The sequence below is a fragment of the Zonotrichia leucophrys genome, chromosome Z, assembly GCF_028769735.1.
Source record: "Zonotrichia leucophrys gambelii isolate GWCS_2022_RI chromosome Z, RI_Zleu_2.0, whole genome shotgun sequence".
In the NCBI taxonomy this organism is placed as follows: domain Eukaryota; kingdom Metazoa; phylum Chordata; class Aves; order Passeriformes; family Passerellidae; genus Zonotrichia; species Zonotrichia leucophrys.
Window position 1 is genome coordinate 39,514,419 of NC_088200.1, and position 119,731 is coordinate 39,634,149.

Genomic DNA, 119,731 nt, shown 5'->3' on the forward strand with positions numbered 1-119,731 from the left:
TAATAAGACTGTAATCCAGTCACTCCAAGACTTGCGTTCCCCAGGATTATTTGAGAACAACTGGGGCTGTTTCATCGTATGATGCCTAAAGAGATGAATAATGGGAAGTTTTCTGCATGTTCTTATTTATTTACTATAACTAAGTAATAAGCCAAGTCATAAAGCAGTATCCAAGCTAAAAAAATGGCATCCAACGATAAATTAACAGTTTTCAAAACTAGTAAGCCTTGGTGTACAGAATTGTATTTTCTTCTGCCAGCATGTCAGCCAGTTTGCTTCCCACTTCATATTTTTGTGGGTCTACAAAAGCTGAAATGCTCCTCTTTTTTTTATTAACTGCAAATGAGAGCTTTGATTACAATTAGGAAAATATCTATTTAACTCTGTCAAGGAACTGCTAAAAGGTTGGCATGATTCAGTGACTGAAAAAATGTGATTACTGCAGTATAGCCTAAAAGCAGAAGTTCATGTAGCACTTCTCCGTTCGCTTCGCTGTTTGATGCAAATTTAAATCTACTGAAGAACAAGCTCTACAGCTCCACACAGTGTTGACTTGCCAACATCACACCTCTGAACAGGCTACAGAATACCTACAAATTTTTCTAAATGTGGATAAAGTCAACTAACTTTCTATAATTTTTCAAGTGCACTCTTATTTAATGGTTTTATTCTGAATTTAGGTTATTGAATATTTGTCAGGTCTATCTAAGAATATAACTAACAGCATTCACATTTTCTCTGTGTATTTTCAGCTAGTCCTGATGTCACATCTTTTGCCACTTCAGATCTCCAGTTTCTGCTGAAGTATGAGCTTCTGCTTGACAAAAGCTTCCAATCTGTCTCCTTAAATAATTTACACACTTAAGTGTGGTGATGCACACATTCTTAGTAAGATTTTAGCAACAAAGACTTTGATTATATCCTAGAGACCACAAAGATGTCCCTGCACAGTCTCAGACTAGAAGACAGAACTCTTGGCTTGTAACTGTCCTCATTATTCTGAGCCTCCTAATTAGAAAACATATTTTGCTTAATGTGCAGGGCACAGTCAGGAATGAGAGCAATTTACTAATAAATACAGTAATGAAAAGGCTCTATTTTATGTGATGATATTTTTGCACTGAAAGGGTTACTATTTAATCAATGATGATTTGGAACAAGTAATCAATTTTTATGCAATTTACCAAGACAGGAATTATTTCCAGTTCTGTCCTGCAACTGGAAAGTACTTTAAGCCACAATACATAGATTATTAACAAATAGGTAAAAAAAGAATTGTATATAATTTCTTTTACATTGGACTTCTACAGGAAACAGCTCAAAATATGGTGCCTTCTCCGACACTGTCAATTTCCATTGTATTCGCAGCCGTATTCTAGGGAAGTTTGGACAGTTCTATTTCAGTATCAACTTAGCTGAAAGGGACATAAGACCTTTAAAAAAAAGTTGATTTTTTTTCAGCGTAATCATTGTTCACAAAGAACTAAAAGCTGAATTGATCAACTTTTTTTTTTTAGAAATAGCCAGGTCAGTACAGACAGAAATAAGCTTGTAGGGGAAAGGCAGAGGGGAGTTGGAATTCCTGTTGCCCAGAACTCTATATGGTTGTAACACAAAAACTAATAAGAAACCAGGCTCTTGAAACAAGCATGCAATTTGTGTGCCATTTCATGAATCACTTACAGCCCTCTGTGTATTTTTCCATGCAGCTTGGGAATAAAATTCCAAAGTTCAGCTGATGCTCAGCTAGGAAAATATTTAAAAAGAACCTGCTCAACCACTACAAACACATAATCAAGACAGAGTGGAGCTACTACATCTCTCTCTAACCACCAAGAAAAAAGCCTGCAGAGGGCATTGCTAAACACCGGCATCTTAACATACTTTTAGAGATTTAATACACATCTCAGTCCAAGTAAGTGCCCACAACGAGGAGACATAGAAGACGAGGTTAAGATCCACAAAGATTATATAAGAAAATCCCAGTGTCCTCTTTCTTGTTTTTACTTGTTCCTTATATCTGCTCAAGAGGAAATCTGTGGATGTGTTTTACATCCTGTCACCTGAAAGTCAGGGCCGCACCTCTTGGATATAGACTGTGATCCAAGCTACAGAGGATGTTCAACAGACCAGCAGATCAGACTCCAGCCTCCAGCATCTGTTGTCCTTTACTGTTCACCTTCAGACCAAAAACATTCAAATTCATCAGCAGAGTTCAGGCATGATATATTACAGGTAACACTGTATTACACACGTGTCACAGATAACATGTATGGCTATATTATGTATAGCAATATAATTCAAGTGCACTTCCTTTGAATTTCAGATTATACAGATTATACAATAAAGCAGATGTCCACAAAATTTCAGAAACACCTAGTAAAAATAGTAATTTAAACTATTGGCCATAAATGGCAAGTCTAGGCCATCCTATTTACCAACGCTTCCATATGCAAGAGCTACTACCTCTCCAACTCTTTTGTCTGCTACTCCCATATCCATCTAATACACTCTAACCCTACTGTGCAGCCTGTAGTTCATGTAGGTGGTGTTACCTGGTAAAAACATGCAGTTATCACCCCAAAAAAGTTTCAATTATTTCCTTCTACACACAGCAGCTTGCATGGTTCTTTGGCCAGTTTATTTACAGTGAATATAAAATGTCTTTCCAGCACTGGTTCATAGTGAAAATTATGTTAGTAAATGCACACCTGAGTCAGTTAGCTCCTTCTACAATCCCTTTTTCCTCTTGCAAAGTCATATATAGTTTATATACAGACTCTTTATTGAGCAGCAGTGACCTAATGCAATTAAATTACCTGCAGTTCATTATGTCGGTGCTTTGCATAGGAGGCAGCACTGTGTGTTCCACAATCTGAAAGAATTTAATTATTTTCGAAAGCTGAGATTTCAAAAATGATCTGCGACTCTGGATGTTTCATCTTCCAAGCATCAAATATTAAAGGAACGCAGTTCAGAAACCACAATGGCTTTTGGCAAAGTAATTGTGTACATAAAGCAAATACTTCAGTGGTAAGCTATTCATGAAATCAAGAGCATATTCACCAGTCAGTGAAACCCAGATAATAAAGTCTGAAAGAACAGACTGTATTTCTAGGGATATTTTTACTGATGCAGAAGACTTTTTTTTTTAAATACCCTCCACTGAACTTACAGCAGTTATGAAAACCAAACTGAATTCCTCAGGGCTAAATAATCTGAAGAACCCAGATTTTCTGCAAATGTTGTGCTAGGTATGTTAAATCTGATAGACCACGGTTTTGGCATTAAAAAACTTTGAAATACTTGTCTCCCTTTTTGTCTGGCTTTATATATTGGTATGGCTGTTAATGCATGGACCAAGCTCTGGCACGATTTCCTATTCTATTTTCTCAGAGATATGTAAACAAAAGAAAGTATTTTGAGCCCAAATTTATTTGATTTCTAACCTAACTAAATCATAACCATAACTTTACCCACTCTAAAATTCACTAGTAAGCTTGACAATTTTAGCTTTGGGCTCTTGAATGCTTGGTGAAAGCCACTTTTCAATACTACATACATTTAAGAAATTTAGAATACAACTTTGTCAGTTGTTTGGTTTATTGACTGGGAAAAAAAAAAACCCAAACCAAAACACTGCTGCAACACACTGCTGAAAAACTCAGGAAAGTGGGTTCTAATGCTACTGTTTTATACTGCTGGTGACATAAATTGTTCCGTCAAAAACTGAAATGGTACTGTGTGATGTGTACAAAATACACTATAAAATGGATGGCAGCATATTACATATAATCAGAGAATGATCTCAAACCAATCACTATTAATTGCATTAATTTATAAATTATCAAAAGGTAAATAAATTTGTGACCATTTGTGAATGACTGCTAGAAAAATCAGCTAGAATTTCTCTAATAGATTTTATTAGTTGCACTTCCTTAGCTCAAAATTAGCTTTTTACTGTATTTAAATGTAGCTGGATATAGTAAACAACTTTGAAAAATTGTCAGAAAGTAAATCTAAACATTAGGATTAAGAACTGTACTGTATTCTGCACCAGAATTATTGGTTTTTGTCCCAGTACATCAGGTCATCCACTGTACCTAAGCACAAATTACTACTCAATTGCTGCATTGAGTAGTAACAATATAATAAACTTCTTCCCCTTCTTCCTAGCAGTCTCTTCACAGGAATACTCCTTCCAGCTCTCTCGGCTGATTTCAGAAATTGTCTGAAATAGTCACAGTGACTTTCCACTTTACTAATTGCAACTGACTAGCCTTAGCATCTAACCCACTGTTTGTTTGCTTTTCTTCCTTTTACTTTTAAAATATGCAAGATTTTCTTGTGGTGTTACAAGAAATCACTTCCCTTTTACTGGGTTGGTTTTGGAGTGTTTGGGTTTTTTTAAAATTTCTGATATTATTATTATTATACTTTAGATTTCATCTTTAAGGGTGATAACCATTATAACTCACCCTCTGAGAACACCTCTGTGGATAGTCTGTGGGAAAATGGTTTGAATATTTGTCCTACCTCATCCGGCTCATCTGGAACTGTTTTCAATGTAAATGTCCATTTAGTGGATCAGTGGATGACTAACAACATGGGCAGTTTAAACAACAGGTTAATCTATGGCAATCTTCACATTCCATCAGCAGAAATCTGCAAGGTAAAAGACTCATTTGTTCCACAACCAGTTTAAGTGAAGATGACTAAATGAAGACATTTTTATGTACATAACACAGATGCTCACTCAGTTTCATACACTTAGTGTGTTTTATATGACACAATGCCTGCATGTGTAAGCAGCATGGCAAAAATTTTATGACACTGACTCTGATTGTGCCTCAGTCTTTCTGAGTTTTCTTCTTTTACTCTGAGCTATATTGCTAGCAGTGACAAAAGCAGAGGGAGGAGTAATTGTTCTTTTTAAATTTAACATGCAGGAACTAATACAGTTACTGCTCATGCAAGAGCTGCAGACACATTAGGTGAGAGCCAGCTGCACAATCTAAGGGACAGCTCAGGGCAACACCTGCACATCTTAACAGAAGCAACTGCACAGAACAGCTATCCTCATCCAACATTTTTATTCCAGACCTGCTTTGTCACCAGCAGTATCTCCTCCTTCCTTTCACTAGCCTGCTAATATCCAAACTAATGACATTTCAATGTCCCTGCATGTTCCCACAGCTCTGCATGAGCTCTTCCTTGCCAGGACACAATCATCTCAGGAGTGTGGTTCCCAAAACCACATGACTGTCACTAAATAGGCAGCTGCAATCAAGACTTATTTTCAACTTGGTGAAGTTGATGACAACTGACAAGCGGACCTTTGTGTGTAAGGGGCTTTCACAATTCTCTTGAGCTTTGTTATCCTATTGTTGCCACTATCTCCTGTAATTGCGCCTTGGCATCCACTGCCAGTGCTGTACGAGAAACTCTCTGAGCTTGGCCCACTGCACATATTTAATTTCCAGACAACTTTCACATCCTTGAGTATTATGAGTTACAATCCCATTCTGAAACACTCAGAAATGCTTTTCTAGCCAACTACAAACAAACTATCATTAGAAAAAGTTGATCACTGCTGTTTTACCATCCTAGGCATCTACATTTGTTTTTGATTCAGTCTACAAAAAAGTACCAAAACCATTACATACTTTGGATCACAATTGTATTATTGGTGTGAGCATTTCAGTAGTCACACTTTTAACAACATAGAGCAATCTTCATGCTTTCTAACTTCAAATATGTTTCTCGTGTCTCTCCACAGAGAAAAGAACAATAGCAGCAATCCAAAAATTACAAAGGCTTCAGTCTCAACTTTTTCCGAAAACCTGTAATTTTTGTACAGTTACCACAAAATCCTACCATGTAGTGGCTATTAAAAGCAGTAGCTGTTTTCTTCATTAATGCTGGTCTTGGCACACAGTATGAGCAGCACGATCTGAAGTATGTTTGCTTCTTACACAGCCATCTTAGGATGCTGCAGCATTAACTAAGGAAGCTACAAACATGGAACATGCAGGTCTCTTACTAACTGCTTAATGGAATTTCTTTGACAAATCTCTCCTTACTTTCAAGTAAAATGAACTTGGCTCTAAATCCAAGTAATCCAGAAGGATGATTTTATAGTTGTAACTATTCTTCAGTGTGTATTTTGTACCATTTATTTCATAACCTGAGGAACAGGAGAGACAGTAAAATGAGATGATGCCACACTCCTAATATAACTTCTATTTCTTAATTTAAAAGGCTAACAGTCAAAAACACAGATCAAAAAGATTCAGAGAAAAGACTAAAACAAGGAGGGTATTTGTAGCATAAAGCACTGGTTGACATATATTTGAGAGTGGTAAATTTGATTTTAAGGCATTTCCAACTAGCCCAGTTAAAAGCCAAAGGTATGAAACATCTGGGTATTTTGTTCCATTACTACTTTTTTTTCCAAGTTATATTATGGCTTTGTTAGGATTCTAATATATGTGTCCTCTTAACTCCCTTCTCTTTTTGTGCTTGTGTTCAGATGAAAATACTTCAGCTGGAAAATGGTATTCAGATGGTAACAAAAATTCATATGGTAATGTAACCAGAAAGCTGCAGGGAGAGAGAAGGCCCTAGGTGTGCAGATAACCTATGTTCTTTGAAGAGCACTGGGTAATTTGTGCAGTAAGACCAGTTACCAGACAGCTCAGTCCAGACAAACTCCTCTAACAGGCAGTGCCAGGGGACTGGTTTATAAAACTCTTCAGATTATTTCTACCCATAGCCATTTCTTTCCAACAGAGGCACTGCCCCTGCAATGGCAAGGAGATCTTACCTTTAGTTCTCTTCTATTCCATTTTATCTTCCAGTTATAGAAAAAGACTAACAAGCCTTATTTACTTCCTCTAAAGCTATAGCTCCCTACTTTCCATTCTTCATCCCGCATGCTCCTGCTCTCTCCACAGTGTGTGAATAAAAGCATCTGGGCAATGATGGAAACAAGAGTAACAAACAGGTCTCAGGTAAAAATAACACAGTGTGGATGCTCAGTCCAACACATCAGCAGGGAGAGAAGTTTGTGGTAGCACCTGTCAGAAGCCTGACGCCAAACTCAAGACGCAGCACACTCACTGTGTGAGCAACTGCGCCCTGTGCTCATCCTTGTCCCCAAAACCACCTCAGAGGCAACGTTCACACCGGACACTCGCAAGGCTGTCTCAGATGGACTTCATCACAGAACCATAGAATGGCTAGATAGGAAACAACTTCAAAGGTCATCTAGTTCCAAGGCCCCTGCCACGAGGCCAGGTCGCTCAGACCCCCATGCAGCCTGGCCTTGAACACTTCCAGGGACGGACCATCTACAGCCTCGCAGGGCAACCTGCGCCAGAGCCTCATCCCCCTCACAGCAAATAACTTCCTCCTCAGATTTACTCCAAAGCCACTCTCTTTAAGTCTGAGCACACTGCTCCTTATCCTGGCACCCCTGGCTCCGGCTCTCTGTCCCGTCCCCTCCCTTCCCCGCCCGCACTCGCGCGCAGCCCATCAGCCCCAACGCCAACCGCGCCTTTTCCGCCCGGAGCAGTGAAGCCGCCGCGCTGTGACGTCACTTCCGCTCGCTCGGACCGCCCCGGCCCCGCCCCCCCCCCCGCGCCGCCACCGCCCCTCGGGGCCTCGGACACCGGAGCGAGGGGAGGGGGAGGAGGGAGAGGAGGGGGAGAAGAAGAAGGAGAAGAAGCAGGGGCAGAAAGAAGGGGAGGAGGAAAAGGAAAAGCAAGGGAACGAGAGGGCGGAGGGGGAGGAGCGGAAGAAGGAGGAGGAGGAAGAGGAGCGGAAGCGGAAGGGGGAGGAGATGGCGGCGGGGGCCTCGGCGACGGCGACGACACCGATCCGGAGCGCGGGTGGGCGAGACACCCGCGGGAGGGCGGAGCCGCCGCTGCCGCCGCCGCAGCGACCCGGCGCCTGCTCGGAGCAGTGACTGTCCGGCCGCGTCCCCCTCGCCGCCGCTTCCGCAGGCCGCCCGGCCCTTGCCCAGCCCGCGTCCGCCTCCGGCCCCGGCGGCTGCGGCGCTCTCTCGTCCCCGCTCCGGGGCGGTCTCAGCCCCCCGTCCCCAGTGGTGCTGAGCCCAGGGGTCCCGTCGGTGTGCCGGTGATTATGCGTGGCTTGCCGCGGACGCTGTATCTGTCCTCCCGCTGATGGCCCCGCTGTTCCCCCGCCTAGGCTAGAGCAGGCTGAGCGCCAGCTCCTCTGGAAATCTTCAGCCATGTATTTCCTCAGCGGCTGGCCCAAGAGGCTCTTGTGTCCTCTGGAGTCCCTGGAGCGACCGCTTCACATCCAGACGGATCCCCAGAGAGCTTTCTTCGCCGTTTTGTTCCCATCGCAGCTAAGCATCTGGTACTGCAGAGTAAGTATCCATCGTTTTCTAAGCTCACGGACGCTGCTCTACCAGCTGAAAAGACCTGTCGTCTGCTAATTTTTTTTCTTCCAGAAACGCTTGTAAAATTTGATGCTAACTTCACAGGATATTCACAGGTATTTGTGAAGCTGAGGGGTTATCCACAGTGTTTAGTGATAGCAGTATAGTCTTAAGAAAATATGCAACACCAGTCTGCTTACAGTTAACACTGGTTTCTCCTAAAAAATGAGACTTCCAAGCAACTTTTCTTTTTGAGACTGTATATTCAGCTTGTACTTAATATAAAGAGTGTTTGTAGCAGTGTAGGGTTTTTTGCCTATATGTTTCATGTCTTTCACCTTTGTGTTTTCTATGTTTTATATAAACGAACATATGAATGTAGAACATATGAAACATTCTTTGTAAAACATGGAACAAACGCTATCATTACCCAGAATGTTGTAGCATTGAAGTTCACTAAGTTTTCTTTTTATGGAAAGTTTAAAAGTTTTGTGGCTCTAAAAGCAGACTTGTCATGGCTTTTCCGTGGAAGGTGCTGGTTTAGCTAAATCTAGTTTGAAACGGAGTAATTGATATTAAGCACCTTGTTTTTAATTCACATTGTATTAGTCTGGTAGCAAAGTGCTTATTTGTCAGTTTGATTTGATGTAGTCAGTGGAAACTGTGATACTGACTTTAAATTTTGATGCTGGATCCTTTTAAATACTGCCTAGATTAGACTCTAAATCTGTCTATAAATATCTCTAGATCCAGGTGGTTTATAGAGTTCATCTCAGATTACCAGAGAAAACCAACAATCCAGTTTTAGAAAACTGATACTGAAAGATGTCAAATGACAGTCATAGCCTTAAAATCTTGTTTTAAGTTATGCAGCAATTTCATCATGTTATGTTTTATTGTGCTCAGGAAGGCGGTTCAGTAGTTCCTGGCTGGTGTGCTCATGCTGTTTTTTGACCCTCGACAGGTATCCAGCTAGCACATAATCAGCCCATAACTTTGCTGTGTGACCATCATCATCTGGCCTCTGTTTTCTTGGGTTTGTGGCACACAGCGTATATAAAGTATACGCTTCTTAGTTTTTGCCTGTAGTTGTTGAACCTGTAGTTTTAGTCTGTCAGCACAGCAGAACTGATCTTTTTTGTGGAAAGACATAGAAAACAACGGGCTCATGAAATGCTTCACAAGATGTGCCCTGTTGCCTAGAATGTCGTTTACTTCATGGTCTGTTTTCAAGGACGAGGTTCATTAGCTTGCATGCGTAGACTTGTTTTGAAATATTAAACATTGTAAGACTTGCTACAAACAGCACTAGAAGAATTCACTTGGTGCAGAGGAGTTGACTAAACTTACAGGTCATTAATATTTTTTAAATAGATTTTGATTCTGTTTGTAATGGGTGCTTTTGAGGAGGGTGCTGACAGGCACCAGGCCTTACCCGCTGACTGATCCTAAACTGAAAAACGTGTTACAATCTCAAGGCCTCTGTGGAAAACTGCCTGTTATCAGAAACCTGGAAGAATAAATGTTTTGGTCAAGGTCATTTTAAAAGAGAATTTCTTGCATTATTTTTAGCTGTGGTCCTGAATGTGGTTTGTTGGGCTTTTTCCCCCCAGGCTTTTCTTTTTTTCAATTTAATTATTGCATTCTAGAAGATGTTTTCATTGGTCAGAAGTACAGTTTTTGGAACAAGGATAAATTCTGCCAGGTTGCACTAACTTGATTTCTAGTCACAGAAAAGTCTTCTGGCTGGTGTTCTTGTTTAGACTTGTTACTATCTCAGCTATGTATCAAAGGTTTCATTTCAGAATGAGGTGATGAGACTGGGAAAGTTCTGTTTTGAAATTTTCAGAAACAGAGCTCTTTGAAGCGCTTCCAGGTGTGTGAGTTTACATTCAGTATGTGTATTTTTAAGGTGACGTAGTCATGTTTGAAACTCCTTTTCACCTACTGTGCACTAAGAACTAGTGGAACTAAGGAAAGTTGATCCCAAAGTGTGGATTGTTTCCTGTTTTGGAATAATTTGGAATCATTGTAGGTATTAAGACTCAAAACAGGGTAACTGGTGTTGAAAAAAACAGATGGAATTCTGCTAGTGTTTTTGAACCAAAAAGTTCTTGACTTTTTACACGTTAGGAGAGATTGGGTTGTAGACAGAGAAGACCACTCAGGTGAGTGATTTTGATCATGCACCAGTATTGGTGAAAGCTTGTTGAACACAGCCCCCAGATGTGTTGACATTTACTTATGAATGATATGCGTGTGCTACTGTACTGGCATACACATAATCAAGCATACACCATGTAGTTTGTGTACAGACTACATGGTGTATGCTTGATAATGTGTATGCCAGTACAGTAGCACATGCATGTAATTTTTCCTCTGTTTAGAAGGGAGATACATTGGTCACCTAGTCCAACTGCCTGACCAATTCTGGGCGACCAGAAATTAAATCATGTTATTGAGAACATTATTCAAATGCTCTTATACACTAGTAGGCTCTGGGCATCAGCCATGTCTCTTGGATGCCTCTTCCAGAATTTGAAAAGGAAAAAGAAAGAGTGGGGTAATACCAAAATGAACACATTTTAAAATTTTAATTTTATTTTATTTTTTAGTGGTATAAAAAATCCTTTCTTGCTCCCCATTGGATTCTGTTAAATACACCCCACTGTGGAGACCTCTGCTCCAAACATTTCCTTTACATCAGCAGTTTTAGGTCTACTGTAGATAATACCTTGATACTTAAGGGCCAGCTTAACTATTTTCATTGATGGCATGAAAAAGCTTGTCAAACATTTTCATTCTGGTAGTGTAAGTAGTTGGATGCTTGAAATTAGAAACATCAGCAAGTTATAGAACCTTTCTGAAATGGTATAATGAGATAATTGCTGTTTGATAGATTGACTTGGGAACTGAAGATGAGGTTTCACAAGGCAGCTGTGCAGTCCCGTGTGTCATCATCTTTCCTGCTTGCACGTCTGTTTTAATGGAGCTTGTGATGGACTAGTGATGTTTTACAGGGCTGTTAAGCTTAATGAACAAATAGAAGCCTGTTTATTTAGTTGATGAAAGAATGAAAAGAACATTATATTGGCCCTTTGAAAGTGTTACTTCTTTGACAGTTGTGGCTTTAATTTTCAATTGGTTTAGTTTTCTTTTGAATTCTGGAAATTCACCCATCGGGCTCTAGGTATTAAGACACAAGGTAATGTAGCTAAGGAAGAAGGTGTCAGATGAGTGGAGTTCCCTGCCTATAACCCTTGACAAGTGAGTTGTGTACAACAAGAATAGTCTGCTGATGTAGTTGTACATATAAATATCGTTCAGCATTTCCTTTCTTTATTGTTAACAAACTTGTGACAATGACAGGTATAAGTACTGGCCTTGAATATTTAATGAAATCTCCTGTAGGTTGTTGGGACTATCTGCTATGACTCTTGTCAGTCAAAACCAGTTTTGTGAGCCCTTTCAAGCTAAGAGTAGTTTGTCCCATCTGCTCATTCAGAGGAGAATTCTTGATTACCTGTATGCTTCTCCACTTATGATTTATATTTGCTCTTGTTTTTCTTCCTTTTTTGGTTTCTTTTTTTCTAATGATCTGATTCTGAGTCTGAGCACCTAAATGAACTATAATAAGCTTTTGAGAAAGCGTGCATGTCAGAATCCTAAATTGTCAAATAGTTGATATTAATTTTAAGTGCTGAGTAAGTTGATGTTCAGACAGCTCTCACAGCTCTGTCAAATGTGCTCTTCAGTCTCTAGCTGTTGCCTTATTAGAGTTGAAGTTAATGTATGGTTTAAATCGAAGCATACAATAGGCTAAAACAGGGCTTCTGTTGGGGAGGTGATCTCTGTAACCTGGAATTTTGCCACACTATAAAGGGAGTTACTTGTGACACAGTGCATGAAGTTCATATGATACATTAGTAAATGCATTAAAATTATCTGCAGTTGTTTCTGTAGTGTTTTTTTACTTATGAGGGCTGTTAAAAAGAAATGTTTTCACTATGCTTTCAAGTTTATGTTTTCATCTCAGAACTGTAAGCAGAATAATTTACAGAATTATTGTGTATGCTTTTTCTTAATGGAATTGGATGCAACCTCTGGAGGCTTTTTGTCTAGAATTTGACTGCAGAATGGGACAACAGATGTCTTGATATAAGTAGTTGAGTTGGCTGTGTATTGTGAACGATATGATACAGATAGCATCAGTACAAGTTAAGATATCCTCCCCTTCTACTGTGTTTTCTCCATTAGTAGTTTAACCCCCAAAATGCTGATCTCTTATTTAGACCCTTTAGACACTTGTCTGAGAAGGGGATTTCTTTTTCTTTGTCAGCAACAGTAACAGTTGTGCTGTTGCTTCTATTAAAAAGATAAACTTGTTGTTACATAAGGAAAAAAAAAGTTGCATTGATGAATTTGTCTGATGAAATCCAAAATTGTCATGTGGTTATTTAGTAGGATTTACAGGCTTTCAGTGTCTCCTGTGTTATAAAATATATGACCCCTGAAAGTGGTGTCGTAATTACATGCATGATGGGAAAATGCATTTTCAGTTATGACTTTTCAGTGTCCAGTTAGTTGCATGTAAGAGAAAACCAAAGATGTATAGAATATGCCTTTGCCTCTTGGCAGCATTTTTGAGAAGTAGGTTAACTGAAACCTTTCATTTGGGAGAGGTAGTGGTTGACAATTCTGCACTTTGTCTTTCTAAATTATTTCACAATAGCCATGAAACACATGATTGGAAGCCGTGTCTTCTCTGTTGGTAGATCTTCCATTTATTCTAAGCTTTCCAAATACTTTCAAAATTAAATTAAAGGAGTTATGATTTTATAATTACCATTGCTTTTAGAAATTCATTTGTCACCTCCATTTGTCAGGTACCATTCTGTTACTGACAAAATGGCCTTTTGTGGTCTATTTATACAAATTTTTCTTATGTGCACATGCTTGCTTTTCTCTGTATAACCTTTCTGTTTTATTAGTTTGTAATTTTACAAAGCTTCAGGATTTAAAGCAAAACACAGACCATATAGTGACAAAATAAAGTGCACAGTGTCACCAGACCTTCGTTCTGTTCTTTGTTGTTTTCTCCCAGCCTTGTCTTTGTCTCTTAGACCATAAGCTCATCTGAACAGCATTTTTGATTTTTGTCTCATGCCTACAGCCTAATGAAACATTAAAGCATTTGCCGTATAAAACTAAACAGAACATTGGTGTTTGTCAAAGAAATGGCTTCTTTACCCTCGGTGGGACAGATTTTTGATGTCTAGAGTAATACATGGTCGGGGGATGAGAATATTAGGTTTTAACAATTATCCGTAGTCATGCAGGTTCTTGGATTGAAGTTACATTAAGAAACCCAAACTTGTACATAAGACCATGTTGCATATGTGCTGTCAGGTCATGTGTTTGCTTTTCAGACTTAGTAGTTTTCTACTGTATTTGCTGACCTGCTAGTAAAATCAACAATACACACAGTTGGTCATGAGCCTGCAGTCAAACCAGAGAATCTAGTTTAAGGAAACTAATTTTTTTTGTTATTTTATATACTGTCAAATGATTGTACCTTTTTCCAATTGGTTAATGTCAGTTTGATTTGCGTTTTCATAAACAGTTGTAGAATACTTGTGTTAAGGTAAGTGAATTGGTAATTTCCCATATCTAAACTTGCTGAGAGAATTTGCTGCAGGGTTTGTATACCTTAATAGATTTTTTAATAAAAATAATGTTATACATGGCTAAGTGTTCTGACATGGGTTGTGATGCTAATACTTCGTAAGTGAGCAAGCAAGTATTAGGTCAGGTAGAATTAAGTTAAACAGTAACAATTAGGGATTATTTCATCATGGGTTTGGCTGTGGTGTTTTATGTTGTAGTTTTTTTAATTGTTTGCATAGATGTTGATACAGAGCTTGTATTTCATAGTGGAAAGTCCAGAGGGATTCTTAATGTACAACTGATATTAACATTTGACAATAAAGCACCTGTGAGTTTTTAGGTAGTTTGAATTGAGGTGGCTTTGTGGATGGAGCTTTCTTGCTACCTTGCTGTTTTACTAAATAGTGCAATTAATTTCTGGTAATGCAAACCAGATTTGCTTTCATGTTCTAATCACACACCAGTAAAAAAGAGGCATGTTTAATTCTAGAAAGACATTGTTGTGAAACATAAAAACTTCTGAGTAAGAACTCAGTGGAACATGTTCTTGTCAAGTGATAGCCAAGGTAACTGACTGATGGAAGGAGATAAAGTTTAGCTGTGAGAACAACAAGTTCTCTCTCTTTTCAGTACTGTTAACTAGTGTACTGAAGAGTTTGTTTACACATTAGTAATAGTAGTGCTATATTGTTTTTATTGCATTTCTTATTTTTCTTTTCACTATTTTTGTTATCCTGTAAACATCCACGGCCACAGTTCCATTTGTAAATGAGTGGCAGCTTCTGTTTTGCCTGACCTTACATTCCTCTTGAGAGACAAAAGTACCATATCAAAATGCTAGATTTTCTTTGCAGCGGGTTTAAAAATGCTAGATATGCTTCTTATCTATTTTGGGAAGCCTTTTTTAATGTTGAATTGCAATTATGACTTGCTTACTCACTTCTTTCTTCCTTAACAACTGAAGGTGTTTACTTCTTCCTCTAAATAAATTTTTTACTTCTTTTTAAGCAAGTCTTTATTTGTTAGGTCCTTTGCTATTTTCTGGAATCCAGTTTCTCTCAAAGCTGTGGCTCTACCATTAATATTTCAGCAAGTGGATTTTAAGCATTTTAAAGAAAAAGGATTAATATATTGGTTTTTTGAGGCAGTGGGCATAATTTGTTAGTTGATCTTATCTACATAGCTTCATAATGTTAGTTGCTGCATGCAGAAGTGAGAAGAGTAAAAGACTTGGAATTGTAATGAAGCTTATATGGAGATATGGGGGGTTTTTTAACAGAAAAAAGGTAAAGATTTAGGAAAAATTCTAATTAATAGAATCTAAACCCCTACTATTTCTATACAGGGTATTAGTTAAATATATAAAACTAAAAAGAGGAGAGTATCTAACTAACTAGCCTTCCCCCCTACTTTTTTTGGTGGGTTTTTTTTGTTTTGTTTTGTGTTTGGTTTTGATTTTTTGTTTGCTTTGGTTTTGGTTTTATTTGTTAAAATGAATGTTCATGGCTTGCTGTGCTTGGATCAAGTAGTTATGTTGACATATATTCCTGTTTACAGAAATATTCCTGTGCCAATACACGTTTTCAGTTACTTTAGATATAATAAATGAGTTCAGATGTAAAATTACTGTTTCTCATGTATAAGAAGAGCAGGATCTTGAGCTCTCCTATCTTTGTTAATCCAGAGCATTCACACCTCTGTGGAAAGCTTTTAAACAGGGTTAGGGTTTTCTTCATGTCTGAATTCATGCTTTTGAGTTCTGGAATATGTGGAAATTAATAGTATTAGTGCAGTATTTCCTCATTGGACCTCTCACTAGGTAGCATTTGTGACCTATTTAATTCGAAGTGAGTCTGCTTTCTAACAAGAAGCTACTTAAACTACAGAAAGATAACAGTTTGAGTGCTAGCAATAATTTTTAACTGCTTAAGACCTCATCTGTGAGTCACAAAGCCTAAAAATAAATTTGTATAAATCCTGTAGCTGATGTGTATATAGAATGTTCTTCCAGCTTCAAAGATGTAATAGCAGCTTTCTTGTGAATCGGTGTCACAAGAATTCTACACTATAAATACTGTAATTATATTCTGTAAGAATAGTAATATAGAAAGAAAATTGTCTATTACTGAGTTTCTAATTTTGCCAGCAGCTAAAATGCTTCAGGCATGGAAGTGCTTTAAGAATGATCTCCAGGTTTGCAGTAATGATGCAGATTACCAAGGCATTGCTTTTTCTCAGTATATCTAAGGCAGTTAGGGTGGTTCTAAGACAGTTAGGGAAAGGCTGTGTAGTTCATTGAGAACAATCAACTAGGGTCTGCTAGTAAGAATAATTAGTTATCTGTTTAATGTTAAATAATGTGAGGCAAAAGAAGCCACTCAAATTGAAAAAGCTGGTTCAAATAGTTCTTAGGGTAAAGATTAATGTGCTTGTTATACTTCATAAATGTTTGAGTTTATTTTTGATAATTCAATTCTGTGTGGGTATGAAATTTAAAGAATAATGCAGTTATTGGCACACCGAGTCATACTGTGAATTTACAAAGGCTAAGGCTGCCCATGTGGCACTAATTCAGCTTGTTGTTTACATGCATGAGGACAACATTTCATTGCTTTGTTTTATACTCTTTAAAATTAACATTCATACTTTAAAGTTAGGTTGTTTGCAACTCTACTTTTTCTGAAAGGAAACTGAAGGAAGTGATTCCAAATAGGATGGAATTCTAACTAGGATTACCAAATTCTGGAGTGATTGCCACTCACAAGATTTGTGGATAGAATGAATGTCTTATATTTACTGTACTGATTCTCCTGGTCCATCAAGTAAGCAAAGAACAGTACTAAATTTCTGTTACCTGTGGTTGTAATGGGGAGCTTTGCCTAGTGGTATTGTGGTTAATTCAGTAAAATAAGTGGTTATTCTCTACCCTCTTGTTTCCCTTTCAGTGTACTTTTTTTGGTACAATGTTTGATGCTCCAAATCTGAATGACAACTGAAATTGATAAAGTCGGTATGAAGGTGAGGGGTAACTTCTTTGACAAAACAAAGAGTACATCCTGCTTAATTTAACTTTTGTGTCCTTTAAGTGCTGGAGGATAATGGAAGGAGAAATACCCATCTAAGCTGAAAACTATTATTGATTCAAGAACAAGAAAATAGAAACAGTTGTGCAATATATTTAAGGAGAATGAACATTTCTAAGTACTAGAGCAAGGAAGGGCAACTTTGCATTAGGTTTTTTGTATTGCAGCTCTCCACTGCGTTCGTGAAAGGGAATGAAGGCTTAGTGCCCATGGTGGCTTTGCTGGTCTTCATCACCCCAAAGCTTTTCTCCCTTCCCAGAAGGAAAGGTACTAATGGGGGCACCTCATTACTTGCAAAATCCTTTCAGCTAACTGTAGAGGTGGATTTTCAGCAGGTTCTGACTACCTGTTCTAGAAAACAAATTTCCTGATTATCATTCTCTTTAATACAACGGCCTGCCCATTTAGTAGAAACTAAGCAAATTGTCTGTACCAAATATTCTATGGAATATTTCCTCCTAATTCATTTGACAGTCCATGTCATTATAGGAGCCTGTTTGAGGTGTATCTGTTCATCTTAAGCATCAGTTACCTTTTATCTAAATTGAAACTATTTCTGTATTCTGTAATGACTCCTTACTGTGCAATTAAGTATTTTATTCAAACATCCTGGATTTGAAAGAGTGAGATTAGGAATGACAGTGTGGCAACAGTTCTCCATGAAGTTCCTTTAAAGTTCCTTTTTAACCTCCTTCAAGGGAAACACGTTGTAGCTGTTTAAGAAGACATAGTTCTTTACAGGTATAGCGCAACATATAAAGCATTCCATTCCTACTAGATAGGAGATATAATTATTTATTTTTTTTTCCTCCAGCCAAGTGTATTAATCGTAAGCTACAAGGAACTTTCAAAAGCAGCTTCTCAGTTTGGACCTTACAAACAAGCAGAATGGCGGCCTGACAGCACAATGATAGCTGTTTCGGTAAGTAGAATTTTTCCTTCTTGCTCTGGTTAAACTATTGCAAACAAAAGCTTCTGTTACCAATTTCTGTGTTTATAGAACCTTGCAGACTGTAAATACATTTAATTGATACTTGTCTTGTGAAAATATATAATAATACCAATGACTTTTTAGACAGTAGAAGCTTTCTTTTGTAGTATTCATTAATTTTTCCCTGTGAGAATGAACTGCAGTTCTTTGTCTTAAAACAGTGGTTAGATGTATTGGCAGGGGGTGATACAACATCTCATTACTTTAGTAATCTGGTAACATAATACAGTAATGTAAAGTTATGTGAATGAAATAAATAGTTGTGGACTTAGGTAACATAATTATGTTTAACTTGATAAATGGAGTTTAAAGGTGAGTCTTAAGAGATGGAGTTGTGGACTTATTACTGGCTTTTGGTGGTTCAAAAATATTGCAAGTCACTGAGAACAGAGAAACAAGGGCTGTGACAAGTGATATGTGAACTCTTCTGTTCGGAATCTTAGAGATGAGATCTTGTCTCACATGGAAATAAAGTCTTGTTTCATAGCTGGTGCTGTGTTCACAGTACTTTGGACTATTTCAGCAGCAGTATTTGAAGCTTGAGTAGCAAGGTGTACACAAGAAAGGTGGGACTACAGTTTATAAGAGTTGCAATATGGGATAATCCTCTTGGTGTCTTTTGGTCAGGTCTTAACATTATGACCAGATCTTAAATTAGATATTGTTATCTTAGTGGAAAACACGAGATGATTTATGGAGTAGTTATTCTCTCTAGCAATATCATGATAATCATAAATCAGCTAAGCTTCCCATGGTCCGGTTTTCTTTTGCATAATGCAAGTTAATGCAAGTAAATACTTAGTCTAAAATGTTAAAATGGCCTAAAAGTATCTGATGAAATCAATGAAGTTAAGTATTTCTGTTAGTGCCAGATTATATTCTCAGTGAGTACTAATTATTGTCAATAAAGTCAGAAAGATTTCTGTAATTTTTGTTGTGGATCAAAAAGAGTTCTTCAATTTTATATTGCACCAAACACATTTTAATTAAACCTTTATGTAGTAGTTCAGAGGAAATTTGAATTCTTATATTTAATTACTTCTCATATTGTGTTTTTTTTTTCTGAGATGTTGTGATCCATTTGCTCTAGAGACCTTGTGGTTCAGCTGACAGATTAGCTTTAGTTTTTGCCACTTCAGTACTGAACTTTAAATTTTTTCTGCAACTAAATGTGCAGTGCTCTTTTTGGCAGATAGTGTCAGAATGTAAATGCCCATAAAGTCTCATTTTGTGAGCTAAAGTTCTGTGAATTTAAATTCTAAATGATCATCATTTATAAAACAATGAGTGTAATAAGATTTCTAATAGTCTTTGTGTTTCATAGGATGATATTTCATCCCTGGGTGTATGTATACAAATTATATGGTCAAGCATGTTTGTTATGGTGGTCTTAACATAAGATGTTTTGGAGTATACTTTAAAAAAAAGATATAGTTTTATTTGGAACAGTTATTGAGTCCTACTGAAAGACGCATTTACTGTATTGCTGGTTTTGTTGTAGTGAGACAGGACAGAAAGTCAGTTTATGGAGCTCTAATGAAGAAATTGTTTCTGCAGATGTGTGATTCTCTCAACCCAAGAAGAATTCTGTCCAAGTGAATAGTTTTCTCTTTTTTCTTAACTAACACATTCAAATGAAGGAGCAATGGCAAAGCAAGTTTTTAATGAAAAACCCAGTGATTTTGAACTGAATTAGCATCACTTAATTACTGAAGTCCTGTGCAACACCTGAACATTTCAGTTTGAAAGCTGAGTTAGGTGATGTTTATCACCTATTACTACCTGTGCTCATGAGTACTTGGTTGTAGTAATTTTCTGTAATAAATCTTTGTTTTAAGAAGGTGAACATAAGGCTTAGTACATACTTATTAGTGAAGTGGTACATTCTTCCTTTTTTTTCCTTTTTTTTTTTTTAATGACATCATCATATGGAATGTAGTCTGAATTTTATGTTCACCCTAACAGTGGTATACCATGTTTTTTGTTTCTGACAGCCCAAATATTCAAAGTGTCTTTATGGAAACAAATCACTTAACAGCATATGCTTTGAGGTAAATTTTATTTGTACTGCAGGCAGACTTTGGGCCAGCATATCAAGCTTTATAACATACCTCAAGTAACTGTAAAAGTATGTAGTTAAACAAGCTTAAGCAATTTTCAGTGTCACCATCCCCTAGAAATTGTAACTTCTTTTTCCGCTAGTATCTTCTGTTGTTAAATTGTTGGCGCATTTCCTAGACAGATCTTATTTTTTCCCCTTATATTTTTTGGTTTCTTCTTTCATATTGCTGCCTTTGTGATTTTTCCAGTGTTACTGGGAAATACTTTTTCTTGTTTAGATTAGTTCATATATCCAGATAGCTAATTCTAGTAGTAAATCAAACTTAGGAATTGGGTCAAGATGCTTCATTATGGAGAAGTATAGGAGGCATTTTGATCCTTCCCAAGTTACAGGCAGTCCTTCAATACAGACTGCTCTTCAGCATGCATTGCCATAGATAAGGCAGAGCTTTATTAAACATGGTAGCAAGAAACCATGTTATGAAATTCCTAGCAAGATTCCCAGTGTTTGTACTTCTGACTGTCGAAGATTAGTATGATCAGGGAATGGATGACAGTGATAGTTACTTATTTAGTAAGTTTCACTCAAATGTTTTTAAATCAATGAAACCTCTGTAAATGAATATGATCCATTTGCCAGAAGTCTGTGCTTGAATGCTTCTACACTTCTTCCCCCTCTTCATGGAATTTGAGGTTCTATTTAGAAATGAACCTGTAACAATAGCAACTTTGTGCTTTGAATAGTGTTCAGTAAGGCCCTTTGTACCTTAATATCAGTATAAAGATACTTCACAGTATTGTTTTACTCTTCTTTCCAGGATAAGGTAACTTAGGGGTTAAATATTTAATGATGTAATGGAATGAACCTGTAAAGATGTTAGAAATGAAGACAGTTCTTTACCACATAATACCTGAACATGATATTACAGCACACAGAAAAGCTTCCATTTTTTGCCACCCTGTCTCAAGCTCACCATTATTGCTCAGATTTTATTCTTGCTTGAAAAAGATACTCACTTTGAATGAGAATAATAGTGTTTCTTGGAATTCAAAGCCAAAACACAAATTTTCTGAAGCAAAATGTTTGACTGAAATGTGAATATCATCTATGAAATGATACACTAAGCTAACAAGAGTGTTGCTTTATTCAAAGAAAAGGAAACCAATCTTGCCAAGAAATGTGAAACCATTCATTTCAGTGCTTTTTGTCTCCAGTGCTTTGGATACATGCCCAGCCCATATTAAAATAATTGGATGGAAATGCTATTTAACCAAAATGCGTTTACCGATTTGCCCAGAAAATAAATTCATGCTGTAAAAAATGACACTTCTTTGAACACATAACATTATTGGTCATCTACTTGTTTCAAGCTTATACAAGCAGGTATAGGTATGACTGGAACATCTAGGTAACTAAATTATTTGTTCCCTGTATATAGTATGAAGTCATTCTTCCAGAATGACAGAACGTGGCTTGGGATTGAATTATTACAGGTTTTGTGGTAGGTAAAGATAAGTGATGTGAGGATTTTTGGATGGCCAGCACTGAGAGGCAGTGCTAAACTCTTTGCATTCAGTAGTGTCCATTTGTGTTCAAGCACTTGGAGAGTTTATTCAGGTACTTCCCACCTTCTACTTTGTTTTCTACGCTAATTCATGTAGTTGATAGGAATTATTTAGAAATATTCAGATATTTCTACACATATGAAATAGCTGTCAGGTTTTATAGGTTTGTATGAGTTGGGGGAAAATTTCTGATGGACTGGTGCATAAACAGGATTGTTTTTCCGTTTTTGGATCTCCTGCCTAATCTATTCACTTGACTTTAAGGGTAGGTATGGATTTTATCTGGAATTAATATAAACACGCAGTATTTTAAATGTTTGAATTAGTGTATATTTGAGTTCAATATATGAGACATACATGGAAATCACATAAGACTAGCAGATTTTACTCACGCTGAGACTAGATATTTATCTTATCAGTATTTCTCTTTCAGACTGCAAATGGATACATCTTATTTTTTGAAATCCCATCAGCAAGAGACAAGTATCTTTATGAGCCAATATATCCTAAGTAAGTATTTTAAACTTTGGATCATCACAGTGTGAAAAAATCTGACTAGACAACTTCTAAGCAGTTTTTATGACAAAAGATACTTCATTGCAGAGTATGTTTTAACACTTGATGAGTATATGAACCATCATTCCTATGAGTTAGAGTCAGTGTAGGGTTGAGTCAGAGTCAGTTCAAGTAGATTGCTGTGTGCTGGTGTGATTCCTTAGGTCCTTCTTACAAGCTCTCAAAAGCCTTAATAGCAGGTAAAGTCTAATTTTAGAATTTGAGGTAGTATGTTGTGTTCATGATCTGCAACAAGATTTAATGATGCCTTTTGAATAACTCAGTTGAAAAAATGATGTCTTAGTAACTGTTAAGGTACAATTCAAAAATAGATCCTGTTCCCTATGTTTTCATAACTCAGAGGGATTTTTTAAAAGAAATGGGGAATAAAATCCCAGTATTTTTGAAAACAAATGAATATTTTCAGTAAGAGTGTGCAAGTATTCTTGGTGCAGTATGTTATGTTGTCAGCTTCATCTTATTTTCCTTATTTTGAATGACAGAATGCATCTTATGCATTTAAATTGTGAATGTATTTTGGGTGTGTTTGTGGTTGATTTTGGATTTTACAAAATTGGGAAATGCCCAGGACAAATTAAAACTTCAAGGAGTATATGTGTACGTGTCTGTGTGTTTAGGTAGGCAGAATCTGTCATGGGTTGGATTGAATTTGTCCATGCACGTAATAGCACACTCTCAATTTCTAATTGGCTAGAAACTTTTTCTTTTTTTTTAATATATCTCTCTATATATCTTCATCATTATGATAGCACTAGTCAGTTTATTTATTTTTTTTTTCACATTCATAAAAAAAGTTAAACTTGAATCATGAATCTCTCCACATGGTCATCTCTGAGGAGTATTGGATAACCTAAGATGTCATGTAAGAGGAAGATATTTTGACTTCTTTTTCTTTTCAGTATAACTGTTAAACCATGAACATTAAAAGGAAATAAAGGGGGTTTTCAAAAGTATTTAAATTCAAAATCTGTCTTCTTTCACAAATATGTGTAGGAAGAAATTGCTTAGCAGGTAGTAAATGATTTAAAACTGAATTTTCCTTTTTTGACTAGAAATTTTTTTGTGTGTCATGACTGTAGTCCATCTTTTGACCTGTGAAATAGCTCTCAAAGCTCTGGAATTAACTGGAATTTATTGTTGAAGCTTACTTTTCTTTTTTCCAGAAACTTAAGACTAATGTAGACAAGTTATATTACTTTACTTGCCTCTTTGAAGAACTGAATAGCAGTTTTCAAACTGACTCTTCACATGTGGCTTACTGTCATCAGGGGAACAGGCAGACAGCCTGCTGCTGCAACTTGTCCAAATAAATAAAGGGATAGTAGATCCTTGTCTGTACATTACATAATGCAGAAAACTAAGCAGTAGTTTATTGTGAGTTTTTTCTTGTTCTTTTTGAAAAGTTTGGGGGGTGTTTTAATTGGCAAAATCTGAAAACTTATGAAAATATATATAAAACACAATAAAAGTTGAAAAAGAAGCTTTGTCAAGTTTGCTTAGAATATAACTTGTAGGAAGGCTTGAAAATACCTATTAGGCCATCAGTGACTAACCAGTCTAACTTTTACAAACTTACATAAAACTTTTATAAAAGTTTAGTAATTGATATGAATTGTTGACCTGAAAATGCATGTTTTAGTTGTTAGTTGTGTGTTGACCAATCAGGGTTTTAAAATACATTTGCATAGCACAAAAAGGACTATAATGCAAATTCTGTTCAGTAGAACAAGGTGTTTGTGTGTTTATAACAGGTTGCTCACGATCTCCTAAGACTATTTATTGTGTGTGTTTACCTTTAAGAAGATGAACGATCTCACTGAATTCACTGGGATTACTAGCTTGTCTATACTTAGCCCTCAATTTTGAAAACCTGAATAAAATTACTACTGCTCTGATTATATTAGATCAAAAGAAAGACACAGGTATTTGTGAGTGAATTGTGCCTCCTGTGATTAATGTAAAATGATTCTTTAAGTTATTAAGATTGAATGAACTTCTTTTGCAGGTGCAGATACAGTGCCTGCCCGTAGGCAGTCTTGCTCATTTACATTGTAGAGCAAATACTTGGCAGGGGTTAATCAAACAAAAACCCTCCAATCTAAAATGAACAAACAGACAAATGGGACCAAAAGCTAAAATTGAAACTTTTATCTTTCTTTTGGCATATATTCATTTTCCAAAGGCATTATTTCATTGAAATGGTTGGATTTCACTTCTGCTGGGCTGAACAATACCAAATTAGTTTTCTTCACTTTGAAGCCATTACAGATCAGTGAAAGGCCTTGTATGTGGCTTGCCTCATGCTTGAAAGGGGATGTCTTACTGTTTTCTCCCCCTGTAACAGTGTGTTCTTGGCTCCTTCCTCTGTGTTGGCAGCAGTGATTATGCAGCTGTGCCTTAAGTAAAGTCGGGTTGTTGACCTGATGGGGAAACTAAACCTGCCTATCTCCCTTTTTTAACTCTCCCTGTCCCCTGCCCTGGATTCTAGTAGCTTATTTTGCAAGTTGGCATTTAATAAAAGGCTGGCATTAGAAAATGGTGACTTTGAAGTAGTACACTGAGTAGCTACACTGGAAGTTGAAAAGCATGAAGTGACTGTTCAGTGATGCTTGTTTAAGTCTTATGATTCATGGTAAAGCAATTGCTTGGAACATTTTGGCAGTCATGGTGGTATTAATTAGGACTCTTCCAGCTCTGTCTTGTGTGGTTATTTACCTATGCCGGGCAAAGTGAGAGAGAGGGCGATTACTTTTGGAAAAAGTATGAGGGAATCCTTGCATTAGTGAAGTGACGTCTGCTGCAAACTAGTTAGTAAAAACTGAGATGAATGTTCAGTCATGTTGTACTGTATTATTACTAATTGTTGATGTTTATTAAGTGCCCATATCTACTAACTTTTTGTAAACAGAATTAAGCCTGTTCTTTAGTAGCCCTTCTTTAAATGATAGTGGCCAGTTCTGGCAGAAATACAAAACCTCACTGTCATGACTACAATGAGAAAGGGATAACCTCTTAATACAACTTTTTCTTGAACAGATTTCTTAAGCTGTGCATGTCAATGTAACAAGATGGTTGTGTGCTGGGAATACACACCAGTAAAATCCTCAGCTGCTCCAAAATACTGGTCTAGTGCAAAATTTCCTAGTTTTCCAACTTCAATATCCTGAAGTTGAAATTGCACCTAGGTTTGTTAACATGCAGGTGAAAATACTGAGAATGGTTGTGTTTAGATCCTTTTGTCAGCTTAGCTCCCGTTTAAACAAACTGTACCTATTTTACCATAAATGAAAGAAAAAGTGGTTAGTCAGAAAAGGAGGTACTGGGTATATGGTAAATAATTTCTTGATTTCAGTAGTTTTTTGCAAGATTGGGACACTGAAGTAAAGTAACTTTTGGTACATTTTAAATAACTGCTTTAAAATTTGCTTGATAATGGTTTAACTTTGATTTGAAGAAAAGGATCAAATGAGTTGCTGAAAGTCAAAATTGCTCATCAGTTGTCTGTATGGGAGAGGGATGTTTGTGGAGAAAATGTTCCTCCAATTGATAGTTACTTTTATACAGAGTTGTTACTGTATGTAGCCTTTGAGCAACATGGACCAGAAGAGCTTGCCTATGTCTGGTGTGTTAACAGCTATTCTAGCATGCAGCTGTTGTGTAAACTGTAATTGCATTTATGAAAGTTTTTTATTGGTCCAGCTTAAACAAAATGCTTCAAGGTGGAAAGCAAAACAAAACTCTATGAAAAGTGACAGAAACACTTGGGCTGTTTGTAGCTCAGTATGCATTCTAGTATGTCTAATCGCAGCATGATTTTTTTTCAGGGCCAAGTCTCTCTTTTTTTCTCACTCTAATCAGCACACATTTAGTAAAAGAGCTAAAGTGTGAATTGAGGCTAGGATGCCATCCTGTTTGAATACCAGAGTCTTTGCTTTTCCTTATCTTTCAGTATTATGAAATACAGAGATTTTGGAAAGTAAGGTTGAGTGAACTTCTCTTGCACCCTCCTGTTGTTTGTATTAAACCAGACAGAATCGGAGCCTAGGAAAATTGATTTTCTATTTAAAAATGCACATTTCACATGATTGTCTCCTTTTCAAATCACCCAGTTGTAATGGTCTTTATATTCTTAAATCCAGTGTTTTAATGGAAGTACTAAAATCCAAAATTAAAATTTGTTGCTGGACCCCACAAATCTGTTGAAGCTTGTTGTATTAGTAACTGAGGACAATAGCTCTCACGAAATTTAGAATATGTTAAATACTTAAAGAAGGTTTAGTGGGAAATACTTCTTAAACACCATTTTATACCTTTAGAGATTTAATCTATATGAAATCTACTCATGTAGGTATAGTAAGAGTTAGTCAACTAACCTGTTCAGTATTATGCATATTATATGTAAAAACCTGTTACTAGACTTATATGATAAAACAAGTGCTCATGCCATAAGTGCAAGATATGAATATTTATATATAAAAAAGTAAACTTCTCATTTTTCTTGCTGGCATCTATTGGATTTTTTTGTCATATTGTGATATTTTAGGAATGTAGTTTTTCTGTCAAAGAAAATTTTTCTGGCACTGTTGCTGTTTTGCTAGGAATTGCCAGTCTGTTCTTGGAGTGAACCGTCATTCATGCTTAATGAAAAACTTACAGTATCCTGCTTAATTTGTGAGACTAAAAACATGGGGAAGAAAGCAGTAATTGTATGGTTTTTAGTTTTTTAAAATTGAGCCAGAGTACCCTGCAGTTTTATTCCAGCTCTTGGATGCTTTGCTCCAGTTCAGAGCAGATTTGGAAGAGAATCAGTATTGGCCATTAGCCCACATTCTGGGATATTTTCTTACAGTGAGCACAAGTACAAAGTCCTGCTTCAATTAGTTCGGTCTGGTTTTACCACCTAATTCCTAAGGTAACTACAAGACAAAAAATGAAAAATAATGTAAATAGGTAAGATTGTAGCATTTTAAAATAAAATTTATCTCTGCCTTTGATTCCTTAAGGAAAGTAACAGTGCATAGAAGCAAATTTGCAGCTTTGTAAGCTGTGGCAAGGTACAGCAGAAATTTTTTGAGGATTTTCCAAACGGATTTGTATAGCTATTCTTATGCTTGACAGTAAAGAGGTGAGTAACACCATCAGAGTGGGGACTTCTCTGTACTGATCTGGTTGTTGTTTCTGTTTAGAGGTTTGCTAAGGAGAGTAACTGAAGTTTTTTTGCTTGAAGAGCATGTGTGACTTAGTGCTGAGGATATTTTTGCCTTTCAAAAAAGACAAAATCTAAAAATTTCACATGGCTAATTAACTAAATGTGGTAATTGGAGAGTGTTTTGTGTCAGGTTTCTTCATATCCTCAAGTGGAGCCTGCATTTGGGGAGTGATAAGAATGTTGTGTAAGTTTAGAATAAGACCTCAGTGGTGTAGGTTATTAAGTCTCTGAAAATGCTTTGAAAATTAGTTGTTATCTAACCAGTATGAATTTTTGAAGAAACTAGTTCATATGATGTTTTTCAAAGCTGTATTGTTGCTTATATACCTGGTTACTCTATTAATGTCTTATCTTTCTGGCATTTTTAAAAGCTATCTATCTCCTTTTCTATAGCCTGATGGCTTAAAGGTGCCATAAATTACCTCATCAGTGGACATTTTCTTCCTGATTCAATGACTGAAGATTACTGTGTACAAAGGTTTTGAACTTCAAACTCTGCAAGGGTAATAAGTGAGGTGTACAGTGAATTAACTTACTAGGTAATTTGTGCTCAGCATTAAGCTTCTGCTGAACTTTACCATTGTGGTTTTCCCTGTAAGATTTTAGGACTGTTTGAAAAATATATATTTAAAACTAGATTAGTTGAAGAACTTTTATTAACCATTGCAACCATTGGAACCATATGGAACTTCTATTAACCATTATGGCACTTGCAAACTCTTGATGGTGGTTCGAGATGTTTTAACCTTTTAATTAAAGGGAAACACAGGTTGGATATCAGGAAAAAGTTTTTTACAGAAAGAGTGACAAAGTACTGGAATGGTCAGCCCAGGGAGGTGGTGGAGTCACCATTCCTGGATGCGTTAATAAAAAGATGTAGCACTCCAGTGCCATGGTTAGTTAGGGCATGGACTGGATTCGATGATCTTAAAGGTCTCTTCCAACCCAGTGATTTTGTGGTTCTGTAACTGTTGTCAAGAAATCTTTGCAACAGAAATAATCATTTAGTAAGCCATTTAGCCTTTTTATATTTATAGTTGATCAATATGCTAGCTAGCTGTTTCTTAAACCGCAGACTACCTAATTGTATTGTAAAGGCTATACTAAGAACTACTTTTCTAAGCACTTATTCTTCATAGTTGTTACCATAAACTCACTTTAATTTTGTTGGTGCAGCTATTGCCAGTCTGTATGAATACATCTCTGCATCCAGTCAGATGTATTTAATCCTCAGCTGGTGGTTGCCTGCAGTGTGTGGTGCAGAGATGCAGGTTTAAGGAGTGAAAAATGCTAGATGCATGAAAACCAAATCTCGCAGGTGGTGATGCAGCCTTTTTGAATCAGGTATAAAAAAAATGAAGTCCTCAGCTTTTCAGTGTGAACATTAACTGAACTGTTCACATGAGCCATTGCAAAATGGTTAGGAAAATTGTGTAATTGTGCTAATGCCAAGATAATGGCTGTTGTCAGGTTTCTACCTTCTTGACTTCGAGAAGAACAACTTGTTGGTGTTGTAAATTGTTTTAGAAACATTGCCCTGATTTTGTCTTATGAATATTGCCGTTAATAGATGAACCATCATGATTTTCAATCTTCTTCTTGTCCCTTTCTTCCCACTCTAAGTACTACTGAAGAAGTAATTTTATCTGGAACAACTAAGAAGATCATAGCCCAAAACTGGTATAAAAGTTTTTATACCAGTTTTACCTTTACCTTACAAATTTTACCTTGTTTGTATCAAACAATTGTTCTAGAAATGATTTTTAAGTGTCTGCAGTCTTTCTTATTTTTTTCAGTGAAATGTCTCCATTACTTCTCATTACTTGCACAGTTTAGCTAGTGAGAATGGATGCTACTGCCTTGTTTGTTGTTTGTTTGGCTTTTTAAGTAATACATTGTTTGCCATTAGCCACAGTATTTTTTTGAAGTACTGTATTTTTTTACTCTGAGAGTGTTTCTGAATTTTTCTGAACTATTATCCAACAATAACTGCCAACTATATTACTATGATTACCCCAAATAGTACAGTGGAAACTTAAATATGAATTTATTGCTAATTCTGTCTCCAAGTTAGAATTCTCCATTACTAAGCAGAAAGCAGTGGACTTTATATTTAAGTCTGTTCTAGTATTTTAAAATAATATGTGTTGTGTATCTTAATTGCAATTATAAAGAAACTCCTGAAGTTTCTAAGTTTCAGATTCTGCTATAATTAACTTCTTAATTATTTCTTAGATACTTTTGGTAGCAGTGACAAATTTGTCTGTGCATCATGTTGTATGACTTAACTGCTGTGCAGTTAGTGGAGGCCATAAATGCAGTACTGTGCACCTAGAAAAATTAGCTGGCTGGTGTCCTGTTTCCTCCCTGAACTTCTGACCATTTCAGATAACAAACTTCAAGAAATTCTTCCTACCAGAAGAGGCTGTCTGCCTCTGCTTTTGCGTGGTGGTGCCTCTTCCTTGAATTTAGGATACTTTTAAATTCGGTGTGTTGGGGCTTTTAAAAACCGCATCCCTAATCTTTCCCTGTTTCAGTTTTTATTGGGTTGCAGATTTTCCTCAGTTCTGAGTTTTAAGAGATTTATTCACAGGCTTAGTTACATTAACAGATGCCATGCAAATAGCAATGATTATATTTGATTTGACATGCAGCTGGTCAGTCGCTGGAATATATTCCTCTCAATTCTTGTGCAAAACTTCAAGTTTGGCTGCAGCCATAGCAGATGCTGATGTGGCAACCCAGACCAAACATTCTTTCCTGCTTCAGTCATCTGTGTGCATTCTTCGTTTAAAGGTCAAAGGAACTCAGCCAGTACGGCTGACTCATGCAGATGTGGACTGTATGAACATGGTGTACTTTCGGTAGCACCTCCTTTGCACCCATACTAGGGGCTTCTTTTTGAATTGATAAATTAGACAAAATCATAGGCAATGAGTTGAAATAGTGGCATTTTTGGAGTTTCAGTCAAGGTGATGTACCGCAACTCTGTGTGGATTGTGCTCTTGCAAGGTGGGTAAAAGAAGCCTTTTTGGGACAGGAATGATAGTGCCCCAGTGGAAAAGATAAGGTACCACAGATGGTGACCAATTCACTAAAACTAGCTTGTGAAACTGAAAATATTCAAATATTCTTGCAAGCTATTTTTTTATCAAATGTGTTGAAGGGAAAAAAAGTCAGCCTACGTGGAGACTTGAAATTTTTCTTCCTGCAAAACATGTCTTTTAAACTATGTTGTTACCATTCTGGCTTTGTGGCTTGTGCTGTGCAGAAAGACTGAGTTTACACTTGGTTATGTACTTCGGTCAGTTAAAACAGACATGTTAAGTTGTGTCTTATACCTACCTAACAGCAACATTTCTGCATTACTCAACCCTTTCATCTCAGTTTTAGTCACTTGCTTGCACAATTCAGTTGTACCACTGATTGTTGATAAACCAGAGTAATTTCATCTAGTTTGGGGGTATACTTTCTGGAACTGTATGTTCACATATGTTGAAAAGCCTATCTCCAAACACCTGGGGTTTTGTACATTTAAAAAAATACCACAACAACCCCACCATGCTAGTATTAAAAAAAGAAATAACTGCTTTTTTCAGGGTTCCTGTCAGTCCATGATAGCTAGCTTACATGAAGGCCTAGATCTTTCCTAAGACAGCTGTCTTTTAGAATTAATTTTTGTTCAAAATGCAAACCAAACATTCTAATAATTTGAACAAGTTGCACATCTTTTGGTGGTGGATTAACTAACCTTAAAATATTTTTTTCTCATTTTTCTATGTAATTCTTCACAGCCACCATAGTTTCGTTCTGGAAAAATGATACTACTTTCATCTGCTAAATCCAGATTGACAAAAGTTACCTTGGTCTTACCTTAGCTGGCATATATCTTTGTCCTTGCTACACAAGGAAAGGTATAATCCCCATTGCAGAATACCAGATATGAATATGGCATTGCTATAAAATGGTAATGAATTAAGGAACTTGATATCTACTGAGATAAAAAAGGAAAGAGATTTATGCGTCCTTGTGCTTTTAAACTTCTCCAAAGCTGCATCTGCTTTAGTTTCTGCCATGTCTTAGGCAGTTATATTTGCTACCCTGATGTAAATTAAAACAAATGTTCTGTCAGTTAAAATACAGGTAAAGATTACGTGAATCTGTGTACTTATCTGTTGTTTCTGACTGTTGAATTTACTACAAATTCTAACTTGTCTGCAATGCCTGTTGCATTCATAGTTTACTTTGCTTACTACCATAATGCTCATTAGATAACTGAGCTGAATGACATGTTACTTATGACTGTAGGTTAGTTTTCATTTTAAAAAAAGTTTAAAAAGCACATGGCATGTCTGATAACCCAGATAAACAAGGAATACTTTAATGATGCTGTATGGTCGTGTATAATGATGTTGTGACGTAATCAATGAAATTCTACATCTAGAAGTTGATACTTTGTAATGGTCTGTTTAAAGGGATGGAATCAGTGTTCAGTCAGCTCTTCTTAGTAGGTCTTAGGTTAAAAACTAGTTAATTTGCTTCAGGGAGAAATATTCATATGAAATACTGTGATAGTTGTCTACTTGTATTATGCCTACTGAATTTATATTATAAACATTGATCTGGCAAAAGGAAATGGAAGAAACATAAACATTTTGAAGTCTGTAATACCTGTAATGCATCTTGAAAAGTAATAAATTGGAGATACTTAATAATTCAGCAATTTAATTACTGTAAACAGTTGAATAACAGTTTATTAAATCAGATTTTTCACTGATACATATCCCTTATTTTAGGAATGTTAAGGCAGGCCACACAGCTATTGTAATGTTCATTCTCTATTCATTCTAGTCTTATTTTGTCTAAGACTAGACTAAACTTTTAGCATCAAAATTACATCCTAGATATTCAGTGCTGGTTGTGGGGGTGTGGGTGTGTACATAGATATACATATATATATACACACATATAAATATGGGGAAAAAAACCCACAGGAATGTAAGTCCATAACTCTTGCATCTTTTGAAGGACAACCTGTTTCAATTAAAACATTTCTCTTGTATTTTAGAGGAAGTCCTCATCTGAAGGGGACCCCACATTATAAGGAAGAACAATGTGCTCCTTCATTAAATCTAGAAATGAAGAAAGTGCTGGACTTGCAATCCTCTATCACAAGGTATGCTCATTAATTGGGTCTTGGGAATTTTTCCATATGTATCAATACTTTTTAAAAAGTGAAGGGAAAACTGGATTGAAGAAAAGGCTTCTAGTAAGTTTTTACGCTTATTAATACTAATGACTAGTATTAGTAAGTTACTATTAGCAGCTAGTAAGTCTGAGGAGATGAAAAAGTGAATTGCTGTTTAAGAATTCTTTCTGTGCTTGGCTGTACTGATATTTTCAGCATACAGAAGTATGTAGTATGCTCAGTATTACTGTGTAATACTATAAATGAGTTTGTCCTTCAGATCCAAGTGTGTATTAGAGATTTCATGGAGGTGTTGGTCAGTTAGAGAAAAACTGTATGCAGGATTCCAGAGTTTCTCCAGATGCCTGCAGAGAGTCCACCTTTGTCCTTTTTCTTTACCTCTTGCTTTTTTCTGGTGATGGCCTGTCCTATAAAGAAATTTTGAACATGATAAATAAGTATGCGTGAAAAGTTGCTGAAACTTCATAGCATTTGAGGAGGTGGGAAAGTAACAAAATGAAGTTTGGGAAGAGGCTCCTTAGGACAAAACGGCTGTTGGAAGAAATGCAGTATATACTGGAAAAAGGTTTGTATGCAAGTATATTAACAGTAGTTGTCAGGAGTTGGGAAATGTTTAAGAAAGGATTTAGGAGGAGTCTAATTTCTCCTTCACCAGTTCATTCCAACCACAGATTAAAATGTATTGTGAATTATTTACAGCCTAGGCAGTATTGTTAATTTTCTGGGATAGATGAATAATTGATTGTAGTCAGCAATGTCTTATGGTTAGTCAAAAGTATTGAAAAGATCTTCAGCAGTTAGTATCTCAGTTAAGCAATTACTCTAACAGTACAGACCTGTTCATTAACAGTGATTGCTGGAGAGAAGTTGAGGTGTATACCATATTTTGTCAGCGTGGTACATGTTTGTAACTTTACAATGCAGTTGCTGGTACAAAAGGCAGTAATACAGTGTTTATGATATTAATTGATACTTCTGTGACATTGATTTGATACGAAGTGTTTTTAGGGGTTAACAGATATCTTTTATTAGTTTGCAGTCCATGTTAGAAGATCTACTTGTGGCTACTGCTGATGGATTTCTCCATCTCATTCACTGGGATGGGATGACCAATGGGAGGAAGGCCATCAACCTATGTACAGTTCCATTTTCTGTAGATCTGCAGTCTTCTCGAGGTAGGTTTTAGGGATTCTATTGTGTATAACAGTTACCTCTTAGTGACATACCATCTGATATAAAATATTCTCTCTGTTCTTAAGCAGAGATGGGAAAAATTTGCCATTTGTAAATGGGAATGAAATAGCCTGTTTAAATTAGGTTTTCTCATTGAGGTAATAAGTGAACATCTGAAATGTCTGTTAGCTTGCAATATTTCTGTGTTCACTTATTTTTAAATTACTCATACTTTCTCAGCAGGTTCACTTATGGGATTTGAAGATGTTTACATCAGAGATATGGAATACTGTGCCACGCTTGATGGCTTTGCTGTTGTTTTTAATGATGGCAGAGTTGGTTTCATTACACCGATGTCAAGTAGATTCACTGCTGAGGTATGTTTCCTTTAGCATTTATATCATGCACAATAAATGTGTTTTCCTTGGTTTCTGCATTTCAGTTGGCTTTTTACTTTAAATTCTGTTCAGCTACAAAGAAACTAAAATTTGACATCTGTTTAAGACATGACATAAGAACAAGGCTGCATTTTGTAGCATAATTTGAGCTAGATTTTTATAGGGTTGATAGCGCTGGGAGGCCATAATTGATAATAACTTCCATTTATTCATTGAAATTGTCATTACAGACTGTGTCTTATTGTGTCAACCTTCCTGACACAGCCTTCCTGTTAGAAGTTACAAGTGGGATGACAGGAAGTGGGATCTCCTAAATATAAGTACTATGTCTAGGACTTAGTTCTTATCAAGTCCATCTCTTTCTCAAAGTGACAAGCATACTTCAGAATTTCTTTAGCAGGAATCTTTTCCAAATTTTCTCACCTGTAATTTGGCCTAAATACTATTACAATTTGTTGTTACATAACATGTCTGTGTTTTAATTACAGAATACCAAAAAGAGTAGATCTATATCAGATTCCTTCACCCACTTAAAGCACTTGTGATCTCAGCTGTTGCAGATGAAGACTTACTTTTATGTTTTTCTTTCTTTCTTCATTCTTAGTACCATCTACCAATTTTTTCCCCCTAGGCAGAGTTAGGAACTTTTTTGCCTTACAGGTATTGACTTATTTTGTTAATAAGAGATCTTATAAACAGTTTTCTTACATACTGATACCTCTCTGTAATTTATATTAAGAAGAATGAAACCAGTTTTGCATTTCCTGGATTTTATTTGTTTGAGCCATGTAATTTGATCTTGACATTAATAGAAATGTTGAGATCATAAAGGTCAACTTACAGATGTGTAATATGATGGACATGGATAGAAGCTGACTGCTATTAACAAAAGCACTGTTTAACAAAAAATGTTCTGAATTCCTTTCTCTACAGCAACTCCATGGTGTTTGGGCACAAGATGTAGTTGATGGAACTTGTGTGGCAGTGAATAACAAATACAGGCTAATGGCATTTGGATGTGCCAAGTAAGTTTTTTAGGGCTGGTTCAAAGCAGGGGAAGATTGTTTCATTATAAACCTGAATTAGTAGTTACTTCTTATTAAGTTGGGTTGCAAGAACTGTAAAGATGAAAATAATCAGTCTGCCTGGAGATTACATAATGTGCTGTCAAGGAGTCAGGAGAGAGGTGGAAAGAAATGGTTGCTTGGTTGAACTGCAGTTGATATTTATGTTTGCTGTTCAGGTCTCGAGGAAAAAAAATTAAAAGGTGGCTCGAGCAGTAGCAAGGATTGGAAAGTGCTGCAATCCCAGCTAATCTCAAAGCAGGATTATAAAGTCAGTTTTAAGTAGTTAGTCATAGTAATATTGGACAGGAAACAGCATGTGGCACTCAGCTGAGAAGATGCTCTGTGCAGTCATGATTTGGTCAAGAAAAATATTGCCTGTTAGAGTAATGGTGAATATTTGTAAATTAAATGTTGCAGAAGTACTATTAGTTGTGGTATTTTGCATACTGCTCCTTCAAGTCCCCCCTGCATAATAGTGCTTAAGCTGGACTTACAGTGCAGCTTTTTATTTTCTTTGATTGTATTTTACTTAGGTTTTGTTTTATAACATTTTTAAAAATCTGGTTTATTTTTCATCTGTCCTGTTAGGAACTAGTATTCTTGTTTGTAGTAACAATACAGTGTGTTGGTGTTTCATCAGAAGCAGGAATAGTTACCTTTATTAACTGATCATAGTATGCCTTAGTACATCCCTGATGAAACTTTGGCGCTGAGTAACTACTGCCTTCCCTCATGGATTGTCTGGCAGTTGGAAGCCATAAATGTATGTGGACTGTATGTACATATGTATCTTAGAAGAATGAAATCTTTTCAGTACATGGATTATTCTAGGGCTGGTGGTTTGGGTCCTCTGATGCCTTCTGGAAAGCGTTTTAGTAATTTGTTTCACAAAGTTCTTTGACTGTTACTTGATTCAACATCTCTATTCTAGATAAACTTGTTACTGGTGAGAGAAATAGCATCTTTTCTTAGCCTCTTGAAACTGATAAGAAATCCAAATGATCCGTAGTCTAAAGCATGTGTAATGTCTTCCAGTGGCTCTGTGCAGGTTTATACAATAGATACCACCACTGGCGCCATGCAGTTTTCTCATAAATTGGAACTGACACCAAAACAATATCCTGGTGAGCTACTTTTATTGCTAGAATTTTCCAGCTGCTTTTAGGTTATGCTATATTTTTTATCATTGGCTAGTTAACCTCTGTTTGCATAATCACTGATGTGAATAGTATTTACTCCTCTTTGTTTATAATAATTAACTGTTGTGTCTTTGCACTTTTAGCAGCTTGCTTTTTAATTAACTTTTGGATATGTTTTGTGTATGTGAGCGTTCAGGTGGCTGGTTTGTGTTTTTGTGGGGTTTTTAAACTAATTCTTAGTCTTAAAATTAATTTTCAGTTACTTCAGGAAATTAAAGGTTATTGCCAAAACTGATAATGAGTATAATAGAAGTGTGAATTAATTTGAAGTGACTGATATACAGAGTACAGAAAAATACTGAGTAATGCAGCTTCCTTCATGCACTGAAGTGTATTTTTTCATGTAGTATTCTGTGCTTAAGAGTAAGGAGCAAACCAAGTGGGTAAATTGCATCCTCAACTGAAAATATATGTGTCTGTTGGTTTTCAGTTAAAAAACAAGTCCATAAGTAAGTTTTACAGTTGTATTAAGTGCCTCTATTGTCCGAAAAATTATTTTAATAGAATTGTTGTTGTGTGGTTGTCTTATACCAGTGTACTTCTGGCATGTTTTCCTGTATTAATAGTTTCTTATGAAACCAAGCATGCATTGGAAAGAAACTATTTTTTGTTTGCTACTTATTCACGTTGAGATGGTCAGTTTGATAAATGCATCAGTTAATTGAAAAATCAAATATTTACTTCCATATATTTTTGTTTATACTTTTATGGTGAAACCAGTTGAAGGACTTTCACTGTTTTCGCTTGCTTTGTTGTCTACTTTTAAACAGATATTTGGAATAAAACAGGACCCGTTAAACTAATCAGATGGTCACCTGATAGCTGTGTTGTGATGGTGACTTGGGAATGTGGAGGTTTGTCCTTATGGAGTGTTTTTGGTGCTCAGCTTATCTGTACTTTAGGAGGCGATTTTGCGTGAGTATTTTTAATTTACAATGTAAAGAGTGTATTAGAAGTGTTTGTTTTTATAATTGAAAGCATCTAATTAGAAATTAATTCACTGAATTGGCTTTTTAAAACTCTCTTTTTCCTTTATGATTTCTTAGATATTGAGATATCTTGGCAAATATTTAGGAGGGGATCATTTAAATATAAAGAAAAATATATTATTTTTATTTTGTAACGGTCTTTTTGTCTGTAAAAGAAAATTACTCTAGGAACAAGCTTGAGCAAGCAAATATTAAAATTCCCTCAGTGGATGTATTTCAGATAGTTTATGCTACACATCTGACAGTTGCATTGCCTTTTTTTTAGTGTCGTGGATCAAACAGGCTGTATCATTTGAGAGGAGATTCAATGTAGAACCATATGAAAACACAAAGATAGGAATTTAATTTATTATTCTGATGAAGTCATTTGCAAACTCAAACTTGTTCTGTTCTGTTTTTAAGGTATCAATCTGATGGTGCCAAAAAGGACCCTCTAAAAATCCGTTCCATGGTAAGCAGGAGTATAAAAACACTGTAATAGGATGACTCTTAATGTTTTTAATTGTTTTTAGTATAACAGGTTTTCAGAAAATCAAACTATCTTTCTTTTGCCTAATTAGTTTTCATAGTAAGATGCCTTTATTACAATGTTTTATTAAAGGACAAAAGGATAACTGATGAATTTTTTTCATGAAGTATGCATGACATGCCTTTTCTTGCCTTTGCTTTTAATATTAAGAGTGAACACTTGCGATTTTCTCTTAATTTTGCTTTTTTCTCTGGTCTGTATGTCAAAGTGCAATCAGACACAGATCAACATTGATTGTAGACTCCCTTATTTCTCTAAATTTACTAGCTGGCCTTTGACACTCAAAGTAACTTTAATAAGATTATTAATTCCAGAGAAACTGAACTGCTTTTGTATTAATACAAACTAGTTAACATTAAATCCAATCCTGTAGTCTGTAAAATCAATAAATAAATAGAATAAATTAGAGTAAATTTTAAATTAGAACAAATTTCAAACACATCCTACATCGTACAAACCATGATGAATTTTTTGCAGTATTTCTAAAACAATTTGGTTTATTCATCTTGACATAGTTGCTATGAGGATTGACAATTCTAAACATGCATCCCAAGTGGAGGTACATATATGCAATGACAGTACCTTTTAAATTTACCTCTTAAAAAATTTCAAAAATTGAAATTCTGATATTATTGAATTTGATGAGCAGCAGCCAGTGTAATTTTGGAAATCAGAATTGTTTCATACCTGGCTCTTTGTTTGAATTTTTGTTAGTTGCCCTAAACTGTGAACTAAACAGTCTTCATTACTTATGTGAGAGTCTTTGCACAGTTACACTTCATTTAATCATTAGTTTTTTAACATAAGACAGGAAATAATTCAAGCTAGATTCTTATTGTACCTTGTGAATTTTACTGTTTGATTCCTATAATGATATGGTTTACAACAATAGAATGTGTGGTTTTTTTCCAGGCTCATGTATATCATAAGATCAGTTGCAATAAGTTTCTGTAGTTCTTGTTTTCTGAGAATATATAGTATTACATTTATATATGTGTATGTAGTGTTGGGCTGCGAATTTTATTATTGTTATTCTTTTACCTTCAGACCTGGGGATCAGAAGGGTATCATCTCTGGGTTATTGATGGCAGTTCTTCTTCAAACATGAAACCTGAAAGAAATGCAAATAATGAAGCTCAGCAGTTTGGTATTCTGCAGTTTCAGTTCATCAAGAGTGCACTCACTGTTAATCCTTGTATGGTGAGTTTATTTGTTGATAAATATATCCTTATTTTAGATCATACTTCCAGTTTTAGGTGACCTCTGGGTTGTTCTCTCAGGTTTAAGTCTGTTCTGCAGCTATTAGAGTTGTCTTTCTTTTTGTCATAGAACCTTTAAAACAGTACTATGAAAATATTGCTATGCAATATTTCATATTGTTTACTTAGAATCTCTTAATATATTGATCATGTGTTTTTCCTTTGTCTTCTGTATGTGGAGTTCAAAGTTGCTTTTTTTTCTTTTGTTTTTTTTTTGTTTGGTTTTAATATAGAGTAACCAGGAGCAAGTCCTCCTTCAAGGAGAAGATCGCTTATATTTGAACTGTGGAGATGCAGCACAGACTCAGAGTCCCAGAAATACTTTGGCACACTCTGAACATAACCACACCAGGGAAAGAGGCCCTTTTTCAGATGGCAGTTTAGATTCTCAGGGTTTAAGCACTTTACTAGGACACCGGCATTGGCATGTTGTACAGGTAATTGATCCTGGTTGCCCATATGTGCTTTGTGCTTGCAAGAATTTGTAGGAATAGAATATGGAGCTGATATCCTCACTCTCTGCCAGACCTTTTTCCTCTGGTGTGAGATCATTGCCTTTTTATTGTCTCTGGGGGTTTGCCATGGTACAGCTTTTTCTCATTGACAAAAGGTAAAGCAGCATTGATCCTATCAACCTTGTGGGTATGGTTTGCCTCCTAGCCAATAAATACAGTCTTAAAGCTTTTATGACTTTGGGAAGGAATAGTTAATTACTTTCCTGGGCTTTGAAAGAGAGAATAAGTGCAACATGCAAGAAATAATTTAGGTGTTTGTTTTGTTATTTATGCAAAATGCTTTAAACCATATTCAGCTGATGTATATAGTTTTCCGACTCTATCTATATTTGCAAACGTAAAAAATGGCATCTATTTAAGCATATAACTGAAACTTCACAATATCAGGCTTTCAAAGAAGAAGTTGTTTCCAGGGTAGTAATGGGACTTCTATTTTTCCTGCAATATAAATAAAAAGATAAATATCTTTTAATCTGTGATTCTAATGTGTATTCTTTGATGGTTGAATTGGTGACACTTTTAAAACAAGATTTCTGAAAGATCCCCACTATTTTGTTCTTCACATAGCACATGAATCAGTAGTATTAAAAAGTATTTGATTCTAGGCATATCAGGCAGGTTCTAGATACTGTTGAATTTCCACTTTAGCTGGCCAAGTAGTTCTTCTGTCTTCTAAAACTGGGGTGTAGGAAGGAGATATCTTTGTTCTCTGGTAAAAGTAAAGCTGAAACAATTAGAATTACTGTGCAGAGCAGCATATCCTTGAAAAAGTGCCTAGGTCTCAAGAGTACCTACCTTCCTTGTGTCAGATCGGAGAATGGAGTTCTAGGCTCATTTTGTATCATCCCATGTGATGTGAAGAATACCAAATTGAGATTTGATCTGACATATTCCAGTAAGGTTCTCTCATAGGAAGGCTTTTGGATATGCTGGTGTGTATTTGTGACAGGATTAGAAATTTCACCCCTACACTGAGAGTCCTGTCTGAAGACTGTATTTATCAAAATCTTTATGTTCCTTTGAAAGATTCTCTTAGAGAGGGAAGTAGCTGGGAGGAGAGATGAGCAAATCGTGACTATTAATTTGTAATATAGTATTCATTGGTATATGTTGTCAGTGCATTTCAATGTTTTGTGTATTCAAAACAGGGTAACATTTAGGCATCAGTAACTTTTGGTGTGTGGGCAGTAATTTTATTTAAAAACAAATTTCCAACATTAAATACCTTTATGATAGTGTTTTGAAAAGAAACCACTGATATTGTCCAAATTTCTGTAGGTTGTGGCAATTAATTAATACTTTAATGGTAGTTGGTATACTCATATGTGGTTTTCATTTTCTCTCTTTTATTTTTTAGATTCACAGTACATATCTAGAGAGCAACTGGCCTATAAGGGTGAGTTATTTTAAGAATATGTTCATGCTTATTTAAAGATATTGGAGGGTTATCCTTAGTATTGACTGAACTCTGAAAATGAAATCATTAATTTACATTACAGAGAGAAAATTGTGTTAGTAAAGTGTGAAACATGAAGATACTTTACATTTTGAGTCTGATGTTGTTGCCTTGTGGTGCATATTTGGATAGGATATATAGTTTTAATAAGTTCCCATCTGAGGTTCTGGTGGTTTCTTTTTTACAGTTTTCAGCTATTGACAAGCTTGGACAGAATGTAGCTGTTGTTGGCAAGTTTGGTTTTGCACATTATTCTTTACTCACCAAAAAATGGAAGCTGTTTGGAAACATTACCCAGGTGAGAGGTTATGGAATTTTATTCTGGTGCACAGGGAAGATTTTATTTGTTGGGATGTGAGACCTGGAGAAAATTAAAGAGTATCATTTTCAAGGGAACAGCCTGTAGACACATTTGGGATTAGGTTTGCTGGTTATACATGTGTTTCTCATAAAGTGTCTGAAACACAGATCTTGTGGTTTTGCCACACTAATTTGTGTCTGAATATTAGCAGAGTGTTCCAATTTTGCATGCATATAGTCAATCACTTAATTCCATTTGTTTTATCTGAGAGTTCATATGATGTAGCTTTGGATGTAAAGCTTGTAAATTCGGGCTAGAAACACATTTGAGAGAGTCCAGGGATGCCAGTAGCATGAAGAACTGTGGAACTATATTTTGTAGGATGAGGTTTGTCCTTCACATACTACTCTTTACTACTTTGGTTATTTTAAACATTAAAAACTTCTTATTCATAGTCTTGCCACTATGCATAAAGCTTATAGAGATAATGCATGGCTTTAAGAAATTACCCATATAATGTACGTTTGTGTGTGTAAGTGTATAAAAATACATACCTATATGTCATCTGCTTGCTTTTTTCTTTTCAGGAGCAAACTATGATGGTAACAGGTGGCTTAGCATGGTGGAATGACTTCATTGTTCTTGCATGTTATAATTTAAATGATCACCAGGAAGAGGTGAGATACTTTTCTTCAAAGTAAACATATAATGATTAAATTATCTGATCTGTATGTCAATAGTATTATAAGCATGAAATTGATTGTGATATTGTGAACATGTTTATACACAATAAACTTTGGTGGCTTTTGGTTATATTCAGAGTTTATATGTTAATATATAAATAATACTTTGCAGAAAATTTTTGTTGTTATTAAAAACTGTTCACTGCTGACTACAGTGAATCTACTTATTGTTCTGAAAATTTTGTGACATACTTTTTTGCATATTAGCATGAAGTGTGTTCTGAGATACCTGTTTACAGTGTTTTGGGACAATTTTGCAAGCTTTTAAACTATATGGGCAGAGGAGATTTACTTACTCTTTGCTCTTTAAAACTGGTGAATAAAATTCCTTCCTCATGATTGTTGTTCAGTACTTCAGCTTTGGCTATACTGTGCTTTAACTGCTTCAGTTGTAATAATAAAATGGATGCAATGGATAAAATACTTGATGAAACAAAAACTCAGTAGTGTGTCTTGGTAGAAATTCTTGACAGCCATTCCACAATAAAGAAAATAACCAGAAGTGGAATTACTATTACCTTCTTGGTAAACAGAGCATGTTAACAAACTACTCCTTTTCCTTGCAGCTAAGAATCTACCTGCGAACGTCTAACCTTGACAACGCGTTTGCTCATATCACCAAAGTGCAGGCAAACACATTACTACTGAGTGTCTTCCGGGACATTGTGATATTGTTCAGAGCAGATTGTTCCATTTGCCTTTACAGTATTGAGAGAAGGTCTGAGGGGTGAGTGTCACTGTTTGAATGCTTTTGTAGTAAGGTACTTGTAGAACTGCTCTCAGTCTGAGTAAATTCCTACAATAATACAAAGGTATTTGATAGCTGGTGGAGTCAGATTTTTAAAATCCGGAGTGGTGTTCTCTTTATGCACAAGTTCATGAGTGTTTTCATTTGCACACATACTGATAGGCCCGTGCAAGGCAGAAGTAGGTAGTGGCTGGTGTATGCACATTTCCGGCTGTCTGAACAAACGTTCCTAAATTGTGGGAACTTGAAAACTGAATATGAATAGGACAAAAAGGGACTAAAAGACACCCACATATTTGAATATTTTAAAATAAAACATGTTTGTAATATTAAAAGCACTAATTACTGAAGGGAAGGTGGCAGTAGGCTTGCAAAGATGAAAAGGTTTGGTCTTGGTGAGGTGTTGAGGAATTGTTTTAGTACAAAAGGAGTAGCAACGTAAAATATTCCAGGTGCTTTCAGACAGTTAAGATTAGTGAATCTAAGGAGGAGATAAAGATTCAGAGACTGGGGGCTTAAGTCCCTATGTAGGTTATGTTTCTTACAGTTATGGTATCTTCTTTTTAGCAAGAAACGACCTTTTCGTGGTAGAAAAAAGCAAGTTGTTGGTGAACTTCAGAGAAAAATATTTTTAATGCTTTTAAAAAAGCTCTCAGCAGAATCCAAACCTGGAAACTGTCTCATTGAACAATAGAGTCATATTCTGAAGTATCTGATATTGTCTTCTATCCACGCATATTTGTATTTCCCAAAGTATCGAGATCAGTAGCCCATTTTAGGTTTGTTTGGTAACTTTATATAGAGTAGATATGTGGGCATTTCTGCTGGTTCCTGATTAAAGGAATGTCATTTGTTCCATAGAGTAAATTGTTTGCTAAGGGTAAGTTGCTTATTTTCATTAGGTTTACTTTAAGGTAGTTATTTCATGTTAAGTACTGTTGTAAAATTTCTAAATGTAGTCATTTTCCTTTCAGTCTTAATCCTACTGCCAGTATCCAAATTCTTCAAGAAGTATCCATGTCTCGGTACATTCCTCATCCTTTTCTTGTAGTATCTGTTACGTTGACATCAGTGAGAACAGAGACTGGCATCACCTTGAAGATGCCTCAGCAGGTAACAGATCTCGAAATTTGATAAAATTGGTGCCTGAATTTGTTAGCTTACTCCTTAAAGGTTACCTGGCTGATAAATCAGTCATGAATCAGTGACTCTTGTATGTGGTAAAATCCAGAACGTGGTTTTTTCTGAAGTTCACTATGTAGACATGCTATGTGGGAATTGGGGATAAGGGAGTGGATAGAGACATAAGAGTTTAGATTTTATTTCATACCTTCTCTTCTTAACTTGTAAAATTTGAGACCAAATCTTGGTGAACAAATTAAATTTAACTCTGTCAAGGATATGTTGCTCTATCATGTATTAACAGTCAAAAACCAGAGCAATCCATGGCATCAGGAATTACCTTTCTTGCAACAACATGTCCATTACTCAAAGAATAAATAGAAAAAATGAAAAGATGGCATTCTGTGCCTCATATGACCCTATGAGGCACTCTTTGTCAATTCTGCAACAGCCAAACAATAACTTAAGATGTGAAGGTCCCTGTCTTAACATCATAATTTTGTCAGAGCTCTGAAAGAATTTCTACACGCAAAGAGAACGTGGATTTTTGTTGTAAATAAAAACAGAGTAGACTTAACTGAGCAGAATGCTTTCTTGACACACGTTACTAAAACAATTTTTCTCTAACTGCAGCTGAATAAAAGTTCAAGATGCTGTGCAAGTGTGGCTCAGCTCTTTTTGGCTCAGCTCTTGGGTTGTGTACCAGTGTAGTCTTTGCAGTCAGATACTGGCAATCATACTGTGATGATACTGATAAGAATACAGTTTTATTTTTCTTAGAATGCTGGTGGATTGCCCATTTTAAGACACATGGTTGGAAAAAGTCCATATTAAACACATGGAATGAGTTTGGTGAATAAGAAACCTTCCAGTATTTACTCCTTTGCACAAGAACTTGTTCTTGATTTTTCTGAGTCCTTCTATATTGAATTCAGCTGTTAGTCATCTCTGTAAAGTAGGACATTTAATTTACATTTTTTCTGGGTTTTTAATGTGGTTATGAGTAAAATTATAATTCAAAAAGCTTAAATAATTTGCATAATATTCTTTCTATCCTTAGGCTTGTGAAGCTGAAAGTATTATGCTTAACTTAGCAGGACAACTTATCATGTTGCAAAGGGATCGATCTGGACCCCAGATACGAGATAAAGATAACAATCCTAATCAAAGAAAGCATGTGAGTACATATATGTGGAGTACTGTGTATGGCTTCAAAGATGGCAGTGATGGAAGAAGCTGTGCAAGAGAGTGGTCCAGACATAAAGAAAATAAGACTATAAGCAAGGCAGTATTTATGCTTACTGATGAAAATTTTTTTTGTGGGCTGGAAGTATATTAGCGTTTGCTTGTGTTCACTAGTTATACTGAAAAGAAATAGACAAGTTTTAAGAGTAAAGATACTGCCCAAAATTTCATATGCACCAATAACAGAAAATCTCTAGTCTGTCCAGAACTGTTTTGTATGTTTATGGAACGTTATCATTTTTTGCAGAGTACATTTACAGAGTTCTTGGCAATAACAACAATAGAAATCAATTACTGAAATCTCAATTCTTCTGAGCTGATGAAAACCAATTCTATGTGAAACAAGCACATTGGGAGAGTGAAATTTGGAAAATTCAGATAGATTTGTCAATTCTAGGTTGGACTTGGGGGCTACCTGAAGAAGCAGAGAACAGGTTTTTACTTTTCACCTTTATTCTTATCTCTCTGCTTCCTGACTAAGTATTAAGGAGGTTAAAAAAAAAAGTGTCTTGAGTTAATATAGGTATTAAGTGGTGTTTTGTCACATGCTAGCGTGCAGATAAGAGAAAAGCAAATTTGTTTCTTCTTTGTTAGAAGAATAACAACATATGTATGAAGACAGTACTTAGCTGAAAAATAGAGTTCTTGTGAATAGGGTAAAAATAAAAGGAATCATGAATACTTTTTTTTTTTTTTTTTTTTTTTTTTTTTTTCATTTTAAATAGCTGCCTTTTTGTGCTCCAGTTGTCCTAGCCCAGTCTGTTGAAAATGTATGGACTACTTGCAGGATTAATAAACAGAAACGCCACTTACTGGAGGCTCTGTGGCTCAGCTGTGGTGGGGCAGGTATGAAAGTCTGGCTTCCCCTGTTTCCCAGAGATCATCGAAAACCGCATTCCTTTCTGTCAAGACGGATCATGCTGCCTTTCCACATCAACATATACCCATTGGCTGTTTTGTTTGAAGATGCCTTGGTTCTTGGTGCTGTTAATGACACTGTGCTCTATGACTGTTTATACACTCAAACCAGTGCTAGAGAACACTTAGAGGTTCTCTTTCCGTTCTCCATTGTTGAGAGAACCTCTCAGATCTACCTCCATCACATTTTACGCCAGCTCTTGGTTAGGAACCTCGGTGAACAAGCCTTGCTTTTGGCCCACTCCTGTGCCACATTACCATACTTCCCTCATGTACTAGAACTGATGCTCCATGAAGTGCTGGAAGAAGAAGCTACCTCGCGGGAACCTATTCCCGACCCTCTCCTTCCCACTGTGGCGAAGTTCATTACAGAATTCCCCCTCTTCCTGCAGACAGTTGTTCATTGTGCTAGGAAGACAGAATATGCCCTGTGGAATTACCTTTTTGCTGCTGTTGGAAACCCGAAGGACTTATTTGAAGAGTGCTTAATGGCCCAGGACTTGGACACAGCTGCCTCTTACCTTATTATCCTACAGGTAACAGCACCAGATATATTGCAAGAGTACTGATATTTACTAATACTGCAGTATTTTAAAAATAATGTCATATCAAAGTTATGCATGTTCAATAGATCTTTAATGTAACAGTTTTCTGTTGATATTATGTCCTGTTATGAAGGATGGTAAGATCATGCAGTGTAAGTAGTTAGTTTACTGTTTTAAATGGGAAAATTATAGCATGAAATTTATTGTTTATAATCTTTGGTATACTCAAATGTGAAGTAGTCTGACTTGACTTACTAGAGCTTCAGATCTTCTATAATAAAAGTAAATCACTTAATTATGCTTTGTTGCTTGCAGAATATGGAAGTTCCAGCAGTTAGCAGACAACACGCTACTCTCCTGTTTAATACTGCCTTAGAGCAGGGAAAGTGGGATCTCTGTCGTCATATGATTAGATTTCTTAAAGCCATTGGCTCTGGAGAAACAGAAACACCCCCAGCTACACCAACAACTCAGGTTTGTGATGAGAAAAGTAAATGCTATGCATCAAGCCTTGTATGATTAATCTTCATAGTATATATCATGTTTGGTCCTTTCAGTGTATGTTTTGGTTTTCTTGATTTTAGGAACCTAGTTCAAGTAGTGGTTTTGAATTCTTCAGGCATCGCAGCATTAGTTTATCCCAATCAGCGGAGAATCTCCATAGCAAATTTAATCTGACAAAAACACTGAGTATGCCCTCTGGCCCATCTGGAAAAAGGTAATGTCTTCTCGCTGCCCACTTTATTAGGTAGAGGACTAACTTCTTACTAATTTAAGTTATAGAAAAAAATTATTTGATGGATATGTCCTAATCTCCTTCTACATTTTTTGCATTTTTAATTTCACAACTTTTGTACTGTTTGTGTCTCCTAATATTCTTGGGAAAATATATTCTCACACATGTAAATACATGTATTTATGTTTATATGTGTGCACAGGTATGCTTACATGGATATTGCTGACCCAAAGACTCTGAAACCACTGGATGTGGTGCATATTGCATATGTAGTAATTTAAGTAGCTAGTGAGATCACATGCCTCATATTTAATGGACCTGTTTTTCTGAAAAATACATTTTGAACTGCTCACAGTTCACAGCATCACAGTGTACTGCTCTGCTACCGTGCACATCTTGATCTGGCACTGTGTTTCCAAGCTACAAATAGAATCTTTTATGCCTTGGGGTGAACCCCTCTAAAGCTGCTGTATACCGACTTAATATTGATAGGTATTACAGTTCAGAAGTAGGATTGAATTGAAATTATTGTCTTTGCTTTGGCATTTTCCCCATCCTGATTTCTAAAACCATCCTAGTATAAATTCTGAATTTAGGAATTTTTAATAGAGAGTACTGTCTTAAAGGTTTGGATAGGAAGGGCTGTGGGCCAGTACTTGACTATCTCTCTAAACTTTGCAATGTCATCTGCCTTTTATGTCCTACTTTACTTTTTTCTGCATTGCTCATAGTTTAATGTTCTATAAAAACTGCTGCTGTTGTAACTTAAATCCTTTATTTCACCTACCTGTTGAGGCAGTGGGATCTTTTAGAGAATATAAACAGCAAGGAACTAGGGAAACTGCTTCTGCTGTATTATAGAAAGCTCCCCTTCTACTACTCTGGTGACTTGATGTTCTGCAGTTGTGGCCTTTGTGACTCAGCTTTATCAGTGTTCACTAGGCTGTTCTGTGCTGTGTGTGTAGGTGGAGTAAAGACAGCGACTGTGCTGAGAACATGTACATTGACATGATGCTCTGGCGGCATGCTCGGCGTCTGCTGGAGGAAATCAAGCTGAAAGACCTTGGCTGCTTTGCTGCACAGCTGGGCTTTGAGCTGATCGGCTGGTTGTGCAAGGAGCGAGCCAGAGCTGCCCGGGTGGAGGATTTTGTGTGTGCTTTGAAAAAGCTACACAAGGATTTCCTCTGGCCATTTCCAGTTATACCAGCTTCATCCATTAATTCACCTTTCAAGAATGGAAAGTACAAGACAGGTACAGTAGCATCTGAGTTTGATAGATTTCAAACTCAGATTTCCCTCCTGCAGTGCTACATCTGTGAATCTCAGTCTGTTCTGCCCCTGTTTAGCCAAGATAAGAACAGGCTGAGGCTTGCCACCTGCACAGCTTTCTCACACAGAGTGTATTTTTTGAAGAGATTCTGTTTAGCATAGATGGTACCTCTTGTGTGATTACCATTTCTGTTGAAATCTCCTGCTTTCTCAGGTGTACTGAATTGGACATCACTGTAGATGTTGAACTCAACATGGAAATTACTTCAGTGTAAATTCTGCTGCAGAAAATTACTAAAATCAATATTCTTTTGTAGTCTCTTGATGAGCTTTTGATTAACTTCTTAAAAAATAAATAGTAATGTTCCTAATATTTGAAAGTTAGATGGTAAGAACTTTGAAGACTTCTAAGCCTCCTTTATGTTACTGATCTCTCAGTTCACTACCTTACCTCCTTACAGCAAAGTTGACATTTGCTACCGTATCTCCATATGGCAAGCTGACATTGCTGCCAAGTCTTCCTCTTTTTAGTAACAGCATCATTATTTACTTCTGTTGATGCTAACACTTTATTACATCATGCTTCTTTTATGCCAGTGCTCTCATAAAAGCTGGTCAGAAATTCCTGAAATGCCTAAACTTGCTGCATTCCCTTGAATTTCATTGGTCCCCTGAATATTGACTTAGATGCAAGTTTTAGCTTCCTGAAATGCCTGGAGAGAACTGTCTTAATTTCCTTCTGGATACTTGCATGATTTTTCTATGGTGTGTTTTGATTTTTCTAGCTGTGGGGGAACAACTACTAAAATCTCAGTCTACAGACACCTTTGTAAACATGGAAATGGACACAGGTATTTCAAACACACCTCGCAGTCGTAGCTGGCTTGGTACTATCAGCTCTTCTCAGAGAGAAATTGATACTGTTTCATCCCATGGACCACACATGCAAGATGCATTCCTTTCTCCTTTGCTAAGTAAAGGTTAGTCACTCTTCCTTCTGTCTGCACATTGGGACAATTTGAAGTGTATGCTTATATTTTGATATTTGCGTGTCACTGTTGTATTGTCCCTTCTCAACTACTGATAAGAAAAATTCAGGAAAAAAAAAAGAAGGGACTTACTGAAAAGTGAACTGAACTTTTTACAACAGAAAGGTAATGCCCATGTTGTACATCTCTAAGTACATGAAGTTGACTGTGGAATAGATATTTGATGAAGTTTCTATCTGTGGTGATAACTTGAAGTTCAGTATTTTTTCAGTCTGGATAGGAAGAGTGTCCTACATTGTGGTTTTTTGTTTCCTTGTCTCTTGCATAAATCAGCCTCTTGCAGGTGTTGGAACAGCTCTAATTGCATGAACTTTGTGCTTTTGGGTTTCCTAAGAATGATATTAGATATAGTACTTATTGAGGAAGTTGAGGAAATTAGAGATCCATATAGCTGTATTTTTTCCTAAGGCTTTATGTAAATTGCTTATTAAAAGGTGCAATGTATGATGAGCTTACTAAAATAGAAAGTGTACTTTGTATATACTTTTTTCTGAACACAGAAGGATATGGGAAAAGTTTGTTAGACCATTGTAGTCTTTTTAAAATTTTGTATACTTCCGCTTGTCCTTGAGCATAGAGCGTTTTCAACTGTATCTAAATAATGTGATTTCCACTCCATTAGGGCAAAGATCTAAGTACACAGTGTGAGCTACAGTTTTTTTCCTTAATTTTTACAACTGTAGAGCCTTCTGTGAGATTCAGGGCATTTGGAGATGTTTGCTGTCTGCTTGGGCATGGTCTCATTTTATTTTCACTCCTATTTCTCTTGTTTTTTAAATCTGGAGACTGCAAGAAAATAGTTACCTTTTTTCATTGCATTGACTTTACTGCTGTCTGCCACTACTGGTCTTTATATAAACAGGTATATGTAGGGTTTTTTTCTGAGCTGGATGAAGACCTTTGAGTTGAATGTACTTTTGAAGCAATTTATTTCTAAAGAAACTAAATTAATAGCCTTCAAAACATTGCAAGCTGAATTCTAATAAAAATTTCATAAATTACTAATCCAGCACTGGTATTTATGGGCAAGAAGATAATCAAATAACCTTTTGACTTCCTGAACTTTTTCCAAGAAAAGATGCATATGCTTTAATATGGAAATAGTTCTCAAGAGCAGGTGCCTTCATGACTCACCACTGTAATGTTTTTAGCTTTGTTACTTTTCCTCTGAAAATTCCGTTACTGCATCTGCTCTTCATGTTTTTACTGGAAATACTTATTTTTGTATTTTGTGCTGGTAAATATTTACATTACAAAACATTTGAAGTCTTCATAGTTTTGTGTGAAGAAAACAATTTGATATTGAAACTTCATTTTAACAAAATTTAAAGTTAAATAAGCAGAATTTTAGACAGACTGTAACCCTTGCTGGACCTAATTCTAGGACTACAGTATGCAAGATGCTGTATTGGTGCTTTTATGATGATTGCCCGCAGATACCTAGGATGCCTTACTGATAATAATTCTCCTGAATTATTTTTACTGGATAGAAAAACTATTGCATTCCTGCAACATTAGTTCTACCATCCAGTGTGACAAGAAGAATGCTGAAGCGGGATGGACAATATCCCTGAAGTAACTGTGATACACCGTAAAGCATTACTGTTTGTCAATTTTTATAGGAAGTAGTTCAGAAATTCTGAATCTTACTAAAGTAAGTAGTTTCTTTTTTCCCTTATGTTTCTGAGTGTTTTTGATAGGTGATGAATGCAGCATTGGTTCAGCAACGGACCTGACTGAAACAAGTTCCATGGTGGATGGAGACTGGACCATGGTGGATGAAAACTTCTCCAGTCTAAGTTTAACTCAGTCAGAGCTTGAGCAGCTCTCTCTGGAGCTGGCAAGTAAAGGGCCACACAAGTCACAGGTGCAGCTCCGGTAAGTCATGACACCTTTGAGACTGAGAATTGCTGGCTTGCAGCATTTGGAGAAAGAAACAATCTACACAGTCACATGGCAATTTTTGTCTTGGGAGTAGAAAAATAAACAGCTATTCTCTCCATATAGGTATTTGCTACATATCTTCATGGAAGCAGGATGTCTGGATTGGTGTGTTGTCATAGGCCTTATTCTCAGAGAATCTTCAGTTATCAACCAGGTTTTCAGTATCATGCAGTCCTCTGATATTGATGGAGAAATCTGTCAGAATATTAAGACTGGCCTAGATGCTGTTGACAAGTGGGCTTCTACAGATTGGTAAGTGTTACTTTCTATTTTCATTTTCATTTGAGCTGTAGATATTTTGTTACCTAAAAAGTAACAAAAGTTATTACCTTAGCCTTATCTGAAAGTTCACTTCAGAGAGTTGTAATGAAACTGGGAAAAAAATACCCAAAACACAAACCAAACCCAGAGGAACCAGATTTCCAACTTTTATTGTTTGATCAGGGTTGCCTTTTTCTCTTTATTTATAAACATTTCTGCTTTTCAGGCACATGACAGAAGTACTAATTTTAATCCATTTATGGTGTTTCATCCCATTCTCCTCCTAGCCCTGGGTACAAGCCATTTCTAAGTATCATCAAACCACAGATCCAGAAACTAAATGAAATAGTAGAAGAGCAAGTACAACCAGAAGCATTTCAGCCAGTGAATCCATCTAAGGTTCCTGAACAAGCGAACCCAAGAGCTGAGGAAAGCAGGACTTCCTCTAGCCACGGCACTAATCCTCAGAGTGATGCTGGAAGCAGCAATGCAAGCAGACATGAAGAGGACAAGGCTAAGACAGAGGATGAGGATTCATTCCAAGAAGGCAGTTATGACTGTGTTGTGTCTTAATGGAAGGTGAACAACTTCCATTTGTTCAGGTGTGAAAGGAAGCAAACCAGCTCTTAGATCTGCTTCTGTGTTTTGGATTTGAACTCTTTTTTTTAATTTTGTTTGTTTGTTTTGGTTTTTTAATATTTCAATCTTTGAAATTTTTAGTGGGGATAACTAAACACCAGTTTCATCAGATAATTTCAAAAGGAGGCATGACTCTTTTTTGATGCAATGGCCAGACTGCAGCTTTACATTTTGATACTTTAAATAGTGTTGGAGAGTGAACACCCATGGAGACAGATTCAGGCAGTGTTCATCAGTACTTTTACGTCACCAACACGTTCCGAATGAACTACTTACATCTGGCTTGAGTTTAAAAGGCAAAGAGGGGATTAAATATAAAAACTGTTTTCTTTGCAGCTTGCCTGCCTAATAAATGTCTGATCAATGCAGTTCAGATTGGTTTGATACCGGTATTTTGTATTAAAGGACTGTAAAATATATTGTATGTTTTTGTGAATAATCTTGTACAAATACTCAAGACTGTACCATATTTGGAGGCACCTATGTGTGTTTGCATGTTTCTAGATGACTAGTAAAGTTAAAGCAGAGTTGCACTTCTTTCTGGATGAGGCATACTTTACTGACCTAACACTGACGCAAGGTGGCTTACCTGTTTTTTTACTGCCACTTAACAGATCTTGTAGTTGGGTTAAGGGACTGCTGAAGGTTATTTATTTAATTGTAAATTCTTTTCTGATAAATGGATTTTTAAAATGTAAATAATCATCATATACTCTTGCTATGGAAAACTAGTTTAACAGCTCATACTTAAACATTTTTCAAACATTTTATAATATGCATACTTCTAACTAAGACATATTTAACTTTCATAAAACGTTATGAAAACCTGGCTGCAGAAGTCTGTTGCTTTGAGGTACTTATTTTTTCTAGCTGCTGTCCCTATGTAATAACTACCTGTAACAGTATTAATTTAGATATTAGCTTGTTTGTACTGTGCAATCTGAACAAAAATGCAACATTACTCATTTTATACACGATAAACTAGTTTATTTTTTATAACATCATTTAATTACTGACATGGACCAAACTAGTCATCGTAGGTAGTTACAGCATCTGTTGCTTTTCTAGTGTAGTTACTAAATGCACATCCATTTAAGCCCTGAAATTAAGACTATTCACAATTAAGTTTTAAATGAATTGTGGTTTCATTATCTTTATTTCCTTTGTAGATAAGATCAAGTGCTTTAAAATGTACAGATATTAAACTGTTGCTTTAGAATGGCTTTTCTAAGCCAATACAACCAGTACAAGTGCAATAATTGCGAGTATTACATGGAAGCTGGAGCTGTTAATGAATGCAACTTGAACTTCATTTTAAGAGTTAAACTTGAGACTGAAGTTAGATGAAAGAAACGCAGTCTGAGTTCCAGCATTAAGCTTATTCTGCATTGTAGCTACTGGTTACAGATAATGTCTATCATACCTACAAGCCTGTTGTGACCTGACGTCAAAATTCATTATTGTTTTAAGGGGATAATACTTAAAGCTTTTTTTATGATAAAGAAACCTGCTTAATCTATGTTAAAAGAAATAAAAACTGTGCTTCAAGTTAATATTTTTCTGTGGTTCTGTGGTAATGATGTAGCCAAGCCCATCCTGGTCAGCATTCTGCTGTTCAGGTTTTGGATCTGTGCAAGTAAAACATTAACTGATATATTCATATTCTTAATATTCATATCTTACTACTGTCCTACTGTTGTTTAGCAGGTAAATCTTTTTAGTTGTGAAATTTTAGAAGTTTGTACTTCTTTAGTAGTAATTATCTCTATGCAAATCTTACATGCTAATTTTGTATTTTGATTTCACTGCTGTTATACTTGTAATTAAAAAACAAATGTATTCAACTTTACTTGAAGTTACTCCTGTGAAAAAGAACTATTTCTGACTGCAAGCCATTCAGGTAGGCCATCTCAGAGAGACAAAGCTCTCAGAGAAACCACCTGATGAATTGTTTTTCATACTCCTGCAGCTTGTTTTTTACAGGATGAAGGAACCAAGCCTTTGCCTTATTAGTGCATCTTTGAAGTTACATCCACCTGCTGCTGTGAAAAGAGATGTAGTGGGTTTAGGTGGCAAGGGTGTGGTGGCAAGGGAGGGCTGTGTCAGACAGGGCCAGTTCCAACAAACATAAGCTGGTGCCTCCTCTCTGTTATGTACTTATCAGGGAGTAAAAAATGCTGTGGAATATGCGTGAGGAAGAGTCCTGCAGCCAGGCCCATAATGGAGGAGCAGGCAGAGATGGTCCAGGCACTGGAACAGAGATTCCCTGCAGCCTGTGGCTCAGTGCAAGTAAATACACACATTAAATTATATACTAACAGTCTTGCTAATTAGCCTCTTACTGGTGTGGTACTGCTCAGCAGCTCAATCCTCTCAATGATGAGGAAGAGGCAGCCCACTGTGGAGCACGCTGGAGCAGATACCCACAGTGGCAGCCTTGGAGCACCCACACTAAGCAGGTGGATGGATGAGCCCTGAAGGAAGCTGCAGCCCAAAGAGCCCACACAAGAGCACATTTCTGGCAGCAACTGTGGCCCACAGGGATCCATGCTGGAACAGTCACCCCAGCAAGAGGAGAATCCACTCTGAAGCAGTTTATGAGAGATGGTATCCCATGGAGTGGGGACCGCATGCTGGAGCAGGGCAATAGTGAGGAAAGGAGCAAAGCAGAGAGGAAATTTTTCAGACTGACCATGACCTGACTCTTAACTGAGTTAATCCAGTTCTTCTACACCACCGTGAGAGAGAAGGCAGAAGAATGAATCTGGGAAGGAAGGGGAGGTTGGGGGAAAGTGTTTGGTTATTATATTTTAATTGGTAATAAAATAATTTTCCCAAGACCAGTCTGTTTCATCTGTTGTGGGTACCAGTGAGTAATGTCCCTGCCTCAACCCATGAATTTTCTCATCCCATTTTCTCCTGGTCTGCTGAGGGGAGGGTCAGCTGTTTGACAGGTACGCATCAGCTACCCAGGGTTAACCCCCCACAAAAGGTCTCATCATCCACAAATGTGCACTGTTTTAACTAAAGATAGGAAAAATGGGCCACTTAAACAGTTGAGGATAAATATCTTTTTATGAAATTCCAACATGTTGACAGTCTTTTCACTTTGTGTATTCAGCTCACATAAAACTGGCTGATTTAAGATCTCCTTCACAACAATTTGCACATCATCAAGTTTTCTTGATCTGTTTCTCATCCTATGCAAAACTCCCAGAAAAACAGGAATACTCTGTATTCTTTGCTGTTAGATCCTTTCACACCAGGTATGCCTACAAAAATGCTTGAATCAAATTGCATTTCTGAAGGTAATTTTTCACTATCATTTTTGTCAACCCAAGTAAGCTAATTTTTCCTCAGCGTGTTTTAGGTCAAAGAAACCATTTTAAATGGTTTTCAAGCCGCAGTGTCTCTAAGCTACAGGTTTGAGCCCCACTGTTAATACCTGAATTCATAATCTAGCCAGAAGCTGTACAAAGGAGGTCCTTTTCATAATAAACTGAGGGGAGAAGTTGTGTGTGGCTATAATGATATTGTAAAAGATGATGGGTAACTTGCTGAGGGTGGTAAGCTGGGTTCAGCTGGATGGATTTCCCACAAGTAAGAGGGAACATAAAGGCAACAGACACAATCTACTGTTTCAGCTTCGTCTCCTGTCCTAGAGCTGAACACTGCTGAAGTACTCTAGCAGGCAAGGACAGGAATGGCAGCACAGGGTGAGTGGTGTAAGTCATCCCAGTGTTTAAGCAGAGAAAAGAAAGATACAAACTTGTTGAGTGTTCTGTTTATCATGTGGCCCCTGAAATAGGAAATTCTTTGGGCTTACTTATGCAGAGAGCACTGAGAGAAGGCTTTAAGAGTCCAAAGCTGGAGCCTAAAGCTATTACATAACAGACACAAAGCTTTCCTTTTTTATACAAAAAACTCCAAACCCCAAAAGAACCCCCAACAAATACAAAAGAATAAAACAAAAAAAAACACAAAAAAACCCCCAAAAAACAAAAAAAAACCTCACCGAACAATACAAAACAAAAACCTCGAAACAAAACAAAACCACCCAAACAGAACAAACTACCACCTTCTCCATTGAAAAAACCATCTCCAAGTAAACTCTGCATGAGCAGCCGTCTAAGATGGTTACTTAAATTCACCTGTGCACTTATTGGCTTTGAAGCTTCTTTGTTCCATTCTCAGAACAGACTGAAAGAACTATTCCTTTTTACGTGAATCACTGCTAGTTTTAAGACTGATTCATCTTTCTGCAACTGAATTTTTTTAAAAACATGTTTGCTGAGGAACACTGATGCTTGACACCCTGCTTGAAATACAGATCTCCCTAAACAGGCTTATACTTCCTGCTCAAGGCTCTGCTTTAATGCTTAGCATGTTCTTAAGCTGCACCCACAGCTTTGACAGAACCATGAAGAGTTGCAGCCCAACAGAACCTCTTTCACAGTGAACAGGAGAGCCTGGCTAATTTCTAGGATCAATTTATTTCCCCGAGACTGAAAGGGATTTACATGAAGGTTGAGAATGAATGTTCTGTGTTTAAAATGGAAGCCAGTTACATAAATTAACACTAACCACAGAACGTAGGTTTACTGATCCTGCATGTCTTCCTACCAATCTCCGCCAAGACCACGTACCAAGTTCTAAAATGGGTCATCCTGCAGGTCCCTTCCGGACAATTATCAAAAGTCAGATTATGTTTAGCCCTCAAGGGAGAAAAGTATGGAACAGCTTTGCCATGTAGACAAACTGTTCTTCAGCTGCATCCCACCTGCTACAACCACCTCTGTATAGACTTGTTAGATCTTGTCTATTTGATTAGCGTTTCTCCAGGAGAACTGCAATCCAACATAGACTGACAGACATCAAAGACAGGTCTTACTAGCACAGAACAGCCCCACTCAGCTCAACAGGTTGTGTATGATTGTGTGTGAAATTTTCCTGTTCATTGCACCTATCCCTACACTTCTTTCCTCAATTGCATGCTTCTACTTGAAAGACAATCTTGAAGGTATGGTGACGCACTATAAGGATGCACTAGATAGAATAACAACAACATGTAGGGGCCTCTTCTGCTTACATTGATAAAGTGCTTAGTACTCAGCTTCAGAAATACATCTTTTAATAGAAAACACAATAGATTCTTAAAGCCATTAAAATGAGGGGGAAACCAGAAGAAAGCAATTGAGAAAATGCTGTGGATATAAATTGTTTCCAAAGAGCATAAGGTAATTTTACCCAACTGTTTACTGCCTCTACTAAGAATAAATAATGTTTCTACTCTATGCCCTTGTATCCTTAAAGTTACTAGCTACTTGCATTTAATACATTGCAGAGAGTAAATCACACACAGCTTTTTTTAGGAGAAAGGGTAACCCCAAGTAGCAGAGGACTCATCTGCTTGTACTTAAATAGGGAAGCAGATGGACACAGAGAATTTTTCCATCCTCTTTTTTTGTCTTAGATTAACAATAAAACTGGTCTCAACCATGCAAAAAATGCTTAGCTTGGCTACCAGTGACTCCTCTGTATCATATCTTTTTCAAAAACCACCCTCCTCTCCAGGAAACAACCCAGAATTCCCATTCTGACTTTTCTCAACTCAAATGATTTTTGCATTCTTTTGCCAAGCTTATCTTCCACACAGCTCTAACACCAGCTGTCTGACCCAGCAATATTATACTGCTCTTAGCAGTATTTCTACACCAAGTTCAAGTAAAACATTACTGCAATGAATGGAAACTCAAATATATAGCCTTTAATCATGCTAAAAATCAAGTGTCACCAATCAAGTTTTGCTTTTATTTACAAAGACAGAAACTTGCAACAAACCAGATATACCTCATAATAAATTTATTTAACAAGGATTAAATCCTGAGACAGCAGAAGTTATTGCTTCACTTAAAGTTTCAGAAACTGCCAACAGGCATTTTTATATTTTTGGCTCCCCATATGAATTCTTCACACAGCACTTCCAAAGCTTTAAATCATAAGCAAAACACAAAACTCAAAACTGAGAAAGATGGTAAATATCAGTGCAGCTTTAGTTAACTAGCTGTGCATCAGCTAGAGTACAGTACAACACATTCGTTGAGATTCAAGACACAGGAGTTTTAGTTCATAACTCTGATTTTCAAATCATTAATAGCACTTTTAAATAATATAGGGATTGTACTTTCAAATCAGATACAATCAAGTGATGATTAATGCACATTAATCTATAAACCCCCAGGTTTTAAGATACTGATGGCCAGTTCATTATGATTACAGTAATTAAACCTCTTACCCTAGTCCATGAGTGAGTTGACAATCTTTGTTAATGTCCCTTGACTAACCAATGACACTGGTTCTTTCCACTATTACACACTACTACAGAACAATCAAAAGGAAAAATACCTGACTGAAGAGCTGTTATCCATCACAGCTCACACAAATTAACTGTCACACAATTTTCTTTCATGTGTTCTGCAAACTTACCAGTACTAGCATGTTTCTACTCAAAATGATGATGCCTGCACAAAATCTGCTCTGTATGACATTAGGCAATACTCATGAGATTAACTATTTAAATTTGCAGTGTGATATTGATATAGCCAAATGTTTTATACATAATTTGGAAAAAAACATTAAGTTCCTTCAGATATATCAAGTTCTTTGAATTTCAAAAATTACCCTTAACTATTAACCACTGCATTAAAAAACCCCAAAAAGATGGTAAGTACAAAAAAAGAGGTCAGTAGCTTCTGATTTCAAAGCTTGCCAATTAAAATTGGAAGATTCTCTAAAACACTGACATTTATAAAAATCCATCCTATGAAAATAAAATAAGAGCAATCCAGAATATTAGACATCTTTTCAAGATTACTCTTTTAGGTGCTTTTCCTTAAGGAAAGGAAACCTTATTTTAAGAAATAGCAAAATGTATTAGCAAGTGCAATACTAACACACTACCAAAAGTTTCTCCAGAGGAGATACCAAAATTAGCCAATTCTAATAAATTGGAAGGAAACTAAAAGTTTAGAGTAGGTTAATTATAAGACATCCACTTAAAGGAGTAAGGACTTAGCACTCTTATGTATGAGAGAGCAAGTCACATGCTCATGTGCTGGTAGTGAAAGATCCCAACAGGAACAAAACCACAAGATGGTAGGTTGAACTTAGCCACTCATGCTGGAACACCAGAGAGACAGGAAAAGGGGTAGGATTAATTTTTTTAACAGAAACATACAATTTGGATAAACAATTACCACGTCCCATCATAATATTGATTTCTCTGCATTGCGCATTTGCCAAGGACTCAACGCAACCAACATGAGTATCACAGCTTTCAGTGACGTCCTCCAGTGACAAAAGTAATGCCTGGGACTTTGCCACCTCTGCCGTGCTCCCACAGGAACAAACACCTTCTAGCTGCAGATCAGACTTGAATAGGACGGATAGGATTGGTAGGTGATACTCCATGTATCAGTCAAGTACAGTTGTATTTAACACAGTATCAAAATAATTCCACGAAGCCCTCCCATTACAATTGCCACTATTTATTGTACTAATATTACCTCGTCAAGTGCAGTTTTCACTTTAAGAAACCCACTAGCCAAACTGGAAGAGTGGAAGAGCCAAGGTGAACTGCATTCAGAAAAGTATCATTATATCCCCAAGACAGCAGTAGTCTTTAAACAGTCAAACTGCCAAAGAAACACCATTTGCTGAAGTATTTTAAGCTCTTGCTGAAGTCTCTGGCATGTTGTTAGAAAGTGCTTGCCATAAGGGCATGCTGCATCAGAGATAACCCTATCAGCCCTGCAGCACTGCTGACAAAATTAAAAGACAAAAAGGTCATAGGTACAGGACCAGCCAGAAGAAAACGTCCAGTTTGGAAACCTCTCCAGTAAGGCATAGAGTTGAGGTGACTTTTGATCTTCCCCAAAAAAGTAATGTGCTGCTATGGCGAGGGAGACTATCCCATCAGAATGCTTCTCTGGGGCCTGAAAATGAGAAAAGGACAACACAGTCTTTATGATTGTTCCTGATACTTGAACATACATCAATTCAGATGCAGTTCTTTCTACAGACAGTATCTGTCCTGCAGTTCTTTGCTCTCTATGTTAAAACACTCCCTTATCTTCAACGTATCAATCTGATTACATGATGAGTTCAATTGGAAACAAACTGGCAACCACATTTTTGGATCACAGTGCCTCTGAGGTGTTACACAGCTTCCACGTGCTCCTACTTCAGTGTTTGTATCTGCCTGTTTTGCTGACAAATCAAGATATGGACTCCAACACAGTGTTTACACTGATCCTTCTACGGCAAATCCCATTCTGCCTTAGCTTTGCCTCTATCAGACATGCAAGGCTTGTCACACTTGAGACTCCTATCTGCCTTATCGAGTACCCTTTGAGGATTATTTGTGTTTAGACTGCCTGGTGCAGGAAGGAAAAATGGGCTTTCTGACTTTTCAAAGATACTTGTAATATTTACTCAAAGGCTAAGTACTAAACCTATAGTAAAAACTTACATACAAAAACATACTGCTAAACCTATATTAAAAACATACGGGTCTGCAAAAAATTATTCCTTTGCAATTCCTTAGAAGGTGAGGAGGCAGACAGATAATAGATGGACAGCATTATGCTCTCTAAACATAGCAGGGCTGAGATTAGGTGGGTTTGGTGGAAGCCTAGGCCTGGGCTGCGTAGGGCGAAGGCTGAGTAGAAGCTTAGGTGGAGGCAGGACATAAAGAAAGTTATAGGATGAGAGCTATAATTTGTTGAGTTGAATCCCACACAAACAGGAAGGCTGCAAGCCCTTGTTTCTAGCTGATAATAATGCAAAAGAAAATTTAGCAAACAAAGCTTTAACAGCTCTCTTCAGCTTCAGGGCAGGTACATTTTCCACCAAGGATTCTATAATTCCCCAACACCAAGCAAACAAGAGAAGAGAAAGAGAACTACTCATAATAGTAAAAACCAACTCTGAAATAACAGTAGTAAAGATAAAACTTCAGGAACTGCGAGGGGAAGATGAGAGAAATCAAAACTTATGATCAAAGACCATGCAGACAAGAAAAGTATTTTTCCCTTGGCTGTTTGAAAGTTGGTGGACTGTCATGGGAAATACATGGGAGCCGATCTATAAAGCTGACCTATCAAAAGAAGGATACTAGAATTAAGATCCACCAAATAAAGCAAAGCATTAGGAAGTTACAGTGACACTTTTCACACAGGGATGCAGCCACGGTGGGAAGAGGGTGGACCAAGGCATCACCAGTTTCCAGCAGTGCCGCACTCACCGTCAGTTCCACCCAGAAGTGCCAGGGAGCTGCCTGCAGCCCACGGGAGTAGAACACAAAGTAGTCTCCCCCCAGGCTGGCGACCGGCATTCCATCCCCGAGGGACCAGCGGGACAGCGCGGAGCCCGCGCGCGGCCGCACGTACAGGGACATGTGGCTTGGGCCTGCGGGGACAGAGATGAGTCCACATGGATCAACGGGCAGAGGAACCACCTGCTGTCCCTTGGAACAGCAGAGCATCCTTGAGCTACTATTCATGTCTTCCAAAGCACAGAAACGTCTTCTCTACAGAAGATGCTCCAATTTTTCCTAAGCACTGGGATAAGCGTGATGTTAAGGTAACAGAGGAACACAGGACATTTTATAATAATAAATATAAAAAATACTTATACATACTAACATATAAAATGCTACAAGATCCAGCTTAGAAAGGACCTTCTGTAAAATCAAGACTTACTCAAGACAGATGAAGTTACCAGTCCCAGAAATAAGAACTGCAAGACACTACTCACAGCTTCTAGTGTGCTATGAAACTGAATTAATTCATGCTAATCTCAGAAAGCTCAACTATCTTGGGAACAGCACTGCAACCTGCAGTACTGGAGTCAAAGCCTGATTTATTATGAGCATAAAAATAAACACAAATCATAAAGCAGAAGCTTCAGTCACTCACCAGATACTTCAAAGCTTAACCTCACAGAATTCCAAGGCATCAGCTTCTTGGACAGAAGTTTAAACTGAATGGGGCTTCTTGGCAAAATTTCCGGAGCAGGAAGATACCAGTTTTTCCTGTGGAGAAAAAAAAAAGTTTCAAGTTATTCTCAATGCAACACCCTGAGGTCAGAAGACAAGAAGTTTCTCCATAGCACAGCTGACTGTGCTGCTGCTGCATGAAATATTCAAAAGATGCTGATTCTAGCAGGAGACAGGTAAAATCAGCTTTTGGCCTGACAAATATTTAAAGGGCATATTAATAGAAAAATTGTCACTGGTGTGTCAATTCATTACCTTCATCTGCCTTAAATTACAAAACAAACAAGTGAGAACATTTTCACCTTCAAACAGATAAACTTTTGCTCTCAAGACTCTTGTGGTGTGAGAAACAGCCACAGCAGCGGGATTCCTTCTGCAGAGACCTGCTACTCTAAACATCCTCTGATGCCAGCTGCAGTGAAGGAAGGGAAGAAGGGAGAAGACATATATCCTCCTCTTCTGAACTGCCCTTCAGGAGGCCCCCCTTCACCTTTTTCTCCTCTGGTGCCTACATCTAATTTCCACACATCAACTTCTACAGCTCCTGCAGCAGATCCATGGCAGAAGACACAGATGAAGGATTATGTACTTTTAGACCAAGATTATCCTTAGTTTTTCCTCCCTTATGTAAGTGAAATTGCATAAACGACTGCTGTACTTTGCAGTAAAGTGCTCAAGTGAGGCAGAGTTCACACAAACCGGAACATGAAATGGACTGGCAGAATCCAAGGAAGGCCACAGAAGGGAGCCTGCTCCTCACATGGAGTTCTAATGGTGTCATTGATTTCAGGTACATGGGGAGTTATGTGAGATATTCCATTATAATCAAACCCATTGATCCATATACCAGAGTCACTTTTAACCACATTTCCATCTAGATCATGAAATCTTCTGCTCGTATGCTAGAAGGAAAAAAAACAACAAACACAGAAAGATAATGGAGCCTCTGGAGTTTGCAAGAGTCAGAGGTGATTCTGAAATATCCTTAAGGTCTGAAATACCTTAAGGTCTACTGCATTTTCAGTAGACTTTTCAGCACTGAACACGTATCTGAGTATTTATGAATATAAATGCAAGAATTACTCAGATGAAAACATATCATAAAAACACTATTAGAAGATGACTGTTTTAGCCCACCTCAAACCACATTCCTTTTAAAATTACCATTGGTTACACAATTCACCCACTTAAACCCCCCTAAAACACCCTGCTCTTCTGACACAGGTGAGTTGAACACTGGGAGTGAACAAGGGAAACATCAATTGTTTCAAATCCAAGAATAACCATTAGAGCTTTTAAACCAAGAAAGAAAGGGGATATTAAGCCTTGGAAAAACTAAACATTCTTGCAACCAAAAGAGGCCATACAACATGCAAACCTTTTCTTACCTGGAGAAAGACTCGCTTAGGCTTTGGATTAGCTGCATCAGAACTGTAAGGAAAGAAGATTCCACTACAAACGAGAATCAGAGTGACTACAAACACAGTAGTTAAAGTTACTAGCGTCGTTTTGGTACTTTTGACAAGGTAAATGAAGTTAATCTAGAGAATAAAAAAACAGTCCAGTTATAAAACTGTAACACATAAATATAAAACTCTACTTGTATAATTCTAAAATTCAATTATGGAACTGAAGGTACATTAAAAGGAAGTGTCTCGTGTGAGGTGGTACTTGCAATTATGTCTTTTTAATCTCAGTATTTAGAACTAGTGTTTTTAAGATGATTTCTTTTTTAAAAAGAAACAAAGTGAGTAGTTCCTGGAACTTTCAAAATTTTCTTGTTTTTAAAACATCTGCCAAAACAAACAAACAACCAAAAAAAAAACCCAACAAAGAAAACCCAAAAACCAAATTTTTCCAAGTTCTATAGCAGCAGAAAAAGCCCACAAATCTGAGTATTCTTTTTGAAGTTGGTATATGTATTGTTCAGTCATATATTAAACCTAAATCAAATCTCTACTCCATCTCTACTCAAAATTTAGCATTACATTTTGTCTTTTACATCAGTCTGTACTACATCACCATACAGCAATATAAGCTCTACTTCAATGATCTTTCTTTGACTAACACAAACTGTGGAATCTTTGACATATGTTCTAGAATTTTCCTGTAATGTTTAAGATACTGTAAAATTATCACTAACTTCCAGTATTAATCAAAAAGCACATCTTATTCTAAACTATAGAGAAAGCTTAAGGGTTTTAAACAACATTTGCAAATTCTACTTACAAAATAGGAAGATAGGATCACAGTAAAGATGACAATAAATCCTGCCAACACCATATCTGGTGGAATTTCTGAACCACTTCGTCCCATGACAGGTGTAAACATTTCAAACACAGTCCAACTAAGATACAGCATATACAAATAGGGAACAAACATCCCCAGCATGTACATCGCAATAAACTTTATTGTGGCACCTATACAGAACAGGAAGAAGCAAAAGACAAAAAAGTAGAAGCTTACAAGGACATAAACACACAGCTTTATTGAAATATCCACAAGGATATACTGCTGCAAGTCCCAATACACAATACTGGTCCTCATCCCTAAAATGGATATGGGAAGATCTCATTTTGCACAGCTAACACCAGTATAATTTTCAAAACCACCACAAAATTAATCTTGTACTACAAAAAAAACCTGAAAAATGTTTATTTAAATATTATTATATTTTTATGAACCTTACTGTTCATCAAAATTCTGATCACTTATTAATATACTGACATACTGTTCTTACAGCCTGAGACCTGGGATGTTTTTCAGCATATTTTTTTAAAGCTTCTCACACTTACAAACTTGTCTCTAGTTCAAGAACACTTTTTTCATGACAAAAATGTGACTTAGTTAATTTGATTACTCAAAGTCAATGTTTGCGATTTCTTTTGCTTAAATAAGAGTAGGGGTACACGTTTAGAAACATAACATCTACCCCTCAAAATCCATACCTTTTTGGCTGAATTCCTTGTGGATCATCAGTTTAGTGAGTAAAGGAAACGCTACCCACAATGTACAAATGAATGCTGAACAAAGGCCCATCTGAGTCATCACAGCCAATACTATTGACCAAATCATCAATGAGGCATCAAAAAAAACATCTCCCAGGAACTGCTCATTCACATTCTGTAACAAAAAGAAGTAAAAACATTTCATTACTGTGCACATTCCATAGGTCCCATCTCATGAGAACACATAAAAAAATCTACATTCCTTGTAAACAATTGTTTTCCTTGGGCAAAACAATTTTGAATAGCATCATCTCACCATCTTCTTACCATACAGAATTATCCATGACAGTACATGTTTTTTACTAATTTTCTAATTCTGCTGACATAACTTGAAAAAGAGATTACATAGGCTGGGGAAGAAGGAGGAAGGCAATGTACAAATAACAATACCAAAGAATACACAAATACAAACATTGCTAATGTTTCAGGCAAATAGGGTCTTTTTTTAAAAAAAGAAACACAGCATATTAACAAGCTTCTTACACAAGCACTCTTATTAATGCACAAATATTATATTGGTCCCACTTTAGGTCATGCCACAAGATGTCACCTCAGAAGTCTGTTTATTAAAATATGTTACTTGTTTTGAATAAAAGACATAATATGTGAGACAACAGCAGATATGTTTCAGGGGGCGTGGGGGCAGAAAGAAGAAACTTAACCATCAAAAATATTATTTGCTTTGGGTTTGGATTTTTTTTAAATTACATGGGCCATTCTGCACTGTTTGCATGGCACGATTCCTAACTGCAAATCCAGCTAGTAGCACAAGGGACTGCTTGCATGAACAATGGTTATCAGAAAGCACCTACTTCAGTTTCAGGGTGAGGAAGAAAAACAGAGGAGAGTGAAGAAACATAAAAGTTGCCAAACTATTTCAAAACATTAAGCTTATCAACTCAGAAGTTGCTGAGCCATGAATCTGCCTCTGATAGCCAAGGAAGAAACTGGCTTCCAAAATTTTTATGCAACTTTTAAGTCAAATGCAAGCAACATTAACTGTACAGTGTGGTGCAAGCTACAGCATGCAACACTTCTGATTTTCAGATGGTTGATCTGATGATTAGGCAATCAGTGGAAGCAGCTCAAATCTATCTTCCACAATGATGTAGATCTAGAGTCTGAAATGTCCTAACAGCTAATGAAAGTAACAACCAGCTCATCCAGACGACTGGAAAACGGTAACATTGCATCTATTTAATAAATGGCTCTTCTTTTCCACAAAAGGAAAACACAAAATACATACATTTAGTAAGATATACGTACCACTTAACACTCCCCTTCCCTAAAAACATTCAAAAAACCTACTTCCAGAGAAAGACACAATGGATCCACTCAGAACTTTTCATACAATCAAATGGCATGAAGTTCTTAAAACTTTTTCAAACATTTGTATTTGGATGACAACTAAGGCTTCCTAAATTCCCTTGTCCAAAACCCACCCACATGGCTGAGATAATATAAGTAACAGCAAACTGAATGACTAAATATTACTACACCTAAAACCTCAACCTAGCAGGCCTGAGTAGTCAACTTCTGCCCTGGAGGAGTGTCATATCTATCAGATACCTCAAGATTATTCGTATTTAACACAAAACCATATGAGACTGCTATAATCCATAATTATGAAATTATTACACATGTTAAATCACATTGGTTAATTCATAAAAAAGAATCCTAAGCAAAACAGGTAAACAGACAGTAATCATGACAAATGACAGCAATGGAAAAGTAACACACCAAATCCTCACTGAGTTTTGCAGGGGCCTAAATGACTTTTACCTATTGCAGAGAAGAACACAGACAGAGCTCTGTTACATCTCCAGCTGTGGTCAAAACAACTATAAATCAGAATAATCACAGAATTGTTTAAGTTAGAAAATACCTTTGAGATCATTTGATCTAAGCCTTGCACTGCCAAGACCACTGGTAAACCATGTCCCTAAGCGCCAGATCTACACATCTTTTAAATACCTCCAAGGATGGTGACCCAACCCTTTCCCTGGGCAGCCTGTTTCAAAGCATGATAATCCTTTCCATAAAGAAATGTCTCTTAATATCTAATCTGAATCTCCTCTGGCATAACTTAACATTTCCTCTTGTCCTGTTGCTGGTTGTCTGGCAGAAAAGACCAAGCCCCACCTGGCTATACCCTCCCTGCAGGCAGTTGTAGAGAGCCAAAAGATCCCCCCTGAGCCTCCTTCTCACCAGCTTAAACAATCCCAGCTCCCTCAGCTGCTCCTCACAGAACTTGTGCTCCAGACACTTCCCCAGCTCCACTGCCCTTCTCTGGACATGCTCCAGCACCCAAATTACTTTCTTGTACTGAGGGGCTCAACACTGAGCACAGGATTTGAGGTGTGGCCCCACCAGCACTGAGTACAGGGAACAATCCCTGCCCTGCTCCTGCTGCCACAGCATTGCTGGCACAGGCCAGGATGCCATTGGCCTTCTTGGCCACCTGGGCACTGCTGGCTCATGCTCAGCTGCTGTCACCAGCACCCCCAGGGCCTTTTCCTGGGGCAGCTTTGCAGCCACTCTGCCCCAGCCTTGGCACTGCCTGGGCTTGCTGTGACCCAAGTCACAAAGGCTCCTGCCTTTTTTTTGAAACATCTCCTAAAGGTCAAAGCTGCCTTAAATCACATAGCTCTTACCTCTCTGATTTAGCAGAACAATCTTTATGTTAAGATGAAGCAATTTTTCACAGTGACACTTAAAATACTAAAAACTTTTTGCTTTTTTTTTTAAGCAGCTCAAATCTATCTTCCACAGATTAAACACCTCACTGCCCTTCAACAATAACAACAAAGCCTTGCCTACCTTGTAGAAGAACTTCTTGGCTAGCATGTGCACAAGAATGAGCTTAGCTGCAGCTGCAGTGCCATAGAGAGACACAGAAACATAGAAATGGGTGTACCAAGAAAGAGCCCGTCCAATGAAGGAGACAAACATTGCTACCATGAGGACTGCCACCAGTGCACACACCCAGCTCGTCAGGGTTAAGCTGAATGCAGTCAGTAACTTCTTCAGGTTATGAACAGCTATAGAAGAAGAAAAAAGAAGTTTCATTCAATATTTGTGTATTCTACTGCAGACTATCATCAACATTTTAATTACCCCACAGTGTAACTACTTCAATGACCAAAATAAAGGGATCCCCTGTGAAGATCTCTCAACAGCACAGTTTGCATCTCTTAGCCTAATTCTTTGCATGTTCTTTGCACACATCCCTGCTGCAATGTTTATTCCCAGAATACTGGTGCATTTTGCAGATTACAGCTTTCTTAATTTTCTAGCAAAAATTTTACTAGGGGGCCAGTGGAGCCACGGTTCCACTTTTAAGCATACAGAAACGCCCAACAAGAAACACAACAAAAAACGAACCACAAAAACTCCAAATCAAAATAAAAACTCTCCCCTGAAAAAATACAAAACGAAACAAGACCAACCACCAAAAAAACCCACAAGTCCCTCTCCTCGTTCCCCTCAAGAACAAAAAAATTGAGTTGCTTTTCTTGTAACATTTTCTTACTCCAAAATGTTTTCTGGATTTTGAGATGGGGGTGATTTCTTGAGCCTTATTTCTTTTAAATAGGCATGTTCCTACACATACTAAGAAGGTCTAACTAGATTTAAGTTGGTTTACACTCTATTAAATTTTTCTGTCATTTTCCATATTTTTTTCCTTACTTGCTCCTGTCTACAGACAGGTGTCATAGAAACATGGTTCTGACACCATATCTGAATTAACAAAAAACATAATATGGATACTCGGCTTTTTTTTTTCAATTTCCAAATCTTTAAAAGATTAAATTTTAACCTTCATGAAATGATAAGAGACAAAATCATGATTCATAAATGCTACACATCCAGGCCTATCATCTTCTTTCACCATTATTAATATTCAGATGCAAGACTTAAGCATAAAGCAACTCCTATGGCATGCTGCACACCTAAAATTTATTTCTGAAGTTCAACTAACCAGATGCTGTAATGGTCTGAACACTTTTTCACCTGTGCTTTTGAACCGAGTAATTACTATTTGTTGAAGAGTAATGCAATTAAAAAAAAAAACCAAAAAAGCTAAAAAAAAAAACCCCACCAAAAAACCCAAACAAAAACACACCCCAAAAACCCCAAACACAAACAAACAAACCCACCCCAAAATCACCTAGACTTACCTCTAGGTTTTGGCTGTAATACTTTTTTGCTTAAATAAAAAAAAGCAATTGCTGATGTAATATAGTTCATAATTGTGCCAACACGAGCAGGATAAGCCAGGACAAATAAACCAAGTATATCAAAGAACACAACATTTCCATGTCGATACTCAAAAGATTTAGCCAACTTTTCTGATGTAGCCAGGTATTTTAGGACAGCCAGAATATTGTCACCTATTAAAGGAGCAGAGGCGCAGTATAGTTATATCAAGGTTAATAAATTATCACACAGCATTTTTAATATAACCATTCTGAAAAATTGTATAGAAATATCCTCAACAAAGGCATGAATACACAAATTACACTCAAACAGGTATTTGACAGTATACAAATAGTATCTTCATGAGTTATTCTATCCAGCTGTCAAAATAAGTATACCTGGGAAGTCTCATGCACTTAGACATCACCTCAGTGAAGGCAACAGTCAGGCCTTCAGCCCACAAACTCTTCTTCACTTCTGATACTTCACACTGAAGGCTAACCCATGGAAGAGTTTATAATTTCCTAATCTTCATCCTTTCCTCACTACTAAGCGACCCCTCCAGGTTTCCATGACTATGAATTACCTGCCTTTCCCTCCCTACATGACTGTAAAGACAAGACCACTATTTTATTCTGTAGCCTCCAGGAATCAATCACCTTTTGCTTTTACACAGTACAGTCAAAACACAGGTAACCCAATGAGAGCAATCATTCTAAACTTTGATTTTGCTTTTATTAGACCATAAAAAGTGCTTACTGGCTATAAAGTTTGTCTTTTTGTTTTTTTAACCTGTCATATATTTAATGGGACAAGTTCTACATATAACCATCATGACCAGTAAAATCATCTTTCTGATAGGAATTTAAAAGCGTTACTTTCTGTCCTGCAGCTAAATTGGTGCAAGGAAGTGTTTAAAACCCTAATTCATGCTGGTCATCTAAGCTGGCTTCTGTATAAACGTGAAAAGTAAATAGTCAAAATCCTGGAGTATTTTGGATTATGCTAATTTTCCTGGGAAATTAAAGGTTTTCATCATTTTTTTTACTGCATTCTGTCAAACAGCCTGCTATGAGCACAACCTGTTGTTGAAAATAAATCCTATTTACCCAGTCTGTGTGCTACCACATAAGTTTGCCTGAGGTCCATTCTAATCCACAATTCTCTGTTGGTAGATCAGTCTATATGCCACCAAACTACTCAAAAGCTTCCGATGAAAAACATTAACCAATAATGGGACTTAGTGAGATAAAAGGAACACAGAATGCTGATTAATCAGGTATCAATGGAGAGACAATAACTCTGATTTGAAAGCAACTGTGGAATCTAATGTCACTGGAGGCTGGTAAAGTTTATCTTCCCAAGTTGACCAAATATATTTCTTTTATTATTTAAAATGTATGTATTCAGTTAATTCTTTCTTTGTGTTCTTGAGAACACAACCAACATGTACTAAATGTGTCATTAAAATTATCAATTTATACTACAGCAGTCCTACAGCAAAATGAAAAAGCAGCTACAACACCACTCTTTGGTAAATTATTGAATCCTTAAAATACCAACCTGCTCTCTGAATGGAATCTGTCAAAATTCTGTCGGATGTGTCATATTTTGTATGGTAAATGTAGCCATTTTCAATAAAAGCCAAATCTATTCCTACAAAAAGAAAAGCAGCATTTGCATTTTTAAAATCTATACAATCCTAAAACCCCAAAACAAATAAGTGAAAGCCTCCCATATTTTTTTACAGAAAATGCTGCTCTACTTTGTAACCCAGTCATCATCCTTAGAGATGAAGAAAGTAGTCTTCTTTACAGAAGGAAAACTAACTGGACTTCCAGTGTCTTTAAAAGAGAACAGCTTTAAAATATTTTAAAGTATCTGTCATTTTGCATGTACCCATTCCCAGGACATCTGTACCCAAATAGAGAAACGCATGAAAGCACCAGATCATCTCAGCCTCATGTACAAGATGTACAAGGTGCTTGCCAAAGGCTTACTTGCAAAACTTCAATAAATGTTCATGCTGAAAAGTAATAAAAAGCAGCACTGTGAAACTACAGAGCTCCTTCTCAAAATACCAGGTGCGCTCTTTGAACTTCTAATGTGTAAACAAAAGTATTTACCAAAACCCAAAGGTTAAACCCTCTGCTTAATAAGTTATACATTCAGTGTATCCCATTCACCTGTTCAGCTGCATATGCCAAAAGCTGCTACCTGCAATCTGAATTCTCACAGTTTTTAGCAAATTAGGTCTCAATTCTGAGGAACAAACCAATTGTTAAACTTAATTATTTTTTATTGGTTTATTAAAAAATCCCCAGAGGTCAGTAAGAAGTCATTTACCATCCAGGTACGATTCTGAACAAAGAAGACATTGTACAAAATCAGCTACTTTATCTTCAGACTAGAAGCATACTTCAGAACAGTACAGAATATGTCAGAACAACTGCTTTGTACCAACAATCAATTCAAAAATATCACTTTTTTTGACTCCAATGACAACCTGTCCTGAACAACAAGGACTTTACAGAAGTTTGCAGTCTTTTGAACTGTGTTCATTGAGTGAACATTTCACATTTCTTTCCCACTGATCATTCTCCACAGAAAGGACAGCAAGCTGTAAACAGATTAGCAAAACAAAAAAAGCTTCTGTCCAGTCCTTGATTATGGAAAAAAACAAACAAAACCTACCAAAACCCCCTAAAAACCAACAACCAAATCCCCCAAACAAAACACCACCACCAATAAGGAAAAAAACAACCCACAACAAGCTAACAAAACAACAACAAAACAAAACAACAATAAAAATCCCCAATCAAACAAAACCCAAGGAAAATGAAATACATTAATGACTATGTCACTATCTCTAAAGACGATGATTTTGCTTAATCTATTAGATATAGACATTTCATTCCTGCAAGTAGGTTATTAACATCATGTACCAAAATGTTTCAAACCAGAATATTTAATAGAGTACTGTTAATTCCTGGAGTATTTCCCCGATTTTCAAGAAACTTTTCTACCATGAAGCTTCTTTCTGGAAAACACCAGTCATCTAAAACATCCTTAGCAACTATATGACAATCTAAAAACTCTTTCCTTAGGAAAGGAACAGGGAAATTCCCTCCCAGTGTGACAGATCAAATTTGAAAATGTTCACATAGTCAACGAGAGACGAGTGTCCTTGTTATAAAAATGCAATGTGTATTGACATGCCTTTTGATAACATACCTGGAACATTGCCAAAATCCCTGTAGATACGGAAGTCAGTATCTGCCGGGATAATGCCACTCTGAAATATTTCCTGCGCCACCACAGAGGCAAAGGGATGTTTGGCTGCAACTACATACGCTTGTACCAACCAAGGATTCTCAGGTCCTGACAAAAGATGAGCAGAAAACTCACAACAAATATTTTTTGAACTTCAGTTAGGCTACGCATTCTCATGGTAACAAATAACACAAAGTAACTCACTGAGATTTAACACTCTTGCCCTGCAGAGCATACAGTAAGTACAATTGTGTTGGATGAATGACTCACACCTGAGAGAAAGAATTGACTACACCTGAGGGGAAAAAAAACTAAGCCACTGCTTAGAGAGAGCAACAGTGGCAGAGCAGATAAGTCATGTCCCAAAAAGAACTAGCTAATGAAGAAGTCACAACCTTTAGCCAAGTTTCCAATCCATCATGTATCACACTGCTGTTTAGAAAAAATTCTGTCCCCCTAAAGCACTCAGAGCAAGCAAACACCTAAGGGCTTCATCAGGACAATGTCTGCAGTCCAGCTAGGATGGGGTACAGGTCTAACCGTAGCCTACAAAACACAGAAGTTTTGCTGCTTCCTGAGCATGAGATGGAGTTCTAATGCCAACATCTTCCTGATTTTACAAGAACTTCTGTGAAAAATAAATAGAACATGTGAAAGTATGAGTGTTAAGATATATGTACTACCAAAACACTTTTGTCCTTTTTATCTTTAAGTAAAAGAGAAACACAATTCTGTTGTTCTGCCCTCCACAGGCTTCACACCTATGAAGGAACTTATGTGGTAGAGGTTTAGCCTGTAACTACCTAAAGACTAAGAAAAATTTAACTGGTGCACAGGACTGGGAAAAAGGCACAGATGTTCTCTTGTCTTTTGCTTATGAGTCATTTTCAATATTCCTTCAAGTCTGCATAATTTATTATCAAATTATCCTAGTGTAGAAATTGGACACAATGCAAGCTCATACCTGTTTGAAAAACAAGTTCTTTTCCTCCTACACCTGCTGCCTCCAGGTTAATAAAAGCTCTGATTGACTTGGCCCACTCATGTTGTGTAATGAAGCCATGACTAGCCTTGATGGGGAAACAAAAAAATATAGGTCAAACATCTACCAGACAAGCCTAAATGTTATTTTCCATCATTCAAGACTGCATATAACTCAAGGCACAAGGCAGAAAACACAAATAGATGCAGAAAATGCAAGTCTTCTACTTAAACTAATATATACAATACCCTTAATCCAACTGCATGCTTTCCTTTGAAATTATACACATTCTCCTCAGAAAAGACAGGTAATCAATGAATATTTCAAGAGCTAAACACAAGCTATATCAAGAGCTAAACTAAACACAAGCTATATCTTTCATTTGTTAAGAGCTTTAATATACTGCTTTGATGTGTAATTTTTAATTCTGGCACATTCTCACCTGTAAAATATTTTCTTCTGCACCATTAAATAAGAATATGACAGCATGCTGCAGGGACTGTGATGACTTCGAAAGTGTGTTAAGTATTTCAAGCATCACCGCACAGCTAACAGCATCATCGCTGGCACCTTAAAATAATCAGCAAAATAATAAAGCTTACAACAAACACACAGATTTGTAACAAAAACAAGAGAGAGAAAATGGTTTATGCTATTGCAGTTTTAATATAACTGCAGTACAATTGTGTTAAGCTTTAGTATATTTTTGGTGCTGCTTGTACCCTGTCTACACCAGTTGAAAGCAACAGCTGAAAGAAAAAATAAATTCAGAAGTTGGGCAAGTGAATGACAAGATATCAGATTCAACACCACTGTTCAAGAGGTGTTGAATCTAAGACTAACCAGGCTACTAGGAAAGCAATGTGATAATTATCTATTTTCCTAAATACAACTTGAACAAATAAGGAGGTAATTTTCATTGACAGCACTCCCAAATTTCAAGAAATAAACATTCCCACTAAAGTCACCCTGAAGTGCTCTACACTCTTACAATGCATTCAATTAGGAGGACAAAACCTCCAAGTAACACAAAGCTAAGACTGCAAAATAAAGCTAAGGAAATACCAGAATTCACATCTTTAAAAGTCTCCATAAGGTATACATTATAATAAAAGATTTTCATGATCAGATGCTTTTCAACACCCTTCTTTCTTTGCAGAAAGCCCTTTCACTCTAATCTCTGTTGTCTCTGAGTTTCTCATCCAATTACAATCTCACACCTCCCACGCCCCACTGGTTTTTTATCTTGATTAAGCAGCCATCTTTGAGTCAAGGCCTCCCATTTTCCCACTTCCCTCACTTTGGTGCAAGCTGTAGCACCTCCCTATCCTGTTCTAATAAATAAAATTTGGGAGAAAACAGAAATTTAAACCTCGTTCCTGTGGGCCTGGGTTGCACGCATGTTGCTGACATGCACTGAGATGCCAACAATGGTGTGTTCAGGAGTCAGCACGCTATGTAGGTACACTTGTTGGCTGCTCAAAATGTTCAATTTACACACTAAAGAAAAAAAAGAGCAGCTTTTCCAAAGCTTGTCACCAGGCAAAACTTAAGAAGTATCTGCTATGAAAACAACATATTCTTAATATAAACATAAATCTTAGTCTAGGTTTTAGCTTTAGTTTATTGCATAGAATAGGTAAATTTGAAATTTTTCCAATACACAATTCTCTACCCTATTTCTCAGAAATTACGGCCTAAGAAAACCACATCATGTCTGCAATGATATTTCAAGAATGTTTTTGCTGTCAAGTTTATCAAAAAATAATCAAATAGGCCATATAAACTGAAGAGCAGTAGAATCAGAACAAGAGACATATTTTAGGACTTCAAAGTTTATGATTTTTCCTTCACAAGGAACACAAGCTTTCTATTTTTTAAAATAAATGATTTACTGAGATTTGCTTCACACATTTTGTGTCTATAAGCACCACAAGCAGATTATATTTTATTATCTGATTTTCAAATGTATTACTCACTGATCTTTGAGTCATGCTGATTCTGGTTAAAAGCCCACCTTTCTGATAATGAAAAAAAGGGCTGTAAGCAAACAGCTAAGAGAATATGGGAAAAAACAAAAAATTCTTGCTTAGGTAATGTGCAAGTGACACACTAAGAAAACAAAAGGCAGAGCAGCTCCTTGCTGCTGTAAAGAGCAAGGCTGCTTTGCGATTAATAACAAGCACACAGGATGATTTCTGGCCCCTCCGCAGTTTTCTCTAAAATCCTATACAAACCACTCCTATGTTTTTGGCACTTCCGTGCACGGTTGGTGAAATATTTTAGTGTTTGAGTAACTGTAAAGAAAATAACTGCTGTAAACATAATCCTGTTTTATAATCCACAGTAATTGACACAATTTACATAGGACATCAATTAGAAAACAATTTTTAATTGTCATAGTACTGTGCTTGTGAAATACTCTAAGTCTTGGTAGACATACATGCAGTAATTAGCATCTCTGCAGTTCCTCAGTCACAGAGCATGTATAATAATCATGCATTTATTAAGCTAAATTTAGAAGCTCATGTTGTACAAATATGATTGAGAAAGAGAAGTTCTATACACAATTTATGTTCAGAAAAAAGGCAGAAGGAGTCCAGCAAAAGCTTTGTTTCTCTAGCTAACACTCAACTGTTCCCTTAATAATGAGGACTAGTCACATGTGCTACAGAACAGAAGGCTCACCACCAAAAAAATAAAATATTGCATGGGATGTAAATGAAGAAATTCCAGTAAAAGCTGTATCATTGGTGAGTGCCACCTGTGGGTGTTTTTTTAACTGTAGTAACAGGCACACGCCTGTTACTTTTTGTTTTAGATCCATACCTTCCTAGCTTTGTTAAACCCACAAATTTACAAAGCAGTTTACACCCTTGCTGCAATAACAATTTTAAAGGATTAGCTTTTAAAAATGTAGAGGAACAAGAATAAGAGAGTATGCAGAAGTGATACTCAAACTAGCAGTAAAAAATACACACTATCAAGGTAATAGTACTCCAGCCTTTGATCACTACAGTCTTTTGAGACAGAAGCTTTGAATGTGGAAAGAAAAAAAACCCTGGCATATTTTAAGCATATCAGACTGAAAATCTGAGATACCAGTAGAAGGAGGGGAAAACAGACTCGTTAATATGTGTGGGCATAATCTGTGGCACAAAGCATCCTGTGAAAGGAAAACCAGGATTAAATCAGTACAGAAATATGAAAAGACCTGGACGATGGGTGGAAACAGCACAAAAACAATATGCATAAGCAGTGAAGTACAAGAAAGGCATATATATCCAAACTTCCCAGAAATCTAGATAAGCATCTGTAAATCACTGCCTACCAGAAAATGAGAGTGAAATCCTGAGTTTAACTAGGATCAATCTGTCACTCTAAACAATGAGTTTCACTGAGACCAAGCTAACTAGCTGGCACGTGCATTATTCTAGCGTGGCTACTTAGTAGGAGAAATCCATGAGCCAAGCCCTGCAGCTCATGTCACACACAGAAACATGGAACAAATGCACAGACCTACCTGGGGTATTTGGTACGGAATCAAAGTGACAATTGGATAACACTGCATGCTCAGCTCCATTGCGAGGTTCCAGCTTCACTACCACATTGGTTATGTTTGCATAGTAACTAGTAAAGCCCCCTAAAAAGTCAATGCTGAAGGAGCCTGTGGGCCTCTGTATGTCTACAGATATCTTGTGAGCATCCGTGCTTTCTCTTTCTATTCCCCTGATTTGTTCTAAGAGGTAGTTAACTGCAAGAACTTCATTTTCTGGACTTCCAACTGTTCTGGGCCCAATTGCTGTAATGTTGTCAAGATATCCCCTGTAAGACATAAATTAAAACTCAAGCATCAATACATTTAGTATGTAACTTATCTACAACTGTAACATTTTTGTAGATGGTTCTATTTCAAAACTCAAGGTAGGCAGAAGAGGCTAAAGCCAGTTAGATGGTAACTTGTAATGGGAATATAGCCCTGATTAGGACTCCTTCTTTTTACCATGATAGTAAGCCATGGTATTGGTTTTCTGATCTGAACATATCAATTTAAAAAGAAACAGAAGGGTGAATGAAGAAGCTAAAGACTTTACCTGTAGCGAGGTTCTGCATATGCATATATGTCTTTTTCCGAATGTCTGAAAAAGCACACTTTTATCGAGATATACACCTGACGCTAACACTCCAAAACTGAAATTAAAGTGATAGTTTTAGTCTTGCCGACGTCTCGGTGACATAACAACTGAAAACTTGAAGACACTGAGCACTACACGAGACTACTGGAACTAAAATATGGGGAGGCGCTGCTCCACCAGCTCCGAGCACTCGCCAGGGCACAGCGCGACACGACCCCTCTGCCAGGGACCGCCACCCACCCCGGCCGCCTCCCGCCCGGCGCCCCGCCGTACCTGGCGCGGGAGGCGCTGAAGTCGCGGGGCCCGGCGGCGGCGGGCGGGCGGCTCAGCAGCTGCCGGTGCGACACCTGCGCCAGCGCCCGCAGCCCCAGCAGGTACAGCAGCACCAGAGGCGCCCCCCGCGCCTCGGGCAGCGGCAGCAGCGGCCGCCGCCCGCCCCGCTTCTTGCCGCCCGCGCCGGGGTCGCCGTCCTCTCGCGGCGGCGGCCGGCGGCGGTCGCGCTGTGCGGCGGTGGCGCGGAGCCGCCACCCGCCCGTGTCGCCGCCGCGCTCCATGGCCGCGCCGTCCTCCCGCCCGCCGCGCAGCCGCCGTACGGGCACGCGCGAGGGTCAGAGCGCGGCCCGGCCCGGCCCCGCCCGCCGCTCACGTGGTCCGGCGCCGAGCCCGGCGGTGGCGCTCGCTCTGCTGCTCTCGCCCCGCTTCCGCGCCGGTCGGGCTTGAGGGCAACAGCAAGCCACCTGGTGCAGCCTCCCTGCTCAAGCACATGGCGCAGGATTTGTCCATACTGTTCTTGAATGTCCCCCATGAGGGAAAGTCCACAGCCTCTCTGGGCAATCTGATCCAGTGCTCGGTCAACTGCACTAAAAAGATAGAGGTTTCTTCCTCACGCTCGGGTGGAACCTCCTGTGCATAATTTTAGGCCCATTGTCCTCTTGTCTTCTGCCCTCGTGTCCTGTTGCTCAGAGCTGCTAAGAAGAGCTGGGTCCATCCTCTTCGCAGCCTCCCTTCAGAGACTTAGACTGATAAGGCCACCTCACAGACATATTTTTTTAAGGCTGAACAGGCCCAACTCTCTCAGCCTTTCCTCTTGAAAGAGGTGCTCCAATTTGTTAGCTACCTTTGTTGCCCTCTGTCAGACGTGCTCCAGGAGCTCCATGGCTCTCCTGTCCTCAGGGGCCCGTAACTGGGCACAGCCAGTGCAGCCGGGCCTGCTTTGGCTGCACGCTGAGGGTGGCACGCCCTCAGCAGTGGCTGTCCATGGAAGTGGTGGCCTGGCAGAGGTGAAGCCCTGGGCTCTCTGTGCAGCCACAGCTCCAGGGGGAGCATCCACCTGACCAAAGACTGCCCCATGCGCTATGTGCTGCAACACCTTGCTCACAAAGGTGTGCAAGGCTTTCCCTGGTTTCTTGCCTCTTTTTGTTGTTTTAATTGGTTGGTTGGTTTTGTTTTTGTTAAAGCAGAAAGGAAAGTTCACAGTTCACAGAAGTAACAGTGGTGCCATGTAGGGGAGCAGCAAAGTGCCTCAACCCTAGCCCCCACCCTAAAAAACCTAACAGCAATGGTGGTTCTTGCAGAGTTTCACTCTCCACTGCATTATATCTTTGGCATTTCATAGTTGTAGCAGCCCCCAGGCTGGAGCTCATGTAGGCTGGGGTGCAGAGCAACCAGAGGTGCTAGTGAATAGTGGCTTCGAGTGAACTTATGCCAAGGAGAGCACCCGCGAGGATGGGGCCCGAGCAGTGACAAGGACCGTCACTCATGCAGCACTCCACATGGTTCTCCTTGGGAGAGAGCACTTCCTCCTGCTCTCACACTACCTTTGAGTGATGGCCCAGAAGATGACCACTGTTTGTGGTCATTTTGTTTGTCATACTGCCTTCCAATGTTCTTCACCATTTTTGAAGATATCCTAAAAGACACCTACTTTTTGCTGCTCTGTAATGTAACCTGGAAACAAAATATGTAATGATCTAAAGAAATGGCAGTTTCAATAAATCCAGTGGTGCAGATAAACACTGAACACTGCTCCTTTCTACCCTGCCTTTGTTGGCATATGAACACTAATAGGATTTGCAATACTCTTTGGAATTAAAAAGTCTGAAAAAAGTGGTGCACTGAAAGGTGATGACTGTGCTCTTTGCACACCCCACGTTCTTTAGGAAATTTCCATACTCAGGCTTAGTGAGTTTTCTCATTTGCTTCACTGCATCCTCAGTGCAGACAAGATTATTAGGGATGATTTATGATTTGCAACTCCCAATTATGCCATGACCCAGTAACATAGTTCTAGGCTGAGAGACTTGGTTTATTCTGTTTTGTTCAGTTTTTCTTCCTTTCTGCTTTTGTCTCACTTACCTATGTTACCTCTCCCTTCACAAACAGACATTCCTACAGGTTATGTTCTCAAAAGTAGATGTTACATTAGGAACTACTATGAAAAATTCCAATATAATTTTTTTCAAAAATTTTCAAATATTTTTTAAAAAATACCAGTGCAGAATTAGTCCAGTGAAAGATTTGCAACACAAATAACAAAACAAAACAAAACAAAACAAAACAAATCAAATGTGACCCCCCAATATGTCATGGAATGGAAACTGCCCCTTGACAATGTCATATTAATAACCTGTATGATGTTTAGTACTATGAATATACTTAAGAAAACATGGTTTTAAAGAAAGACAGGCCTGCTATTGAATGTAGGTCTTTATTTATCCTTTGAAATTCTTGTGTAGGTCTTGAAGTTATATAGAGAGGACAATCAAGGAATCAAATTCAGACTTTCATCTCTTATTTTGATTTAAAGCCTATCATCAGTGTTGAAATAGTGGGGGGGCCACCACTCCCAAAAGACTTGCCTAAGCAGCTTTATGCAGGGCCAGTAGCTCTCTAGCAACATATTTTGGTTTCCATCAGTTTTACTATGCCTACATTATTGATCTGAAGCATTATGCACAGTTTGAGAAGTAGGAGCTACACACCATTTGTTGATGTGTAGCTCTTTCTTTTGGCTCTAGGTGTACATGAGGATTGGAACTGTAGAAAAAATTCATTGTTTTCCTTATAATTCTCCTTTTATTTTTTGGGCAACATTTAAACATTAAACCACCCCTTGTTAAGAAAACGTCTTGAACATACTAATTTTTGTGACAGTCATATTCTTACAGATCAAAAAATTTTTTAAAATTCTGTCAATTCAAAATTTGGAAGTAATTTTCTGCTTTCGATCAGAAAGGCTTTGTATGTTTGAAAGAGCACAGCCCTTTTATCTTCTGTTCTGAGCACAGCATTTGGGAGGGCACTGTGGGATATGAATTAGGCTGGAACTACAGTGCTTACATGTTTTGACATGACTGTAATATCAGGGTCAAATTCATCAACAAACACAGTGCCCTTTATTGCTCTGTTAGTCTGGAATGACCAATTTAAGATAATTGGATCTGATTTCCAATCAAATTATTCAGCATAAATTCAGTTTGACTTTATGTCAAGTAGGCTGGTGTTTAACCTAGTATCTTGCAATCCAAGCTGGCTTATTTTGTCAGCTCACAAAAGAGGAAAAAACATGTTCACTGAGCATTAATTATACTTGTAAACCTTGTTTTAAGCAGAAAAAGTAAAAAGACAATTCCTTATCGATAAGGACTATGGGTTGGATTTATTTTCTAGTTAAGTAGCAAAAGTAAGTTAAGTCATAGCAAGTTAGCATTCTTGCTTTATGGAAAAGTACAGATATAAATCTTTTATATGCTAAGGCCACCATCAGCTACTTAGGGCAAGAGAACTAGAACACTATCTTCAGAAGAACATTCAGTTTTGACTAAAAATAAACAGTGATGAAATAGCAGGTAAATTGTTCCCATTGTCACCTTTCTTATTCAAATGTGATTTACTGTGGTATTCATTTCTTAGCTTCCATTTTCTATCCATCAAATCTTCATACATCATTGACCAATAAATTGAAAATCCCTTTGTTACAAGTTGTCTAGTCTAGTGTCGGTGTTAATACATCATGATCAAGACCCCTCTTACATTCATCTTCAAGCTTAAGTTTTATCAACTGGTGATTTTCCAGCCCTTTCATGCTCCTGTTAACCATTCTGATGATTTCAAGTTTTCTGGTAACTTACCTGCATTGCTAAACCAACAGAAGGAGCATTAAAGCACCTATACCAGTGACATATACAAAGGTGAGATCATTGCTACTCTGCAGGGAGGCAGAGATCTTTATTTGCTTTAACATAAGTATGTTGCCACAGCTTTGAAGTGACAGTTCTGTCTGGCTGTCTTGGGAATCTGGTTCTGTCACTGCAGCATGTTCCAGCCATCCACTCAGTGTCCCACAGTTTCTCTGACAGACCAGCTTTCAATGAAATTTGGACTCAGCAGGAAACTCTGTGAGGAAGAAGAATCAGATTTTACATTCTGAGTTTCCAGGACCTATTATGTCAGCCTTTCCTTAGTGACAGATGCGGGCTTGGAAAAATCTTGCTTCCCTGCACAGAAGATGGTGTTGGATCACTGAGCCTTGCTGCTGCAATAGGGCTAGATCTTTATTCCTCCCTCAGGCACAGATCTTTCATCTCTTCCATCTATCCAGCAGTTACCTCACTCCTGTAACCACAATGTTATATGTAGAAGCTCATATTAAACCAATTTTCTGCCCTGTCTTGAAGGTGGATTTTTTGGGCACTACTACCAACAGTCCAGTTGCCATCTCTTAATTGTGGCCTGGTTCTTATTCTGTGTACTGCAAATGTTTGCCTTGCAAATTTTGTAAAGTGTTCAGTATTGCTCTGAGTCAACACACATTCTTCATTCTTCATTCTTCATTATTATGGCAGTTTTAAAAATGCTATCCTAGTTTAAAAAAATGAAACTAGGAAGAATATTTTCAAGAATATTCAAATTTTAATAATCTATCCTTATAGAAATACAGGGCAGCCTTGTGTAGCCTTGTATTCGGTTCAATACAAGCTGTTGTCCATTCTCAAAAGTCTTCTATACAGGCACGCTTCATGCTGTCAAGGAAACTAGCACTTCTTCTTTTTGGACTTTATTTCCTCACTTTATCATCTTTCCACACCTGTATTCCACAATACAGCACCTAGCATAGTGTGTCACAGGTTGGTTTAAGAAAATAGGACAGGAAGTCTAATGAGCTTATATCCCTTGATGTCTGTGCTCTCAGCTGAATCCTTGCAAAAATCTTTCCCAGACATCGATGGTGGGACATTTAGGGCTAATTTAGCCAAACACATCCATCTGTTTCCTAAGGTATGAAGACAGAAAATGCCTTATTGACACTCCAGATACACCCAAGAATTGGGCATTTTCACCTTCATGCTATAATTAAAGCAGAGTAATTGGACCCTGCTCACTCTTTTCAGAGCAGGAAGTGGGAGAAGCCACCCACAGATGCTGCTAGATTGATAGGGCACAGAGACTCTTGTTTGCATCAGCACTGTACTTGACCATTTTGATTTGGTAAGCAGTGCATTACCCTCTTCCCTGTTTAGCAGTACTCATTTCCTGTGTCCCCTCCTCTTCTTACCCTATAATTTTGTAATGGACGCTATAATGACAGCCAAGAATTACACAGAGAAAATGAGCTGATTCTTGCTTGTTGAAAAACAAAACAAACAACCTTTGTTCAGATAAATATACCCTCCACTTGCAGCCAAGTCAGGCTCTATGACACCCTCTTCCCTGTAGATACTCTGCACCCCATTCCATGCAGGCTGAGCATTTCCTTTGTTATAAAGGGAGGCCAGGGATTGATGTTTCCCTGGGGAAGGGAGCAATCAGCACACCTGACTGTAATTTCAGGACAGCTTTTTCTTCATTTGCTCCCATGCAAAATTGTAAAACTTCAGTCTATCTTAAACTAATAAGAATTTGTTTAACTGGTAATCAGATAACCAGAACCCAGTCCAAAACCAAGCCACTTATTCTTCTTTTATTTGTTAAATAGCTCACTTTTTACAGTCTGACAACTTCTGACAAGCCCTAATCACTCACTTATTTGCTACCTCTTTCTGCTCTTTAGCCCCTCTGATATCTGCCAGCTATCACTGCCAGCTATCCTGTCTCCACAAAACACACCTCTTTTGTAATCCTAACTTTATGCAACTGAATCACCACCCTGGTTCTTCTTCTCTAATCATATCAAGATTAATTTTTTCCTTCAAGACTTTAAGTACCTCTGTATTCATCCACATAAGTTACCCAGGTTCATTTATCATCCCATTTCAGCTATTTTGGCAGTGATGTCAGCCTGTTTATTTCTTACATAACAGTTTTCCAGTCTTTTCATATGCTACCTCTCCTCCACACAGTTCTCTGAATATTTATGTTCAGGCTACCTTGTTACATTAGCAATCACTTAACACCACAAATCAAACAAAGTCATTTTGATTCAGTCATTTCAATCAATATTCTCTTAGCTGATGGATCATATGACTGGGAGGGTTTTATCTTGGCTTACTATCTGTTTATCAATGCTGTGAGAAGGCTTTGGTCATAAAAAAAAAAAAAAAAGAAGATGTATGTGCTAAGAGCAGGTAGTTCCAAGCAGAGGGAAGAGCAGGAGTTCCAAGCATGATCACCACAAAAGACTGATGAATGCAGGAGGCATGGTTTCAATAAGCTCTCTGCATTCCATCTGAGCACAGCTGACTATGAGGAGACTTTGCAAGAATCTGTGTGTATTTATGCCAGGTTAGCTTTCTACATTTGTGCAGTTTATTTAAATAAGGACTTCATTTCAGAGACTTGTTTCCCATATTTTATATATACTGCAATAATAACAATTAAGAGGCAATAGGTAGGTATGTTGTGTCTTCTTCAAAGACAGCCCTGTTCCCATTGAGAAATCAATGAAGAAATTCTCTGGTGGTGAAAGGAGTGAAGTAAAAGTATTTTGAAATCAGTGGAGATGAAATTATATACAGCAGCCAAGAACACAATCACTACTTTCAGTTTTGAGAATACTGAGAAAAAGGCATTTTAGAAATACATATATATCAAGCCTCTGTTTCAACCGTTGCTGATTTCATTCCATGAGCCTGGTAATAAAAGCCAAGACACACAATTCCTGAATGGTTCAATATATTCTTTATGACTTGACAGGACAGCATTGAGGCATAATCTCTTCATAATCATGAATCACAGTTATTGAAGTACAGATGTTCCAGGGAGATTCTCATTTCACTCTACACCAAATATTTCATGGAGCAGTCTGCCTGTGAATGTATTTCGTGCTTACTCAAGCACTTAACGTGGAAGCTAACTTGGAACTTGTGAAAGCTGAGCTGACAAAATAGATCTGAGGAGAAGTGACTCTTCTTGCTACCTGAAATAAACTTTTTTCCCTCCAGTGTGCGAATGGAAACATGAAAGTTCTTGTAAGAGTTTTCTAAGATGCTTAAAGGTTGAACAACAAATAATGTAAGCAGTTTAATAGAAGCGCAGTCTACAATTTTTTTTCTTGCTTTTTAAGTAGAAATGAAAGATACTTAAATTTTATTTGTAAATTTAACATGTGGAGAAAACCAATAGATGATTAAGGAGAAGTACTGTACACAGGTATAGCATAAAATTTCTTCTGTATGTTGACAGAAAATTGTGAAAATATTTTGGCCTGATCAGATGAGCAAAATGTACTCTGCTATTAATGCGCAATAGTAGTTCTGGATAACACAAACTAAATGTATTTAGTAGGAAGGACTGTAGAAAATGAACATTCAGTGTAGTACTGCTAAGATCATTTTGGTTTTAAGAGAGAGTCATGACAGGCCATGACAATATTCCTTTGCCCATAATCCCCAGTGAAATCAGTGAATATAATGTTAAAAATTATCTGATGGACTGACCAGTGAAATATTCCAGACTTCATTATTTTGTCCATAGACTTGAATTCCCATGATGGTAATATAATATTCAAGGGCCACCTATTCCAAGCATCCTGACAATGAAGAAGTCAAGCAGAAACACCAGGAGGCTCACTGGGTGGGCCATGGGCTCTGAGGGATTGGGCAGAGGAAGTGGCTGAGCCACAATGTCACATCTGAGAAGTCGTGGCAGTGAAGCTGGTGGAGCTGTCAATGACTGGCAAAGGGGAAGCATAACCACTGTTTTTAGTGAAGCAATAAGGAACCAGTGGAACTGCAGGCCAATCAGTCACACCCCTGTGCCCAGCAACATCACGGGTCAGACTGTGGTGGGCTCACAATGAATACACTGGTTGTATACAACCACCATGTGAATTGCGCCTCTGGATTAAGCATCTGTCAAGTTTCATTCCTGGCTACTTTTTTTTTTTCTGCCTTCTGCAATGTAAAAGCACACAATTAATTTTGCCAAATTGGGAAACTGCTCCAGTGTAGTGAACAGCAGGGTCAGTTCACCAGTCTAGTTCACTGCATGAAAACTCACATGGTAGCGAGAAGGTGAAGTAGGAGTGGCAGCAACTTTTCTATCAAGACTGCACACTCATTCCACCTCAAAAACTGCCCCATAATTTTCCTTTGCCATATTTTTATCTTCTCCAGCCCTAAAACATACCCTAAATAGTTTTCCCAACAAAAGAAAATTAGAATGTCATGTTGCAAACTTGCTGGCTTGGCATTCAAATATGCCAAAATATGAAATATATCTGTTTCTCTAGTTATGCAGGTCAACTGTATATTTATACTTCCCCTAGCACACACAAACTACACAGATTATTAATCAAGTTATAAAGTAAGTATACAAACATGTAAATAAAAATACTACAAAATGGAACAAGCTACTGCCCACCCTGCCCCCCCCAACAATTACAATAGCAGTGGGACGACCACAACCTTTGTGCAAGGTAAACTGGTAGGAAAGGGAATAACTTCCAATAAACCAACAGTGAGAGCTGGAAAGAAAAGTTTTACAAGGACCAGCAGTATTAAACTGTGGGCTCTTAAATCACACAAGTAAAGGACTGCTCTGGTGTGGTGAAAGGTTCAAATATGCATATATCATGCTCAGGAGAGCACATTCAAGCTTCCTGTAACTTCTGTAGTTGCTGCAGGCTATGTGATGCTCACTGTAGCCAACATCTGCCCAACAGCACAAGCACAGGGAAGCCACAAATGAATTTCAAATTTGAATAAACATTTGCAGTAAATGCCCCAGAACACAGGGCAGTCTGAAGCCAGCTGACACATCTGAGCTTTCTGGTTGGTACCATAGTTGAGTTCAGTAGAAAACATGGACAGTAGTCCAAGCCTAGTGTAAGTATAGTGCAGATAAATAACAAAATCTGCATTCCTCTTGTAAGTTTCCTCCACCCATTCCTGATTTTGTTTCTCTGATCTCTAGTCAGAACTTTGTTTTTGTGAGTGTAGGTGGAGTCAAATGATTTTTGAGGAGGGGAGGACAGGATTCTTATAAAATCCAATGCTTACACATCCTGAAGGAGACAAATTGGTTTGTTCAGCTAGCCAGATGGTAGCTCAGATGAGAAAGATGACCTGGTACTTTGCAGCACAACTCAAGAACTTACATACAAGTGGAAGGTGAAGGAAGATCTTCATATCCCGTACAAACCTTGGCTGAATAAGGTAATTTCTTGATGCTACACTTTATTTTTGTTACTTCTAACTGGTTGCTCATAGCATTCATCCCCTCTTTACCACCCTAATATGCTTTGTCAATTAACTGCTATAGATCATACTCATTAGACTGACTCCGAAAATGATGCTGTGAAGTTAGAAAGGAAAATTTAATGAAGAATTCCTCCTGAATTTGTGTCTGAGTAACTAGTACGACCCTACTGTAGTTGAAGATGTAGTGACAGATGAGCATCAGCAGAGCCAGTCTGAGTGTTAGATGAAAATTATAAGGTATCTGAATATGACAAACATAGCCTGATCCTTGCCTGTGTACCAAGTCACATGTGTGGAGGAGTTTCAGCATAAATTACAATTGATTTCTTTGTTTCTTTCCATCTTTCTTCTAATACAACCAATAAAACACGACTATATTATTTAATCTGTTGTTAATTTATTAAAGCTATATTTTGTACTTAATTTTACATAGCTGCTGTTTCAACGTATCAGTCTTGGTAAAAGTACTTTTGTGTCTATGTATATTAAGTATGTTTTTCTGCCTTTTCTCTCTTTTTTTTTTTTCCCTAAGTCCAAATCAAAGGTAATATTTGCACTGGAAACCCAAACCAAAAACCCATAACAAAGTCACATTTTTTTAAATCTAAATGTGGAAAAACTTAATACTTGCCCATTTTTGTCTTCTTGGGGGACCTATATCTGTAAAGTATCACCAGCTCACAAGGAGCCCATTCAGCCTCCATTCAGAGACAGTGAATACATTTTTTGGGGAGTGTTAAGTATGAGTTGCATGAAAACAACAAGTTTAGGATTCATACTAACAAGAGTTTTTTCTTGATTCCACCACCAGGTTGTTTTGCAATGTGCAGCAAATGTATTCAACTCATTTGCTCTTTTGTAAAAAGTAAATTAGAACATGGAGCACAAGATAACCAAGTAGAACAAGTATCCATCTTCACAAGTTTATGTGGCACCCTAAAATGCAAGCAATGAGATAAGCATTTTATAATTTATTTTTATTATTGTCTGATAAGCTTTTTGAATCATTGGCATGAATCAAAACAGAAATAGCTTGGAGAACTTGTAGAGCATGAATAGAGGAACAGCCCCAGTGCCTCAGAAAGTGTCTTTGTAGCTATCCAGGTGCAAAGATAAAGGTTGCACTCTTGCCTGCGTGTTCTTGCTGGCAAAATTTGCCATGAGCATAATAACACTACTAACAGAGCTGTCTGCTCTTGCTGATGCAGACACCAAGCACAGGCTTTCCTGATTTAAGTCCATGTCTCACAGAACATCTGTTCCAGCTGCCATGAGAAATTTTGGAGGTAGGAGTCAGTGGGATGCTAGACAGAATGCTTATGCTTCCAGGCACAGCTTTATATCTTTGAGGCACCATGTGTATGACCAGGCGCAACAGAAGGAGCAGTACCCTACAGGTACTCCTTTTTATTTAGAAGGTTAGCTCCAGGGACAAAATGGGTAAGTGAGGATATTAATACCTTACTGTTTACCATTACTCAATAGTTAAGAGCCAAAGGAGATCCTATGTAGCTTTTTTCAGTTTAGCATATTTGCAATTACATAATCTTATAATAAACTTTCTCTTGCAAGTGAAGGAGGAAGAAAGCAAAGTGTGGTGTCAGAAACATGTTCCCTTATTGTAGTATCTATGCTTTCTTCTACCCTGTTCAGGCATTGCAGCAATTCCCTATAGTATGCAGCTGCACTGCTTTCGAATCCATAGGGCTGCTGGAAAATAACTACCTCATTAATTAATAATGGAACTGAAATAGTAATTTTATTTGGGAGTTACATGTAACACTGTGATCATTAAAAGGAACTGAAAGATGAATTCTGAGCTGTGACATAAAAGATATATTTGTCATAAGGAAACATGCTGTCCATTTAAGTTTTGTGAGCAGTAAGGCCCAATTTATTCTCCTCCTGGGACAGAGTTTGCCTAATGAAAGTGAAGAGTGCTGGGTGGTGTCATGCAGATTTTATCATGCCTGTTTTAGTCTGGGTGTTGCCTGGTAAGCAGCAGGATTTCTTCTATCTGTCTTGTGGCCCAAATTATAATCCCTTGCCCAGGCATGTCTATGCAGAATGCAGAAATATCAGTATCACTCTCCCTAGGCAGGCTCATTTAGCTTGAGTCTTGTGTCCTTTTTGTGGTCTTCCAAGCCTCAAACAAAATTATGACCATGCTACTTGAGCTCAGCATTGTCAGAATGCTACAGCTACAGCTTGATATAATTTCTATATTTTCTTATAGTAAACTGAGCACTAATACAAGTATTAATGCTTCCAACTTAACAAAATGTATGACCTTTGAAAGTATTAGCTTCATTTGACAACTGAGAAAACAGTCACAGCAAGATCTGACAACTTGCTTAAGATGACCCCAGAAACTGTGGGAATGAAAACCTGATTCTTTCATACAGACCTCAACACAAGGCAGTCTCTCCCTCTCTTGTGGCTGTTCTAAGATTTTTTAAGATGTGCAAATGAGTCCAGTGCCATGTCAGTCCAGATATGGGGCAGTAGAATGATTTTGTTTCTGATCCCTACAAGGCTCTCATGGCTTCTCCTCCCCACCCTGCTGCAGTGATTCAGATCCTCCTGAGATCATGGGAGCAAATCACAGGACTAGTGACTGCTTCTTTGTACTGGATAACTTCAAGTGGTATGGGTTCCCTCATGCAGCTCATTTTTCCCAGGTGCACACAGGGTAGAGAATTTTAAGTGTAGTATATCTTCAGCTATCTCAAGTTTCCCATTCTCCTCCTGAGATAGGTCTTTTTGGTTTTCTGTGTCTTGTACAATGTCCCTGCTCAGCATTTAGTGTCCATGAAGAAACCAGAAAAATGTATGAATGTTTCTCTCCCTCCAGCCAGATCCCAGATCCTCCATACACTGCATGATTGCTGCATGTTTATTATAAAACTTTTAAAGGGAAATATGCTGTTTCAGTTTTTGTGCTTAATAAGATGTTCTTGCCTATGAATAAATCTTTGCACGGATGGATGCACACTGTTTTGGCAAAAATGCTTGGCATTGCAGGAATGAGTAATATTTATAAATACTAAAATGTTGAGGGCCCTAAAATTCTTCTATCTTTGAAAATCTTCATGTCTGAATATCTTCCCATTATCTTCTCTCCTTGGTTCACATCTGCATGCTTCTTTTGTTTTCTTAACTCTGTACTTGAATTTTTTAAAAAATTTCTTTACTCAGTCTTCTGTCTCTTCAGACCTCTGTTACCCAGGTAATATTTTCAGTCAAACCCCTGTAATGAATGTTGTATTTTAACTTGATAATTACTTGTGTAAGCCATTCCTAGAATATTTTAATCAATTTCTTTAACCATGGGCCTTCTACCAATTTGCAGATCTGTTAAAAAACCTCATCACCATCACTACCACTCCAAAAAAAAAAAAAAAAAGAAAAAAACAATCCAAACACCAGAGAAGAACTAAGAATTAAAAAAGATGCAGGCTAAAGACAGCAATCCACCCGACGGTGGCTATGGATGGGTTGTGGTAGTGTCAGCCTTCATGGTGATGGGCCTTACTGCTGCTGTCCTCAAGACTTTTGGTCTGTTCTTTGTTGAAATCCAGCAGCACTTTGATGAACTTGCAAGCACCACTTCTTGGATCACATCAGTAACCATTACCGTCTTTCATTTAGGAGGTAGGTAGTAGTACTCCTCTAGCATTTTATTTTAATATTAACTACCTGAGAAAGTTTGGAAATCTTCCTTAACAAAAACCCAATCCCAGCAACATATAAGGTCTAGACTTCCTCCAGAAGTCTCTACAGAAAATACAGAAAAATTTCAGAAAATTGGCATTTACTGCCTCACATAGGGAATGGGTTAATAACAAAACTCTATAAAATAGGAATCTGATTGCTTGAAAAACATCATGTACCTAAACTCATGATTAAGTTTCACTACAGGCTTTGAGTTAAACTCATTAGGAATAATAGGCACAGAGCTTGTTGAATCAAGATCTTAAAACAGTTTGTGCAAGCTCACTGATCTCAGTGTGACTGTCTGAAGTACTTTTTCAAAGTACTTCAAAATACAAGGACTGTGACCCCATCCATCAGGTAAGCCATCTGCTACCACAATTATTTTCAGTCCTGCTATTTCCCACTTCTTTTTATATTCACCAAGATCCCCTTTCTTTGCATGTCTTACCAACTCTATGTCTTCTTCACCCCTCTTACTATGATTCTAAGTTACTGATCTACCAGAAGACTCACAGGGTTAAAAAGAAAAAACCAATCTATTCACACAGAGAGAACTCAATAAAGACATGACCATGCAAGCAGAGAGTAGGGGAAGATAGAGTGAAATATCCCAGTCAAAGGCAGTGAGGTCAAATACCACATCACATCAAATGAAGGAGGGAAAAATAAGAAACATAGTGCATTTAACTCAGCTGGGTTGTTTAGAGAGTCCGTAGTGCCCTGCAAACTGCATGATCCTTCACATGATGTGAAGATTCCAAACATGTGCAGGCTTGAACTGTACAGAATTTCTGAAATCTGCTCTGCATATTCTCATAGAGATATATGGTTGCTATAGGTAAATATCCTTACATAATAAATGCTATCATAATTTTCTCTCTGAAGACACTTCTTTGCATAGACACTGTATAATTACATGCATCCTACTCAGTCCACACCTATCAGTATTATTGCTTGGAACTCCAGTATTTCCAAACATCAAGAGCAACTGATCTTTCTTTGAAAAATGTATTCAGAAGGAAACAAGAGTAACCCAAAGTCAAAGTAAAAAGATAAAATAAGTCATGAGTTGAAAAGATTTTATCAGTTTCATTAACTGCTATCCTTGATGCCTGCTTTGCAGTGACAGGTATAATTAACTGAAAAAAAATTGAAAAACCTGCTTCACAGACCACAGAAATTAATAAATGGTAATCTATCAATTTGGTTAACAAAACAGATGTATCACCGACATATTGTGATACTATTGTGTCATTCAGGCATCTGAAGTTCACGAGAAGAAAAAGCCAGCATAGGAGGGAAAAACTTAACAGTCCTGTTTTAGGTTTTGTTATAGCATATATTTACATTGTATAGGAATGTATGAAGGAATAGAGCATATAGCACAATAATATTAAGTATAAACCAGAGAAAAAAAAAATTGCCTAGCCACATGGGAGGCCAGACTACTTCAAGGAAGGCAGCTATAATTTTCAGCAGAAGTTGCTTTTCATCCTTTGAAATCCATTGAAAATAATCCTCTTTCAGTGAATAAAACTTGGTGGTCAAACATTCCAAACCCCCTCTGTATAGTAGTTTATAAATGTCTCAGGTCAATACATAATTGTCCTCATCTTCTTCTGCCTTTTCTTCATTTATAGGGACCAGAAACTTCCTGATGGAAATCACCTGAGCCTCCAGCTCTTTGAGCATGTTTCCCAGCCTGCTTAGTCTTTCTTAATGTCTGTCTCTGGGAAACCTTAAGTGTCACTTGGCTCAGTAGGAGGATGATCACTGAATTATTATTTTTTCCTATTTGGATCCTTTCAACGGCAGGTCTGTTTCTTGTATTGAAGGAGAGCATGTGCTTCCACTCCCAAGGTCTGCACTTGCAAAACAGGCTGTTCAGTTTACCACAGCAAGAATTCTCCCCATCACCTTCACCAGCCTTCTCTGGCTACACCTTTCTCTTTGTACTCGTTGTCATCCCTTTCCATTGCTTGTGCATTTTCTGTGTGTTGCCCTTGTCCTTTCAAACTCTGGAGTCAAGCTATTTTACCCATTTCCAGTTCTGTGCCTAGCTTCTTTCATTCTCTTGCTACTCCATGTTTAATTTCTGCCTGTTTATTCTTCTTATTTACTATGTAAGAATTGAGATTTGGTAATATTTCTGCTCCAGCTGCAGATCTTTTTCTTGTCTTCAAGAACTTTCATGGATGTTACCCTGTGTCTACTTTTCTCTTCTTCTTTTCATCATATTTTATGATTCACCAACTACATGTACTTTATCATGTCTCATGAACTACATCTTAGAATAATGACTGAATTTCAGTATCATTTTAACATGTTTATAAAATTATCAGATTTTTGCTGTAAAACCTGATGAGACATTTGAAGTTTGTGTAACTCCTGCCAGGTCTTTCTGCTGTCAGGCAATGTACATGCTGAAGATTTTGCAACAACTAGTACTCTGTCAGGTTTATTTCACTCATCCTAGCTACCAAATTCTCTTAATTCTGATTAGCACAGGTTAATGCACAACAACCTGCCCCTACAAACTACTACGAAACCTTCCTTGCTGGCTGCTCTCTTTTAATAATTGTCTTCCTACGTATTTAAATTTAGAAGCGTGGTCCTTGTTAACTGAATTCGGTTTTATGCATGAGCTCCAGTTCCCAGGATATTTAACAGATTTTAGGGAGCGGGTTCATGCCAGGTGGCACTTGGGAACCCCCTAGTGGCCACGGCCATTTAAAGAAATCCTGCGGCTTTGACCTCGCCTCGTGATGCTGATGGAAAAAACAGCCAGGCAGTAAAACTATTCTTCATTAAGCAAAAATATCTCTGACATTTCAGGTGTTTCCAGACACTGACTAGAGACCAAAGTAGCTGCTGCACCATCAGATCTGTACCACCTGCACCTTTGCCCTTGTGTTGAAGAGCCCCTGCACTCTGTTGTGAGAAACTCTACCACTAAATAAAGATTTAAGAAATGAACTGCCAATTTTCTGTAAAAAGTATTACCCACAAAATAAACCCTAATTTTTGGTCCTTTATAAACTTTAAAATTCCATTAAGGGTTGATTTTTGCAAAATTCTAGAAAACAAAATTAGTTTTCTCCAGAAAGTTTTCATGTCAGACATATCAATAACATATTCTCAATAATACAATTTTTATAGATGAACCTATAGATTCCGTGGCTGAAGTTTCACCTTCTGCTAAAACATTCCATGAGGTTCTGTCTTGTTAGTAGTTGTATCCTTACACGAAAGTCAGTAGAACTGTCCAACTACAAGGAAGGCATTAAAATGCTCTTTCGCTTTAAAAGAGAATATATGTGAATATATTTTCAAATCTGTGCCTCAGGAACACTAATTTCTCTATCAGCAAGGATAAAATTTTGAAATTTTGATTGACCTCCTACCCCATCCAGCAGAATTAAGGCTGTTTGTGTCAAGCATTAGAAGGGCAGTCATCATCAAAATGTTTTATTTATTTGGCCATGTTGATCAGATTAATGTTCTAATGTATTTTTCTTTCTCTGATTTTTCTGCTTATCTAGCCCCTGTTGCCAGTTCACTGTGTGTACAATATACCCATCGGAGAGTTGTGATCACTGGAGGACTTCTGGCTTTTTCAGGAATGGCATTGGGATTTTTTGGACTCAACATGGTCTGGTTGTTTGCAACAACTGGCTTCCTACAGGGTATGAATTTATGGCTTTATGGCTTTCTTCCACCAGCAACGTTATTTGAGGGTGCTAGTGGTAGGAGTTTTAAAACCTGGTATCTATTTTGACTTTATGAGCAGCCAGAACAAGCAATGTTCTTTAAAAGTGATTTCTCTCCCATTTCACTCGAGAAATAAGAGTTTGTACAGGAAATCTGCAACAACAAAGAAGACAAATATTTAGATGCCAATAATTTACACTTGCAAATTATATGCAAGCAGAAAATTAACTGTTCTATTTTTCATTCAGAGATAAGAGCTTTGTGAAGGTTTAAAAAACTTCATAAAGGGAACTGAAGTAAAAAGACAGGGAGATCCCAAATTCTATACTTTCTATCAGCTTATCTTATGGTTTGAACAGAGTCCCAGGCTTTCATTTTATTCCAATCCTTTCCTTTACTTCAGGCAAAACCAGGCCAGATAATTGTCTCCAACAGCTAGCAGATTTTCCTGGAGCAGGAAGCAAACCTAGCAGGGAATAAAATAAACCATTCTGAATTCTGCACTGGATGCCTGAGAAAATGTCTGGAATTCGAACCCTTTGGCAGTCCTGGGCTGCCAAAGAGTCTAGGGAGCCATCAAAATAACTCTAAGTTAAAGCAGGTTTGAAATTTGCTCAAAGCAGTTAAGCAAGAAAATGAAGAGCAAATAGAGGCAATACACCAACTTGCCTCATGTGCCACCTCACTCATGTCTACCCTGAATACAGCTCAGCTTAATTGGCTGGTCTGAACTAGTACCAGCCTTAACACACACAGCATGGACACTGGGATCTGCCTAGCTTCAGCCTCATAACCATGGGATTTCTCATGCACTGGCAAAGCTGTGAAACCAACTTCTTTTCCTTTTTTTTTTAAGTGAGAATGTAATAATGTATATACTTCATGTTCTGCTTTTTCACTTGAATATATACAATGTACAGAATACAATATAGTCACAAATATACCCTTACACCTACTCCAGCTAAGCTCATGCTTCTTCTAGGCAAAAATGTTTTCTTTCTAACACTTGTTAACTTTGCAAATGTAGAAGCACTGACTGCTAAATTTCTACCTTCACAAAATACCTTAATGGTGTCTAACCTGTGCTGTTTCTATTGGTGTTTTTCAGGTCTTGGCATTTCTTTTTCATGGACACCAGCCATTAGCATCGTTAGCCACTATTTCTCCAAGAAAAGGGCTTTGGCCAATGCTATTGCCAGTGCTGGAGAATGTGCCTTTGCATTCATGTTTGGGCCATTTTTCCAGTGGTTGATTGGTCAATACGGATGGAAAGGTGCCCTCTTGATCATAGGTGGCATCCAACTCAATATTTGTGTCTGTGGAGTACTGATGCGACCCCTGGCAAGTAGCTGCTTCCTTGAGGCCAGCCATTGTGAAAATGAAACACCATCTGGCAATGGTGCATCCAGGACAGACAAAGAAGATCAGTCTTCCATCACGCCCAAAACCTTCAACTGGATGCTTGTGAGGCAGCCAGAATTTGTACTTTATGCCATTTTTGGTATATTAGCTGCTATGAGTTTTTTTGTTCCTCCATTATTTTTAGTTCCACTTAGCTACAGCCTGGGAATAGATGAATCCTGGACTGCATCCCTCCTATCCATTTTGGCTATGGTGGACTTTGGAGGCAGATTGCTGTGTGGCTGGTATGCCAACCTCCACGTTACCAAAAGCATTCATTTGCTGGCAATGGCGATTACATTGATCAGTACTTCCCTGATGCTCTTGCCACTGGCTAACAATTACCTTTCCCTGGCAATATTCACTGGCTTCTATGGATTCTTCTTTGGCACAACAGTCGCCATTCACATTACAGTGCTAGTAGATGTTGTAGGCATGCCAGAATTTGACAGTGCCCTAGGACTCTTCATGCTTATTCGAAGCACTGGAGGTTTTGTGGGGCCTCCTCTTGCAGGTAAGTTAAGACAACTCACTGCCAAATACAGTTTAAAAGAGGAAAGGGGAATGGTAATCTGAACTGAAAAGATCTGGATCTGCACTCAACTTTCCCCCTTTTTTAGCTCAGGGGTATCTGAGCCAAGAAGTACATAAAAACAAATAGTCAGTTTAAATCCTTCTCAAAATACACTGCTCCTTCTCTTCTGTGTGATTTTGGAGATACCTTTACAACAAGAAAGGAGGGATAAAAGGCAGGGTTCACATGGTTGTCCTGCTTTCTGAATCCCACATAAAGCCACTTGATGGCCTCCAACTATTTAGCTAAGAAAGTGCGCCTTTAGGACAAGCAGCAGACACACACTTTCAGAGAAGAAACCGAAATTTGAGACTACTGATGTTGCACAAATGTTGGTATTGTTGGGAGGGTTTCTACAGAAGTTCAAATCGAACAGCCTGAAACATTAGGCTATGCAAACCTCAAGGAAATATTCAGAGAAATGCCTGCTGGTTTTAGACAGCATTTGAGCCAGCTAGTATAATAAACAGGGAAGGCAGCACATAAGAACAGTGGGAAGAGAGAGCAGACAATGAGACAGCACATGGATTTATGGCCTGGCAAAAAGATATAGTCATCTTGGAAAAAGACAAGACAAATGAACTGCAAGCTGTAGAGGCTTTAAAAAGTGATATGGCAAAAAAAAAAAAAAAAACCAAAAAAAACCAAAACCATTGTGACTTGTGCAATGCAGATCTGAGTCCTCATCCAAAGACCATTGTTCACGCACTACAAGTGACTTTTGTGATAATGACATTGCTAATGGGTTGCAAATGAGTCCAACTGAATACTGGAATATTTTAATTCACTTTTGAAATACAGGAACCAGGAAGATTTGTAGAGGGTTTGAAACAGAACAGTATCGAAAATGTGTTGGAAAGATCTGAATAAAATACAGTTTATAGTGGCTGGTCACTAGTACTTATTATCTGGGAATCAGTGTGGCCCCTTTTTGTATATTTAGAGAACTACCAAGAATATATGGAAGAGCAGGGAACCCTAAGTGCCTCTCAAGCTCTCCTCTCCTCCTTTGAGTGTAAAATCTAAAAGACTTGAGTTCATGATTCCTATGCCTGTATAGGTCTGATCATAGTTTAGAATGTGGGCTAGGAAGTACCCTAAACATGGACAAACTTCCCAAAAGCAAGCAACCTTCATCAGCCCACAAAGGAATGTGCCATCATACCCACAGGGCAGCTGACACACCTCTGCAGAGCTACTACTGTAATACTGTACTGTAGAGATTTTTCAGTATAATACACAATGGCATCACATGTTTTGATTGGCTTCAATGTCCCTGAAAACCAAGGTCTTTTTGTTAGCTTCTGTGACTCTTTGTAAAATGATGAACTGGAAATCCACAACATGTCAGACAAATTCTCCAATTTTGTCTCCAGCAGATGAATGTCCTTTCCTTCTTTAAACTCACTCATGCTGTAGTTATGGTCCAAATTTCAGCAACTCGTGACAGCTACACCACAGAACATGGAGCTGCTCACATACACAGCTGCACAGTCTGTCTTTCTGCCAATATGTGCACTTGCACTGTCTGCCACACTTTTGGCTGGAAAGTACTTAAAACTGTGTAATGTATTTTTTCACTAGTAATTCACAAATGAAAAACAATAAGACATGAATTGTGTTTCAAAACACAAAAATGAAAAATGCTATACTGGGGTGATGGTCCTGTGCTATGGTGTAGAAATCTGCCAGACAAGTATGTAGCCAGTACACTGCCTTTATAAGAGGATATATTCACAATGCTGAGCTAAATTACATTCGTCTGCTCTCCATCAATCAAATTCCTGTCATTTGTTTCTCTCCAGGTCTGATTGTGGACATGACTGGAGATTACAGAGCAGGCTTCTACATGGCAGGAGTCATTCTTGTCCTATCCGCTGGATTTTTAATTATTTTAGATCGACTCCAACAGAGAAAAATAAGAGGAAGCAAGATTAGAACCAAACCAGAAAAGCCAACGTTACCTTACGCTTCCCTGCATATCCTGAAGCATCAAACCAGAAGGTATGGAGAGCACAATGTAGTGGTGTGACTACATGAGACCTCTGACAGCATCTCAAGGACACATGGAAGTGTTTTATTTTTGTCTAAGTCACTATTATTAGGATTTGCAAAAGAACAGAAATTTTGGGTACAATTATTTGAAACAAAGGAAGAAAGTAATTAATTTACATGCAAAGTAGAGCAGTAACCATTACCATGTTATCTTGATATTGAAGTTGCATTTTGACTATGCAAGTCTTCAGTAGAGTCCCAGAGGGCTGTGCTAAATGAAATAGGCAAACCATAGTCTAAGCTAAATTGCTGTGAAGTGTATGTGCAGCAGATACAAACTCTACCCTCAACTGCAGACTGCAGCTATTGCTAAAAAAAAGGAAGAGGCATCAGCTCACAAATGCTTACTTGGGGAAGTGGTGCCCAGTATTTTCAGTAAACAAGTTGGATCTGAAAGCACAAGTAAATGAATACAGTTTTGAGCTGAAGGGTTTGCAGGTACTCTACAGAGTAGTGCTGGAATAAGACAAATAAATAGACAAACCTGGTAAAAGTTAAAAGTTAGATGAGTAACAGAATACAGTAGAGAGAAATGAAGTTCTAGATATCAGAAGTAAAAAGCAAAATACACCCACAGAAAATGGAGAAGGATTGATGAGTAGTACGGGAAGAACTAAGGCTACAGGGGACTTCAAACTGAGTAGAGAATCCCAAATGCAACCCTGTATTTAAAATAGCAAATGTCTTTCTGTGTTATGGTAATATAGAGGAGATAACAATGGTAATGCAGAGGATATATTAATACTTGCAGAGCAGAGTTAACTGGAAGAAGTACATGAGTTGCAAAGAATTAAGTTGAACATAACTGAGAGAATTAAGAAATAAGGGCAAAGTATAAGAAATAAAGTTTGCCTGGTTTAGAAGAAAAAATTTTTATAGGGCATGAGAACAGCCTTCAAATCCATAATAGTCTGAGATGAAGAAAACATGATTAATTCCTTTTCTTGTTAAAAACAACGGTAATTTATATCATTCCCAGAAAGGCAGTTATGTAATAGGGGAAAAGCTTCATTGTAGCCTGTTCAGATACAATGCAGGCTATGAATGCAGAATATGAAAATACAGACATCAGAGAATAGGTAACACACAATCAAGGATATAAATATATGTGTTTCAGAGTACTAGGATGGGCTAGATGACTTCCTGATGTCCCCTTCAGTCCCACATTCCAATTTTCATAAGGCAAATACTTTGACTAAAGTATTTATAAGTATTTCTCTATTTATAAGAATAAAAAAGAGTCTGTATCCAAACAACTGGGGGTTTTTTGTAATTTTACTCTATTGGGGAAAACAGAATTTAAGGGAGAAAAGGCTGAATAACATCTAAAAAGAAACACTGAAAGGAAAAATAAGTAGCACTTTAAAGCCTTCAAACTATTATGAATATCATATCTGCCCTACTTAAAAACTTCAGAAATTTTCACCATTGAAACACTTCCTCTGTGAAGCTGAATTTACTTAAACCTCTCATCTGAAAGAATTACTTCTTGTCTCATAAGAACTAGTATTTCAAAAATTTAATTTAACTTACAGGGAAACATCTGAACCATTAATAAATCAACTACCTGTGGGGGCTTGACTGAAGAACACATATTGGAAGGAGAGCAACTGAGTGTGCAAAGTCTTGTTGTAAGGCTCTGACACACCTGACAAAAATCCTTTTTAAACTTATCAGTTGAAAAATTTAGATTTTTCTAAGAGTATTATTCTTCAGTCTTCTGCAGTGTTCCACTATTTAAAATAACTCTTCATTTTATAAAGTGGAGGTGGTATTGCTGGAGGTGGGAAGAATGGGGAAATGTTTAATAGATGCAGTTTCCAGCTCTGGCACTCTGTTAAAATTCTGTCTTTTGTTTACAAGCCCTGTCACCAATTTATTTTGACATAGGCAGCAAAGAAGGCACTTAGTGGCACACTGTGCTGGAAGAACAGGGGCACAAGGAGTAGGTCAAGGGAGGTGATTGTTCCCCTCTGCTCCCGGGTTGTACATACATTTTGGAGCAGCAAAGCACAGGAAAGAAGCTGACAAAGATGACTGAGTTCAGCAGAGGATCACTGAGAGGCTGTGGAACCAGGGCTGGTTCAGCCAGGGCAGCAGCACCTTTGGGGGCACCAAACAGCATCCCTGGCACCAAGGGGAGAAAGAGAGGAGATGCAGCTGGGCTGTTCACAGCAGTGCATGGTATGGGGGTGAGGCAGCAGCAAAGCTGAAACAGAGAGAGCTCAGGCTGAAGCTATGAGGACAGCCTGGCAGCATGGATATAGCCCAGCATGGTTGGGCTGATAACATCCTTGGGGCTTTCATGGCCCAAATGGCTGAAGTCCTGAGCAGCCCAGTCTGAGCTCAGAACTGGCTTTGTCAAGGCTCAGGCTGGAGATTTCCCCTGGTTTCCATCAGGCTGAACAGTATCTTCTGAGAAATAATTTTATTTTCTTTGCTAAGTGCACTAAATAATATTAGTCCCTTGGACTCACTGTCAATCTTGTTGCTATGTATCTGTCTAATGGCACAAAAGAAGTCAAATCATGGAATCATGGGATACACTGAATTGGAATGGGTCAATAGGATCATTGAAGTTCAACTCCTGACCATCCCAAGAATCACACCATGTGCCTGAGAGCATTGTCCAAATACTTCTTGAACACTGTCAGGCTTGGTGCTGTGACCACTTCCTTGGGAAGGCTCTACCAGTGCTCAGCCACCCTCCAGGTGAAGGACCTTTTCCTGATATCCAACCTAAACCTCCCCTGACACAGCTTCAGGCCATTCCTGTGGGTCCTGTCACTGTCACCACAGAGAAGAGATCAGTGCCTGCCCCTCCTCTTCCCCTCATGAGGATGCTGAAGACCACAATGAGATCTCCCCTCAGTCAGGCTAAACAGACCAAGTGACCTCAGCCACTGCTCACATGGCTTCCCCTCCAGACACTTCATCCTCCTCACCACCCTCCTTTGGGCAGGGGGCATCCTCTTTACCCTCTTTTACTGTGGCACCAGAGCTGCCCCCAGCACTCAAGGTGAGGCTGCCCCAGTGCAGGACAATCCCCTCCCTTGCCTGGCTGGCCATGCTGTCCCTGATGCCTCCCAGGACATGGGTGGCCCTCCTGGCTGCCAGGGCACTGCTGACTCATGGTCAGCTTTCCACAGACCAGGACCCTGATGTCCCTTCCTGCAGTGCTGCTCTTCAGCCTCATTCCCTAGTCTATACACACATCCAGGGTTGTCTCATCTCAGGGCCAGAATCTGACACCTTCCCTTGTTAAACTTCATTTGTTTGGTGACCTGTAATTTGTCAAGGTAGCCCTGCAAGGCCTCTCTGCCTTCAAAGAAGTGAACAGCTCCTCTCAATTTAATGTCTTCAGCAAACTTAGTGTTCGAGTCCTGCATCCAAATCATTAAGATGTTGAAGAGCACCTAAGCACTAAGGTGGAGCCCTGTGGAACCCCACTAGTGACAGGTCACGAGCCTGATGCCACCCCATTCACTGCAACTCTTTGTGCAGCCCATCAGCCAGTTGATCACCCATCACATGATGTGTTTACCCAGCTGTGAAATTTTGTACAATTTCAGGATCATAGGATTTCATCATTCTCATAGCCATGGTATTCCAGCTCCAGGCAGTGGGATCCCCTTTGTCCCTTACAGGTGTTGAAAGTAGAGACAAAGGAAGTGTTGAACATCTCTGCCTTGTCCATGTAGCTGTTTTTGGGACAACCAACCTCTTCCTGTAACAGGCTGATGTTATCTCTACACTGCCTTTTGCCATTAATATATTTGAAAAAGCTTTTTAGTGTTCCCCTCAGCTGGGGCCAGCTTCATCTCCAGTTTAGCTTCAGCATGACAAATTTTCTCCCTGCAGTGGGGAGCAGCGTCTCTGTAATCCTCCCATGTCTTCTGACATTGCTTCTGCTGAGCCTACACCTTTTCTTGCCTCAACCTCCCAAAGAAGTTTTCTGCTCAGCCAAGCCATCTTCTGCCTCACCTGCTTGACTTCTGGCATTTGGGAATTGCCTCTTCCCATGCCCTTAAAAGATGGTGGTTAAAATGTGACCAGCATTGACAGACCCCAGCACCTGCAAAAGCAGGTATCTTTCCAGGGTATCTAACTCACTAATTCCCTGAGCAGCCTGAAGTCTGATCCCCTCATATCCAGAGCTCAAGTACTGAGTGTTTGTATTCATTTTGGAACTGCTTTTACTTCAGCTGCAACTGAAGTAAAATATTCCAAGTTAAATTTCACTGGACTCTTACTACAGGGATTACTTGGAATCACAGAATCATCAGTGTTGGAAGAGACCTCTAAGATCATCAAGTCCAACCATCCACCCAGCACTGCCACTGTCACCTCTAAATCCAAACCACATTGCCCAGTGCACACACCTCTGAAACATCTTCAGGGATGGTGACTCTGTGACCTGCCTGAGCAACCTATTGCAAAGGACCCTTTTGATCCAAGTTCTAAGAATGTAGTCAGTGTTGACTATACGAACTTTCTTCAAGAGATGGCCTCAGAGGCCTAAATCAGCGGCCCACCTGTAAGGAGTTTCTTACCCCAAAATAGTTAGCAAAGTTAGTTTCAGTGGAAACAGGGTCATGAGGCTTTGGAAAGCACCACCATTCTCTTGAATCCAGGTATGTCCTTCTGAAATTACATGCAAGGGAAACAATTCAACCTCACCTTGATAGCACCCAACTGCATCCAAACGTTTTTCACCTATGGCTGATCATTCTGCATCTCATGGAGAAAGCCCCACAAATCTGAACAATGCCCTGGGCTGAGAACCTCCAGTTTACCACAGACAAAGTAGGAGCAAAGGAAAACTGCCAGAAAGCTGTTCAAACATTTTTCTCTAGAAAAACATGGTAGAGTAACAAAGGCACCACTGTAATCATGACATCCTCTTGGCACAGCTTCTACAGGATTAAGACTACCATTCCTTCTTTATTGTAAGATTCAGAGGTGGAGCAAAGGGAGATGGGTCTGACAGTAAGGACCATAGCTTCATTTGGAAATTACTTGAGGAGGAAGTTTCTGTCATGAACCAGGCTTTCAGGATGAACATATTTATGGTGCTTGTGAAGGCAGTCTACAGGACATGTTGCTCCCTGGAGGGGCCTGCAGTCAAGGTAGAAGCAAGTTGAGGAATAGCTTCTTTTCAAAAAGCTTCAAATCCAGCCTATAGTGGAGTTCTTCAGTATGGAAGCTAGATAATACCTCCTTCAAAGTAAGTCCTCATACCATGGACAGACAAGGATCCTCAGGACAAACTGAAAGGGATATAATTCCTTATTTTCTCTTACTGTACTGTGTTACTGGTAATGTAGATTTAGCAGTGAAATACCTCTGAGTTACCACTGAATTTACCATAAAATTCAAAACTAAATCAGGTTGTACTTGTTTTACTTTGCTCTACTGTGCTGTAGGAAGCCTCAAATATCAGAGAAAAATAATTATCAATTAAAGGAAGTAAATTAATAAAAATCTCAGAATCTTGTCCTAGAAAGACAGGATCATAATGTCAACAGCACAAAACCAACTAACAGCTATTCTTTTTTGAAGGTCAGGCCTGTTATTTTAGTTACACCAGAAGCATTCATTTCCTACCTTTCACCAAGATTCATCAGTGTCCTGGATTTGCCACAGGTTTGGCTGTAAGAAAAAAGCTGGGTTACTTTGGGGTTTCTCCAAAGTACTCCTCTTCCATCCTCTACTCCTGAAAAGTTATCTTTGAAAACATAACACCTTCAGAATCCATGTGTCAACCCTAGTGACTTTACACTGACGGAGTTAGCAGCACGGTATCAGAGAAATAACATTTGGTAAAAAGATCCATCAAAAGCAGGATGTGGTGTTTCATCTCTTCATCCATCCAAATCTTCAATAGCAGCATTCTGCATTTACATTCCAGAGGGCACCACAGATCCATGACAAAGCTGTTTGGTTTTTTTCCCTTTCCTGTTATACTATTAACAAGAGATTAATTCAGAACACATAATATTCAAGCAGTTGACTTTTTACCCTACAAATCACTTGAGGGAAGTAAGGATCAGAGACTGGTTTTGCTACATTAAGAAATCATGTGGATTTCCTTTATTAGTGTTCTGATTCTCACAAGATCAAGCAGCTTGATCAAGCAAGCTTCAGTTATCATCCTCTTCCAGAAGTGAAGCTTTTCTTCACAAAAACACATGATTTGATAAGGAATTTTACTACATTTCAGAGTGCACAAGAGCTGGCATGTCTCTTAGGAACTTGACAGACTGTGATAGCATCCACTTACAATTTTACACACACGGATATTTACAGAAACTTCCCTGCATCTCTTTCACCTTTGAAATTCCTATTGAGTTAATCTGGGTTAACTTGCCCAAATTATCAAATTTATGCTCCTCACTCTTCATTCTTCCTGTACCCTTTGTTTTCTCCTCTGCAAAAACGGTGTTGCTTCAAACTTTTACCAGGTCTAGCAAAACCAACCAGATCTGGCATTAATAACAGAATGACAGAGTTTGGAAGGCACCTCTGGAGGTCCTGTGGTCCAACCACTGCTGCAGCAGAGCCATTTGGAGCTGGTTGCCCACGACTGTGTCCAAATGGCTTTTGCAGATCTCCAGTGGGAGAGATTCAACAAACTCTCTGGGCAATCTGCGCCAGTGCCCAGTTATTCCTCACAGAAAAAAGGGTTTCCTGATGTTTAGAGAGCACAGGCAGTGTTTCAGACTGTGGTCACTGCCTCTGGTCCAGTCTCTAGGCACTACCATGGAAAAATATATAGACAGGTCAGATTTTTACCATAATTAGGAAAAATACAAGAATCAGCCCCATCCTAGCTAAAAATTACTGATGTTAATACTTTTTATCTGACTTGCTAATGAAATGCATGTTGGTCACTCACACAGTCTGTTCTTTCCTGTGGAAACCCTGGGAATATTTCTCTGTCTGCTCTGGGGTGCCCTGACCCCCAGGGGAGCACTGACTTTGACCCTCATTCATGGAGAAAGCTTCCTAGACTTCAAGATAGACTAGAATCCACAAAAGTATGAAATAGATTATAGAGAGTAGTGTACGTCTATCACTTGGTGAGAAATTTAGGTTTTGGGATTTTTAGTACGTTGTGGATTGGAAGCAAGATGGAGGGTACAGGGTGTCATCCTGGGTTTCTTCTTTCTTCTTCTTCTTGGGTTTGGGTGGCATTTTGTAATTGGGCAGAAACTATGTGGTGCAGGCTCTTTGGGATCAATTATTGGGTTAAAAGGGAAAATAATCTAGGTGTCAGTTCTTAATTGGATAGTTTAGTCTTAAAAGACCTTGTAACAAGAGATTGTTAGCCATTTTGTGCCTTCTAATGAAAAGTTGCCAAACAGAGTAGTGAGACTGTTTGACTGATAAGAAATAATAAACACTTGAGTCCAAATTACTGTCTCAAGTGCCTTCAATGCAGACCCAGAAAAACCAATGACTGGTACCCCCACAACTGGGACCCCGTGTGAGGAATTTTCTCTTGAGTCTGTCAGCCATTTTCACTGCATTTAGAGCCCTGTGCACAGCTTCAAAGACAAGTAAAAACTTAAGAATGTTTAATCCTTCAAACTTAAAATTGTAGAGGGACAGAGAGGCTCAGATTAATGATTCATTAGGACAAATGACAAGCAGAAGACGGCTCCTTTGGCAGTAGCTAACTGCTGGTGTATCACAATACCCAGACCTTTGAATAAATCACAGGCTGCCATTTCTTGCCTGACCTTGTAAATGGAATTACTATGGCGTTAACACAGGCAAAGGCCAGGCTTCATTAGTTCTGGAGCCCATGGGATGTACCCTCTTTTTGTTGCAGTATTTGCTTCTCAGTATAGAATTAAACTGTACTTACCTTAATCTAAGACACTTCTGTCACAGGGTAATGAGTTTTGGTCCACATATACTATATTGCACAGCGTTAAAAATGGTGCAAAAAGAGTGCTTAAACAAAGCTATAGTAAATACAGGCAAAAATACCAGTCCTCTCTAACAATATAAGCAGCCTTAGATGAAAACATGTTTGAATCTAGAAACAGTCTGCCCACTCTAGGAGCTTGTGCTAATTGGGCAGGTAAAAAGGTGTTGGGCTGTCTCTCAGAGCACATGTAATTAATCAAGATTTTTCTGCTACTTTTTAAGAGGGAAGGATGCAGAATAAAATGAGAAGTTGTCTCCTTGCTCCTTTCATGCTAATTAATGCGTTCAGAAGCCGAACTGAAAGGAATTTAAACTCGTGATAGTCATAAGAGGACAGATCAAAGGAGAAAAAAACAGACCAAGTAACAGAAAGCTGCATATGCCTTCAGTTAACAGACAGAATACAGGTCTGAAGGAGGTAAGATTTATATTTTTTGTTTCACACAAAGTTTTCAGCTTTGTTTAAAAAGTATGCTTTAGAAGAGGCTTGACTGTCTCTAAGTGAACTCAATATGCTTTATTTCCTTGGCTAGAATTATCTTCAGTAAAGTCACTGTGTTTTCTAATTTACTTGTAGAGTGTGGGTAGATTAGTGGGATACAGTCAAGTACGATCTGTTGTGCTCTTCACATTACAGAAACATGATTATGTGAGGATTTATTCTTCACTATATTGGATTGAATAGATTTTTAACTGTTCAGACAGCTGTGATTACCACCTTAAGATTGGGAATATTTGTAAATTGAATTTGAAAATTGTAAATAAAATTACAATTTTATTTACAATAAAATTAATTACTACACATCTGAGTTTAGATTGTCAGCAGACATAAATCAGTATTCCCATCGAAATTCAACAGATCTCTGAGAGTGTTCAGTGACTGAAAACCTATTCCCTGAGTGTTTACAGGGAATTACAGAATAGAAAAACAACTATTGTTAGGATCAGTGTTATTTTTTTCTTCTAAATTGTTTTTCTTGTCCAGGAAAATTGACTTTTTTTCTATAGTCTCAATTTTGCTTTAGAAATCTGCCATTGCGTGGTACCTAAACAGACCATATCAAATTCTGCAAACTGTGTTACACTCAGTTGCAAACACCTTGATGTCAGTGATGATACTAATATGTAGACTTATGGTTCTGGTTTTGAGCTTTATCCTAAATTGGGATTTAGTTGTGTGTGTATAGGAATCTACTTGATTCTGAAAATACCAGATTATCCTGCCTCTCTAAAATGCTCCCATTAAAACAAAGAAGCTGAAAATATTAAGCTTCAATGGTAACAAATTATTTATCACACTGACACACTGTGTTTCTACCCTGTAGGTTTTAGCAGGACCAACCTCACAAAATGCCCAGAAGATATAACCATCGGGACAGCAACCACTTTAGAGGGAAAGGACATGTCTATTTTGCAGTGGAAGAGTAAGTGTAAACTAAAACCAATGTTAGTATGCAAGCTGGTGAAAGAATTTGTATTGAAAGAAAACCAGAAAATTGTATCAAAAAAATTTACTGTTGTATATAAATGGAGTGCCTTTTAACTATCTTATAGGTCTCTCTAATGTTTCTCAAGGGGCAACCTCAGAGAGCCATCAATGATATGAAAAATCAGAATTGCAGAATTCAAGAATCTAGAGTTAAATAATATGATCACAAGTCATCAGCCTTTACCAGGTTTATTGAGGTTTATTTAGAATTTACTTTTAAGACTGTTGCAAGGTGATCTGTACCCTAAATCTCTAGATTCACAGACCTCTCTTAGGAACCTCAAAGAGACATTTTCTCACCCTAAAGAATGGTGGAAACTCCCCAGAGAAATGGTTAAGAAAAAGAGGAAAACATCAGGGGCATACAAACATGACTCCCAAATTGTTTCTGCCAAATATTTTTTATCTTTGAATTACAATAAAATACATCTGGTCTGGGATTATTAGAGACATCACCCAACTGGTGATGTTTTACTACATAAGGCAAGTAATTCCATTGTGCTAGCACTGGCTTACTGGGCTCCAAACTTAATGACTTGTTGCAAATACTCATACTGCAAGATAGCTGCTCCTCCATCAGCCCTGGCAAAAAGAATAAAAAAAGGGGGAAAGTTCTCTAATAGTCCATCCAAAGCAGTTCAGTTCTTAAAAAAAAAAAAAAAAAAGCTGGCTAGTCATGTTTCAGCACTTGAAACTAGGCATGCTCACCTCTAACTGCTGTGAATTCTTGTGGCTGCATCTGTAAGTAGTTTTTCTAGTTATGTGGCCCTCTCCTTTCAGTAACAGAAGTATTCTAGATATGAGCCCTAGATTCTTAGTGGCACAACTTCAGCTTTAACTGGAACAGCAAGAAATAGCATACACACTTTCCATACTAGCCTGTGAGTAGTTAGGGAAGGAGTTAGATGGCAAATGTGCAGTCAGAAGCACCAGCTCCAGAAACACATCCTGGGTTTTCTCCTAAATTTGCCCTACACCAGGACAGGGACATATAGGCTAATGGACAGCTAAAACAACATGTGACAAGCAAGAAGTTTAAAAATGTAGAGAGGGCACCAGTTGCCTGGAGAAGTAGTCCCTCCAAGTTTCAACTGTGCTGGCAAGAGTAGGAAAACCAGCGGAGCCATCTCACAACTTTGGCTGCATCAGAAAGTGACTGCTGTGAGCTCTGTCTATGTTAGAATGGGCTTATCCTGATTCACATAGCAGTTTTTCCCCATATTCTTTTCCCTTTAATCATTTAATATATTCTTCTGTTCCTGAACAGGGAAAGAACAAAAAAAATGGGGAATGAATTCAGTATTTCTCAACAGGGAGGATATTAAAATTAAAGAAAGGCTTTTTGTGACTAGGAAATTTGAAATTACTTTGTCAGCTTGCTTTTTTGATGTAAAGTGGAAATGTGCTGCTTCTGCCAAGTCCCCAGGAAGCAGTGAGGGAAGGGTGTTTTAGAGCACAATTTGCAAAGCATATTTTCCCTAAAATGACCCAGTGATGGCAACAATGTGCCTGGTATGTCATGCAAGAACTGAGTCCTTATAAAACTCTTTACGAATAATTCAAAGATTCTTACTCATGTTTTAAGGTTGCAATGTGTTTTATGCATCAAAAAAAACCTTCCTTCATTAGAAGTTGCTGCAATATGATGCAATTAGGATACATTTTAAATACTTGCTGCCCAAAGAAATTTAGCAAAGAAACATGAGCTGCATCATTGCAGATGTAGCATTTAATTTAATTCACATTCACTTGCAATATCACAATGCTGTGATTTGAGAGACTTACAGACAGGTATGTTTTTGGAATTAGTAGTCACTGGTAGATAATTATTTTCAAATAAATATATTTTTAAAATGTTTAAGAACTTGGTAGAGAAATTAGCTAACAGCTTAATCTATAGAAACTAAATGAAGTTAGTAACACTTTGCCTATTTTCTGAGGTAAATTCTGCTCCATGACTTCCTCTGATAAAAAGTTGCTGACACAAACTTCTGGTCTGACCACACTTGCTCTTGGGAGGATGCATCTAGTTGTGGTGCAAATTTTGTTTTGCTTTCCCAACAGAGCTCTGGGTATTGGGCTTTTCATTTTGGTGCTGGCAATTTTACTTGCCTTTGGCTGCTGGTATTACAAAAGACGTAGTGGCTACAAAAGTCTGCGGGTAAGTGTGGCAGCTCATTTTCTCTCATGCTATTATTTTGACAACAAATTACCTTGATTTGCATGACAATAACGCAGAGAACATCACATCTGTAACAGGACATCACTATCTCAAGCAGTATTTACACTGACATATGTCACAGACAAAACCACATACGAAATACAACCTGCCCCAAAGAACATGCAAGTCAGACAAAGGGGTAAGAAGAACCAGAAGCAAAGGGACATGAAACCAGTTGCCCAACTTTGCACAACACATCAGTAAAAAAACTTATCTGTAAATTTTGTAAGATCAGTAAAAAAAAAATATTTGTAGAAAGCATTCTATTTATATTTACACAAAACGAAGAGACATCCAGTGTCCTTTCATTTAAATAAAAGTAATATATTCCCTGTTCATAAGATTTACCCCTAAATAAGGGGTAAATTAGAGTAAATCTAGGAAGAAGAGAAGAAGAAAAGTAATTGTAAAAGTAAGTAAATACGCTCACCTATGGGTGATGTGAGATTCATCCATGCAAAATCTGATTTGCAATTTTTAGATTTACAAAAAAGTGGGATGGGTTTGAGATTTGTTTTCTAAGACTACTTTAAAAAATATTTTCATCTGTGTCTTCTTAGAAGTTATTTTAAAAAAAAGGTACAATCTGTCTCATAACAACTGATATAAGAAGTTCTAAAGCTTTATATTTTAAGTTTTGCTCCATCTCCTATGAAAGAGAGGTCTTTTTTAATTCTTTAAAGTGAAAGCTTGTTATGGTTTAACCCCAGACAGCAATTAATCACTGTGTAGACACTTGCTTATTTCCCACTGCCACCCTGGTGTGGAGGAGAATAGGAAAGAAAAGGTGAACTTCATGGGTTAAATTAGAACAGCTCAGTAATTGAAACAAAATATAATCATCTACTACTAATGATCATCATAGTGAAAAGGTGAGAAAGAGAGGACTAAAATCCCAAAGGAACAAGTGATGCCCAAAACAGTTTCTCACCACCTCTAACTGATGTCCATTCCTTGGCAGCAATCAGCCCCTCCCAGCCAAATCCCTTATTTTTATACTGAGCGTGATGTTCTGCAGTGTGGAATGTCCCTTTGGCTAGTCCAGGTCAGGTGTCCCAGCCAGGAGCCCTCCCTGTTTCTCTTGCATCCTCTCAATGGCAGAGCACGAGCGACTGAAAATCTCTGACTTAGAGCAAGAGCTACTGAACAAAAACCAAATAATCATTGTGTTACCAGCATTAATCTCATAAAGAATCCAAAACAAAGCACTGTACCAGCTGTTTAAAAGAAAATGAACTCTACTCCAGCTGAAACCAAGACAAAGCTTTAGGCAAATATGTGTCTTACAGTATCTTTTAGTTAACCTAATATTTTGAAGGAGATATAAGTAACTGTTTGCAACTAAAAAACCCAGCAAAGATCTCATCTAAGTCAGCAAATCCATTTCCTTGCTCTTTCTGGTAACTTTGTATCAGTCTTTTTCTATCCAATTATCCAGTTATCTATCCAATACATATATCAACCAGCAGAGTACCTAAAAGCTGAACTTTCATAGAGAAATGTTGCAAAAAATTAAGGTAATACTCAAAAACCCCCTTCAATAATCAAACCAATTGTCTGTTTTGCATATCCTGGCAAAAAGCATAATCTGTTTTTTAATTCCTTCTCATGAGAAATTTCTACTTTCTGGTTTTGAAAATCAATTTTTTCTTAGGCTATTTCTGGCTAGGGGAGAACTGGTACAGAATGTGTACAAAAGAAATGCTGAAAAAATGGAAAACAAAAAGGTTCAAGATTAAGGAAAGGAATAGCTGGCATAAAAAATAGGAGGCATTTGGCTACATGAGATGTCAATTCCTGCATCAATCTGAAAAATGCAGTACTTATTTTTCTGTCAATGTAGTTGGATTACACAGGAGAGAGAACATATGTCTCAGCAGAGACAGCAAAAAGTGTTAGATGAGGTATCTTTCCTACTTGCATTGTGTCTAATCCCAGATTCTAATACATACTGTATATGTGCTGTCAAATTTTGCTCCAACTTCACAATCTCTTCTTCCTTTCACCTCCCCCATATTCCTCTATGATCTGTCACAGAGCAAAAGCTCTAGTGTGAGCACAATACGACGCGTGGTAGGTGAGGGAGAAATACTGGACTGCAAAATGGCTCTGCAGGACTACAGAGACTTTAATTCTGTGGTAAGTTGCAAGTCAAGACCTCAATTAAAACTGAGTAAGACATGGTGAATAGATAATATTGTTAAACAGACACTTGATGATTTCTCCCATGGTGTATTTTCTCATACTTTGAGTCTTCCGTGCTTCAATATCAACTTAGAAAGTAGTGTTTGAAAAAATTTGTACTGTGAAAAACTAAAGAAAAAAATTACATCTACTATTTAGAACGCTTACTTCAAAGTTATTGTCTTCAATTTATATTTATTCTTAAGTTGTATGATCATTTTGCAATCTATTAGAATGATGCAACACTGGAATGCTGAAATATACTGAAAAACCCCAAACATCTCCCTAACTGATTTTCTACCATTCAGACAAACAACAAATAAATTGTGTCTGTACACACTACACTCTGATGAGAAATATCAGAGAATATTATAAAACTTCAATGTGTTAGCTCTTCTAATCATTACAGAAAGATGATTATATTTAAACTTTCGATTTTCAAAAAGGTAAATTAAGTGATAAGTATATATAAATGGGTGTGTTTAAATTGCTTTAGAATTGAGAAGAGGCTAACCTCTTATTTAAAATAAGCTGCTCAAATTTTTATCACTAGAAATACGATAATATGCCTGCATCAAGACTCTTAAAACCTTCAATATTTGTCTGAATTATCAATCTAAAACCACTCCATATAAATAAGAAAATTATTCCTGCCTTTTTAACATTGAAAATTCTCTCTTTGGATGAAAAACAGCAATAAGTGAATCTGATGCAAAACCAGAAAACATACTACCAAAAAGTAACCTTAAAAAATAGACACAATGAATGAGCTTGGCTTCTTTAAGTCATAGAACTGTATCTAATATGGTGGTAAATAACTTGCTGTGTGTTTAATGTCATTTTTTTTGTAATTTTCCTTATAATTCAATTGGGATTTTTTTTTTTTGATCTTTCACATCCATTTTCCTTACCACAGGTACCTGATGCTCCACCAGCTTATGACAAAATTGCTGCAGATCAGTCACCACCACCTTATTCACCATAATAAGATGAAATTTGAAACCATAAACATACTGATTCCATTTACTCATGCTTGCTCTTTATTTCCTGTCTATGCTTAACTTCCTTAAAGCTACGATCATACAAAAGAAAAAAACATGTCTTCATCAGCAGTTGCTGAAAACTATTCCTGCCTTATTTACAGAACTGGTCCTTGAAATGCCTTAATAAATCTGAATGTGCTTTTGTTTTAAGCTTTTCACTTCTTGCAGTCAGATGAATACATTATTCAAGATGACTAGACATTATGGTCTAGTCATCTTGAATCCTTCACAGGCCTACATAGATCTGTAGTGACACACTATTCCGTATCACTCGGAGTAAAAAGTGACAGCACCTTTGTCTTCATCTTTCCCTTTCTTTAAAAAAAATAACAAAAAGCTCCTAAAAACCAAAACAACTACAGACACACACACAAAAAACCCACCAAAAAACAAAATCAAAAAACCCCAAACAACTATTCCTTAGAATGTAATGTAGAACAATCTGTCACAAAATGAACCAAACAATTTGACTACATGTCCTCTTACAAACTGTTTTCCTCACCAGCAGTTTTAAAATCTACTTCCAAAAAGTGATAATGTTTTACAACACACTTTAACCTCACATCACTTGTTTATGTACCTGTAATGAATTAATTCCTTATAAAACACAATCAATGTAGGCAACTTGGAATCCATATTTCATACTGCAGTGGGTATAATGACATCATCTTTCAATTCCTTGTGGCAGTCATGTGAGAGAGTAAAAGAACTTTGTAAATTTAAAGACTTACATGTAATTTCTTTCTAATATGATGAAACTGTTGAAGAAAATGCACAAAAAACGTTTCTTGAAGAATACAGAATACAGCAGACTCCTAGATGTTAATTTCCCAAGCTTGCCAGAACACTAGCAGTAATAAAAAACTAAGGATTTTGATATGCATAAACTAGCTGCATACATTTGATAGTTACTGTTTACTCAGCCTTTTTGTTATTGCTTGCTTGCCAGATTATTACTTAAGATGATATTCAGATCAATAAATTTATACACAAGGCCCAATATCTCACAAGAGGCAGCTAGAATGGTACAACATTCATTAAAATCAAAAGTAGTTACAGAAGAAAACTGATTTCATAAAGCAATTATTAACTGCTATTAGTAAAGAATCTAGTTCTTTGTCATGAAATACACCAATACAAAAACATTAAAACAAAATAAGTTATCAACACAAGGCATGGGTTACTTGCCTAACATAAACTCCATTTGTGTTGACAAATAATAAAGATGGGTTTTTTGAAATGTTTCTTCTGTAATAAAAACGTTTATATAGATTAAAATTGTTGGAAGGTAATAAATATCAGTAATTGCTGTGAAAGGCTATAATCCATCCATATGTCTTTACAAACTTAATTAATATATTTATTTAAAATATAGAGACGTATTTTTAGAGACTTATTTTTGAATTTTAACCTAAAAAGCTGCTTCCCTGTGTCATTTCCGATATCCGCCTGTCAGGAAAAAAATTGTGGAATTATTTAGCAACAGGAAGAGGAAAACACAGGAAAACATAAAAAATGCTATCTTATATCTAGTAAGCACCAAAGATGTCAAACACAATGGCCGACTAATTTTCTTGCAGGACTGGTAAGCTAAAGCTTGGTGCTGATATTTTTAGCAGCTCAGCACTCAGCATTTCTCTACTCTAGGGCAGCTTCCTTTCAAAAGACTGTAGCACTACAGTGGAATAGAACTGACATGCATTTTCTCATGTCTGAGAAAAAAATCAATTAAAAAATTAATAGAGATTATTTACTATGAAGAAGTGCTCACACATTTTTAGTAGTGTCAGAATTAAATATATTACCAGATGTTGCAAAAGCTCATGAAGAAGTTAACACTGATGAAGTAGGAATATTAATTTGTTTGTGGGACTATGTAAGGCTAAATTGTTAAAACTCCTCAGCAGCCTGAACTGGAACAATTAAACTTTGAGCTGAATGTATAGATACTTAAAGGATATATAAGCCCTCCTGGAACCTCAAATTTTTACATTACTTCTTTTACACAAAAAGTATTTGACTCAAAGGCAGCGCCGCCTTAGATTTCTAATGAACAGAATGCTTCCATTGCTGCCAAAATCTAGCTCTTCTAGATGTTTTGTCCACATAGATTTTACTCTTGTGCCAACACAAAAGACATTTTTGGGGGTAGTGGTGTTCTGAACTGCCTTGTGCTCACAGCAATATGAAGAAGAAAGGCTCATCCATCTTATCCTCATCCACCATGAACCATCTCTCAAATCCCACCGGATCGCAATTCACAGTGGAACAGATTGCCCAGAGAGGTTGTGGAGTCTCCCTCACTGGAAATATTCAAGGACCATCTGGAGCAATCCTGTGCAATGTGCTCTGGGATGATCCTGCTTGAGCAGGGAGATTGGATGAGGTGATCTGCTGCGGTGCCTTCCAACCTAACCCATTCTCTGCTTCTGCGATTCTATGGCATTTATTCATCAAAAAAGAACCAGAGACTACTGGGCCATATTTAACTAGAGAAATAAGGACAGAATTTATAATCCATTGTGACAACACTATTGACATTAAATGTCACAGTTACTGCCTCCTCTTGTTTCCCTAGAAAGCTCTTCGCATGGGATAGCTGCAAACTCCAGTCTTGGTGGATTAACATGGGTGAAAATCTGAACAATGCTTAAGCAGCACATGTGCCTTCACATTTCCAAACCATTTTAGTACAGCCTCAATTAGATGTTTGGACCACAAGCTTTATTTGCTCCTTTCCTGAGAGATACATCACATGAGTTAAAATCAGTACAAGAAAAGAGTGATGGCCTAATATAAATACTTCATCTTTCAATACCAATTTTGTGAAGTTTTTTCAACTCCACTAGCTTCCATCTCTGGATGGGAGAAACAGAATTCTCTGCTGCACGTTTGCTAAGTTCTCTGCATAGACAGAAAAGCAGCCTTCCTTCTTCACAGTTCTTTTTTTTCATTTACCTTACCACCATCTTGTAGCTATAAGGGGAAAGATCTGACTCATTTTTGTTGAAATAAGTTTCTTAAGAAAAAGGTGTCATCTTCCATGTTCTATCAATTTGTCCTTTCCCACCCACCTTGGCAAAAGTAATTGATTTCTATTTCTCCATAGCACCATGTACACCTCAACTTACTGCTTCTGACATTCTGGAGCAAAAGAGTGGCCCTTTTTGGACATAGTTCAGTGCTAGATTTGATTCTGCAGGAAGAATTTTAGGATGGTTATCTGGAAGCTATAAAAAAGAAAAACCTTAGAACTGCTTCAGAATTTGCATCAAAACAAAAAAAAAGATATGGTAAGTGCGACTATTCCCTGACATTAATATTCTGTAGAGAAATCCTTGCAAGGATTAAAAGGTGTCAGGTGTCTACCTTGTTATACATTACTCCTATTTCTCTATCTCCTGGAAACTCAACCTGAACATTTTTTGTATCAACACAGATTTAAGGAGCTTGTCTTTTTTACATTCATAATTCCCAGGATATGCAGCCCACACGATCTTCACTTCCTGGATTCTGGCCCCGTTAACAACTTCAGTCAACTCCTCATTCAAATCTTCTGCCATTGAACACAATTCATGCATCACTCCTTACAATAGATAAGCAGTTTTATGCTTTTATATCACTGTTACTGCTGCTCTGCCTCTCTGAATTACTGCTCACATTTTTGCAGTACCTGATTCTTTGGCTGCAAAATCTGCCCTTTCATGTTACAGACAAGCTCAGGCTGAGTTCACACAATTTTGCTGGAATTATTGTTGGCACTGTGTATACATACTGAGAAAATCAACTCATACTTCATCTATTTCTTAATTCTTTCCACTAAGCATTGCCTACTGGCCACTACAGCGAGTCAAACACCCAGTCCAAGGTGCAGCTAATATACAAGGATAGGTCTGCTGCACCAGCCACACCCCTTGCATTTCATTTGCCTAAGTAAACAAATTCACTTTCAGACATGGGCTCCCTTTTAAAAAATGTATTAGTTTTCCATAAATTTCTTAGGCCATGGAGGAGGGAAATACTTCAGATAGGTCTCTCCCACTTTTTGCTCTTCTATGATCACACTGTAAAAAGCACTCTACTGGCAAGAACAATATTTTGAAGGCATAATGTAGTTGAACTGTAGAATACTGTCCAGACAAGCCTCAAACAAATTACTGCAATTTTAGTATTGGTGTGTTGCTAATACGAATTGTGAATGTTCTTTAAAAATACATGCACACAATTCCTCCTTCTCAGTAGTAAAAATTTATTATAACATTAAAAATCCCAGCTTTTAATATTATGTAAATGGAATCCATCATGATACTACTCTTCCTTTATTATAAGGAAGACACCCTGTGACTACATAGTAATACTCAGTCACCAATTCCTCTGTTATTCAATTTCACTGCTGCGTGTGATTAAAAAAAAGAATGAGCAATGATTCCATAAATAGCAGCATGTTATGAAGGCAGATCTCAATGTATATGTTGGTACCAGATGGCAATGACCAATTGACAGCCAAAATAGTCTGATTTTATCCTTATTTATTCATTCTTGTGTATTTATACTTGAGATGGAATCAATATGAACAACTAGTTAAATAAGTATATTGTCTTCTTTTTATGACATCGGTATTGAAAAGCAAAGTTCTAAAGCCTGAAGACAATCAAAAAATCCCAATTGTTTCTTTACTATCTTACTTCTCTTTGCTGTTTAATTTTTATAAATGCTATTTTTCAATATTCCTCACATTCCTGAAAATAACTGCATTTTCCAAATATTTTCTTCATTATAAAAAGTGAGAATAGGGGAAGATAAAGCAGTAATCTAGGTGTCTAACCTTTAGTTATGGATGGGAAGCTGGAAGGAGTCAGGGGACCAAGGATTCTATTCCCAGTTTTCTCCATGTTGCTATGAGAACTCAGAACTTCATTGTCTTCATCTGCAAAAGGTCGTAAATTATATTTATGCACATTTTAATGGACCTTCTGTGTAACAAACAATTTCAAAAAATATTATAAGCAACAAATTACATTTTCTTTGCTTTTCCTTTACATACCATTTTCATTTAATGTGCTTAGATAGCTGAGATTGTAAAAATTTCTGAAGAATTCCTGGACCAGTCACATATGAAACAATGAACTATCCTGGTTTCCAAGTTTACTCAAGACATTCAGGTGTGATTACTGACTAGACAATTCCATAGTTTGAGAAAATAGGAAAATAGACCAAGATTTATCAAGAT

At 37.6% G+C, this 119,731-nt stretch overlaps 4 protein-coding genes across 7 annotated transcripts; 3 read left to right on the top strand and 1 right to left on the bottom strand.

Moving 5' to 3' along the window:
- Positions 1-7,865: 7,865 nt before the first annotated feature.
- RIC1 (RIC1 homolog, RAB6A GEF complex partner 1) lies at positions 7,866-55,645 on the top strand. Of its 4 annotated transcripts, none has more exons than XM_064735815.1 (26): positions 7,867-8,395; positions 17,972-18,079; positions 22,209-22,285; positions 32,629-32,736; positions 33,802-33,944; positions 34,183-34,319; positions 35,274-35,365; positions 36,443-36,531; positions 37,377-37,521; positions 37,998-38,046; positions 39,172-39,324; positions 39,617-39,820; positions 41,256-41,294; positions 41,542-41,652; positions 42,243-42,332; positions 42,965-43,125; positions 44,121-44,259; positions 45,329-45,445; positions 46,239-46,967; positions 47,292-47,450; positions 47,561-47,694; positions 48,678-48,964; positions 49,767-49,961; positions 51,719-51,908; positions 52,038-52,226; positions 52,523-55,645. In XM_064735815.1, exons 1-26 carry the CDS (start codon positions 8,255-8,257, stop codon positions 52,806-52,808), a joined length of 4,272 nt encoding a protein of 1,423 aa, XP_064591885.1. In that variant the 5' UTR covers positions 7,867-8,254; the 3' UTR covers positions 52,809-55,645. The 4 variants fall into 4 exon arrangements, with proteins under 4 accessions (XP_064591888.1, XP_064591885.1, XP_064591886.1 ...); XM_064735816.1 differs by having other exon boundaries at positions 34,186-34,319; XM_064735817.1 differs by having other exon boundaries at positions 7,868-8,395; positions 51,731-51,908.
- Positions 55,646-58,619: 2,974 nt separating this feature from the next.
- ERMP1 (endoplasmic reticulum metallopeptidase 1) lies at positions 58,620-79,084 on the bottom strand. The gene is made up of 15 exons (XM_064735161.1): positions 78,804-79,084; positions 77,918-78,219; positions 74,837-74,964; positions 74,377-74,482; positions 73,374-73,520; positions 71,703-71,795; positions 70,121-70,333; positions 68,760-68,980; positions 65,880-66,054; positions 65,161-65,351; positions 64,320-64,472; positions 63,631-63,833; positions 62,852-62,967; positions 62,179-62,342; positions 58,620-60,868 (listed from the first exon to the last, which is right to left on the bottom strand). The coding sequence occupies exons 1-15, from the start codon at positions 79,082-79,084 to the stop codon at positions 60,704-60,706; spliced, it is 2,658 nt and encodes an 885-aa protein (XP_064591231.1). The 3' UTR covers positions 58,620-60,703.
- A 12,536-nt stretch (positions 79,085-91,620) lies between these two features.
- LOC135459337 (monocarboxylate transporter 13-like) lies at positions 91,621-99,603 on the top strand. The gene is made up of 4 exons (XM_064735241.1): positions 91,621-91,822; positions 95,428-95,571; positions 96,705-97,511; positions 99,377-99,603. Exons 1-4 carry the CDS (start codon positions 91,621-91,623, stop codon positions 99,601-99,603), a joined length of 1,380 nt encoding a protein of 459 aa, XP_064591311.1.
- A 9,311-nt stretch (positions 99,604-108,914) lies between these two features.
- MLANA (melan-A) lies at positions 108,915-114,472 on the top strand. The gene is made up of 4 exons (XM_064736768.1): positions 108,915-108,988; positions 111,118-111,214; positions 113,312-113,413; positions 114,375-114,472. Exons 1-4 carry the CDS (start codon positions 108,915-108,917, stop codon positions 114,441-114,443), a joined length of 342 nt encoding a protein of 113 aa, XP_064592838.1. The 3' UTR covers positions 114,444-114,472.
- Positions 114,473-119,731: the final 5,259 nt, after the last annotated feature.

Coding starts and splice junctions, on each gene's coding strand:
- RIC1 (XM_064735815.1), top strand. CDS start 8,255: ATGTATTTCCTCAGCGGCTGGCCCAAGAGGCTCTTGTGTCCTCTGGAG. Junction 36,532..37,376: donor GACACCAAAACAATATCCTG/GTGAGCTACTTT, acceptor ACTTTTAAACAG/ATATTTGGAATAAAACAGGA. Junction 43,126..44,120: donor ATTGAGAGAAGGTCTGAGGG/GTGAGTGTCACT, acceptor TTTTCCTTTCAG/TCTTAATCCTACTGCCAGTA.
- ERMP1 (XM_064735161.1), bottom strand. CDS start 79,084: ATGGAGCGCGGCGGCGACACGGGCGGGTGGCGGCTCCGCGCCACCGCC. Junction 70,334..71,702: donor AGATTCCATTCAGAGAGCAG/GTTGGTATTTTA, acceptor CTCCTTTAATAG/GTGACAATATTCTGGCTGTC. Junction 65,352..65,879: donor CAAGGAATTCAGCCAAAAAG/GTATGGATTTTG, acceptor TGTTCTGTATAG/GTGCCACAATAAAGTTTATT.
- LOC135459337 (XM_064735241.1), top strand. CDS start 91,621: ATGCAGGCTAAAGACAGCAATCCACCCGACGGTGGCTATGGATGGGTT. Junction 91,823..95,427: donor TACCGTCTTTCATTTAGGAG/GTAGGTAGTAGT, acceptor CTGCTTATCTAG/CCCCTGTTGCCAGTTCACTG. Junction 97,512..99,376: donor TGTGGGGCCTCCTCTTGCAG/GTAAGTTAAGAC, acceptor GTTTCTCTCCAG/GTCTGATTGTGGACATGACT.
- MLANA (XM_064736768.1), top strand. CDS start 108,915: ATGCCCAGAAGATATAACCATCGGGACAGCAACCACTTTAGAGGGAAA. Junction 108,989..111,117: donor GTCTATTTTGCAGTGGAAGA/GTAAGTGTAAAC, acceptor CTTTCCCAACAG/AGCTCTGGGTATTGGGCTTT. Junction 113,414..114,374: donor ACAGAGACTTTAATTCTGTG/GTAAGTTGCAAG, acceptor TCCTTACCACAG/GTACCTGATGCTCCACCAGC.